The sequence below is a fragment of the Canis aureus genome, chromosome 18 (genome assembly GCF_053574225.1).
Source record: "Canis aureus isolate CA01 chromosome 18, VMU_Caureus_v.1.0, whole genome shotgun sequence".
Lineage (NCBI taxonomy): Eukaryota > Metazoa > Chordata > Mammalia > Carnivora > Canidae > Canis > Canis aureus.
The window spans coordinates 53,328,543-53,447,004 of NC_135628.1; the positions used below are offsets into that span (position 1 = coordinate 53,328,543).

Sequence of the window (118,462 nt, forward strand, 5' to 3'; positions counted from 1 at the left end):
TCTTCCTCCCCATCAACTGCCACCAGCCCTACCTCCCAGGGCACTCTGAGAACATTCGAGGTCCCAAGACCAAGCTCTGCTCCTCCCACTGGGAGGCTTGCACTGGGGAGCATGGGGGCTGCTGTGCAGATGTGCACACTACAATAATCAGAGTGACAGGCCCCTTGGTCTTCACTCTGCTGTGCCTCCCCTCCCCTGCAGCATCAACACCTGACTCAGCCCTGCGAACTGGCCCTGAGCGGCCCAGATGGAGAAGATGGGGTCTCGGTGGGGGGTGGATGGTAGGGGGTGGGCACCTCACCAGGGTGTTTCCAGTGAGAGGGGGGAGCAAGGCCTCACGTGAAGGACGACGCAGGCTCCCTGGTGCCTGGTGGCACCCCCTGCCTCTGCCATGGCCTCTGCTTCCCTAGCTCAGGTGCCTTTGGAGGCCTCCAAGTGGGTACTCAGTTCTTAAGGGTCTAGAAGGGCAGAAATCATGGGGAAAATGATCTACCTTATTCTCAGTGCCTGTAGGAGCCCGCCTCTTCCCATTCGATCCATCACTCTCCCAGGAAGAATTCATTCATTCATGCAGGAATTCCCAGCCTGGAAGAGGAGCTTGGATGTTTGTCCCCCAAGGGAGAAGCCCAAGGTAACAGTGTGCCCCAGGGTGTGCCCCCGCACCCCCATCAGATCCCTCCCTTCCCAGCGGCTCTGGTTTCTCTCTGCCTGCCACCCCTCCCTATCCATCCTCTGCTTTCTTCTGCCTTACTCCATGACCCAAGGAGGCTGACCTCCTCAGCCTGCGTGCCTGGGGCTCCCTTGGCCTTCAGATTCTGGGTGGATTTGGCTAATGGGAGGCAGTGACAAGAGATAGGGGCGGGGATATGGAACTGACTGTGCCCCACACCTTGCTGCAGCCACAGGTCCTGGAAGGTAATCCCTTGGAGGCTTCCCCACTGATGCTAGGCCCTGGGTGCCTGGACATTGCCCCTGGCTTTCATAACTCTGTTCACGCCTCTGTGAACTTGCCTGCATTTGACGGCACCTGCCCAGGACCCTGACGTGTACACCTGTCACCTGGAGCCACTCATACTGGGGGTTGGCCCTGTGTCTGGTTCCGTGGACAGTCAGGGAACTTAGTAGAAGTCGGTCAATGGTCAGCCTCTTGAGAGCTGAGAGGAGGTCAGGAGAGGGGTTGCAGGCCCCCAAGAAGCCAGGCTGGAGGGAGGGAGAAACAGAGAGCATGGGGGCAAGGCATCGCCCCTGCCAGTCTGTGAAGGATGTGTTCTTTTTCTTTGCTTTGCTTTTTAAAAATTATTTAGAGTGTTTATGCTAGATTTATGTATGTATGTATTTAGTGAGATTTTACTCATCCATTCATGAGAGACACAGAAAGAGAGGCAGAGACATAGGCAGAGGGAGAAGCAGGCTTCCTGTGGGGAGCCTGATGTGGGACTCGATCCCCGGACCCTGGGATCACGACTGAGCCAAAGGCAGATGCTCAACCACTAAGCCACCCAGGTGCCCCTATGTTAGATTTATTTAAAGGGTTTTCTAAGGGATCCCTGGGTGGCGCAGCGGTTTGGCGCCTGCCTTTGGCCCAGGGTGCGATCCTGGAGACTCGGGATCGAATCCCACGTTGGGCTCCCGGTGCATGGAGCTTGCTTCTCTCTCTGCCTGTGTCTCTGCCTCTCTCTCTCTCTCTGTGTGACTATCATAAATAAATAAAACTTTAAAAAAAAATAAAAAAGGGTTTTCTAAGACATATTTATCATATATCTGACTTCTGCTTGCATAAAGAAGTAACTACAAACTAAGTAAATTTGTTAAACTGTTCCCAAAACTTGACATTTAGAATTTGGCTCTTCTGGATCACTTAAAAAAAATTTTTTTTTAAAGATTTTATTTATTTATTCATGAGAGACAGAGAGAGAGAGAGAGAGAGAGAGGAGAGAGAGAGAGAGAGGCAGAGACACAGACAGAGGGAGAAGCAGGCTCCATGCAGGGAGTCCAATGCGGGACTCGATCCTGGGTCTCCAGGATTGTGCCCTGGGCCGAAGGCAGGCGCCAAACAGCTGAGCCACCCAGGGATCCCCGGCACCCCACTTTTAAAATCTTTGTCATTCCCATATGATAAAACTCACTCTTTTTAGTGTACCCACCATTGTTACTCTTCCCACCACTTCATGCTGCTCCTTTGTGGTCAGTCCTTCCCTGCACCTCACCCCCAGTCTGTTCTCTGATACTATAGTTTCTCTCTCTCTTTCTCTCTCTCTTTAAAGATTTATTTATTTATTTGAGAGAGAGAAAGAGAGCACGAGCAGGGGCTCTGAGGGAGAGGGAGAATCTCAAGCAGACCCAAAGAGGGGCTCGATCATGAGATCATGACCTGAGCGGAAAACAAGAGTTGGACGCTCAACTGACTGCATCACCCAAGTGCCTCTGGGGAGTGGGCAGCCTCTCTCAGGCACTCCAGTTATTCTCTGGACACACGGACCACCTTTTCTTTCTTTCTTTCTTTCTTTCTTTCTTTCTTTCTTTCTTTCTTTCTTTCTTTTCTTTTCTTTCTTTGAAGATTTTATTTATTCATGAGAGACACAGAGAGAGAGGCAGAGACACAGGCAGAGGGAGAGGTGGGCTCCCCCCAGGGAGCCTCGATGGGGGACTCGATCCCAGGACCCCGGGATCACACCCTGAGCTGAAGGCAGATGCTCAACCACTGAGTCACCCAGGCACCGCTGGGCCACTTTTTCTACACAGACGACCTCCAGGGACTTGAGCAGGAGGAAGGAGGCCCCCAGCTGCTGACTCCCCCTCCCCTCTCCCTGTCATGAAAAGCAAGTGTGACTCCAGTGTTTGGTGCAAAGTAGGTTACATGTTAAATATGGTTAGGGGTTGAATTGTGTTCCCTCAAATTCATATGTTGAAGTCCTAACCCCTGCCCCCACCCTGTCCCTCAGAATGGTGCTTTATTTGGACGTAGGATCATGGCAGATGTAATTATTTCAGTTAAGATGAAGTCATTAGTGTGGGCCTCAATCCAATATGACCGATGTCCTCATCCAAAGGGGAGATTTGGACATAGGCATACAGTGCAGGGGAAGCACCGTGTGAGGATGAAGGCAGAGATCAGGGTGGTGCTTCTACAAGCTGGGCATAATCCTGACTACAGAGAAGTAAGCAGGGTAATTTGTTCAAGTTCACCAGGTTAGCCTGTTTCTGAGCCTGCTTCTTTGTCAAGGGGGATACTCAGAATGCCCACTGCATGTTGGCCGGTCAAGACAATTAAATGCAATAATATATGACAAGTGCTTAGTAGTGTCTAGCATGTATTAAGGGCTCACTAGAATGATCTGGTTGCATTTGCTCCTCGGGTCAGCCAGGCACGTGGCCTGCCCCCTCCCCCCTGTATCCAGTTCCAACACGGCCGTGAACCAGCGTGTCCCCTAAGCCTTGAGAGGCTACAGCACCAGTGGTGACCGCTCCTGGCCCTGCTCCGTAGCTTGGGATAGGCTGTCCCTCTGCACGGCACCCACTGCCCTTGTCTCTCTCACCTGAACCTTGGGCCCCAAACCACAGTAAGAATGCAGGAGTGAGCACACTCGCTCCCTAAGTGGCCAAGTTCCAAGTGGGCCCCAGGATCCCTGGGCTCACTGTCCCCTTGCACAGTTCTTCTGGGAACTCTGTGACCTGCTGCTGCAAAGCAAAGCCCTTGCAGTGAGTGGGGGACGGGTGGTGGCGATGAGGAAGGACCCGTGAGCTCTTTCCTGTCGGAGTAGGTACCTCTTTCGTTTTCCTTTTCCCACGATGGGCCCTGGATCAGCTGTCAAGCCACGCCAGCCTCCCTGCAGCTTTGGGAGTGCTGCCCCAGCAAAGAGGAAGGAGGATAGGCTGAAAGAGGATATGCATGGCCCTGTAGACTGGCACAGATAGTGGAGACTCCTAATTCCACATACCCACCAGCACCTCTGTTGCTCTGTGCCAGTCTGCCTGGCTCAGGGACTCAGGGGGACATCAGAGTTCTACCTGGCTCCTGGCTTGGAGATCTGTGAAACAACGGGGTTCTAGAACACTGGCCTGGTAAGAACCACTCCCCAGATGCCCCTCCAGTGAGATCTGACAGTCAGCCTCCTCTTCTCTGGGAGGGCCTAAGAGAGCAGGGTAGGCCTGTCAGGATCCTTTAGCCCTTAGAGCATTCCGCTTTCTGACTTTCAATCCCTGGCATCAGAAGCTACCAGAGCAGCAGAGAAACCTGGGGGACACCCCACCCAGGGCCCCCCAGAAGCCTGACCCCCAGGGAATAGTAGGCCAGGAATACCTGGTTGGCAGGAACCAAGCACCTGTTCCCACTACTACCAGCCCCCAAGAGTTCCCACTCCTCCCTCCACCCCAAGTGGGACATGCTCAACTCACAACCCCCACCCAACCTGCCCCTTAGAAGGCCAAAGAGGGGCAGGGGACATCCCCCCTCTATGGTGAAGTAATGAAAGGCCATGTAGGATGAATATCATGCCCCTTTGCCCCCCTCCCATGACCTCATACTTCAGCTGCTCCAGGCCAGAGATCACTTCTTGCAGAGTCCCAGAGCCAACCCTAGACCTTCTGTAATCTCCCCACCACCCTGAGGTCCAGCTGTGAGAAGAGGAGCGCCCCCCTATGCCTTTGGGCCCAGCTGACATCCTGGATAGAATTGACTCCTCCCTCATTTCTCACCTCAAAGGAACAACAATCCTGCACCAGGCAGGATTCCAAGCACTGATTCTAAGCTACAGGGGCTTGAGGTGGATTTGGCTGGTAAGCGCATTGGAGCCTGTGACTACAGGGCCTCCTGCACCCCAACCAACAATGGGTGGGCCTCGTGCACCTGAATGGGACTCCAGTCCCTGGTGGGAACATCTACAGACTCTGGATTTCAACCAGGTCTGTTTGGGACAAGACAGGACACTGAGGTCCACACCTGGATCCTGTGAGGCCAAGTGGCCTCTGTCCCCCACAAAACAGCCATTCACAGTGCAGGACCCTAGAAGGCTTGGGTTTTCTCCTCTTTCTTTTCCTTCTTATCCAGGTGCCTCTTGCTCTACACAGGCAGGAAGGATGGAGTCCTGATCCCTTCTATGACAGAGCCCAGGAGAGGGGAGGGAAGTGGTTTGAGTGAAACACTGAGCTCAGCAGATTTGGGGAGCACTTGAATCATTGTGTGCAGCAGTGAGGGTGGGGTGGGGGTGTAAGGATGCCTGGGTGAGGCATCCTGGCGTCTAGAAGGAGGATGTGAGTGGGGGAGGGGTCAACAGAAGGACCAGTGATGACTGCAGCAGGAGGCAGGGCAGCCCTACTCGAGGGGGACAATGTTAGGGCACTGAGGTGTGTGAGGAGAGTCTCCACCACCTTTATTTAAAGAACTGATGAAAAAAAAATAAAATAAATAAAAAATAATTTTTTTAAAGAAAAAAAAATAAAGAACTGATGAGAGAGGCACCTGGGAGGCTCAGTCAGTTGAGCATCTGACTCTTGATTTTAGCTCAGGTCATGATCTCAGGGGTGTGAGATGGAGCCCCATTTCTGGCTGGGCAGGGAACCTGCTTAAGATTCTCTCTCTCCCCCAGGGGCTCAGTGGTTGAGCATCTGACTTTGGCTCAGGTCCTGATCCCGGGGTCCTGGGATCGAGTCCTGCACTGGGATCCCTGCAGGGAGCCTGCTTCTCCCTCTACCTATGTCTCTGCATTTCTCTCTGTGTCTCTCATGAATAAATAAAATCTTAAAAGAAAAATAAAAGATTCTCTCTCCCTTTCCCTCTGCCCCTCCCCTCCCCCTGTCCTCTCTTAAAATAAATAAATACATAGCAAACCCATGAGAAATCTAGGCAACAATGAAACCCCGGGATTGGAGAGTTTATATGAGAAAGAGATACAGAGACCAGAGTTTCTGGGAGTTCCTGGGACTTCCAGGGCCTGTTTGAACTGTGGGACCGAGGTTCAGAGCCAGAATCCATGGAAGAGGGGTAGGCCAGGTTGCCGGCGTGGGGAGGTGGGGGTGGTCAGGGCAAGGAAAGGTGCTGACTATGAAGGAAAAGGGAAGTAGCTTTTGCTCTTAAAAGGGCCAAGGGAGCAGAAAGAGCCAGGTCTGGGATGGATGGGGCGACAGCACAGGTCCTTAGGCCTCAGGCCATGTGAGGAGGTAAAGGGAGCTGCAAGTGGGGGAACATGGGGCAGGAGGTCTAGAGGTGTGCATGTGACAGTGCTGGCCAAGTAGGGGACTTCCAGGTCTTGCCCTGGAAAGCTCTGAGGAGGTGGCAGTCACTGGTAAGAAACGGGGAGGAAGTCCCAATGAGGCCTCCTGGGCATTGATCCTACTAGAGCTACCACTTGCATGCTTACAGGAGCCCAGAGAGGCCGAGTCAAAGCCTAAGTCAGATCACATGGGCTCAGCCTGCACGATGATCCACAAAGACCACTAATTCTGTTACTTAAGCATCTGCCTCCCCAGAATGGAAGCTCCAGGAGGGCGGGGGGTTTAGACCAAACAGACTCTTGCTCACTGTTTTATCCCAGCATATAGAAGGTGCTCACTGGGATGTGCTGAATTTAGGCCTCACCACCAACCTGTGCAGTGATGGAAATGGGGATCCCAGCGAGGCTGTGGTTTGCTCAAGGTCACACAATGCCTCAGTGGTAGAGCCAGGGAGTGACTCAGGCCTGTTAGACTCCAGAGCCTGGCATCTAGCCAGCAAGTTCCCAGAAAGAGGGGTATCTAGGAGACAGGTGAGCCTGGGGAATCCCAAGGGCTGAGCCTGAGGGGATGGGTCTCCTGGAGGGGCGGTCGAGGCAGCTCTCATTCAGGCCTGCACTGAGAGGGGCAGGTCCAGAGTTGGGCGGGGGCTCTTGTCCCACTGCCTCTTGCACCTTTGTCCTCTCTCCCTACCCACTCACACTCAGCTTCTTTCAGTTCCCTTTGGTGATACAGCTCCCCCCACCCACACACTCATGCACCCTGGCCTCTACCGGAATTGGGCTTCTCACCACACCCTCAATCTGCTACCCCAGGCAGGGGAAGTGGGGGCAGGGGCTAGTTCACCATTGGGAGTGAGGGGCCTGGGCACATGTCTGGGGCTGTGGAGGCCAAGTCTCCCTGCTTCCTTGTGGCCAGGCCCTGCTGGGGGCACAGGGGTGGGGTTGAGAGACCAGGAGTGATTGCACCGGCATTGGGTGTAGCCTCACTTTCCCTTTGCTTTTGCTTCACCATGGGGACCCTTCTGTTTTGGAAGAGCCTGGAAGAGCCCCTGCTCCTTCCTCCCTATGCCATGTCTCTGGCCCAGAGTGGTTCTTCCTTCAGATTTCCCCCAGTCTGCTCAAGGCAGGTCCCGGTGGAGCAGAGCTCCTGTGTAGCGCCTATCACTGGAGCCTCCTGCCAATGCTGTGAGCTCGGTAACATCTCCCCTTTACAGACGGGGAATCAGATTCATAGAACCTGCCTAAGGTAACTTGGCACCAGAGATGGATGCCAGCTCAAGTGTGGTGAGCTTCCTGTACACAGGCCCTGTAGGGGTCTCCCCCCCCCCCCCCCCCCCCCCCGCAGGGCTCTTAACAGAGTTCAGAGTCTCTAAGAGCTGGGACCTCACCTGAGCAAGAGGGGCAGTGGGTAGAGGGCAGGGTGCAGAATCCTAGAGTCTCATGGTCCCTCAGACTCTGTGTGGGACATCTGACAATAAAAGAAGTCTTTTGGTGGCTCTTGCTCCAGATATATTTTCTGGACCAATGTAGAATATTTTTCTATCAAGCATTGGTGGGAAAGGGTTCCCATTTTGTGGTGGCCACTTTCTACTTAATGGCAGTTTCATTTTTACAGAAGAAAAATATAAATCTACTATCCACACTTTAAATTTTTAAAAATATGAAATAGTGAAATACTCAGCAGATACAAATAATAAAATACTTGTACATAACTGTATTTCCATTTTACGTTAGGACTGAGGTTTGGGGGAGAGGAGAGGGAGATGCAGAAATGAAGAAAAAAAAGACAACACATAATGAGTAATGATACATATTAATAATGAAGAGCAACCCAGGTGTTCCTAGAGGGAAAAGCAGAGGAGGGAAAGGTCAAAGTTCTGATTCATCAACTAACACTGAATTTGCAAAAAATACAGTGCCCGCTTTAAAGGGCAAGTAATACAGCTCCCCCCACCCACACATTCACGCACCCTGGGCTCTACAGGAATCTGGCAGTATTTTGATAATATTAGAAAAAATGAATATATTCCAGTTGCTATCTAAAATTTAACTTGGAAATTGCTCTTCATTAACATTTTTTTAAATTAAAAATTACTAGAGAAAATGAAAAGACAAGAAGAGCCCCCCGAGTAAGCTGACTGCAGGGGGAATCAGACATTAAAAAAAAAAATTCATAAATGAAGCCAACAAGGACGAGCTTGGGAGCTCAGACACCCGACCAAGGAGAGGAAGTCAAGGTAGGCTTTCCAGAGGAGGTGGTGCTGAGACAAAATTCAGAGAGCGGCCGTATGAAGGCAAGAGGAGGTGCTCCGGGAGAAGGAACAGGGCATATGAAGGCTGGGGCCGGAACCGCAAAACGAGGACCGCTCAGCGCGGCAGATGGACGGTCCCAGCCGCCGTGAGCGTGACGCGCGGGGCGAGGGGCCACGCACTGGCGCTGGAAGGTCCCCAGGGCGGCCGGGAGGGAGAGCGGGCGGGCGGTGCGAGGGCTGAGACCCAGACGGGGGCCGAGCGGCGTGGGGCGCCCCCTGCAAGCCCGTCGGGGCGGGGGTGTCGGGCTCGCGACGCCGGCGACCCGGCCCGGAGCGCGGCGCCGAGGGGACCTTCCAGGGCCAGGGAGGACCCGGCCGAGCTCCGCGGCGCCTGCGGCCGGGCTGCGGGGCTGTCGGGCGACTCTTCCGCAGCTGCCGGCGCCCGAGCGAGCCCAGGAGTCGGCCTGGCGGGCCCGGCGGGGCCGGATGCGCCGGGCGCTCGGCCGCGGGGTCGCTGCGGGCTGGGGCGCCTCCGGGGTGGTCCCGAGGGGCAGGGCGGGGCGCTGCGGGCGCTCCCCGGCTCGGCGGCCGCGGCCCAGGGGCGGGGGCGGGCGACGCGGAAGTGCCGGGCGGGCGGGCGGGCGGGAGGCGCCGCTCGCGGAGAGCGCAGCTCGGCCCCGCCGCCGGCCGGTGCTCCCGGGCGCAGCCACGCGGGCGCAGCGCACACAGGTAGGTCGCGGCCGCCCGCGCTCCTCTCCGCGCCCTCGGGGCACCTGCCGGCGGCGGGCGGGGGGACGGGGCGGGGCGGGAGCGCGGGAGGGGTCGCGTCCGGCTCCGCAGGCGGCCGAGCCCGGGCGGCGGGGCGTTGGGGGCGCCGACTGCAGGGCGGCCTCCTCCGTGCCTCCTGCGGCGCGATGGGCGGAGGGCGCGCCGCCCGGCAGCCTCGTCCCGCAGGCGCCCGGAGGGCCCGGGGCCGCGCGGCGGGGGGCGGAGCCCGGGGGCCAGCTCGGCTCTTCGCTCGCTCCGGCTCGTCAAGGCACCGCAAGGACCGGGAGCGCCCCGGCGCCCGGCAGCGGCCTGGCTCGGGTCTTAGAGGGGGCCCCTAGGCATCCCGCTTTCGGCCAAGAGGATGAGGCTTAAAGGGCTCGTCTCCCCAGGACCTTAAGGCCAATGGCAGGACCGGGGCAGAGTGTGCGGGAAGACGGTGTCGGGCGGGGGCGCCTCCTGCCTCGCGACCAGCAGCGAGAGGCGCTGAGCCTCCCCGCAGAGAAGAACCGCGGGAGCAATTCTTGGACTAGGTCCTTCCTTCGAACTTAAAACAAGGAAGAGTCTAAAAGTAGAAGGAAAGGCGGATGGCCGTGGCCGCGAGGCGGGTAGAAGGTGTCCCCCTCGCCACCCCGCCCGCAGGAGTCTCTGGGCAGCCCCTGGGGTGGCGGGGCGCAGGCAGGGGGCGCCGTCAGCGGGAGGAGCCCGGGAGCAGGCGAACGCGCCGGCGCCCTGGAGGTGGCTCCGCGGGACCCGCCCGGTTGCCCCCCAGAGCGGGGCTAAGTGCCCAGGAGCAGCCAGGACGCAGGCGGCCCGCGGAGGAGGCCAGGAGGCCCACCGGGCCAGGGCAGAGTCCCCGCCCTCCCTCGAACTATCTGGTCTGGCAGCTGGCTCCTGTCAAGCCTAGGGAGGCATTGGGAAACCACTTTTTTTTTTTCTTTTAAGCCTAAAGGCCTTACTTTGGGGTTTCCCCCTGCACCTCTGCTTTCCCCTGAAGGAAGCCGAGAGAGGCATCTGCTTGTCTCAAGATGTGGTCAACTCACCTGGAGGGTGTGGGATTAGGGTGACGCAGGTGTAGGGAACCCTTCGCCTTCTCCCCGAGTTTAGTGTGGGGTTTGCAGGGAGACAGTGTAATCAAAGTCCAGAGGTGGCAAGGGGCATGATGCTCCTCACACTATGGGGCTGCAGAGCTTCCTTCCCTAGGGGTCCCTGGGCCCTATGGGGTTCCAGGCTCCTCAGGTGGTTGCCTCCTGGAACTTTAGGGTCCCGGTGTGAATTGTGGGGCTTCCCCACCCCAGCGTGAGCTCCTGAGGTGCCCCTCTAGATGCTTCACTTTTATATAATTCACCCATGAGGGCTTCCTCAGATCCTCAGCAGCCCACACCTCTTTTCCTCATTTCCGTGGAAACTGATGCAGGTTCTTTTGGCTTTCCCCACTCTCCAGAGCTCAAATCCTAGGTCTGGAGGCTGCAGAAATGTCACCCCCAAGTCTCCAGACTCCTGAGAAGGCAGGCCTGAAAAATCAAGTCCTCACAGCAAGGGGGGATAGAATGTAGGATGGAGTTTTTAGGTTGTGCTATAGCTTCTGAGGTCCCCTGGGAGTGTGGGTGACTGTTTCTATCTGGAGGGAAAGTAGGGATGGGGTGCAAACGCTTTGAGATTCAGAACTCTTAGCATTAGGATAGTCTGAATTAGATCTAAGCCCACCTCCAGGCAGGAGGAAGCCTCCTTGGGAAACACACTGAGCCTGGTCTTGGTGCACCTGAGGCTGAAGATGTTTGTTTGGCCTGCTGGACACCCTCCCTTGGCCCTGGCTGGACTTGTCCTGGGAGCCTCTTCTCCATACCCCGCTCCTTAGACTGCCCAAAGGGATTGTACATTACTGACATGAGTCATTTCAAAATCTTTGTGTTGAACAGCACTGCTGGGCCAGGCTAGGTGGCAGGACTCACCCTGACTTCCTCCTTGCCCTGGGCAGAGGAGTAGGCCTCTCTGGTCTCCCCGCTCCACCACCCCACGCACAGCTGCTGGCCTGACCATGTGGAGAGATGATCATCTGGTTCGCTTGCCTTCTCCTCTGGGTCTTCAGAGCTTTCTTCTGTCCACCTCCACTTAGCCAGAATTGACAGCTACCGGTGCCTATCACCAGTCTGTTCGAGGAGCAAGGCCTCTCTGCAGAGGGTGCAGCTGGGAACTATAAAAACTGATGTGGTGGGCGAGGCTCTACCCCCTGCTGTGAACCACGCTAATGTATAATGACCATCAGCAAGCTTAGGGATGGGGGGCAATGGGCTACAGGGTAGAGGATTAAGAATGTGGTCTTGGGGACCCAAATGTCACTTTTTCCATGTTCACAGTGAGTCAGATTTCTGAGTTGTCTGGTCTGGCCACTTTCATTTCCCCTGGGTCTGGGTGGAGTTTGGTTCAGAAAGGGGAACTGAGCCACCAGTCTTTTGAGGCCTGGGGACTGGGCTGGGGGGTCTCTTACTCTTCCTGTCGCAGCCCGGATCTGGGCACTGCTCTGAAGAGAGGCCTGGCCTATGGAGACTTTTTAGCAGCGTGGAAGTGGCGCTTAACAACTACAACCCAAAAAGGTACCGGGCAGGGAATTTCTGGGGAAACCGAGCTCCAAGCAAGCCTGGAATGATGGGGCCCACACCTGAGAGAGCCTCTCGCTCCAAGCTCACCCCAACGGCAGGCCAGGAAGCTCACCTGAGCTTGAGTACCTTCAGACACCAGTTGCTCCCAGGCCTAGCCTGTTTGTCACATGGCTTTAGCTTTCGGAAAGTTCTTTTTTTCAACCTGGTCTCTAGTCTGCCTCTGTGGAGGCTGTTCAGGTGTTGACTCAAACCCTAGTCCTTTTGTCACACGGTGGTACCACAAACGCTAAGGATAGCTCTTGTCCCGATCTGCCACCCGGATGCCCCATTTCCTCCAGCCATTCCTTCCCTGACAGGCCTGCCCCACCTTGGACCCTTGCCTGTGTCACAGCCCCAGCGGCCTTCCTCTGACCTCTGGTCTCACCCCACTCTGAGTCAGAGGAGGATCCTGGAGAGAGCAGGGCCGGTGGAGGAGAAACGGGTGCAGGACAGAATCTTCTAGCACCTGGGGTATATCACTTGGCTGGTATTTCTCAAGTCCTACTTAAGGCTGCTGTCCTGGAGATGCAGGAGGTGGGCTGAGATGGCTGGTAGGATTTCTCTCAAGACGTCCAGCTTTCCTCAGAGAAGCTTCATCCCTGAGGAAAACTGAGGAAGAAAGGGAGTTCTGAGGGATAGGCTGGGAACCCTCCCTCCATTCACACATGGTGACCTGCTCTTGCGCCAGGTTTCCTCGAAGGTGCTGTAGGGAGGGAGTCCTGGGGACAAGGAGAGGGAGGGCAGCAGGGTGGGCAGGAAGAAAGCTGAGCAAAGATGTGGGATGGGCTGGAGGCAGCCTTCAGCCCGGCCGCAGGCAGTTCTGGAGCACACGTTGCACCGGTTTGCTCCACGGAAGCAAGGAGACTGGCTTTTTCTCCTCACCTGTCAGTCACATGGGCCCTGGAGGGAGCCCCGGGAGTGAGACAGCAGTGAGCAGCTCAGTGCCTTTGTGCTGCTCCAGCCTCACAGCAGCTGGGGAGCTGGTGCCCCACTTGGGAAAGCATGTCTGGGTGCGGCACGCACAGCATCCGCTGTATCTGTAAACCCCGTCCCCCCCACCCCCCCAAACTCAGAGCACAGATGTAGTGACCCTGTGGCAAGAAAGCTGATGGTTGGAAAAGGGAATTGTCTGTGCAGGCTGGAGACACTCTGGCCCCCAGTGCTGGGAGGAAGAGAAAGCCACAGTACCCCTGGCTTGGCAACCCCCACCCTGGGTGCCCCCACCCCACGTCTTTGTGCCATAGGCAGCGTCTATCTGCAAAGCTTCTGATGCGCCGCCTCTGGGTTTCTCCCACAGACCCCTTGGCCATGAACCAGCCTGCCCCCAGGGCACCCCCTCCGCCCCGCCGCGTGCGACTGAAGCCCTGGCTGGTGGCCCAGGTGAACAGCTGCCAGTACCCAGGGCTTCAGTGGGTCAATGGGGAAAGGAAATTCTTCTGCATCCCCTGGCGCCATGCCACGCGACATGGCCCCAGCCAGGAGGGGGATAATACCATCTTCAAGGTAAGCTCTGGATGGGGGTTACCGCCTGGACTTCGGAGGCACCACCCCCAGAAGAGGATCCCCCATATACCAAACTGACCACTGTCCCAGCTGCCCTGCTGCAGGTGACCCCAGGCTTGGACTAAGGGGATGCAGGCATTCCCACAGCTGTGCCTTTTTTTTAACCTGTTGCCCAGAGCAAGGTGGGGACAGAAGCCCCTCCCCCCCAGGAGACCTTCCTCCTCCTCCCTTTTCCTTTCTCATTCTCATCACACGTCGGTACATGCGTGTGCAGGGCGCCTGTGTGGAGTGCACATACCCTAAAAGAAGACCCCAGAATGCCTCCGTAATGTTAACACTAGGAGGTAACGACTTTGGATATTTTTTTGCTTCTATTTTCAGTTTTCTGTATGTGTGTCTATAAAATTAAAAAATGAAATCAACCGTATATTGTTTTGTATCCTGTATTTTCCACCCAACATCAGGCCCAGCTCTCCTCTGCCATAAATGTCACATCACTTTCAGTGACCACTGGAGGGGTTAGCAGTTTAGTTATCCAGACCTGGCTTTTGGACACCTCACTTGGCTTTTAGTGTTCCGGTATTGAAGACCTGTTGCCATGTACACCTTCTAAACTCTTACTTACCCTTTGGATATCATAAATGATTTTCTTTGGGGTTAGTTGCTAGAGTTCAGCATTGCTGGGTCAAAGAGAATCCTTATTTTTAAAGATTTGGATGTTTTCCAATAGTCTTTGCAAGTAGATACTTCCTTAGTCTTTGCAGGTAGATATTTTACCCTTTGAAGGTTCTTTTCAAATCTGTTTCTTATTTTGGAATAGGTAATGCAATGCAAAATTTAAAAAAGTGTACAATGGTTTGCAGCAAAAAGGCCTCCCTCCCACCTCTGTCTCCAGCCACCCAATCCCTCCCTGGAGGCAATTAGTATTGTCAATTTCTCGTTTCTCCTTCCTGAGGGATTTTTGTGCATACACACAAATAGGTACCTATCTTTCCTCCCTGCTTTTCACAAAATGACAGCTGTATAGCTACCCTTCTGTACCTCATATTTCTTGAAGATTATGACTTTTCAGTATATCAAAAGCACCTCCTTTTTTTTTTCTTGCTGCCCAGTATTCCATTCTAAGGATTGGCCATAATTTAATCAGGTCCCGTTGATGGGCATTTATTTATTTGGGGTCTTCTGCTTTTACAAATAGTGCTGCAGTGAATAACCTTGTATGTGCAGAATTTTATGTGGATGCTTCTGTATCCCCAGGATAAACTCCTAGAAGTCAAATTGCTAGGTTAAAGGGGAGAAATAGGGGATCCCTGGGTGGCTCAGCGGTTTGATGCCTGCCTTTGATCCAGGGCACGATCCTGGAGTCCTGGGATCAAGTCCCACATCGGGCTCCCTGCATGGAGCCTGCTTCTCCCTCTACCTGTGTCTCTGCCTCTCTCTCTCTCTCTCTGTGTGTGTCTCTCATGAATAAATAAATAAAATCTTTTAAAAAAGTGTGTGGGGGGGAATATTTGGAATCCTGACATCAGCCAACTTACCCTCAAAAATAATACCAACAGCTGAAGTGTATGGAGCCCATCCGAAGTGCAGGCACAGTTCTGAAAGCTCTGTGGGCTCTGGAGTCTTCACTAGCACACTTGTGAGGGGACACTCCGATGGAGACATTACAGCAAAAAGAGGCAGAGTGACATGCTCTTGGCCCACAGCTGGTGGATGGCAGTTTCCAGATTCAAATGAATCCCACTCCAGATCCAGTGCTCTTACCTTCCATGTTGCACCGTCCTGCTCGGAGATTTTATCTATTTCCCCTCCCGGGAGTGGCTGATGAAATGCCTTTCAAAGCACGTAGGTTTCCTATAGTTTGTCGGAGCCCTGAGGAGACTGGGGAGGATTGCAGGCCCGTCTCCCAGTCTCCCACCTCGCAGAGAGATGCTCTGGGGCTCCGTGTGTCCCCGAACTTCTCACCGCTCAGCAGTGACTTCCATAGGCGAGGAGGGGCTGGGGCATTGCTGAGGGTGGTTCTCGGCGGTGGCCTATCTTTTCTTCCTGCCTCAGGCCTGGGCCAAGGAGACAGGAAAGTACACCGAGGGGGTGGACGAGGCGGACCCAGCCAAGTGGAAGGCCAACCTGCGCTGTGCCCTTAACAAGAGCCGTGACTTCCGCCTCATCTATGATGGACCCCGGGACATGCCGCCTCAGCCCTACAAGATCTACGAGGTCTGCTCTAATGGCTCCGCTCCCGCAGGTATCAGGCCTGGCCCTAGGTGGGCCACCTAGGAAGCTGTTCGGGAAGGCCCAGGGTCCCTCCAGCGTGCAGTGGTCAGGGACCTGCTTCCAGGTCCTAACACCCCAAGTTCCCGTGAGTGGCCTGCCATGGGGCCACTTATGAGGCCGGGAATGACTTGGCAGAGACCAGGCTCCATGTCTACCTTCCTCAGTTTGCCCTGTTCGTGGCTCTTGGCTACAGGGAGTGTAGGTCTAGTGACTTAAGAAGCTTAGTGCCATGGGGTCAGGGAGGTCCCCAGTGATTCCTGGCAGCTATGTGGGGTTTCACCTCACTGTGGGGGCCACTGTGGGTGAGGAAGAACCACAGCAGGAGCTGCCCCGTGGAGCCCTGGTGGCCTTCCTCCTCCTCCTCCACTGACTCCCTCTGTTTTCTCTCCCTACTCTACAGAGTCCCAGCCTAGTGAGGATTACACTTTTGGTGCGGGAGAGGAGGAGGAGGAAGAAGAGGAAGACGTGAGCTCGGGGCCATTCCTGGCAGCGTCGGCCTGCACTGACGTGGTGGGCCTTGTCGGGACCTCTCTGCTGCGTGCTCTGCTTTAGGATTCCGCGGTCCTTCCTCCAGGCTCCTGCAGCCTTTTTAGTAGCTCTGCTGTTGAGTTTCTTCTTGGGGTTCTGAGGCTAAGGGCACAGTCACTGCCCTGAACTTCCTTAGGGCTTTGTTGGCACAAAACACACCCACATGTTGTCTGACACACCCGCACAGGAGCTGGGGCTGAGTAGGGACCGCTACCTGCAGTGAGAGCTCATGGAGCCGCCTGGGAGGGAAGAGCTGGGATGGAAGGCAGACTCTGGCCTTGCAGAGCTGAGCACCGGGGAATTGCCTGTTGTTCTCATGTGTTTCTTTAGCTTCAGATCAATTCATTAACCTGTCCTCCCTTCTGTCTCTCTGGCCTATTCCCTCGTCTGCCTGGGTCTTCCCTTCAGCTCCAGAGGATGTTACCAAGCCTGAGCATCACAGGTGGGGCCGGGAGGTGGTGTGGTTGGGGGCCTAGTAGAAGTAGAGGCTGCAGGTACCATAGGTACCTGGGAGGGGGCTGAAGGGAGGCTGGGGGGATGCCCAGGACTGGGAGTAGGTGGGCCTAGGGGGAAGTTTCCAGAAGTGGCATTAAAGCTCTGCCTGCCCCCACCCTCTGTAGAAGCAGTGCAACCTGGCCCCCCCATGGCACCCTATTCTTTACCCAAAGAGGATGTCAAGTGGCCGCCCACCCTCCAGCCGCCTGTGGTGCTGGGCCCTCCTGCACCAGACCCCAGCCTGCTGGGCCCCACCCCTGGCAACCCTGCTGGCTTTGGGGAGCTTCTCCCTGAAGTCCTGCCGAGCCTGCAGCCTGGGCCCCTGGCTGCCAGCCTGCCCCCCACAGGCGAACAACTCCTGCCCGACCTGCTAATCAGCCCCCACATGCTGCCTCGTAAGGACCCACAGGAGGGCTGGGTGGGTAAAGCAGAGCTGGGGGGTTGGTTTGCCAGAAGGGTGGAGGATGAAGAGCAAAGATGCTCAAGCCAGTCCCTCCTTGGGTTGGGGGCAGGGTGGGGGGGCAACTGGGATTGCTGACAGGATGGTCTGGCCACTGGGCAGAGGACAGAGCAAGTCAGTGGGCTACAGAATGAGGAGGCGTGGGGCTCATGGCCTGGGCGGGACTGCCCTCTGCCCCACAGTGACGGACCTGGAGATCAAGTTCCAGTACCGGGGGCGGCCACCCCGTGCCCTCACCATCAGCAACCCCCAGGGGTGCCGGCTCTTCTACAGTCAGCTGGAGCCCACCCAGGACCAGGTAGAGCTCTTCGGCCCCGTGAGCCTGGAGCAAGTGCGCTTCCCCAGCCCTGAGGACATCCCCAGCGACAAGCAGCGCTTCTACACAAACCAGCTGCTGGATGTCCTGGACCGCGGCCTCATACTCCAGCTGCAGGGCCAAGATCTGTATGCCATCCGCCTGTGCCAGTGCAAAGTGTTCTGGAGCGGGCCCTGCGCCTCGGCCCACGGCTCACACCCCAACCCCATCCAGCGGGAGGTCAAAACCAAGCTTTTCAGCCTGGAGCATTTTCTCAATGGTGAGGGACCCGCATCGTGTTCCTCCTGGCTTTCTCTCATCCAGGGGCATGGTTCTAGCCTCTAAGGGTCTTGATCTTGCTGCAGAGCTCATCCTGTTCCAGAAGGGCCAGACTAACACCCCACCGCCATTTGAGATCTTCTTCTGCTTTGGGGAGGAGTGGCCTGACCGCAAACCCCGAGAGAAGAAGCTCATCACTGTACAGGTATACCGCCATCTCACCCCCTACTCTGCTTTGGTTTGAATATTGGGGAATCCTGGGGATCAGCCGTTGCCCCAGGTAGAGGCCCAGGGCTCTCTGAGCATTGGGAACTCCGTGGCCAGAGATAATCAAGGCCGGAGGCTGCCCACACATCAGCAGCCTTTGTATGAAGTAGAAATTGGTGCCCCTTCTTCTTCCTGGTGGATGCAGTCCACCACCTGCCCTCTGGTGAATGCCTCAGGCACAACTGGATTTGACTGTTTTTGTCTCTGCCCCACAGGTGGTGCCTGTAGCAGCTCGGCTGTTGCTGGAGATGTTCTCAGGGGAGCTTTCTTGGTCAGCTGATAGTATCCGGCTACAGATCTCAAACCCAGACCTCAAAGACCGCATGGTAGAGCAGTTCAAGGAGCTCCATCACCTCTGGCAGTCCCAGCAGCGGTTGCAGCCTGTGGCCCAGGCCCCCGCTGTGGCAGGCCTCAGTGCTGGCCAGGGGGCCTGGCCCATGCACTCAGTTGGCATGCAACAATGAGACTGCATGCAGACGGACATTGGCACAGCTTCCCACCTAGGGGTGTGGGCTCATGTGAAGGGTGATGGCCCCAGTGGGCATCTGACTGACTACGGGGCCCACTATCTGGGTGTCCTGGAGTGGATTTGCACGGAGAAGGGAGAGGGAAGAGAGGTCCAAGTTCCAGGCTCTTTCCCGTAGCATCTGAGGGAAGCTGGAAGCCAGTTTTGCTTTGAGGGCTGTCTCCCTGTATGTGCCTCTCCTCTGCTCACTCTGGAGGAACTCAGCCATAAGCCCCAGGAAGCAGAGAAGTAACTCCCCCACCACCCCTGGGGGGTTCGTTGAGAGGGAACGGTCTCAGAGTGGCCCAATCTTGTGGTTACCCCAATTCCTGTGGCCCGAAGAGCCAAGTGCTATGGGCCATGCTGCCTCAGCAGGGATGGGCCTGATCAGGTTGTGGGGTTCCCTAGTTTGGGCCTCACTTCTTCACATCTCTCTCCTTCCTGAGAAAGGCACTTAGGTATCATACCGGATCCTTAAGGCCAGCAGCTACCTCTTTGGGGTAGAAATGGAATTTTATGTATTTTTCAATTAATAAATATTAAAAACAGATTCAGCTTACTTTTTCCAGTACCATCTGCTTCCATGATCTTCTACCAGACCCTATTTCTGGCATCAGCTGGCCCTTTCCCCTAGCACCTGCCTTCCATCTCTAGGGCTGCGACAGGAGGAGGGCCAGCCTTCCAGGTTGATGAGTCAGTGGGGCTCCATAAGCACTCAGCTGGCTGGCTCTGCTTTCCAGGAGGAAGCTAGCTGAAGGGTGGGCGGATTTTTAGATGTGTGCGGTCTAAAATCCTGTCCAAGTCAAACTCTGAGTACAACTGAAGTTATGCAAGAAGGTTCAGTTTTACTGATTCCAAACACTATATAGAGCTTTGCAGTCAAACTTATTAGCTCAAAACCCAACTGCTTTAACATACTATGTGATCCTATTTATATAAAACTAAAGAAAATGCAAACTAATCTATAGTGACAGAAAGCTGATTAGTAGCTACTGGAGGATGTAAGCGGCATGAGGAAACTTTTGGGAGTAAAGGTATGTTCACTATCTTGATTGTGTTAATGGTTTCATGGGTGTATCCTATGTCAAAGCTTATCAACTGTGTAACTGAAATATGTGCAGCTTATCCTGTGTCAATTATAGTGCAATACAGGTTTCTTTTTTTCAAAGACCAAATACCATAGTGTGTTAGGAATCAGTGGGTTAGGAATCTACTTGGGTGACTTTGTAGAGAATATATGTGCCGCATTTTTGTTTAACATGTGTAGGGACCCATTCTCTTGGCTCCTGAGGCTATATGAAAGAATAAAGTGTAGCACGAGGAGTTTTAGGATGAACTAGAAGAATAAAAGATGCAGGAGCCATTTCTGAAATATGAAGTATCCGTGGCATCAAGGGCAGGGGCCTGCTGTTTAAACTTGATCCACAGCCATCTCCCAGGTAAGGGCTAAGACTGCTCACTCACGCAGTCTAGCTGTATCATTTCAGAGCTATGAGGCAGTGAAAAGAGGAAAAACAAACACTGATTAAATTTTAAAAATTTATTATTTTTTCTTTTCTTTTCTTTTTTTTTTTTTTGTTGCTGTTGATTTGTTCTTGCGATGGCTACAACACCAGACAGAACAGTGCCCTCATAGCTAACACCTGTGCAGGGCTGCAACTCCTTTAAAACATTAAGATCTGCTTTGGGCTTCCCTCTCCCGCCTCACCCCTCAATGAAGTCAAATAATTTCCACATTTTTTTTAGTAAAATACAGTTAGCCCTGTAAACACTTTCCCCCATATGCCCACCCTCTTTTTTGTCCTCTCTCATGTCTGGGGGTGACAAATTAACTAAAAAAACCTCACAAAAATCTTAAAAAAACTAAAACTTAGAATATACATTTGTATCCCACTCACCCTAATTTTGGCTCTTTTCTCCAAGTTTGATGACAATCCAATGGGGATTAGAAATGGATTTAAGAGATTGGATAGGGTCAGGGCTGGGAATATACATGAATTTTGGCCCTGGCAGGTCCTAGTATCACTGATGTGACCATGATATAAAACAAACAGGCTCCTCCTTGTCTGAATAACTCTAGAGGTGGGAAGAAATGCTGGGGAGAGTGGGAGGAAATTTCCACTCATTTTCATTAAAAGAGAGAGGAAAAAGGGAAAGAAGGGTGGGAGAAAGAGGTAAAAACAATAGAAAACCTTAAAAGATGATCCTGACCCTTTTCTTTCAATTGCAGCTATTTAGTCTGAATTCCCATTTTCCCTAAGTAAAGGTTTCTGTTTCACAAAAATTTGTACTTTTATTTTATTGTGTGCACATGCATGTTAGCATGTGTTTAGGTACATGTGTGTGTGCATGTCACTGCTACCAAGTGAACGTTTCAGTTCTGTTTTCAGTTTAGTTTTCCTTTTTTTCCTTTTTTATTTCTTTAAAATTATTTTTCCTTTTGAAACAAGTTCACCAGGAAACCAGCTCCCCTCCCACCACGCCGGACAGGCCCGCAGCCATCTTTTTTTTAAACCGCGCTGATTTTCCCTCACACCCCCAAACAGGAACTCCTCAGGATGGCCTCTGAAGGCTGGAGTCTCTTCCTGTCTGGCGGAACGCCGTGGTGGCGGTGAAGGCCCCTCTGCCACAATGGAGGTTTCTGATTGTGGGACACAGTCTGGTTTTTTTTTCTTCCTGTCTTCTAATTAAAAAAGACATTCCTGACAAAAGAGACAAAACAGTCAATAACTGTGGTTCAGGAGATAGGAAAATTTCTACCTTGACTTTATAAGAAGCTTATTATTTGCTCAGGTACCTCACTGGCTTTTGCCATAAGAACTCAGTGAAAAAAAGAAAGTTGGATTTTTTTTTTCTTGTGATTTCAAGAGGGCTACCGCTGTAATGATACTACCTGCAGTCCCCTTCTGAGTGTTGTAAAACTAGGGATGATATGTTGGGGGTAAAGAGTGAGCCAGCAGGTCTAGGCTACCCACCTTAAACCAACCAGAAAATCTCTACTTTAGTCTAAATTCTGGTGTGTTTCATGTAAGAGTTTATGCTGAAGGAAGACTTTGTCTACTAACAAAAGTTTAAAAATCACTGATTTAGTCTGTATCAAAATGGTACTACGTGAAAGTATGAAGTAGAGTGGTTAAAAGTGAGGACTCTACCACCAGAATATCAGTGTTTGAATTGTGGCTCTATCAATTACTCACTGTGAAATCAAGCAAATCGTTTAACATGTTGGAACCTCTATTCCCTTGTACCATGGGAACAATAATGGTAACTAAGCCAGAGAACCACCTGAGGATGATCTTAGCACTTAGAACAGTACCTGGCGTGCGCGCACACACACACACACACACACACACACACACACACACACACACAGCGCTCCATAAGTGTGAGCTAAGAGCATCCACAGCTGTCCACCAACAAGCCTATGTGTACCAACATTAGCTGTTACTGACACTGCACAACTTGAGGATCCCAAATGATATCACTACTTGCTAAAGAATAAAATTTAGAAATAATTTCTGGCGTGGCAAGGCACTGCTGAAAAGTGCCTTAATCTACTAATACATTTAATGGCCACAAGTGAGGTGCTGCATATCCACTGAGAACTGCCTCCAGGGAGGATAATGTCTAAGACGTCAAAGAGAGGGCATAGGACAAGAGCTGCCTTTCTTCTCTCAGTCAAGAAACTGGTACCCAAATCCCACTACCCACTTCTTTCTTTCCTTAGCTAAGATTCTTGCTTTGCTTTAGAACCAGGAGTCACAGAAGCACATGGAGAAAAACTGATGATGAGGAGCCAAAGATGCTACCTCCTGTCTTGGTCAGAACCTGGCATTTTGGAGTTCACAAACTTAAGAGTGTTAAGAATAAACATCTCTGCTCATTAAATCTGAAAAGTCAGTTTTAGGAGAATGGTGTCAATGTAATTATAGTCAACTTTAGGTCAGCACTGTTTTCACCAAAATAACCAGATTAAAAAAATATTTATTAACGTATATACTTACCATCCTCAAGTGTCTGTAAAGGATGAGAGGAGTAATGTTTTTTTGAGATCTCCTACAATAAGAACTTTCCTATGGGGGTGAAGAAGCAGGTGCTTTTCCAAAAGCACCTGACAAGATCATGGCTGCCTTGACCTAAGCAAATCAGGGTCCTGCTTTTCTTCTCTCTCTCTCTCTCTTTTTTTTAATTTTATTTATTTATTCATGAGACACAGAGACAGAGAGGCAGAGACATAGGCAGAAAGAGAAGCAGGCTCCATGCAGAAAGCCCAATGCGGGACTCAATCCTAGGCTCTGGGATCATGCCCTGAGCCAAAGGCAGATGCTCAACTGCTGAGCCATCCAGGAGTCCTGGGTCCTGCATTTCTTAACCGTTCAGCAGTGTTAAACTGTTAAGTCCTTTCCTAACTAGCTATAGTACAGGTTCCATGATAGGCACTAAAACCTATGCCATCCCCAGGCACTGCTGACAGCCGGGAAAAAGCCAGGAACTATAACCACTCACCTGGGTGACAGGCACAGTGCAGGAGTGTGAGCTATCGAAACAACCTGGTGAAGTCCCGCAAGGCCCAGCAAACTTGTTTACATTCCTCAGCACTAGAAAAGAAAAAGTAGGTTGGTCCCTGATGAGAAAGATAAAATATGCTCAAAACAACTACAACACCGAGGTCCACTGGGAACTATCCTAGTTGTTTGAAGCTCTCTCCATTGTCTCTGGACTCTGCTTCTGATCTTTCTGTAACTCAAGGGCAAACATTAACTACTGCATGTGAAATAATTATAAGCTGTATCGTCCCTAAAGACTGGCTTTAGACAAAAACTGCCTAGGTTTGAATCTTGGTTCCACCACTCTTGGACAAGTTACTAAGTTGCTTCATTTATCACGTTACCTACCTTATAATGTTTGGAGGACTAAGTCATTCAACACTTGGTTGAAGTCCCTGACATAAATACAAGAAAGCCAGAACCCCCGAATAAAAAAGCAAGCATATTCACCTAAGGCTAATAATTTTAACTCTATGAGCTGAGCTAACTTAGGTATCCTGGTTTCCTCATTCTCTTCCAAAGGCAGATTTTGTTTACAAAGCCCATTCCAGCAACTAAGTCTCTAGCAGTCAGCAATTTTCTAGTTGGACAGGCTGCTCAGGGTTTCCTCCTGTGGGAGGAGAAAGGAGAGGAGAGAGGAAAGGGTTAAGGCATGTAGAAAGTAGGGAGGGAAACAGGACTGGGTCCTCAGATAAGCACTGAGATGGGATTTGAAAAGCCCAATATTCACCTGACCCTATTTCTTCAAAAAGCCTTTGTCCAAAACTGTCCCTGAGAATCCAGTTGATGCCCACTTTGTTCTTTTGTGTCAATCTTCATAATAGGCTTCAGTAAATGGGCATGGAGCTAAGCTAAAAACAGGGGAAGAGGAAGAACTTCCAAATATGCTCATTCTTCTGTGGCCCTCTCTTTGGTTCTAAAAAAAAAACTCAGGACCACAGCCTACTGCCTAGGATTCAATGTTAGAAGAAAGTGCTTTCTCCTTCTCATAATGGTTAAACGGCAGGGGAAAGAACTGATAACAGTGGTTCCACAGAAAAGAAGGTGAAAGGAGAACTATCTCCCTTGTGCCTACATCTGGATTTCCCTACCTTTTACAAGGTTGGAAACATTAAGAACCTTGATTCAGACTCCAGGATTTGATTCAACCAAAGATTCTAGAAACTTTCTTCCAGTCTCTCCACCCAAAAAATTTAATGAAAATGATAGTCTTTTGGTTTTATAAAAATTCTGCCATTTGTAAATTTAACATGCTTCAATACAACCATTACCTTCCCTCACTCTATTTCCAAATCAATACTATTAAGGAGGCAGTTGGGTTGGCAAGCACATAATCGCTCATGCTCCCACGGTCACAAAGGAAGAAGATATGCAACCCACGAGAAGTCACTGTGTGGCATGTTATCATAAGGAACTATGACAGTACGAAACAGTTAAATGTGGGGCAACAGTAGAGACTTAAGATTCTTTTGCTGTTCTAATGCCTCACATGTTTTAATTCTACCCTCTTTCTACCCTTGGTTTAATCCAGAAGAGAAATGATAATTCCATCCTTCACCTCTCTTGTGACACAGGAGAAAAAGTGCCAAAGCCAGAATGCAAGTACAGAGAACTGTGTGAGCCAGGGTGAAGGAGGGGTCGGGCAGCATCTTGAGTCAGCTGAGCTCCGCTCCCAGTCCTGTCAGCAACTGCCCTGGTGGGGAGAACCTCAGCCAAATAGTTAATGTGTCCTTGGTGATTAGACCCAGAGAAATGGATTTAAAAATAACAACCAAACTTAAAAGCTACTACTATTTTGTTTTCTGCCTCAGTTCTTCTGGCATTTATTTTCCATTTCATCTCATTTCATTCATTCGTTTAAAATAGGCACTATTTTTCTAAGCTCTGTCTTCTGGCTTCTAGTCCCACAATTCTGATCCTTTCACCATACTTCTGAATACTTTTATGGTGCTCGTTCCTCAAGCCCCGTAATCCTAGCAGTGTGCTGAGAAACACAGCCCTTTTCACCTGATGTTCTGGTGGATGACAGAAAGTAACCAAACTCTAACTGATGATCTGAGCAAGAAGATACCCCATACTGGCTTCTAACTCTAGAATCAATGTTTCCTTAATTCAACATCTTCTGACCTTGTGATCCTCATGCCAAGTGTTAAGAGTCAGAGAATAAACATCAACACAGAGAAATGGGAAATGATGGCAGGATTTCTTCCAGTCATAATTAATGGTATCTGGAGAGCAAGAATATTTCAGAATGAAAAACCTCAGCTTTCTTCAAGTTGACCAACCAAAAATGTTAGAGAATTAGTTAATTACCAGTACCATTTGAAAAACAGGCTTGGACTTGCTGAAATGAAACTGAACCAGTTTGCCCTCCCTGTTAGGATGGCAAACAAAGCAACATGTTGAGGCAGGAGTTATAAGACCTTAAAACCAAAAGGGAGACTGAGTCATGCATGGAACAGAAGGTTCAAGAGCAACACACATACTAGAGAAAGAGAATTACTATAAGGTGAGCAATCACAAACCTTCTCTAGCACCTCAACATTACCTCTTCTACTCATTTCCCACGACTGTGTCACAGCCTACTCTAGGAGGAGCAGCAAAACTTGTTCCGCAATGAGAGATCAAGTAGGCCAGGTTGGTAGTGCACCTTATTTCCCCATATCACAAGGCAAAAATCAAAGATATTTTTTTTTGTAGCATTGCATTATTTGGGGTCCTTTCCTGTGTGCCTCAATTTTCCTTAAACAAGGTAATGTCCATGACTTTTCAGATTTATTCTATTGTTCTACCTATCATAGATTAGCCCAGATAAGGGAATACAAGTTTGGTGGAGACCTATTCTAGAATGTGTGGGTGGCTGCCTTAGAGCTGTCAGGAGACATGCTCAAGCTAGCTTTGCAAATGCTTAACAACATTCCTGCAGATTCTGTTCCAAGGAGAAAGTTAACATTCACTATCACCTACAACATGCCAAATCTTTAGATTTCCACATGGTATCTCATAATAACCCTTTATGAATAAGACAGGTATTATCCTATTTTACAGATGAATAGGCTGAGGTTCAGTAAGTGGCAAGATTCATGCCAACATCCTTGACTCTAAGCCTAGTGGTTTGATGGTTCTCTCCAGGTTCCCATTTGCTTTAAGGAAATTAGAACCAATATGATCTTCCCTTCTATACCACTAGATGGGATAGAGCAAAATAGAAGCAGAAAGAAGCTATACTCTTTCCCCTGAGACTGCTTATGGGTAGAATAGTACTTCCACTGGGAAGATTCATAGTAAAAATAAATAAAATAATTTTGTAAAGTCTTCCCAGTCAATATACACCTACCTAGAAGAGGGGAAATTCCCTTCTGGCAAAATATGTCATGAAGGTAGTCACAAGCCATTTTTTGGTCATGCATGTCATTTGGCCTATGGCCAAAAGTCAGTTACTCCTGGGACATGATGTTAAGCCACTTCTAGTAAGCTACAAAATAGAACGCACAGGCTTTGAATTTTAACAAATTAACAAAATTATTGGTGAAACCCTGGGAGATGAGAAACCCTGGGAGAACCCAAACACTTGCATTTTGGAAAGCAAGATCAAGAAATTAGTCTCAGAAAAGATTAGCTCTTGTACCACCACTTCATAAGTTGTGGTGGGGAGGAACAAACAGATTACTTGCTAAGCACAGAGCCCGATGTGGGGCTCAATTCCAGGACCCCAAGATCATGACCTGAGCCAAAGTCAGACACTTAGCTGACTGAGCCACTCAGGCACCCCTCTCCCCCCTTTAAAAACTAGGTCTGGTTTTAATTACAAAAGTATACCACATGCTCATGAAAAAATGAAAACAATATAGAAAGTTATGAAGTAAAAAGTCTTTTCTCCCTTCTTGGTCCTAGCTATCTTTCCAGAAATTTACTATGGATATATATAGCAGTTTTTAAAAGTGCAAGTTGGTTCCTTTACAACTGGATCAAAAAGAATGTAATACTTAAACTATAAGACACTGCTGAAAGAAATTAAAGACTCCAATAAATACAAAGACATCTCCTTGTTCATAGACTGGAAAACTTAATTTTGTTAGGATGTCAATACTACTCAAAGCAATCTATAGGTTCAATGCAATCCCTATCAAAAATCCTAATGAGGGTAGCCCAGTGGTTTGGTGCCGCCTTCAGCCCGAGGTATGATCCTGGAGACCCCGGATCGAGTCCCACGTTGGGCTCCCTGCATGGAGCCTGCTTCTCTCTCTGCCTGTGTCTCTGCCTTGCGCGCGCGCTCTCTCTCTCTCTTTCTCTGTCTGTCATGAATAAATACAATCTTAAAAAAAAATCCTAATGATATTTTTTGTGAAAATAGAAAAATCTATCCTAAAATTCATAGGGAATCCCCAAAGACCCCAAACAACCCTGGACAAAGAACAAAGTTAGGGGTGTCTTATATTTCCCAATTTCAAAATTATTACAAAGCTATAACAACCAAAGCAGTATGGTACTGACATAAGACAGACACAGAGATCAATGGAATAGAACAGAGGGCCCCCAAATAAATCCCTCAATATATGGTCAAATAATTTTCAATAAGGGTGCCAAGACCATTCCATGGGTAAAAGGACAGTGCTGGGAATTCTCTTCAATCCAAAGGAATTGAAAGCAGGGTCTTTTTTTTTTTTTAAGGGGGGAGGGGCAGAGAGGAAGAGAGAATCTTAAGGCAGGCTCCATGCCCATCACAGAACTCAATGTGGTGCTTGAGACCATGACCTGAGCTGAAATCAAGAGTTGGACACTTAACTGACTGAGGTTCCAGGTGTCCTGAAAGCAAGAGTCTTAAAGAGATATTTATACACCCATATTCATAGCAGCATTACTTAGAACAGCCAAGAGGTAGAAGCAATCCAAATGTCCATCAACAGATGAATAAATAAATGTGGTATATACAGAAAATGGAATGTCATTCAGCCGTAAAAAGGAAGGAAATTCTGTCACATACTACCAACATGGATGAACCTTGAGAACATTACACTGAGTCACAAAAGTACAAATACTGTATGATTTCACTTATATGAGGTACCTAGAGTAGCTGAATCATAAACAAAGTAGAGTTTATGGTTGCTGGGGACGGGAGGCTAGGAGGAGGGAGAGTTGATGTTTTAGGAGTATAGTTTCGGTTTTATAAGACGAAAAAAATTCCGGACAGTGATTGCACAATGTACTTAACACTCCTGAACAGTATATTTAAGAATGGTTAAAATGATAAATTCTATCTGTATTTCATCACAATTAGAAATTTAAGAAAACCGTCAGTAGAAGCTGGGTTGGTTATATGATACTGTTATTTTTCCCCTCTATAATATACCTTACATATACTTCTGTATCATGACATTCTTGCTCCTTTTTGTTAGTGCCTATTTATTTACATTCTGTTAATCAGTTAACCAATTTCTACTAATGAGCAATTAGAATATTTATAGTGTTTCTCGCTATTACCAACCCTTCTGCAACACTCAATTCTCAGACCTATAAATAATTCCACTACTGTATGACTGTAAGCTAATACCTAAAATCTAGGCAGAATTCTAGAAATACTAGACATATAAAAAGATGTATTGGGGCAAGGTAGCACACAGTTACAAAATACAATTGCTATCAAGAGCCATAAAATCTCATAATCTTGATCCAATGACTGCATTTTAAGGAAAATAGTCAAAAAGAAGGAAAAGGCTAGAGTTTTAATATTACCTGTAATACTGAAAAATAATCTAAATGTATACTAACAGAGGCACCGTCCAGAAATTAAACAACTCCTTTATAGCTATGAAGTAGTAATTAAGACTATGTAGCTACACTTATAATGTTTACTATGTTCACAGTAAAAAAAAATACTCATGTATACTTCTTAACATTTTAACTAAGCTTCAAGCAATTGACTCATGGGCTTAAAGCATCTCAGATATTTCATTTGGCCTGCATGCAATTAGAATTTCAGTATCTTAGGCATAATGAGTATTTTCCAATTCACTTCAGTTTACATCATCTATGTTTTACAACTAATGGTTTGCCTAATTCACATCTATAGTTCTGATCCCTGAATACAGACAAGAACAGAGGACTCCAGAAAGATAAAGATAGATCTTGTGAAGGGTAGTGGTCTGCTGAATGCATTTTTCTCTTGGAAGAAATAATGCTTCCACTTACCCATAAAGATCTTATACCTGTTAATAAGTTTGTACAGTAAAAATGATGCACACCTATACAGCATGGTGATATTTCCCCTCAAATTGGTTTCTAATGTCAATGTGGGCAATTCAACGCTAAACAGACACTGAATTGTGAATTTTAAGGCACACGAGAAACATACTCCTGGGTGTATCTGGTATAAGAAACAAAGATATATTTTTTCTGCACACCATTTCTGTTCACATTAAAACACAACAACAAAAAAAAAAACCCACATCACTCACCTAGTGACTTGTTTGTGGAAATCTGTAAGTTGTTTGTGTGTCACTGTGACCGCTCCCACAGTTGTCTCCTTTGGCAAACCTTTCAAGGAGTTCTCTAACCATCGACAAAAAGTCTGTGCAGAGAAGATGGTTAGAGTTTTAAGAAGAGGCAGGGCTTACTCAACTGGACTCTACAAGTAAAACACAACCCGCAGGTTTTCCTTAGCAGCAAATTAACAAAAGCACTACTATGTTTAGGTCTTCTAACCCTCTGGGGTTTGGAATGGTCTACAAAGGCAAATCTAGATTTCACTTCAAAGGTGCAGCAGGCCATCATTTCAAAAGCACTTCTCTACCTTAGAAATGAAGTCTCTTCTGGATGAGACTATTGTTCTGTTCCTATCATTAAACTTCTGTAATATTTCAAAAATTAAACAGCTGCCAGAAAACTCGAGTACAATGATCAAAGGCAACTTACAGCAAAAGTTCAGTACCACAAAGAGCAAGGACAAAAAGTATAGTAAGTAAACATGTCAAAGAATATACATATAATACGAATCCAGAGTCTAAAGGATTTTAAGGTCAACTATTCAGTCAACTCCTTTGTGGTACCTGCCTTTTCTCTGGGCCAGAAAATTTTATTGCTCACTCTGGTTGCTATCTATCTATCTATCTATCTATCTATCTATCTATCTATCTATTTTAAAGTTTTTAGAGGTTTATTTTTTAAAATTAATTAATTAATTAATTAATTAATTTATGATAGTCACAGAGAGAGAGAGAGAGAGAGAGAGGCAGAGACACAGGCAGATGGAGAAGCAGGCTCCATGCACCGGGAGCCCGATGTGGGATTCGATCCCGGGTCTCCAGGATCGTGCCCTGGGCCAAAGGCAGGCGCCAAACCGCTGCGCCACCCAGGGATCCCTCTGTTTGCTATTTAAAAGAATATTATTGGGGTGCCTGGTGGCTCAGTGGGTTGAGCATCCCAACTCTCTGTTTTGGTTCAGGTCATGATCTGATGGATTATGGGGTCGAGCCCCATGTCGGGTTCCAACGCTAAACAGGTCATCAGCTTGGGATTCTCTTTCTCCCTCTGTCCCTACCCCAACTCACAGACTCTCTCACTCTCAAAGAAATACAACTTTTAAAAAAATGTTGTAAAAGAATATTTTTTATATCTGAGCACAGTCTCTCTCTTTTTTTTTTTTTTTTACAGTCTCTCTCTTTATACCTTTCATATGCAGAAAAACTGTCTACCCCTACCCTTCTTACTTCCTTCCTCTTCAAACTAAAAAATCAAATTCTAGAGACTTCCTCTGGGTTATTTTCAGTTGAATTGTTCTTTTCTGAGTTAGCTCTAATTTTCTACACCTTTTTCTTTAAGATTTTATTTATTTTATTTATTTATTCATGACAGACACACAGAGAGAGAGGCAGAGATAGGCAGAGGGAGAAGCAGGCTCCATGCAGGGAGCCCAATGTAGGACCCGATCCCCAGACTCCAGGATCACGCCCTGGGCCAAAGGCAGGCGCTAAACTGCTAGACCACCCAGGAGTCCCTTCTACACCTTTTTTCTTTTTTAACACCTTTCTTAAGTAGGGTGTATATTTTGGTCATAGTTTTCAGCAGTAAAATAACCTTTTATAACTATATTTTTTTACATTATATATTCCATTATGTTAATTTATGGTAACAGACTGGAGCAAAAGTAAATATTCCATTACAATGTTTAAGAAGTACTGCATAATTCTCCAAGTGTTACTCCCAAAGAAGACAATACTACTAAGATAAAAACAAGCAGGGGCAAGAAATTCTGGAAGAACCATTAATTGATAAAGTTTTGGAATCCAAAAACAGCCTGTGAATTTACAAGATAGCCCCAAATGGAACAATCAGAAATGAAACTAAAAAGCAAAACTAATCAGCTAGCACACAATGGGTCTAATCATCTACCAGTAAAGGAATCTGAGAAATCTGGTTGAAAACACTGAGTAAATGGCTACAGATGGGTATCCAACAAAGAAAGAGAGGAAGAGAGGTAAGGGTTTAATAGTATATTCAAGTCACGTGATGAAGATGATACACCATCTTCTATTGAAGAATCTGTGTGCTGAATTTTGAAAATGGTACGATTAAGAAAGTGCTCAATGCAAATTTTCTTTGGACTTACATCCTTAGAGAATTTCAATCAGTTTACAGGGTATGGACAACCCAAATTTATGTAAGAGTTCCTTTACAAAAACTTAGCTGTAAGTTGATGTTTATAGAAAACAATCTTTTTAAATTGCTTGACCACCATTCTGTGGTTATCTATATAGTAAACTCTTATGAGCCCATGGCTATTTCATTTCTGTTCCTGCCTAAATGTGTGGTTCTAATTTTCTTCTTCTGTTAGCACTTAACCATAGATTTACAAATCCAGAATGTTTTCGTTTTTATTTTTTTAAAAATATTTTTAAAAATCCATTTATTTGGGGGCGGGGGGGGACGGGGGACGGAGAATACAAGCAGAGGGGAGGACCAGAGGGAGAGGGAGAAAAAGACTCCTGAGTACGGAGTCCCACATGGGACTCGAGCCTAGGACCCTGAGATCATTACCTGAGTTTAAGGGAGCTGCCTAAGTCACCCACGGGCCCCAAGAATGTTTTTATAAAGTTAGGTTTAGTGCCACTCTTTTGACCTATGCTGCCCTGTCTGCTGCCTCTGGGGAAGAAGGGAAGCAGGAGAGGAGCTCGCGTCGGCCGTCACCCAGGTCCTCCAGCCACGCCGTTCCAAAGAGTGTATGATGTTTGCCTGCGCCAAGCTCGCTTGCATCCCTGTTCTGATCCGAGCTGGATCCAGAGTTGCATACAGACCAATTTCTGCATCATTGTTATATCGACCAGAGGCTAGGACTGGAGAGCACTCTACAGTATTTAATCGGGCCCAGAATGGTGTGCCTCAGCTAATCCAAAGGGAGTTTCCAACCAGTGCAATCAGCAGAGACATTGATACTGCTGCCAAATTTATTGGTGCAGGTGCTGCAACAGTGGGAGTGGCTGGTTCTGGTGCTGGTATTGGAACAGTCTTTGGCAGCTTTATCACTGGTTATGCCAGAAACCCTTTGCTGAAGCAGCAGCAGTTTTCATATGCTATCCTGGGATTTGCCTTGTCTGAAGCTCTGGGTCTCTTTTGTTTGATGGTTGCTTTCTTGATTTTGTTTGCTATGTAACAGAAATTACTGCTTGAAATGTTGGCATTCATATTAATTACAGATGTAATTCTGTGTACCTTACTGTGACTCCATAAACTGTACTATTGGTGTCGTGGAAATGTACATTTCCAAGGTCATTTCATTAAAGATGAAAACTTTAAAAAAAATAAAGTCAAATTTACATAGTAAGTTTTCTGTTACCTGGGAACCAAGTATATTTGTAAAAAAAAAAAAAAAAAAAAAAAGTAACAGTATGGAAATTTCACTTCTCATGTCAAGGACTTTTGGAATTAAACTTGGTCCTGAGGGGTTCACAGAGTACTTTCTTTAGGAAAACACAAAAATATAGCCATATTAGATTGAAATAGAACATAATGAACTACTAGCAATAGGAACTATAGACACTATTCATTCCTGAAGCATTTGAGCTTACATGGAAGAAGTGCAGAGCTATCTGATGAAACTAGAGTCACATAGAAGTCTCAAGAGTTTGATATATCAAGAATTGGGGGTGCCTGGGTGGCGCAGCTGGTTAAGTGTCCAACTCTTGGTTCAGCTCAGGTCATGATCTCATGGTCATGAGATCGAGCTCTGTGTTGGGCTCCACGCTCCGCATGGAGTTTGCTCGAGATTCTCCCTTCTGCTGCTGCTGCTCCCATTTCTGCTCTCTCTCAAACAAATAATTAAGTCTTAAATCAAGTAAAGCATATACTCACTTGGACAACATACACTGATCACTAAATTTTGGAGATAAATACACAAATCCAAGGCAGAACCTTTGGCTCAGTAACATCTGTTTTGTGAAACTGCTGAAGTTGAAGCTAACAACTATTATCAGTGATACAAAGCAGGAAACAACATTAAGATGCATGTGGACTTAAAAGTTACAATAAACTTGGGATCCCTGGGTGGCACAGCGGTTTGGCACCTGCCTTTGGCCCAGGGCGCGATCCTGGAGACCCGGGATCGAATCCCACATCGGGCTCCCAGTGCATGGAGCCTGCTTCTCCCTCTGCCTGTGTCTCTGCCTCTCTCTCTCTCTCTCTCTGTGACTATCATAAATAAATAAAAAATTAAAAAAAAAAAAAAAAAAAGTTACAATAAACTTGTGCATCTGGATTTTTCTGTAGTTCTGGAAGACAGTTCACTTTAACTGAAGCAACTGTGTACTTTTCTGAACTGCTTTTATATTAATATTGAAAATTATAAATCCTATTTAAAAATCATGTACAGGCTATATATACTTTACCACTATGCTCAAAACTTTCATGCAGTACATATAACCTGATTTATGATCATGTGGCCCAGTAATGAAATTACTGGATAACCTAACAAAAACTTCCTTGCTCAGGTGATAAATGACCTGGATCAAGAATTGAAACATCAGGGGTGCCTGGGTGGCTTAGTGGGTTAAACATCTGCCTTCAGCTTGAGTCATGATCCCAGGGTCCTAGAATCGAGCCCTGCATTGGGTTCCCTGCTAAGTTTCTCCTTCCTCCTGCACTAGGCTCCCTGTTTCTTGCTTCTTCTTCTCCCTCTGCCTCTCCCCACTGCTTGTGCTCTCCCTCTCTCTCTCAAATAAATTAATTAAAAATAAAATAAAAAATAAAATAAAAAAAATAAAATAACTGAAACAAGATGCAAATTAACCCAAAGGAGAAAAAAAATCCAAGAGTATGTTGTGAGCTAATTTTCTGCTTCTATATCCCCAAATGCCCTGGCTAGATTTATTAGCATGGAAAACCATACAGTGCTATCTAAGGAGCTTGAAGTAAATTTACTTCTTGAATATATCCATCTGTATCATTATATAACTGATATATGGGCATCTCTTCACACAAGTGAACAAATTTCTCACTGGCCAGCCACAGAACTGAATTTAATGCTTAGTATTCACTTCAGGTAATATAAACCCTGTTGACAGTGAAACCAACATGTTTCAGAAACCTAATAATGAATCACTGGCCTTCTGTAGGCCCCATCATCTATTAATTAAACTTAGCAATATGCCTAGAATAGGTTCCATGGATATATAATAGAGCTGTTTCCTTTTTTTTTTTTTTTTTTTTAATTTTTATTTATTTATGATAGTCACACAGAGAGAGAGAGAGAGGCAGAGACATAGGCAGAGAGAGAAGCAGGCTCCATGCACCGGGAGCCTGATGTGGGATTCGATCCCGGGTCTCCAGGATCGCGCCCTGGGCCAAAGGCAGGTGCCAAACTGCTGCGCCACCCAGGGATCCCCATAATAGAGCTATTTTCAAAGTTATAATCGGCCTCCAGGAACTAAAGTTTAGGACTGTGAGAATGGGTTCTTCATGAAAATGATCTTACCGGTCTGTCAACCTGCATGATCTCCCAGAGTACTTCAGCCACATCTGGTAGGGTATAGGGGGGCAGACAAAAGCAGCATGTGTGGAGCAGCTGGCTTACAAGCTGCTGTCCAAGCTGGTTCATCACTTGTCCAATCAGTTCTTTCCGTAATTCAAAATCTTCTTCATGCTATAAGGAAACAGAGTAAAAATAAGCTCTAATTTCAAATCTCCACTCTAATAGTAATTCCTCTTTCCTAGAGAAGGAAATGTATATATAACAGCTAGATTCACAGATGCCACTAAAATGTTCTGTCATTAGGAAGAAAATATTAAGAGTTTAGTATCAAGGAAATGGGCATGAAATCAGCTGAGACTAACTTTAATCCTTAGATTTTTCATGAACAGAAAGCAGAAGAGAAACAATGATTAATGGTTATAGGTAGCAATTTTAATTCTTTTTCTGTGAAAAATAGTGTCTATTTCCTTTTTAAAAACCAACTGATGGGCAGCCCCGGTGGCTCAGAGGTTTAGCGCCGCCTTCAGCCCAGGGCCTGATCCTGGAGACCCGGGATCGAGTTCCACATCGGGCTCTCTGCGTGTAGCCTGCTTCTCCCTCTGCCTGTGCCTCTGCCTCTGTCTCTCTGTCTCTCTCATGAATAAATAAATAAAATCTTAAAACAATAAAATAAAACCAACTGAAAAATCAAAGACTTCTCTCAGATACCTAATCTTTTCTATCAAAAAAACCCTTATTTTCTTCCTTTCTATAGTCTTGAATATACATATACTTCTAATATCTTTAAAAAATTTTTTTTTATAAATTGCTTTTCACATAGTTTTCTTCTTTTTCTTTTACTACCAAACTTGTTAAATAATTAGCCCATTCATGTAATTGCTTTTCTTTTTCTTTTTATTTTTTTGTAATTGCTTATTTCTTTACTGTTCTGTTACCTTCAATTCTATTCCACATTTAGCCAAATCTACCTTTGAAAATTTTGTGAGCCATTATATACTCCAGCCAAACAGGTCTTTTGATTGTCTAACATACTTAGTACTATCCTGACTTTCTCTGGCTATATTAATGCCCCAATTAAGACTACCCTCCCCCTCTCTAATCCATCCAAATTCTATCTATATCTGATGGTTGCACTGAGGTCCTGCTTCTTCCAGAAACTAATCCCAACCCACTTCTGACCAAAGAGCTTTCCCTCCTCTGATCTCACGGCAATCATGACTTTTATCAGTCATCTGGCAATCAAATACTGCTTTTCTTTCGTTATTTAAATCTATATATTTATTTATCTCTTCAGCCAAACCTAAATAACATGGAGGTAGAAATATTTTTAGACTGTTTTATGTAGCTTACAGCACTTAGTAGAGTCTATCTTAAATCTAATAATGTTTTGGCTAGTGAATGGTATGTACCTACCAATACATATCAAATAAGGAGAATCTGGTTTTCCCCTAAGAAATGAAGAAGAGATATAAAAAAGGCGGTGAGCTGCAAAATAAAGTACAACGTTTATACTTACATCATTGGCTACCCCTGTATGGATAAGGTCTCGTAGGAACCTCATGACACTGCAATTGGCATCCCGGTGGTCCAGGGTAGTAGAAGCAATGGCCCACTGTAAGATAGGGATGACGACTTGGCTTCTCAGCAAGGTAACAGGGCTACGCTGAATAAACCTGGTGCAGAAAGATAGGGTAGGTATAAATGACAGGATTAGGCTCTACAAGCAACCAGAGTAAAAGGCAAAACTATGAATACAGACAGTAAATAGATCAGTGGTTGCTAGCCATCAAAGGGTAAGGGAGGACTCAACAGGTGGAACACAGTGATTTTCAGGATATTAAAACTATTCCATATGATAATGGTAGATACATGTCATTATACATTTGTCCAAACCCACAGAAGGTACACAACCAAGACTAAACCCTAATGTAAACTATGGACTTTGAGGGAGGCGTGGGGTGGTAGTGGTGCAGGGGGTATATGGGAACTCTCTAAACTTTCCACTCAATATGACATGAGATTTCTCAGACCCTTTAATGTACGTGGAGAATCTCTGCAAAAAAGATACAATATTTTCCAAATTTACTTTACCATGCTTATTTGTGCAAAGAGCATCTCTGGGGATCAGTTTTTCAAGGAACACACAGTGGGAAAGCAGAGACTAGAGAGCCTACCCAACAGTTCTCTCATATCAATGATGACAACAACAAAAACAAAGGTGTTTCTAACTTGTCCAAAAACTAACAAAAAAAGTGTTCAATAGTCAATCCTGAAACAGTCAATACTATTTTGCATTTGTAAGTGATACATATTAAATGTATAATTACATATAATAATCTATTTTTAATAATTTTTAAATGCTTTTATGCTCACTACTGATTTGGTTCAAATTCCTTACCTAGGGACTAAAGAAAGAATTCAAAGGTTTGGCAATAATATAGTCAGTGTTACTGGTAGAAGGTATTTAAGCAGTAATTGGGGTGGAAAGCTGAGGGTAGAACCAGAAAGTGCAGAACAAGTTAATTTCTAAGGCACCTTAAAATCTTAAGAACTTTTTACTCTGAAATATGATTTTATCTAAAAGATGCCAAGCCTCCTAAAGGAAAAAGCTGAAGTGAAGCATGTCATCATAGCAGCACAGAAAGTTAAAACTAGAGGGGATTCTAGAGATTTTCTAGTCAAATGTTTTTTGTCAAGCTGGTTTTATTGTCTTGTGCGTGTTCCCTCCTTTGTTATAGAAACCCAGCTGCTTTCCCCCACTCCCATCCAACTCCTCTTCCTCACTTACAGGGATATTCCAGTTCATATTTAACTTTGGGCTAGGAATCATTAACCTACCTATACTCCTCTAACCTCATTTATAGAGAAGCAATCAAGTGTTACATGACAAGACTAAGCAGTGATGGGGATAAGCAATAAAGTAAGGGTTGCTCTTCAGAAGGACTGACCTGGTGGCCAGCCTGAACAGATCATCCACAGTGTCAGGGTGATTCTGGAGCCCATTCTGCTGTTCCAGCAGCTGAAAGGTGGGGATGCACAGTGCCTAAAACAGAATAGAGATTTTAAATAAGTGCTAGTACATAAATCTAACAGCATTCAGACTTGCTAAATATCACAACATACACAAAAGGAACAAAGTGGGGGAAGTACAGATGGGAAAAGAAAAACACTCTGAGGAGAATTAGATCAAGAAAAGGAAGAGAGAAATCTTTCTCAGTTGATGTAGTTTTCACATATGAAGTGCATATTTCAGATAGGGTTGAGGGTATAAATTTTAGTTGATGAAACTAGATAGATGTCATCTCAAAGTTTTAGAAGTTTCTGGGGGCACTGGAGTGGCTTAGTCAGTTGAGCATTTGACTTTTGATTTTGGCTCAGGTTATAACCTCAGGGTCATAAGAGCAAACCCTGTGTTGAGCTCAATAGTGGGCATGGAGACTGCTTAAGATTCTGTCTTCCTCTGCCTACAGGCGCACCTTCCCCCAGCTAAAAAAATTTAGAACTTTCTGAAAGTAAGACTGCTTATGTACTAGATTATCAGGTGCCCCTGATCCTTACATTCATATGGCCAATCTCTCCCTCATTCTCCCAGGCATGACTGTCCAGAGAGTAACTAGAAAGTTTCTACCTCCCTGTTATTAGGTAATCAATATGTCTGGAGGATAAACACAGAGAAGCAAGAGAATTCAAAACATGGTGAAGAACAAACTGCTAAGCCTTTAGTCCCTCCAAGAAACTCCCCAAGAAAAACAGACCTGAAGCATGTCTAGGAGTCCCTGCCGACAGCCCTCTTCCATGCCATATTCATCCACGAGGATACTGCCAAGGTACAGGAAACAGGAATGCTGATGTACGTGGTATACATTCACCATCTGCCAAGGGAAAAACCAGTTAGTTCAATTCTTTACTCCCCAAAAAGTATTAACTTAGGAAACTGTTTAGATGAAGAAATTCAGAGACAGACTGGTTTCTTCTCTTTGAGACAACACTGTAAAGCTTGCTGGCTACATTTTTTGAAAGAGAGGGCTCAATTCTTCAATAATTTTCCAGTACTCTTTTTGGAGTCCTTTTATGCCTTTGACATTTATCTTCCCAAAACAATATTTTAAGAGAGCTGATAATACTTCAAGCTGGAAGCCATTAGGATGCTAGAATCCAGGATATTTGCAAAATCCTAGCATATATCCTAACAACTTAAAGGTCGTTCTTATTTGCATTAAAGATTAACTCTTAAAAAAAAAAAAGCATATATAGCTATAGCAGGGCTAAAAATGCCAACTATCCTCATCCTGAAAGAGACTGTGAAAGCACTGTTTAAATTTTGAGTGGCTCCTAAACCCTTTTACTTAAACTTTTAAGTAAAAAACAGTGTTTCTGATCAAGATACCTGGATCTCAAGAGAATAAAAATGTTAATATATATACCTGAGTTAAATGATTTGTTTAGGATTTTTCCCCTACTCTCCTCCAAAAATTAAAAGGTATCTATACATTCATCTATTTAAAATGCCATTACAGGGGCACCTAGGTGGCTCAGCAGTTGAGTATCATCCTCCCGGGGTCCTGGATCAAGTCCCAGCATTAGGCTCCCTGCAGGGAGCCTGCTTCTCCCTCTATGTCTCTGCCTCTGTCTCTCATGAATAAATAAATAATATCTAAAATAAAATAAAATAAAATGCCATTACAACACATGTATTGATTTTTTAAGTAGGCTTCATGCCCAGCGTGGAGCCAAACATAGGGCTTGAACTTCGAATCCTGAGATCAAGACCTGAGCTGAAATCAAGAGCTGGACGTATAACTCAGTGTATTGGTTTTATTATATAAATTTATCTCAATGAATGTGGAGGGGGCTGAAAGACAAGTGACTGACTCTTACCATTAACATATACCATAGAATGGGCTATGATGGGAGCTATGAATCTGTTTGGTGTTGTATACTCAAAACTATATGCCCTACTTGAATGATTGAAGTCATGAGCTGGTAAACTTTTTTCTTTCTTTCTTTTTTTTTTTTTAAAGATTTTATTTATTTATAAATAAATAAATAATAAATAATTTATATTTTTTTAAAGATTTTATTTATTTATTCATGAGAGACACAGAGAGAGAGAGAGAGAGAAGAGAGAGAAGAGAGAGAAGAGAGAGAGAGAGAGAGAGGCAGAGACATAGGCAGAGGGAGAAGCAGGCTCCATACAGGGAGCCTGATGTGGGATTTGATCCCGGGTCTCCAGTATGGGTCTTCAGTATCACGTCCTGGGTCAAAGGCGGCACTAAACCGTTGAGCCACCCAGGGATCCCATGGTAAACTTTTTCTTAAAGGGCCAGATAGTAAAAATTTTAGACTTTGTTGGCCATATCATCTGTCTACTCAACTTTTTTTTTTTTAAAGATTTTATTTATTTATTCATGAGAGACAGAGAGAGAGAGAGAGAGAAAGGCAGAGACACAGGCAGAGGGAGAAGCAGGCTCCATGCAGGGAGCCTGGTGTGGGACTTGATCCCGGGTCTCCAGGATCACGCCCTGGACTGAAGGCAGCACTTAAACCGCTGAGCCACCAGGGCTGCCCTGTCTACTCAACTTTGCCACCGTAGCACAAAAATGGCCAATACAGAATACGTAAATGAATAAGCATGGCAATCTCTAAGAAAACTATATTTACAAAACTAGGTGACAGGCCAATTATAGTTCTGGTTTACTGACTTCTGAAATTTGGATTTAAAAAAATACTTTTCATTTTTTCACGTGTACTGATTTTAGAACACACTTCCTATACAAGGTGCTACTCTATTGGGTTGGTCACATAATCAGCAGGAATAAAAACAAAACAAAACAAAACAAAACAACAATAAAAAATAAAGTCATGAGGGTATCCTCTAACAGCAAAGAGGCATTAAATCAAGTTACATTTGATCCAGAATGTATTACACTGAGGGGGATACATACCGAAGATGGAAATACATGCAGTACAAATATACAGTGTCCTCAGGGTATAGTAAATGTAAACTTTAAGCTAATCTACAATATAAAGAAGGCAGGGCTGTGCATATGCCAACTGATACTTCACTAGCATGATCCTACTTGAAGGTGAGTGCTTCCTTATGATTGAGGTACCCAAGGGTGCCTGGCTGGCTCAGTCAGTGGAGCATCCAACTCTTGATCTCAGGGTTGTGAGTCCGAGCCCCACACTGGGTGTAGAGCTTACTTAAGAAACACAATTTTAAAAAGAAAAAAAAAAAAGGAATGAGGCACCAGGGTGCAGAATTTAAGGAGGCACTCACTGTCAGGGTCAGCTCCCCAGAATATTTAACTCCTTAAAATCTGCATCATGGATACACTGTCTAGGTAGAGAAGGGTCACTTCAGGCTGAGGAGGTGGCCCAACCTGGAGCTGTGCATTTTCCCTCAATGCATGGAGGCAAAACTTAAGAAGGCACTTACTCCAAGTCCTGTAAACACCAAGGCTGACACTTTGCCTTGCCTTTCAATTCTGTGCCTTTCTTCAATCTGGTCCTGGCTCTGCTATAAGGTTAACATCAATTACTTAGTGATTTAAGTCACTAATTACAGGCATCTCATATGGAGTAGTTCTTGATGTGAATGTGATCTTACAGAACCTCATACAGTGAGTCACACCATCATAATTACGTATCAATCTTGGTGATTATAAAAGAGTCAAACATTTCTTGACAAATAACAGACTTATGTGACTTATGTGACCAAATCTGGTCAAGTTAGAAAAAAATTCCTTTGGGCCAAGAAATGGCAAAATTTGACATAACACATTTTAAAAAGAAAAATTAGTATAAAATGCTTAGTGCTAGTACATGAGAGCTGAGCATTAAAGTCATTCTCTTCCTAATTTCATGCCAGAATGTGTTACTATTTAGACTCTCACTATACAGAATAGATTATAGGCTGTTTCCCTCAGAGACAACATACCATAGGTACTACTTATCTCCTTCAAATATTTTGGAGTTTGTATTTAATAAACACAAGTATTCCATTTCATCAGCAAAATTTTTGTTCTATTTCAGGGGCACTTTGGGGCTCAGACAGTTAAGCATCTGCCTTCGGCTCAAGTCATGATCTCAGGGTCCTGGGATCAAGCCCTATGTCAGGCTCTCTCCTTCTCCCTCTCTCTCTGCCCCTCCTCCCTGCTCATGCTCCTCTCTCTCTCTCCTCATCCCCCAAATAAATAAATCTTTTTTTTTTTTTTAATTTTTATTTATTTATGATAGTCAGAGAGAGAGAGAGAGAGAGGCAGAGACACAGGCAGAGGGAGAAGCAGGCTCCATGCACCGGGAGCCCGACGTGGGATTCGATCCCGGGTCTCCAGGATCGCGCCCTGGGCCAAAGGCAGGCGCCAAACCGCTGCGCCACCCAGGGATCCCCAAATAAATAAATCTTTAAAAAAAAAAAAAAAAGTGAAGACTCCTACTTCAAATTCTATACACTGTACATTTTCCCTCTCAGGAAGAACTTACCTGTGTAACTAGTGGCTGCAGCAGGGCTGCAGATCCTTTGCCTACACAGCGAACAGCAAAGCGGAGGCACCTGCAACAACGCTCTACAATCCGATTATCAGCCCGGTGTTTATTTAGAGTCTCAGATAAAACTGGCCATATCTGAGTCAAAAGTCAAAGAGCACAAGAAAGAAAACAATGAACAATTAAGAGATGAAAAAAATGCTCCAAGTTGGTAACATCTAATTTGGTTTTCAAATAATTTGGAAAAAGCTTTCTTTATAGAAAAACATGTGGCCTCAATCTGGTGTGCATGAGTGCACACATGCATTTGAGTGTGTAGAGGGTCAATACATTATCCAACACTAAAACACAACCACTTCTTAAGAGAAGCATAGTGACTCTATAGAACAGGAAGAGAAGCATGTCTAACTTTCCTAAAAGATAAACTTTGGACTTCCTAATTCAGGATGAAAAGAATTAGTATGAGTTACAGAGGAAGAGATGTTTATAGACAGTTGTGAGTTGGAATACTTTGAACAAAAGGGCTGGAGCTAACGAAATGGGATTATCTGATACTGTCAAACACTAATGGATACTTGGGGATTTCCCACTGAAGCCTGAAAAGCACTTCTCATAACATGCCTTTTGATCCTCATTTTACCGTCAGTGAAAAAAGCAAAAGTACATTTACAATGGGGAAACAAAAGCCATGAGGGATAAATGGCTTTGTCAAAAAAATTTTGCTAGTATTACACAGGCCTCCTACTCCTAGCAACTCTAGGATTCACATAGATAATCTCTTTCTACTTCTCTGGGCTTTGAGTACATTTCCCCACAGTCTGTTTTCTTATCAAATCTATAGTAAAAAATATTTATTTGAATGGTTCTCTCTTCTATTCATTGAAACTTAAACTGTATCAACAAACTGAATCTTCCTGTGAGCCTAAAAGACAGTATCTTCTCATTTTAGTTACCCACAGCCTTATAAGGAAAAAGGAAGGAAGCCTTGTTTCACAGGCATGTTAAGCACTTACTTCCTGTATGACTTTTTGGCAAGGATGAGTTTGTCCATTTTCCACAATGGGATTGGTGTGTCTGGGGAAAGACAACAACCCAAAACATTAAAAGAGCAACTTAACTGAAGAGCCATAGCTCTGAATCCTGCTGGCTTACTTAGTAACACTGTCATCACATAAAGAATACCAAATAATAAAGTTATTTATGACTCAAAACCTTTTCCTTCTATTCCAGTCAAACAAACACAAGCACATAGTTTAAATCATCCCTTGCGCCGTTTTTTGGGTCACCTTTAAGCCACTTCCACTAGAACATGCCAACTCAATCTAACTCTGGCTTACATGGGTTGTGGAGCACTATAATTATCTTTTTCATTTTTTTCTCTTTAAAAACCAGACTTTTCCAAATTAATAAAAAATATTAATTAAAAACCAGGCTGTCTCAATCCACTATAAGAAACCAAGTACTGCTCCAGTCTCAGCATTAAAAGGCAAAAGCTTTAAAAATTCTAGCCTACCCAGTATGTTTTTCATGGCTGTAGTCAGAACCCAATGATATATAATATGGGCCCACTTACAATATGCCAAATCCAAAGACTTTTCTAGTTCTAGAATCCACTAATTTGAAAGAAAGCAGGAAAACAAAAAACAAACAAACAAAAAAAACCTGTATGATTACCAACCTCTTTAAAGGAAAGAAATTCTTGAATTTCAATAAACTCAACAGCATCTTAATTTTTTAAAAAATTTCATTTTCTTTAAATTGGGGGATTTCCATCTATTGCAGATATTCCATTTATTGTGAAATAAGGACTGTTGGCTGGACTTTCAGAATGTCAGGTAACAGGGCTATCATAATTATACAAGAAAAACACTGCACCGGGGATCCCTGGGTGGCTCAGCGGTTTAGCGCCTGCCTTCAGCCCAGGGCTTGATCCTGAAGTCCCGGGATCAAGTCCCACATCAGACTCTCTGCATGGAGCCTGCTTCTCCCTCTGCCTGTGTCTTTGCCTCTCTCTTTCTGTGTCTCTCATGAATAAATAAATAAAATCTTAAAAAAAAGAAAGAAAGAAAGAAAAACACTGCACCAAATTAAAAAAAACAAAACACCTGTTGAACAAATAAGCTAAAACACCTCAGTTTTAACTTATTCCACATAGGCTTTTACACAACTACTCTAATATTCCACTTATATCTATGGGTCTGACAAATAATAAATTATGTAACTCAGGAAGGATCACTCTGAACACTGTCACTCAAATTTTTTTTTTAAACATTTTTTTTTCCTTTTCTTTTTAATTATTTATTTACTTATGATAGTCACAGAGAGAGAGAGAGAGAGAGGCAGAGACACAGGCAGAGGGAGAAGCAGGCTCCATGCACCGGGAGCCCGATGTGGGACTCGATCCCGGGTCTCCGGGATCGCGCCCTGGGCCAAAGGCAGGCGCCAAACCGCTGCGCCACCCAGGGATCCCTCAAATTTTTTTTTAATCATTAGGCTTCCCTTGAACTTCAAAGAAGGATTAATTTCACCTGATCAATGAAAAGGCTTTATTATTTTTTGCACCCCTACAATACACAGCAATAGTTCTGAAGTGTGATCCTGGGAATAGCAAGCAGCAATGACAGCATTACATGGGAACTTATTAGAAATGTAAATTATTGGATCCTACCCCAAATCCAACTGAATCATACTCTGGGGATGGAACCCAGCAATCTATTTTGATAAGCCCTCCCATTTGATACCCATTTGATAACATGGCTGTTATGCATGTTAAAGTCTGATAATCACCAATCTAGAGATTTAAAAAATTAATTACATTTTAAAGTATCTTTTGACAAAGGTCTATCAAGAATAAAGTCTTAGAATTTGTCTTTGCACCAAAATTTCCAGTAATGGGCTTTTCAGTCTCCTAACAGAAGTACAGGAAGACAGAAAGACGAAGACAGGAAGTACCTGGAAGTTTACGGAAAAAACACATGCTTTTTAAAATACATAATGGTCTTATTTGAGCTGTTAACCCAAATCAGGCAACCAGTCTCCCTTCTTACCTAAATATTACTGCAAGGCGATCTAAGAACACAGTGGGATCTGAGGATATGCCATTGCTGGGCTCCTGAGACAACAGCTGAAGAGACAGAGAGATATTAAAACTCTGTTGTTACACATACATATCTATACATCAACCTCCCTCCCAATGTCTGCTTATTTCCTTATAAGAGATTCCCAATAGTTACTACTTTTAAATTCATATTGTCAAATTACCTTCCTTTATCTTACTGCATCATGGCCAAGACTGCATATTACTACATGATCATTGTGGTGTGGAAAAACAGTATTATTTTTCCCCCATTTACTTTTATTTTTTTTTCCCCATTTACTTTTATAATACCAAGACATTATATGCATTATATAATATAGATCATACACAACATTATTATATAATCCCTATTTTTATTTCACTTTCTGTTACAACACTTCAAAATGACTAAGGCTTCATAATATATATTTTTTTCATAATATATTTTAAGAGATAAAGTAAGTTGCCTCTTATTCTTTCCTAAAACTTCTTAAATAGTTCTAGCAGGATATCATTAGAGATAAACTTTAGAATCATTATGTCAAATTCTTCTATTATTGCACTACAAGTGTAACTTGAGAAGAGCTGACATCTTTTCAATATTCTTGAAGGAAACATGGTAGGTTATGGTTTTTTGTTCCTAACTTAAATGGTGTTTTTTCCATTATATCTTCAAAATGGTATTACTGATAGTGAAAATCTACTGATTTTAGAATAAACCATGGATGCAGCTTCTTTGATAGACTTATTAATTTTATTTTATTATTTATTTTCTTAAAAAGATTTTATTTGACAGAGTGCAAGCACACTCTCTGTGTGCTTGGAGTGGCAGGCAGAAGGAGGCGGAGAAGCAGGTTTCCCACTGAGCAGGGAGCCTGATGGAAGACTTGATCCCAGGAGGCTGGGATCATGACCTGAGTCAAAGGCAGACACTTAACCAACTGAGCCAGGCACCCCTGTCTACTTTTAGTAACTTTTTAGTTCATTCTCTTGGCTTGTCTATACATAAATAAAAGATCACCTGTAAATACATAATTTCGTCTTTTCCTTTCTAACATGTAAGCATCATATATATATTAAGCCTCTTATTTAATTGGGACTCACCTTTTTCAATGCCATAACCTGAACAGAACATAGTTCACTAAGGCATTCAGTAATCTTATCCAAAGGTAATCTGGCTAGGACAAGTGCTGTCCCTGCAAGACAAAGAAAAATACAAATAAAACAAAAGTTCAACTGAGGGAATTCATTGATCTCTATCAGTTGGCTATTAGAAGAGGCTGGCTGGTTTCATTCTTTTCAAAAGATCAGCACTGTTTTTTCAGTTATAGTATTTTGTTATTTAGGTTAGTTTCTCTTTATTTGGCTTAGACAAGGAAATCACTTTCACTTAACATTCACAACTGAAGTTAATATTAAATTCTGTCTCCTCAGCCTATGGGTTTAAAGATGTTTAAATACAACTCCCCTTCCAATTCTTCAAATACTTTTTAAAAATTCCTCACAAAGCCAATATCAAAGCTATTTTTATATAGCATAGTAGAATGGTTCTCAAACTTCCCAGGGGTTCTGATCTAGCAGGTCAAGGAAAGCCTTTATTTTTGATAAGTACTGTAGGCAATTCTTTTCATGAGATAAGTTTGAGAAACAGAGACAGTTTTTTTCCTAAGAGGTCTGATTCTAGTTATACCATAACAGAATCTATGAGGTAGGTAAGGTATGATCTTTGGGCCTGTAAAATGAGTGCTTTGAACAGAAGAATAAGTTAAGTTTGCCTTTCTTTCATTTTTTAAATAGTTGCAAAATCTCCCCCCCATCTCTTCCATCTCTTCTTAAGTTGGAATGCCAATAGGTTAAAAAAAAAAAAAAGTACCTAGCTTAAAATGGGAACAGAAGGCCCAAACCCTTCTCACTCAGCCTTCCTCTTGTCACAATCCTCATCAAATACTGAAGCATCTCCCCTTAGAGCCAAAGAATTACATATTAGCCTAGTTCCTTTCCAAGGTTAAAAAAAAAAAAAAAAAAAAAAAAAATTCCAGGACTATGATTTTTCTAATCTCCCAAAATTTCATTCAACAGAACAGTTATCAATCCATAAGTCTTCAAATGTGAATTAAAAAACTAAATGATTTCTCCTGGTAATCTATAAGTCATGGATGAGTTAGACCTATTTAAAATCAGAGGGAGGAATTTAACTTAAATAGGATTTTTCCTTTTAATTCAGTAGGTAAGTAGTAAGAATATTTGATTCTGTTTCAATGCCTTATTATCTATGCCTATGAAGGGAAACAACAACAACAAAAAGCCATGCTATAAAAAGAAAATCTGTCTTGGAAAATGCAAATATACTAGCTGGAAAGGAACTTGGTCATAAATATAAGAAAGAACAGTTAGTTCACAGACAAGGTCATCCAACTTAGCCAAGACTAACTTGTTTTTTACTCACAGAGGCTTAAATAATGCCACACAGGTTGTATTACCCAATCTTTTATTTGATATACCCTCAATTCCCTCTATTTATCAGCTATAGGATTTCACTACTTCACAGGGCACCCCAATCTGTTTTCAGAGTTTAGCTTCAAGTGTTTTCTTTCTAAGAGCCAGTACATGTCAACAACTAACTCCTATTCATAAAATAAACTGTTCCCTCTTTTACAGGACAATCTTTCAAATATTTAAAAATAGCCACCATGCTTAAAGTCTCTTCTGTCTTTTCTTCCCTAGCTTTAATATCTCTAGTTCCTCTTCCTCTGAACTTCATCATCACTCTGGCTCCTTGCCTCTAGACAGGCAATCACTGAATGTAAAGCTGATGCATAATGGTTAAAGACCAGTAAGAGACCAAGTTTCTACTGACAAGACTGATCACACACTATCTTTACATTTCCAACTACCGCTTTGGTATGGCAATGCTATTTGGTCTTTTTTATTCTTCCCCCAACTTAAAAAGGAACTACGTTTAGTTCAAATGTGTCATTGCCAACCCAAAATCTAGGTTCTAGGTCTGTGCTACACAAACTGTAAGCAGTCTGAATTAGTTATATAGCCTTAAAATATTCTAAAGAATGCATCTATATATAATCAACACCCTCCTGAGTGGAATGGCTGACTTTGTCCATCACTAAGCATGCTGCAACTGAAAACCTGGGATGTCACTAGTAGAAGATAATCCCCAGAAGTGACTTAGAGATGTTATTGGTTATCATCTGAAGTAAATACCTTTTAGCAAGCCCACAGCAGCTTCTGGAGACAACATGAAGGAATCAAGGGAACGGGCAATCTCCAGGAGTCCATTAAAGTGCTGAGCCATGTGGTCTCGGCAGACAGAGCAAATGTTATGAATGGCTTTGGCTGCAGCAGAAGCCAGAGGCTTTTCACACAGGCCCTTCATCAAATAGCCCAACACGGGATCTAACAAAGAAACCACACAATAGAGATTACATATCTGAAACTCAAGGAAAACTTCTAATTTCTTAGAACAGAGGTTTATATCCCTGTCCCCTTCCCCCCTTTTAAGCAAAAGAACCATCTTAGAAAACGAAATGTGTTCAAACTCCAATATATAAGACATACAAAAGGAGCTGATCTCACTGACATAGTGTAAGGGAGCTTTGGGTCCTAACTATTCCCCTTCTAATTCTTTCCTCATGGCTAGGCCTTCACACAGTACAATTTAAAAACCACTGGTGGATAAGACCATACAAGTATTAAGAATACGGCAATATAAAAAAGAATATGAAGTTCAGAAAGCTACCATTATTTACACTCAGAGATGAGTCACTATGTAAAAACAGCCTATGTTAATTAAGACAATGACGGTTCTCTAAAGTGGACACTTTTATACTTGCTTCCTTTTTTTTTTTTTTTTAAAGATTTTATTTGTCAGTGTGTGTGCACAAGCAGGGGGAACAGCATGCAAAGGCAGAAGCAGGCTCTCTGCTGAGCAAGGAGCCTGATGTGGGGCTCGAACCCAGAACCTTGGGATTATTACCTGAGCTGAAGGCAGACGCTTAACCATCTGAGCCACCCAGGCACCCCTATACTTCCTTTCTTATAGTCAGAAAAGGCTTTAAAAACACATAGATTGAGCTTTAGCACTTCTAGAAAAATTGTTTTACTTTGTGGCAAATTGTGCCAAAGAAACTAATTATAAAGGTGAATTTCTATAAAAAATTATATTATCTTTTACCTTACTTTGTAAAAATCACAATGTTTTTTAAGTTTTTATTTATCTGAGAGAGAAAGAGAGAAAGAGAGAGAGAGACAGAGAGACAGAGAGCACACGAGAAGAGGGGTAGGGGTAGAGGTTAGAGGGAGAAGCATACTCCCCACTGAGCAGGGAGCCAGATGCAGGGATTGATCCCAGGACTTTGGGATTGTGACCTGAGCTGAAGGCATACACTTAACCCACTGAGCCACCCAGATGCCCTCAGAATGATTTTCTATGGGAAAATCACATATGACTAAAAATCACTTTGTGAGTACTTTATACTCTAACTTCATACCAAACCATAAAAGGAATCAAAATAATAGTATCTTAAAGCACATTTAAACATTATCTTCATTTCCAGTCTAATGACTGATATGATGCACCAACCCCCCTGCCCCCTCCACAAAAGACGACTAAAAACTTTTAAGCCTAAAAATCAGAAAAACAAAGTATAGGCAACTATAATACTGCAGGCTTGTTGTGATTCTCAAATGGAATATTTATTGTTTTAACTATCCTTTTTTTAAATGTTTTAGATTTTATTTATTCCTGAGAGACACAGAGAGAGGCAGAGACATAGGCAGAGGGAGAAGATTCCCTGCAAGGAGCCTGGGATCACAACCTGAGCCAAAGGCATTCGTTCAACCACTGAGCCACCCAGGCATCCTGTGTTTTAACTATTCTAAAGTAAATATGAACATGAAGCAATCTGTCACAGTGTTGAAGTTTATTTGAATAAAATAATGCAAGGTGATAGTGAATGATAACAAACCCACTTTGTTTCTTGTGGAAAAATCATTCAGAAAAGCAAGCCAAATGTTGAGACAGGTAATAGATGTGGAGAAATCTAATCTATTAGAAAACCTATTAGAAAATAGGCTGGGATGCCTGGATGGCTCAGCAGTTAAGCTCTGCTTTCATCTCAGGGCATGATCCTGGAGTTCAGGGATTGAGTCCCACATCGGGCTCCCTGAGGGGAGCCTGCTTCTCCCCCTACCTATGTCTCTGTCTCTCTCTCTCTCTGTGTCCCTAATGAATAAATAAATAAAATCTTTAAAAAAAAGAATTAGAAAATAGGTATTTTTAAAAATTTAAATGATATGTTAATTTGAAAATGTTTCAGCTATAATGTGAGCATGTCTGTCATATGCTCTGTATACAGAAATAAGAAAAAAGAAACATCACTTCTTAAGCAAGAGTTTCAAACAATAAAGTATATATAAAATAAAATCAAGCTGAAAGGTGGTAATAAATGTATAATTCAGTAATTCCACTACTGCTTATTCACTCAAAGAATATGAAAACACTAATTCAAAGAGATATATGCACCCCTGTTTAATGCAGCATTATTTATAATAGCCAAATTATGGAAGCAACCCAAATGTCCATCGACAGATGAATGGATTAAAAAAAGGGGGTATACACACACACGCACAAATATTACTCAGCCATAAATGACTAAAGTCTTGCCACATGCAACAACATGTATGGATCTAGAGAGTATAATACTAAGTAAAGTAAATCAGTCAGAGAAGAGAAATACCATATAATTTCACTCATATATGGAATTTAAGTTCCATATATTTAAGAAACAAAACAAAGAAAAAACAAAACAACCAAAACCAGACTCTTAACTAAAGAGAGCAAACTGATGGTCACCAGAAGTGGGGTGGGTAGAGGGATGGGTGAAATAGGTGAAGGGGATTAAGAGTACATGTATCTTGATGAGCACCAAGTAATGCAGAGAACTGTTAATCACTACTTTGTACACCTGAAACTAATATAACACTGTATGTTAACTCTACCAGAGTTTTTTCTAAAAGGTGGTAATATAAGCATAGAAAATACATCAAACTTAATAATATAATTAATGATATTCACAAGTTTGGGGGTTCTTAAAATTCTCAGAATATATCACTACTGAATAGCAGGGGGGCTTAATATTATCCAAGATAAATTATTTAGTCTTTTTGAATTTGTTTATTTGCAAAATGAGAGGGATAAAAGAAATGATTTCTACTATAATATTTATATTTTCAGGCCAATAAGCGCATCTAGAGGTTATATAATTCAACATTCTTCATTTAATTTGAACTTATTTTGTTTCAAATGATAATTCTTGATTTTTAAAAGGATCATGTATTTAACACTGTAAAAAAAACCTTTGGGGAGCCCCAGTGGTTCAGCACTTCAGCGCCGCTTTCATCCCAGGGCGTGATACTAGAGACCCAGGATCGAGTCCCACGTCAGGCTCTCCCGCATGGAGCCTGCTTCTCCCTCTGCCTGTGCCTCTGCCTCTCTCTCTCTGTCTCTCATGATTAAATAAATAAAAAATCTTTAAAAAAATAAATAAATAAAAATAAAATTTAAAAAAACCTTTCCTTTGCTTTAGCCTATTAACACTAAGTTAGAACTACAAAAAAAAAAAAAAAAAAAAAAAGGTTAGAACTACAGGCAAATCTGATTAGCTCAACCATGTGCCAAAGACTAACAGACAGAAATGTTCATGCCAAAGCAGACTACTAGAAGCAAACTGTTTCCCTATCTAAAAATCTAATCTTTCAAAGATTCTTTCTCCAAAGTATGGATTATAAATGTTGTGTCAACTAAGCAATCTCATAATATTTACTCTTAGTGTCTAGAAACATTCTACCTACAAATAAAAATAGAAAGCAAGACAAGAGCAAAAGCAAGAGAGGAAGAACAAAATCAGAAAAATCAGACACAGTAGCTGCAGAGGAGTAAGTTCACACATACCAAGAAATTGAGGATTTCGATCAACCACTTCGCTCATCTCTCCAACCAATTCAATGCTGGTATATCGCACAGCTGTATGTACAGTCTCTGGAAGACGGACAACTCCTTCTAGGACCTCCACAAGTGTTGGATTGTTCTCCCTGGGTACAAAAAGCAAGTATTCATAGTTACTGATTTCAAAGGTTAGATTCTGGCCTAATAATAGGCTGCAATGAGATAAATCATTGCTAAAGGGCTTTTTTCTAAACATATAACCATTTGGATGAAAGTGCTTAATATTTGGTATGAAAGTTTTTTAAATATTCAAAAAGAGGCAAAAAGACAGAAATAGAAGATATTGTTTCAGGAGGAGCATACTGCTCCTTAATCTTCTAAATGCCAGTAAAGTATCTAAAGACACATCCTGCTATCAAATAAGGCTCTTCAAATTGGAGAGGCAAGTATTTACTGTGGATGAATGTCTTCTCTTAAAGAATCCATTTTAGTTATTCTTATAACTGCAGTACCTAGAACAGTGCCTGGCACATAGTGGGCACTCAATAAATATTCCTGAATGGCTAAATGAATGAATGAATAGACCACTTGCTATTAGTTCTTCTCCAAAGATTTCTTATAGCTGGATACTGGAAACTTTAAGAACAGGTAAGTATGGGAGGGCCAGCTCACTAACTAAAGGAACAAGAAAACAAGCTGCAGAAATAGATAAATGTGCGACTTGGAACCTAAGGGAAAATTAAAGCTAACCAAATACTCTCCATGGCTCCATGAATTTATTTTCCCCCTTTCCTTATCTTTTTCCACTCCACAAGAATACTGGTTGAAATTCTTTATTTCCTCCCACCCCACAGTGGTAGGATATAATCCAGAAACAAAAGATGTTTAAAATCCAAATAATGTCCTGGATTAGAGCAAAAGCACTCTGTGTTGATAAACTAAGTCTAAGTCCTTTGTATACACTAAAAAATTGTAATCACACAGTTTGCCTGAAATGTGGATAAACAAAAAACAACATAAAATTTCTCGCTTATGCCTTGTTTCCTGAGAGCACTAATTTTTGAGACTCTCTACCCACCCCTTTTCACACCAACACATATCAGTTAGGATATTAGTGATTTTAATAATCTTCAGACTATCACTGAAGGTTCCAAAAGATACCAAAACAAATTTAAGAGCAAACAGTATGATCTGCAATTCAGGACCAGTGCATTTTAATAGAGAAAAAAACCCTACTCTATCTCCTTGAGTATTTACTGGATTAGAAACATGTAAGACTTCATTGACTAAACCCTGAAAGGCAGCTAAGAAAGCACTATACTTTTCATAAATAGATACCTTAACTATCTCTCCAACCAAGGCATGGGATAGGGCTCGATTGCAGGTATCTGATCACAACAGGAAAACTTGATAGATATTAGCATCAATTTATAAATTCACATCACAAAGAAAATTCTGTCTTTAGGAATTCATGTTAAAATCATAAATAGAATTTCTATGCTATTCAAGTAGAAATCAAATTCTAATAACTTAAAATTTCCCATGGCAATAACAAAACTAATAATTGCCCCTTAGATTTTGCTATTCTTTTAGGGTGAAATGGTGCCTCTCTTGCCTCTCAAACTCACAAATGATTCTCTAAGGCAGATGAAAAGGAGAACAATATAATGAAATACTTGTAAGGATAACTTACCAAGGTCCAAAGGAGATGAGAGCTAATTAGTGCCTATTCAACTGCTTTTAAGCAAGTACCAACAATTTAACAGCCTAACAAATTTTTTATTGTATCAACTTTCACAGGGGAGCCTCAGTTCGAAAGATAAATCAGCATTACCTTCTTAGCATCAAGAACAAAATAATTTTAATTCATAGAAATATAGTTTAAAAAAATGGATATCAGCAATGCATGCTACTCTGGAACAGACTCTAGAAGTCAGAAGACTAGGCAGATTACATTACAGATGTAAGACGTTTTAAGAGTTTCCAAACATATACCATATGAGGAAAAATGATGTAATTTTCCTTCCTTTCATATTTAGAGTTCCCAGCAAAAGACTTATTAGACACTCACGGATCAACACTCTTTGCTATAGCAGCCATGATAAAGAGAACCGCTTCTGTCACCTCCCAGGGTGGGTTGCCTTCTTTCAGAGTAGAATATAACTAGAGAAGAAGAGGTGGATTATGGATCCATTAAAAGGACAACAGAATAGAATTCCAAAACAAACAAAACAAAAAAATCCTGTTAGTTAAAATAAATCCAGCCCTTTGTTTCTAAATCTATCTCTCAGAGCCAAGGAAGAATATTATTTTCATTTTTCACATCTTCACTAACTATAAGTAACTACTATTTTAATATCTGAAATAAACCCAGTTATATTCCCCAAGAGTATATCAAAGTATCATCTGCCCCCACAAAATGAGGATTATGGAAAAGCAAAACATATGATTACATGAGTGTCTTTTCCTGATCCCTACAATAATAAACACATAAATACACATAAGATTGAGATACAATGTAAACTTCTTAAATAGGTACTGATTTTACATTTCTATTGTTTTAAATACTTATCTGCAACAACACTAGCAGTAGATATTAAATTCTTAAAAAGTAGCTATTTAGAATACCATATCCAAGCAAGGGGAAGAAGAAAAGAGACCAAGCAGAATACTCAGAGATGTTCTAGTCCAGGTATATCCACCTCTGGGATGTGACTGGGTGTTAGTCTAAATAAGATTTCTGTAGTCAAATAACAAACATTGCTAAGTAAGATAAAATTAAATAATTCTCTTGCTGTAGGACTTCACTGAGCCTTTAATATATTGTCTAAGTCATTTCTTAATTTTAATTGAGGATCCCCCCCCCAAAAAAAATCTCATAGGACTAGTGTTCCACAGAATACACCTTGGACAACACTGATACTTTATGTAAATTTGTACACTGAGATTTGAAAAACAAGTAACTTGCTCAAAGCCACACAGTGAATGACAGAAGAGCTGAAGTGTAAACAAAGGTCATCTGCCTGTGATCTGGTGATCTCACTGAATCTGTTAAGAATCTCCAACTCTTTGTAATTAGATCAATAAACACACTTTGCTTGTTATAAAGAAAAAGTTATAATTTTATTAACGCTTTCTAAATCAGATTATGCCCCAAAAGACACAAAATGGCTGGGTTACCAAAAAAATAAAATATAATAAAGGTTAGTTCAGTATTCCTGACATCAAAACTAGTATTTCAGAACTTAGAGCACAATCTAGCAATATGAAAACTGCCTGAAAATATGCTAATGTTAAGTGATGTGGAATGGTGATGAATGCAACCTTATGAGGTAAAATGTTACTCACTGTCAGGAAATTCACAGGACTATGAATCTTCTACTCTAGTATAGTCACCTCTGGGATGAAACTGCACAGGAATCTAACCATAAGTATGGACAAAGGAAATGCCAAATAACTAAAAGAGTTGCCAGGAGTTGGTACATAATTAATAAAGCAGAAAAACTTGCCAATTTTTCCTGGCTAGGTCCAACTTCCCTATAAATATCTTGGGGCCTTAAGGTTTATCTATGATTTTCCATTCTGAACAAAGTAAAACAGTTTTCAATAGCAAGAATAAACCATAACTGAACCAGCCACAGACTGCAATTGGCTTCTAAGAAACTAAACAAACAAAGCTACTATATGCCAGGCAGTGTGCTAGGCACCTGCATATCTACTGTCCTATTTAGCCATTAAAATTGAAGAATAAGGTGGAACATTTACAGAAAATACAAAAGTGAACATAACTAAAGTGATCTGTAAAACCAGTAAAAATCTCCAAATGGACTTACCTGAGCAAAACACTCCATAGACCCAATCAAGAAAATCAAGTCTTTCACCAGATCTGATACCCTCATCCGAAACTCTCCAAAGTCATCAGTCTCCTCAGGAACCCCCTCCTGAAATTTCAAGTCGGATAACATTTCTTTTAAACTTATCAGTAAAGCTTTACTGACCTCTATAAAACCAAGAATAGGGACACCTGGATTGCTCAGCGGTTGAGTGTCTGCCTTTGGCTCAGGACATGATCCCGGGATCCAGGACGGAGACCTGCATCAGGCTCCCTGCGAGGAGCCTACTTCTCCCTCTGCCCACGTCTCTGCCTATTTCTCTCTCATGAATAAATAAATAAATCTTAAAAAAAAATTAAGAATAAAGAAAAAGCCACTAAGCAATTCAGTCCCAATGAACAAGAGATAAGTTGCCTAATCAAGGGTATTTTACTATACAGTATGTCAACAAGTCAGTACAACTTATCCTCTACCCTTACTATGAGAAACTCTTCTCCCTTTCCCCATTCCCAAGCCACATCTTGCTGTTGTTGAAAATATCTGGAGCAGTGGTGTGGGAAGTGACCTGGAAGAGGTGGTAATTTATATAAGTTTATCTTATTTTTAGTACTGAATAAGCCTCTGAAGCTTCATTGTTCAAGTTTTATCAGAATCAGTCATTATCACAACTGGATGCAGAATAGAATTTTAGACTTTAAAAAGAATTCTATATAAATAATATATATAGATATATAATAAAACATAAAACAAGTTTTAGCAGAGTTTAGGTAGTAGGTATATAGGTAGTCACTATAAAATTTTGACCTTTGCCAAATATTTGAAAATTTTCATTAAAAAATAGAGATCATTTATATTTCGTGCTTCCATCTGTGAGATGGTTAAGGGCATGTATAATAAGCTTTATCCATGACTATCTGGAAAAAAAAAACAGTATTATTGAGAATTGCTGATCTCATCCAACCTCCTTACTTTAAGATGAAGCAATTAAAGTCAGAGAATGAGGAAGAAATAATGGCTATCTTGAGGTAAAGAATTAATTATAAAGCACTATATATTCCACAAGTATAAGGAATTACTGCAAGGGAAATGGTGCCAAGGAACTAGCAAAAGGGAAGAAGGGGATCAAACAAGTAGGGCCAATTAAAACAAAACATAGGATCATAGGGGAAGAGAGGAAAAAATAAAAAAAGATGAAATCAGAGAGCAAAACAAACCGTAAGGAGACTCGTTATCACAGGTGGGAGTGGGGGGATGGGGTAACTGGATAACAGACATTTAGCACATGTGATATAATGAGCACTGGGTGTTAATATAAGACTGATGGCTCTCTGCCCTGACCTCTGAAACCAGTAATACATTATATGTTAATTAATTGGATTTAAATTTTTTAAAAAGAGGCCTTGTTTTTATTTACATATCAGGCTTTCACATAAGATGTAGTTGAAGATAGAATTCCCCAGTTAAACAAAACAAAAATGTTGAAAACCACTAGACTAGATCATCACTAAGATTCTTTGAAGATGCAAAATACCATGACTCAAACAAAAATGTTAACATTAAAATGAAGAGAACAAACACAGTTACAGTTTTCATGTCAGATTTAATTGTGAGCAATGAGAAAAAACTCTCTTCAAGTCCTAGGTTAAAGAACAGGAATTTAACCAACTAACCAACCATCCAAAAGGATGAAATAAATAAATGCTGTTAAGATTTAAGAGACTGAGCAAAGAATGGAGGTTAAAGAGTTTTCCAACTATTTTATAGTATTTCTAGTATATATTCTTCTAAGCAAGAAGATTATTTCTATATTTTCTCATAAGTTAAAAAATCAGTAAAAATATAAAGAAAAATGTGTATTATGTGATCATATGTATAATTCACCACATTCTCACACAAATACTTCACTTCTGTGTTAGTTTAAATCCAATTACGTTATACTATTAAAAATACAGCCTATAAACTTTTACATTCTGATATTTTTCATTTAGCAAACCAATTACTTTTTTTTTTTTTTAAGATTTTATTTATTCATGAGAGACACAGAGAAAAAGGGAGAGACATAGGCAGAGGGAGAAGCGGGCTCCTTGCAGGGAACCCGATGCTGGACCAGTCCCAGGACCCCAGGATCACAACCTGAGCCAAAGGCAGACGCTCAACCACTGAGCCACCCAGGTGGACCCAATGACCATTTCAATAGTCACTATTTTAACTCTTGCATAATGATCCATCAAGTTGCTACATCATAATTTATGTAACTTCCTATATTGTTGTACATGAATTTATCATTTTTTTACTTTACAGAAAATGCTTTATATATATAAAACAGCCACTGTTTTTCCTTCAGCAGAATTATTTAAGGTAAATTCCCAGGAGAATAATTACTGGCTCAGCAAAACTGACTTCTTTCTATATAAGCCTTATACTCACTCTTCGTTACACTGTTATGGATTCCATTAGTATAAGCTATAGAGTGACAGAAAATCTGCACATTCCATTAGCTTTATTTTCATATCTTTTTAGTTCATGTTTAAATTAGCACTGAAAAGAGTAGGAAATTAAGATCTGAAGAAGTGGAGAAGGGAACTTACATGGTCTGGTTCTAGCTGGCAGTGTCGAGCCAAGGCATGAAGCAGCCTCTGAATGTAAGCTTTGAAGATTCCATGAATAACTTCATCATTAGTTTTGTACAAATGCTCCCCTAGTCGGTACCAAAAGTTAAAGGAAATTTCTACTACCTGTCAAATTAAAAGAGAGAAAAAGAAAAGAAAGTTTATTTGAATCAGAAAAGGAATGGAATATGAAGACAGTTTTATTACCAAAACTACACAGGAAAGATATAATCTAAAATAATAGGAGTAAAACCAGTTCAGAAGCCACATGTTCTCCAGCAGATTTATTATTATCCTCCCAAAGTATCTTCCCATGATAGGCCTCAAAACTCCATTTAGGATGAGTGGGGGTACAGTCCCTCTTTAGCTGATAACTTCTTCAAAAGTATTATGGATTCTGAATTTAGAGAAATTGATACAGAAATGGAAGTCTCTTTTTTTTTTTTTAAATTTTTATTTATTTATGATAGTCACACAGAGAGAGAGAGAGGCAGAGACATAGGCAGAGGGAGAAGCAGGCTCTATGCACCGGGAGCCTGACGTGGGATTCGATCCCGGGTCTCCAGGATCGCGCCCTGGGCCAAAGGCAGGCGCCAAACCGCTGCGCCACCCAGGGATCCCCTGGAAGTCTCTTTAAAAGTATTTTTTTCAAATCTAAAAATCATTTCATATTTGAGATTAAAACACCTCTTACTAGGCAAAGCGTCTGCAAATCCCTGAACATGCTAATCTTATGTCATTGTTACTCATCAACTTTCCTAAGTGGGACTGAAAGGGAAGAAAAAGTCCAGGACTTTATCCACAGCTTATCTTACTTATAGCACTATTTAAAGGAGTGATAATTATTACATGGTGCTATACTTCCTCCCGGAAATGTTTTGTGTTTCATCTAAATCTGGGTATCCTCAAAAGATCAAATCAAACAAACATTTTTTATGAATAAAAGAAAAAGAAATGAGAATCACACAACTGTGCTCTTAAGGATGCCCTTACCATCCTTTTTCGATCAAGGGTCCAAAATAGACCTATCTAAAATAATACCCAAATTGGAAGTTCTTTCTCACTTATACTATTAAGAGGAGGTAAAACTTCTTGAATAAACAAGATTTTTAAAAATCTAGTCAACTCTTTTTAAGAAGCAGAGTACTATAGGGATTTTGGAATGGAGTAGACTTTTAAATCCTTTCAATCCCTTTCTCATTCCCACCCACAATTTTTTTTCTTAAGGATTTTATTTATTTATTTATTCATGAGAGAGACAGAGAGAGAGGCAGAGACATAGGCAGAGGGAGAAGCAGGCTCCCTAGGAAAGCCTGATGTGGGACTCAATCCCAGGGACCCGGGGTTCATAACCTGAGCCAAAGGCAGACGCTCAACTACTGAGCTGAGCCACCCAGGTGTCCCTCCCAACCACAATTTGGAAAAAAAATTTTGGATGTTAAGACTTGTGCAGTTAAGATTTTGTGGTTTTGTTTGTTTTGTTTTTTAGCAGTAAAGCTCTAAAAAGAACAACTGGACCTAAAGAGGGGGCTCAGTAAAAAGGCAGTAAGCTTTCTTCCTACAGCAGTCAGCCCAACTAACCACATAAGAAAACAGAAAAAGATTCAAAGCAGAAACTCAAATATAATTTAAAAAGAAAAAATTCCAACACAGAGGAAACTACCACGTCACATTAACCAAAAACAAGACTATAGTTTCCCACAAATAAAAAGCTGGGCGGGTGGCAATGAAATATAGGTAATATACAACATACAATTTGGCGAATAATGGGCTTAGATGATATAAACACTACCTCATACTGAGGATGTCCTGCACAAATAAGCAGCAGTTCCAGAGTTCGGAGGTCACCAAGACCTTGGCCTGGAGTACAAACAATCTTTTCAAGAAAAGTTTCACATAGTTCAGTGAAAATACGGCAGTAATTCAGAACTCTGTAGATGAAAGAGTAGTGACAGCACCAAGTCAGAAATCTGTATATTATATGTACATACTTACAGACAGTTAATTAAATCAGTAAAAGGATCCTCAGTCTAAGGGACACGTAGTGATTATTAGCTATCCTGTATCAAAATCTCTACAACAGCCACTTTTCCTTATTGTGTATTTTTATACACATAAGCATATGACTCATAAGTCAGTTTAAATTCTCAATTACTAAAACATTTGAATAAAATCCTTATCAAATCACACTCGATATTCCAAGGTTCATTCCTAAATCTTAGAGCCTTATGCTCTGTGAGTGGAAAAATTTACTACTACTTTCTATGATTCCAACCTTTCCTTCTGCATCTAATTTGCCAGTCTAGGTTCAGTAGAGAATAGCAGAGCATTTTTAGGATGAGGTGTCTATATTTACAAGGAGTCATAAAGAATCACAAAGGATGGAACCTAGGGCTACTGCCTGAAATAATCACTCACTTGTCTAAATCTTCACGTGCCACGGCCATATGATAAGCAGTCTCCAATGTTAGGACTCCTTGAAAAAGTTGCATGGCTAATGGCAAGTTAGTCTCCACATTCTCAATGGCATAGAGAGCTGAGCACACACAATCTGAAGCAGCTTCATGTAGGTTGGATGAAGTCTTATCCTGTTGCTGGGAGATAGTAGGAACAGAAAAGACATGATCATTAAGCTATAATCCAAGTACTAGCAAAACAATTATAGCTTGTTTCTGAAGTATACTTTAAATGCATAACAGCAGGATCCCTGGGTGGCTTAGTGGTTTAGCACCTGTCTTTGAGTTCGGGTCCCACATCGGGCTCCCTGCAGGGAGCCTGCTTCTCCCTCTGCCTGTGTCTCTGCCTCTCTCTCTCTCTCTCTCTCTGTCTCTCATGAATAAATAAATAACGTCTTAAAAATAAATAAATAAATAAATGCATAATAGCCTAACAGTCATGACCTTCAACCAGACAATATTCATCAATCTTCCCTGTCCTATTTCTCTATATGCCAAACATATACAGCCTTTCCATACCTCAATCACAGTCACATGACTTCTAAAGTTCCATGTTTCCCCCCAACCATACCAGCTGCCCCTAATGTAATGCCATGTATTCTCTACCCCGTTTTAGTCTGTGGAAATCTTTTCCATCCTTTTTCTTATATTCAAGTACTATTTTAAAAAGAAAGGATTCAGGGCACCTGGTGGCTCAGCAGGTTAGGCAGCTGACTCTTGGTTTCAGATCAGGTCATGACCTCATGGGTTGTGGGACTGAGCCGCACGTTGGATCCTGTACTCAGAGCCAAGTCTGCTTGGAATTCTTTCCTATTCTCTCCCCTTCTGCTCCTCCCCTCACTTGCAAACACTCCCCACTCCTCTAAAATAAATAAATAAAATCTTTAAAAATATAAGAAAATAAAATGAAAGGGTCCATATTTCAGAATACCAAGGTTCAACAAAGGTTTCTAAAACTTCTGGGGATGAGAGAAGGTAACTTTAATAGGAGCAAAAAAATCAGCTATTTAGTTTCTTCTAGCAATGATGCCTGCCAGTATATACAAAAGAAAGGCCTTAGAAATCCTGAGGGAAAAGAATATTAAACCTAGAATTATAGTTAAACCACCAATCAAGAATGAAAGTAAAATAAAAGTATTTCTCAGGAATGCGAAAGCTCAAAGTTTACTTCCCACATATCTTTCTAAGGAAGGTGTCTAAAAACGTTCAAAACACAATCCAATCCAAAAGCATAGTAAAGAGAAGTTCCAGAACAACAGCTGAGGAGAAGATCTAAAGAGTAATTGGTACAAATTAGAGCAGATCAGAAGGTTCCTCTAGGGCTTCTTTTTAGAAGAGTACAGTTGAGAGGATGGGTAAATTTAGTGAAAGCATATTAGTCTTTTGTGAATAATAAAAAACAAGGACATTTAGAATCTCCAGGGTGGGGAAGGAGCAATAGAGTGAGGGTTGGGAGAACACACAAGATAGATGCAAATTATTCATTAGGTTATTCTTAGGTTGAGAGGTAAATTCAAAAATATTTATTGTTATTATATGATTTAAAAGTTAAACACTCAAATTTATTCTTTTGTGTATATATATTTTGTGTGTGTGTGTATATATATATATACATATCTCCAGCATTATATTTGTAAAAGCTTAAAAAAAAGAACTGTGGGAGAAAAGTTTATTACAGTTTATTACACCATTATAATAAAGTTGTGGTCTGCACATAAACCAAACTAATGGCATGACTCTGAACCACTGAATGAATGTAAGAATGAGAATATATTTGACACTGACTCTAAAATTATCCTTCTTTTAAATAGCAAAGGGGTCTTGACACACTGGATCAGTGAAGAATATAATCCTGGCACACTACTTAGCTTGCTCCTTACCCCAGTCTTAATTCCCAGAAGTAACCAAGGTCTTGTGTTTGATGTGTATTCTAAACTGCCCTCCCTTCATATGTAATCAATTATACTCATAAATTTTTTTAAAAGATTTGAGAGAGTGTGCATGAGTAAGAGGGGCAGAGGGAGAGAGAGAGAGAATCTCAAGTAGATACCCCACTGAGCAGGGAGCCCAACGAAGGGCTCCAATCTCATGACCTTGAGATCATGACCTGAGCTAAATCCAAGAGTTGGCCACTCAACTGACCTCACCACCCAGGTGTCCCTCATATTCATAAACTTTTAAACAAAAGTAGGATTTTAATTTATTTATACTGACTACTCTTTATACAATTTAGTAAGATGAGAATCAAAATTACCATTACTGAGGTAGGGCATCAATAGAAATGGAGACAAAGACAGTGACTAGCAAAATAATTATTAGCAGCATCCTAACTTTCCTGCGTCTTAGCTCCTGCTCCTGAAAAAACACAGCATAAATACACTAACAATAGAATACCAAAAATGTCTTTTTGAAGAATGTGCTTTTCTTTCCTTTAATTCACAGTGGTATCAATCTATTATCATGCTATCATCTTCTTTTTTTAAGATTTTATTTATTTATTTGACTGACTGAGAGAGAGAAAGAGCAGGGAACAGCACAGGAAGAGGGAGAGGAAGTGGCAGATTCCCCACTTAGCAGGGAGCCCGACATAGGTCTCATTCTCAGGACTCCAGGATAATGATTCAAGCTGAAGGCAAATGCTTTACTGACTGAACCACCGAGGTGCCCCTACCACCTTCTAAATAATAGTGCACTAGCACACAACCAGTACACACAGAGCTTCCAAACTAATATGATTTTATGGAAGGACATCATCCAGGAAAAGGGGACAAAACAAGAAAAAAAGAGACCAATGGTTTTTTGTTACTTGGAGTTTAATATGTAAACCACTGATCTACATGTAAAACTGCTTTCCTATTAAACCTAACTACATTCTGTTCTGAGTATTAATACTAATACCTTCAATACTTTTTTTTTTTTAAGATTTTATTTATTTATTCATGAGAGACACACAGAGAGAGAGGCAGAGACACAGGCAGAAGGAGAAGCAGGCTCCATTCAGGGAGTGTGAAGTGGGACTTGATCCCGGGTCTCCAAGATCACACCCTGGGCTGAAGGCAGCGCTAAACCACTGAGCCACCTGGGCTGCCCCCTTCAATACCTTTGGTACTTGGTAACAAGCAAGAGAGAGACACTGCTTTCTTATTATACATCCTCTAATCACTGTACAGAAATCTGAAAACACTGCTATGTTCCAGAAGGTTAGTTACTACTGTGACTATGTGGTAAAAATACTTTCATAAACAAACCCATTACTTACCAAAACCTCAAAAAGGAGTGCTAGTAACTTATTGTTAGCCATGAAGTTACTGTCCAAAACTCCTAAGTTAAACCAACTTCCCAAACAGCGAAAGACCTTCATAAGCATTTTCTCATCTGTTCCTGCTTTTTCTACACAGGTCATCTGAAAAGAAGGAAAAAAAAGTTAAATAATGGCAAACTTTATCTTTAAACCATTATTAAAATCATCTTGCAGGTATAATATTGAGAAGGATAATAATATTAAGAGCCAACAGTTCAAAGCGCTTTGAAAGTGTCAGATGCTGCTCTCAATGCCCTTAATTTATTAATCTCAACTAACACTACAGCCAGGTACTATTTCTACTTTCTCAACTGGGAAGCTGAGATACACCGAGATTAAAACTTGTCCAAAGATAGTTCTGTTTCAGAAATAATAGTTTCTTAGATCCCTCTTCTGCATTAACATAATCTTATCAAAAAATTATCTTAAAATAATACTCATCTACACAGTTGATTTTATAAAAGTAAGCTAGTCCTACTATGAAAAGCTGATGTTTCAGCTACACTTGATTACTCCAGTAAATACACCATTCCACAGAAAAAGACACTACTGTAAATATGGTGGGTTGATAAAAGAGATAAAAGGGAAAGTCAGACTAAAACCACTGTTTCTAAGGATGCCTGGGTGGCTCAGCATCTGCCTTCATTCAGCTCATGGTGTGATCCCAGGATCAAATCCCACATTGGGCTCCCTGTGAGGAGCCTGCTTCTCCCTCTGCATGTCTCTGCCTCTCTCTGTGTCTCTCATGAATAAATAAAAAACCAGTTTCTCTTTGCAAACTGTTTTTGTGATGTATATTTTTTCCAAAGTAAAGTGTAGTGCAACTTTGGATTTTTTAAAAAATGTAACTTTTATAAGCAATGATCAGAAATAACATAACTGCCATGGGGTTTAGGTTGCATATGGTGGGATACAGAATCCCATAGTGATTTAAACGTTGACTCTTGTACTTTTCGGTAGCCAGGTTCCTCCTATTATTGCTGTATCAGACAATTATAATTACATTCTTCTCAATTAGTAATTGTACTGAACGGAATTGAAACGAAAAAAGAAAAGAATGCTTCAAGCAAGTTCATGGCAACCACACACACATCTGAATCTTTGAAGGTATAATCATTACACAATTGTTTGGCCTTTATACTTCTTGAATGACATTTCAATTTACTAAGACATGATATTTACAAATGGAAGGACTTGACTGTATATTCTAACTTCTGACTCAAACTTAAGAACAGAATTTTGGAAAAATGCTACATCTAAATCTAGTTGCTTTGAAGAGAAAAAAAAAATCACTCACTGAATCAAATACACACCATAAAGCTTCAGAACTTAGAAAGGGTTACCTTGGCTTCCTCTTTAAGAACTGTATTATTAAGAATTCTCTCTCTTAAAGCAAGGCCTCAAAGCTGAAACATAAATGCCAGAAAAGCTCACCAGTAAAAATGCAGCAGAGGTAAGTAAGAATTAACCTTGGATTAACAAAATGAAGAACAAATGAAGGGAAGAAAATTAAAATATATTAGAGGACAGGCTCAGTTCAACTCTAAGGGCAAGAAGAATAATATTTAAAGTGTTTAAAAGTTCAACACAATGTTTAGAAATGGCTTCATTCTAATGGACCACAAAAGTGTCGTACTGACAAAATGGGATGGAATAGAATGAATAAGAGGAATGGGGAAAACCATGAAAAAGATTTAAGAGGCCTCTGGTACCTGATATCACAGCCAACCTATTTTTCCTGGCAATTCTGGACATTTCATTTTCTGGGTTCTATAGCATGACAAGTTACATGACAGAATTATAGACCTTATTAAGTACTACAGGGACAAAATTTTCAGATTTCTTTATAACAAACCAAGCTATTGCCTGTTGTCAATTATGAAGAAGTATTAAGTCAAGCATATGCCTTGGGAGTCCAAGTGGCGGCTGCACTTGACCACTGTGCCAATAATGATGATTATAAGAACTGCAGTTATGACTGGATTCTTTTGACTTCATATGAATGCTTACAAAAATAAAACAAGCTCAGGTCCCTTAACTCAACTTAAATCATTGTCTGAGAATCAAAGCTTCCACAACCACTCAGTATGAGGCTCTTATTTTGTGTAGCTCCAGGGCTGATATACACACACATAATAGTGTGGTTTACTGAATTATAAACAGCTGAATGCACAATCTCACCAAATTTCTCATGTGAAAGTTAAACTGTAAAGCATGGAATTCTGAAACTTGGACTACAGACATCTGGTTGGACCCTAATGAAATGGATAATCTTGAACTCCCAAATTACTGAGTATCCCTTAACAGCAGGTGTAGTCTGCCTTCTAGTGTCTGAGAAGACTAGCCTTCTAGTTCAAACTAGTTTGAAAGCTCTGTAATAGCCTAATTTCAGGTGCCTTTCAAAGGGGATGCCCATTCTCCTCAAGATCTACCACAACCATTTCTTGTGTCACCCACAACTATGGTCAAATCTTAGCATGTTCTGGGAGACAGGTATATAAATACAAGAGGAAATAACAAAAAAACTGTACAACTTTGTTAACATATACCTGAAGAAACCTGAGGAACATATGTGGGAATGATTCTAAGGGTATTAGATGAAGGGAGGCTGGAATATACTACTAACTTGAACCAAACTCATTGATATGAGTGTACTTCTTAGAGATTCTGGATTTAATGAATATATGGCACCTGTGGGAAGTATAAATCATAGTGCAAATATCTAGGACTTGGGAGCAAATCTATATCTTCTTCTACAGGTAATTATTCTTTTGAGAAACAGTTTCTGGCTTACTACTGAACCTTGGTAGAAACCAAACATCTATCCACAGAACATCAGGTGATCACGTGGCCTGAGCTTATCATGAAATGAGTATTATCTGAACTAACTAAACATGGCGATACACACATAACAGCAACCTGTTATCAAAGAGAAATGGAATATAAGAGACTGACTTCAAAAAGATATAAGAAAGTTGCATGAGCAGATAGGTCAGATTCCTTTGACATCAACTATTCTTGCACTGGCTTATGTTCCTCAATTCATGCCCGTTGTCTCCTGCCTCTTGGCATGTTCCTTAAGACCTAAATGACTAAAGAAGAAAAATCAAGCCTGGATTACAGAATGATGGACGCTACACTAGGATTAACATGGACTTCCACTAAGTTAAAACTACTGATGAGTGTCATATCTGCCAACAGCAGCCTAAAATGGCACCATCTACCATGGGAACCAGGCTGATTGATTACACTGGACTTCTATCACAAAAGAAGCAGACATCTGTCTGGAAGGACAACACTCACAGGAAGAGAGAGACTCACATATGCTGGATATGGATTTGCTTTCCCTGCTTGCAGTGTTTCTGTCAGTGCTTCTATCATTCACAGACTCACAGAATGTCATATCCAACCACCATGGCATCCTATCTAATCAAGGAACTCATATCAGAGTAAGGGAAGTACAGTAATGAGCAACTTTACCTTTGTTGGTTTGGAGATTTTGGTCCCCAAGGAAGAAATGCTTCTACCCGGAAATACAAATATGATTCCAATAAACTGGAAGACAAACCTATTCACCTGGACAATTTGGGCCTCTCATTCCCAGGATGCCTGAGTGGCTCAGAGATTGAGCGTCTGCCTTCGGCTCAGGTAGTGATCCTGGGGTTCTGTGATCGAGTCTCACATCAAGGAGCCTGCTTCTCTCCCTCTGCCTATGTTTCTGCCTCTCTGTGTCTTTCATGAATAAATAAAATATTTGAATGAATGAATGAACATTCTCACACACTACTGTATAGTTTCTCTCTTCTGACTAGATTCAGACTGATACTAATAGGAACCAAGTATTCCAGATCTAGAGCAAAGAGGTAACAAGGGGAGTATCAGTCATCTTTTTTTTGTTAGAAAGGAAAGAAATGCTCCAGTGGCCAAAGTTATGACATTTTAAGCACCAAAAGAATGATTTTTAGATGAGACCCTACATCAGTGAAAATCCTGAGTCATGATATTCCATAAGAAAATGTCAGAAAAAAATAACACTTGAGGCAGATTTAAAACAAAACCTTATTTAGCAAACAGGAAATTTAAAAAGAATTTAAGATTTATCGTGCCTTTCTAGTAGAAGAATACCAGAGTACTCACAAGAATGCCAATTTATACACAGAAGGAATGAAAGAATTATTAAAATATTATTTTGCAAACTACAATGAAATTAAGACATTGATTACACCAAGTAGAATTTGAAATCTTTAGGCAAAGGTTGATACAGAATTGAACATTTGTTATTTTACAAACTACCACCATATAAATTGCATTACAAGAAAGAAAACAAACTTTATAAATGGAAGAATCAGATTGTCATCATCCTAATCCAGTCAACTCTAATGTCACTAATGGAAGGTCATCAAAAAGTATTTCTCTTCTGATAAGATGCCCCATGAAGTATCTATGATGTATTCCAGACAAAAATGTTTAATTAACCTTTTGATGAGCTTCAGTGCCTGATTCTTGATTTCGGCTCAGGTCATGATCTCAGGGTTGTGAGATCAAGTCTCGTGTCAGGTTCTGCACTGGGCATGGGGCCTGCTTAAGATTCTCTCTCCCTCTGCCCCTCCCCACCCATAAAAATAAATAAATAAAAATTTAAAAATGTTTAACCTTTTATTTCTTTTATTTTTTTTTAAGATTTTATTTATTTATTCATGAGAGACACAGAGAGAGAGAGGCAGAGACACAGGCAGAGGGAGAAGCAGGCTCCATGCAGGGAGCCCAATGTGGGACTCAATCCCAGGACTCTGTTATCATCACACTCAACCACTGAGCCACCCGGGAGTCCCAAAATGTTTAACCTTTTAAAATCAATCATTAAGCCTTTCTGTCTTTCTCAACCATGGTTTTGAAAAGAATTAAGCCTTACAGAAAATGATTTGGGTGACTGTTTTTTCCATTACCCTATGGATAGCATGCTCCTACCATTATTAATGCATAGGAGAGAATCTGTTCCATACAATGGATGCCTTAGGGCATTAAGGCTTAATTCTCTAGAGGAATGCCTACTGAGAAGGGCTGTTTTAGATACAACTTCCAATTAAGGGAATACAGAGAACAGAAAAACAAACTGAATGAAACAAAGACAAGGCAACCAGAAAATCCAAAAGGCAAGGTAGTCTATAATATAAATAACCGGTCCAATCTCCTTGAAATCAGTTGTGTTTTGAAAAGGAAGGGGAAGAGGGGCACCTGGGTGGCTCAGTGACTGAACATCTTTCTTTGGCTCAGGTTGTGATCCCGAGTCCTGGAATCAAGTACCATATCAGGCTCCCTGCAAGGAAGCCTGCTTCTCCCTCTGCCTATGTTTCTGCCTCTCTCTCTCTGTGTCTCTCATGAATAAATGAATTAAAAAAAAATCTTAAAAAAGAAAAGAAAAAGAAGGGGAAGCAGAACTGTGATTAGGAATCATAATAAACTGACACAGGCATGGTTCTAGACTGGATATTGACTTAGAAAAATGCTGTAAAGAATATTTTAGGATTGAACGTGGTAAATGTGAATATGGTCTGGGTATTTATTAGATGATATAAAAATTTACTGAAATGGAAAGATGAAGTTGGATAACTGAGAAAGCAGGCTGTAGGAGGATAGGCAAAATATAATTTCACTTGTAGTTAAAAAATTTGTCATATGTTCATAGTGGATATGTACTAAAGGGTTAATAATGTGATCTCCAGATAGTTTGAATATAATTTGTCTGTATTTTCTAATTCTCAATAATACTATTTCTTTAAAATAAACGTTAAGTTGAAAAATGCATGTAAAAGAATAATTTTCCAGTGAATCTCTAACACCAATCTGAACACAATTAAGTAAAAAATTTACTTCTCAAATAAAAAGTTCTATGATGTTGTAAAAGTACTGAAACAAATTCCTGAAAAATAATCTATAACTACATTATTGAAAAAATTCACCTGACGAGAAAGACCTAAAAATGAGATAATGAGATACGGGCTAGACAATTTAATACCATCAAAGTTCAAGAACCAGCAAATATTTTCCTTAAAGTGTCAAATAGTAAATATTTTAGATTTTATAACCATATGTAGTCCTGAACTATTCAATTCTGCCATTTCAGCTCAAAATTACAGATATGCACAATACATAACTGAATGACTGTCTTCCAAAAAAGTCTATATACAAAAGACAGGTGACTAACTCATAGATTACCCATAAATAAAAAAAACAGGTGACTAACTCATAGATTACCCATAAATTTACCCATCTCTGGTCTACAGCATTAAAATGTCTACCTAATCAAAAAGGACCTAATCACATTTAACTTTTTTTAAAAAGATGGTGTAGTATTATCTAATCTATAATTATGATATTCAAAGGTCAAAGTCCTGAATCACCTCCCTATCAAAATTTCAACTGATCTTTAAGAGAGGATCCTCTCCCTAAGTAAATTTATACACTTTCCCTTAGCATGGTCCTTCATCAAGAGCCACTAGTTTGTAGCATGAAAGAGTAGAAAAGCAAGAGACGTAATCAGAAAAGCCTGAGTTCAAATTCTGAATTAGCAATTGTGTTAAGTCTAAAGCTCATAGCTCATTCATAAAATGGAAACAACATCACCCTTACAGCACTACTACAACTCAAAAGTAGTTTCTGAAAGTATTTAACTGTAAAGTGTTCTATAAATGCTATAATATCATTGCCAATTTTTGCAAAGAAAGCTGTATTTCACAATAATGCAACTGAGTTAGAAAATAACCACCAAGGCTTTTTGCCTCTACAGAACAACTTAGTAATTCACACTTACCAATAGAGATACCACTGTACTAGAGTAGAAGGCCAAATCTTCTATAATTTCTGTACGCCGGTTAGCCCCAATTCGTAAGGAACGACTATGCACTTCTTCGGGTAACACTGTAAGGATTTCCAGCAGAAAAGGCAGAGAAGTTACATCATTGCTATATCTGGAAAAGAAAAGGAGAGAGACTGAAGTTATTTACAGTCAGAAAATACACAATCACATAAGATAACAACACGCTTCAGAATAATCTATAACAACAAAAGCAGCATTCTCATTACTGTTAAAGTGGAGGAAAAAACAGCTAAAATTTTTTTGGAAAGGTATCTGGAAATCAAAATTTCAACTTGCATAATAATCTTTGACCCAGTAACTCCAGTTGCAGAAATTTCTCTCAGAAAAATCTCACATACATATCCAAAGTATACAAAAATATGCCCTGCAGTACTTTTTTATAATAGCAAAAATATTGGGAAATTATAAAGGTCCTCTAAAATTAGGATAAAAAAAGGTTACAGACAGTCATACAATGGATCATATGTAGCCATTACAGTAACTGAAATATCTATGTCCTAACATGAAAAGATGTCCATAGTGTATTAAGTTAAAAAAAAGTGTATGAAGTATATTATATATGAGGGAACAAATACATGGGTATATTAAAATGTATATGCACTTATTTATTTCAAGATGCTTAAAGGAAAGTCTGGAGGGCTATACAGTCAACTATTAATAGTGGTTACTTATAAAATACAGGAATAGGGACAGAGAGAGGCTTTTACTTTGAAAGCTTCCATACTATTATAATTTTTTTAAGGAACATATGTTGATTTTCTTAATGAAAATTTTCTTAAAGTCATGACACATTGTAGTTGGAGGTAAAAAGGACATCCATTCTGTTCAAAAATAATTTCCTAATCAAATGCTGAAACGCAAGCAAATATGAAGATTATCTGGCTAAGACCATGAGGAAATGCTTTTATTCAAAGTAGCAGGCTCTGGGACACCTGGGTGGCTCAGTGGTTGAGCGTCTACCTTTAGCTCAGGGCATGATCCCTAGTATCCGGATCGTGTCCCACATCAGGCTCCTTGCAGGGAACCTGCTTCTCCCTCTGCCTTAGGTCTCTGCCTTTTTCTCTCTGTCTCTCATGAATAAATAAATAAAATCTTAAAAAAAAAACAAAAACAACAACAAAGTAGCAGGCTCTATGTATCTAAAAATGATACTGTCCCTTTGACAGATATGAAACAAACCCCAATTAGTAAGAATTTTTACTCATAATGATTTTCAATTTAATATAATCTTAAACATTCTGACAATGTTTTTTTGAATTGCTGACATGTCAGGTAGTAGGAGTGATCCACAAGACAATAAAAGACTTTGTTGCAATTAATTCAAAGAACATGTATGTTATAAGTTATGAGAGAGCCTTTTATGTCCCACATGACAATTCTGTAATATTTAAATTTTAAATGATTTTCTTTTATTCTAACAGAAGTTAATAATAAATAATTCTTGGTTAAGAGTTTGGGGAAATATTCCAAATGTCTAGTTAATGCTAACAAATTTCTCTTTGTAGGTTAATAGTAATTCCAAATGCTAGTATATAGTCAACATAAGTGACTTACTTTTCCACCAATGTTTGTACACATCCCTTCCAGGAAGGCATTTGTAGGGCAAGGTCTGCTATTGCTAAAGCGAGCTGAGTAAGAAGAGAGATTAAATAAATGAAATGAATAATGAATAGAATAGATGAACAGAAATAGGGTTACCAACAATATTAATTGGAAAGCAAAGAAACTAAACTTTTTCCAAATAATATGACAAAGACTGACACCTCCCCCACCTCTCCTCATTTTCACAACTACATATATCATGTAAACTCTTCTGGACTAGCTACAAATTGCTTGGATTTAAAAGTTTACACCTAAAAATGAAAAAAAAAACAAAAAACAAAAAACAAAAAGAAATCAGAAAGAACAGACTACAGATTTTCCTCAGAATACATCAATACTTACTTTTATTTGGCAATACCATAGAACTTCATGGACAGATAAATTATACTTTGCCAAAAGGCCAGAGCTACTGACAAAGTCAGCCCTTTGGCTCACTCCTCAAGTAATGGAATGGCATTTCCCTTCTCTTTCCATTTCTCATCTTGAAGCTTTATGCAAAAGCCTCCTTCCTCTTCAAGGGCACTTCTACGCCAGGCAGAGAACATGCGTGAGTATGTATTCACTGAAGCTTCTTCCAGTTTCCCTTTCTAATGTATTTCCCAGTCTAAGGGGGAAGGGCCAGATGGTTCACTATTTCATACATGAGGCTTTTACTAGTCAATTAGTCCAGAAAGGATTTTTTTTTAAAGGCAAGTAGGCAGACCTCTGACCCAGAACAGTACAGTATACAAAATTTTTATCATCTGCAATTTTAATGGGGGGAGGGGAGTGGCACCACACATGCCTGCCTGTGAAAACCTATACTCATCTCCCCCATTCCTGGTACTTAAATTGGTTTGAAATCAAATGAACTCTAACAGTAAGACAGATTTACATTTTCACTTTCTATCCACTTAAGAAAATAGCAGTAACTCTAATAAAGTTGTTAACATTACTTCACGTGGCCTAGCAACATCAATCAAAATTAATTTGATAAATCCAAATGGCCTTACAAATTTCTCTAATGAGAAGCACAGGATTTACCTGCGTTACAATGACAGGTGACAAGTCTTTCAAGTTCTGGATATGGGTTAGTAATGAGTCCCGTAAAGAGGCATGAGAATCTGTGGGGAGCTCATAAAATGAGGTCTGAATCTTCATTTTCATGGTCTGTGCAGCAAAGTAGCATGATTCCACATCCTGTCGGATCTGTAACAATTGGTCTGAAATCTCCCATGCATGAACCTGAAAGCAGACAAGACAAAAACGACTATTGTCCTAAGTAATTTTAATGTTACACCTCAATACACGTAATATGTAGACCAAAGTATAATAAAAATCTGACCAGCTAAATTACCCACTAATTTAGCCAATACCTCAAACTATAAGCCCTGTTCAACAAAAGTATTACCTAAATCCTCCTGACTCATTCTAGGAAGGCATGAGAGTCAATCAGATCAGTTGATCTAATCTAGCTGATAAGAATCATTAATTGTATAGGGGGGAAAGCATGAAGAAAAAAGTCCCAAAAGCTCCCACTAAAACTCAAAATGTCACTGTATAACTTCCAAGCCTACCTAGAGGTTGGATGCTTCTTTTCCACTTAAAAAAAAAAAAAAAAAGCTTTTTGTTCACTTTGAGAAGTGAATCTGAGAACCATTTTAATATATCTATAAATAGGTCTCAGCAGGCCTATATTTCAATCTTTAGCTCCCTTTAGCAGAAAGATCATCTCACCCCAAGTGAATATTTCACATACTTCTATTGCTTTCTAATGTATTGTTTGGCAAAGTGCTATACGTAATACTAAAATCATTTCCACAGGAGAAAATAAATGTATCTATGGAAATAATAATGGAATGAAAACACTGGATTTGGTCTTTAACAGTTACAGAAAAGAGTTCTATTTTGAAAGATAACTTTGAGAACAAAGTTGTGCAGTACACAGTAGGCAACTAATTAACAACTGATTAATTTTAATCCAAGTCTACCAAACTGCCTCTTCTTGGGAGAAAGCTAAAATAGGTAGGCAAGGGGCAGCCCTGGTGGTGCAGCAGTTTGGCGCCGCCTGCAGCCTGGGGTGTGATCCTGGAGACCTGGGATCAAGTCCCACATCGGGCTCCCTGCATGGAGCCTGCTTCTCCCTCTGCCTGTGTCTCTGCCTCTCTCTCTGTGTGTGTGTCTATGAATAAATAAATAAAATCTTAAAAAAAAAATAGGTTGGCAATAATGAAATGAAAAAAATTTTTCAATCTCAATTCAGAAGTAGAAGCAATTGTGGAAAGAGATCACATAGATTTACCCAGTCAATTTCTTATAAAGCTAGAGCACTTCACAGGTAACATATAATGATTCTTCAAATGGCCTGTACAAGTTCCCAAAGTAAACTGAAAATAGAGACTTAGCTTTCAATCCAATAAGACGGTGGAAAATAAGCATAAAACATGTCACAAAAAATCTTCCAGCCACATAAGTTTTTAGCTATTCAGTATCTAACCAATAATTTAAGCATATCTGTAGTTTAATATGCCATCAAAACATATTTTGCTCAAACTGATATTTTATAATCTAGTCTTTCTTTTGTAAGTAAGCTCTATACTCAACATGGGGCTCAAACTCACGACCCTGAGATCACAAGTTGCATGCTCTACTGACTAAGCTAGCCAGGTACCTCTCAAACTGTTATTTTAAAAAAATAATAATAGCAAAAAGATTCTATGAAACCTTGAATCTCCATAAATGACCCCATAAAAACAGCAGTTAAAAAGCAAAACTAAAGAACTATGGAATTTACAACAAAACCAGGTATTATCTAGTTACGTCTAAGAACCTGAAAACTTAAGTGGTTGAGGACAAACCAGTGAGTGACATAAGACCTGCGTGGTTTCAGCTTCAGTAAAAAGCATAAGCAGAGGAAAATAACAAGGTCTCCAATGGATGTAAGAGCAAAGGAACACCAAAAAAGCCAAAAGGTATTCAATGGAAAGAAGAGAGAGATAATTTGAGGACTGAAAATAGAAGACGTTTTGTGCATTCTAAAAGCAGGTGAGAAGAGGTGAGTGGAAGAAGCCTACATAAAATCTAAGGAGATGGTACAGTCTAGTTTCTATAAACTCTTGAAATGGAAAGATAGGACTCTAAGCAGGACAGAATGCTGTGAACAGAAGCAAAATTATACAGTATAAGTAACACAGAGACAAAGGAAGAAGAGAAGGTAACAAAGCTAGGAAATCTTAGAAATCAAACCACATTTGTAAATACTATCAGAAAAGGAAGTTCTTTGAAGATGAAAATATTACCTTTAACATGCCTCCTGAAGCTCAGAAAGATTAATTTCTCTCTCTCTCATATACACACACACACACACACAAAAATGAGGTTAAATGCTATTTATAGCTATAGGGGGGGAAAGAAAATAATGAATAGACTAATCTCTCTACAAGGAAAGCAGACCAGAGGAACATTTTAAAAACTAGTCTACCAGAAAAATGCAAAGATATTGGACATCTACCTAATAAATTGCACGTGATAACATTAAAAATTGCTGAATCTAACAAAAAAAACAATAATAATAAAAAGAAAACACTAGTCTAAAGTCCAAAGGATACAGAAGCCAACCTGAAACACCTCAATGGCCAAAGATAAAAAACCTAGTGTAAGAAAATGAATGATGACAGTATTGGATTATAACTCAAAGAATAGGGCGCATGGGTGGCTCAGAAGTTGAGCATCTGCCTCTGGCTCAGGGCATGATCCCGGGGTCCTGGGATCTCCCTCTGCCTATGTCTCTGCCTCTCTCACTGTGTCTCTCATAAATAAATAAATACAATCTTTAAAAAAAAAAAAAAAAACAACACTCAAAAATAAAGCAAATACCCATAAGTCCATACTGATGTGAACAATAACCAAGTAAATAAATAACTGCGGACAGGTTATTTGCAAGACATAAGATATTATTTTTACAGAAAACTGCTTAGTTAATAAAGGTAATAAGGAATGAGAAAAACAGATAATCACTATTTCAATACCACAGTAATAATTGCTACAGGCAATATTCATGGATAGGGGATAAAATCAGCAGGTGAACTTTAAAAAGAAACAGGATCTATCATCTATCAAAGAATCTCTCCAAAATATTTGTCTTAATACTTATACAATTTCTTGGACAATTACTATGTAAGAATTCAGATTTCTATACTGGAGAGACAATGTAAAGAGACCTAAGACTACATGTAAAGCAAGAGAAGCACAGCTAAGTCTAGTCTTCCAGCCATTTCTGTGTCAGGTATGTAAATGAAGCCATCTTTGAACCTCTAGACCAGCCCATCCACCAAATTTCATGAAATAGAATTATCATCCACAGAGCCCTGCTAGAATTTGTGACCCACAAAATTATGAGATACAATGAAAGATTTTTATTTTTGTTTTTTAAGTTTTTTAAAGTAGGCTCCACACCCAATGTGAGACTTGAACTCACAACCTTGAGATCAAGTGTCGAATGTTCCACTGACTGAGCTAGCCAGGTGCCCCAAAACAATTTTTAAGTTACCAAGGTTTTTGTTTTGTTTGGTTTTTTTTGGGAAGATTTTATTTATTTATTCATGAGAGACACACATAGCAAGGCAGAGACATAGGCAGAGGGAGAAGCAGGCTCTTCTGCTTCTGGAGAGCCTGATGTGGGACTCGATCCCAGGACCCCGGGATCACGACCTGAGCCAAAGGCAGATGCTCAACCACTGAGCAGCCAGGCACCTCTTAAGTCACTAAGTTTTAAGGTAATTTGTTTCACAGTAGATCATGAGAACAACCAACCAAATATTATGTGCATCCTGACAAAAGAACAGGATATCACAATTACCAGAGGATCAAACTTGTGTCTCATCAAACCTCTAGATGCAGCTGGCAATTTGCAGGAAATAGAGGAGACTAGAACTACATCATAACTATGCAATAGGCAAAATCCATGGTGTAGGGAAACTCAGTAAGTCAAATGAAATGGCCCAGATTCCTCAACAGTTAAATATTCTATAGAGACAGAGAATCTATTGATTAAAAGACATTCGAAAGACATATTTTTAACAAACTAAAGACTAAAAACTATAGTTTTTTTTTACAAGAATAAAAACTATTTAAAAAACCACAAAGAAAGGATTACTACGAAAGGACAGTGGTTACTTTTAGGGAGAGGGAAGCAGTTATGTCAAATAGAGCCAAGGAAGACTTCTGGAATGGCCATAAAGGTTCTACTTCTTGTTTTGGGTGGTAACTGTAAGGGCACTCACATACAGTAATTTACCAAGTTATATATTTGTTCCACCCTATTTTCTGAATATGTGTTTAAAAAACAAAATAGAACTCCCCCCCCCAAAAAAAAACCCACCAAACCCCAAAAACCTCCAATGTTTCCTGTTATAACTGAACTAGTATGATGTCTTCCTCCCAAGTGAAATCTGTCAACCTACCAGGTCAGGACTCAGGAAAAAGTTCATTGACTGTACCATGCCACATTGTGCTTTAATCTGAATGGCAGAAACCAGTAAAAATTCCAAATGTATCATTCTGAGTTAATTATATTTCTAACTTAAATTTTCTCTGCCTTTAAAAGTAGAGATCTCAAAAATAAGGGCAGAACCAAAAATCAAAACAAAAAACCCATTTCCTCCTAGATTGTTAAACTTGAGGGTGGGAATGCAAAGATTTTTAAAAAGTAATCTCTATACCCAATGTGGGGCTCAAACTCACAAGCCCAAGCCAGCCAGGTACCCCAAAAGTAAAATATTCTTAAAACAAACAACGGGAGAAGAAGGGAAACTGAAAATATCTTAAGATAAATGAAAATGGGGAATCCCTGGGTGGCTCAGCGGTTTAGTGGTGCCTTTGGCCCAGGGCACGATCCTGGAGTCCCGGGATCGAGTCCTGCATCGGACTCCCGGCATGGAGCCTGCTTCTCCCTCCTCCTGTGTCTCTGCCTCTCTCTCTCTCTCTCTATGTCTATCATAAATAAATAAATAAATACATACATACATACTAAATCTTATCTTTTTAAAAAAGATAAATGAAAATGGAAATACACATACCAAAATTTATGAGATGCAGCAAAAAGAGCATAAAGAAGGAAATTCACAGCCACACACATTTATGTTTTAAAAAAGAAATATTTCAGCAATGAAAGATCAACAACCTAACTTTACCCCTTAAATCATATAATGATTCTTCAAAAGGAACTAGAAAAAGAACGAACAAAATCCAAAGCTAGCACAAGGAAAAAAATGATAAAAATTGGAGCAAAGATAAATAATACAGAACAGAAAAAGACTAGATTCTTTGAAAAAAATTTTTAAAAATTGCCAAAGCCTTAGCTATATTAACTAAGAAAAAAAGAAATGAGTTACTACCAATTTTACAGAAATTTAAAAAAAATTATAAGAAATACTATGGAACAGCAGTATACCAACAAATTGGATACTCTAGATGAAATGGACAAACTGGGATCCCTGGGTGGATCAGCGGTTTAGTGCCTCCCTTTGGACCAGGGCGTGCTCCTGGAGACCCGGGACTGAGTCCCACTTCGGGCTCCCTGCGTGGAGCCTGTTTCTCCCTCTGCCTGTGTCTCCGTCTCTCTCTCTCATGAATAAATAAAATCTTAAAAAAAAAAAAAAAGAAAGAAATGGACAAACTGCCAAAAATATACAATGTACCAATACTAAATCAAGAAGATCTAGAAAATCTGAAGGAACTACACTGCTATAACTAGTAAAAAGATTGAATCAGCCATCAAAAATTCCCAGTAAAGAAAAGCCCAGGACCGGGATCCCTGGGTGGCGCAGCGGTTTGGCGCCTGCCTTTGGCCCTGGGCATGATCCTGGAGACCCGGGATCGAATCCCACGTCAGGCTCCCAGTGCATGGAGCCTGCTTCTCCCTCTGCCTATGTTTCTGCCTCTCTCTCTCTCTGTGACTATCATAAATAATAAATAAAAATTAAAAAAAATAAATAAATAAAAAATAGAAAAGCCCAGGACCAAATGGCTTTACCAGTATATTCTATCAAACATTTAAAGATTAATTTTTCTCAAACTCTTTCAAAAAACTGGAGGAAGAGAGAATGCTTTTTAATTTATTCTATGAAACCAGTACTACTCTGATACCAAAGCCAAAGATACTACAAGAAAACTACAGACCAATATCCCTTTAAAATATTGATTTAAAAAACCCTCAAGAACATGCTAGCAAACCAAATTCAACAGTATATTAAGGATTATATACTATGACCAAGTGAGATTTATTCATGGAATGCAATGGTGGTTCAACATAAAAAAAAGTAATATACCACACATTAACAGAATGAAGGGGGGAAAAATGACAAATTTCTCAATTGATGCAGAAAAAGCATCTGACAAAATTTTACACACTTTCATGATAAAGACACTCAACAGGGGATCCCTGGGTGGCTCAGTGGTTTAGCGCCTGCCTTCAGCCCAGGGTGTGATCCTAGGGTGGGATCAAGTCCCACGTCGGGCTCCCTGCATGGAGCCTGCTTCTCCCTCTGTCTGTGTCTCTGCCTCTCTTTCTCTCTCTGTCTCTCATGAATAAATAAATTTAAAAAAGGGGCAGGGGGGCCTGGCTGGCTCAGTGGTTGAGCATCTGTCTTTGGCTCAGGGCATGATCCCGGGGTCCCAGGATCGAGTCCCACATCAGGCTCCCTGCATGGAGCCTGCTTCTACCTTTGCCTATGTCTCTGCCTCTCTCTGTGTCTCTCATTTAGAAATAAATAAAATCTTAAAAAAAAAAAAAAAAAAGACACTCAACAAACTAGGAAAAGAAGAAAATGATTTCAATATAAAAAAAGACCATATGGGATCCCTGGGTGGCGCAGCGGTTTGGCGCCTGCCTTTGGCCCAGGGCGCGATCCTGGAGACCCGGGATTGAATCCCACATTGGGCTCCGGGTGCATGGAGCCTGCTTCTCCCTCTGCCTATGTCTCTGCCTCTCTCTCTTTCTCTCTCTGTGACTATCATAAATAAATAAAAAAATTAAAAAAAAAAAAGACCATACATGAAAAACCCACAATGAACATCTTACTCAATGGTCACTGACAGTTTTTCAAAACTCTAAGACCAGGAACAAGACAAGGATGCTCACTTTTGTCATTTAAATTCAACAAAGCATTGGAAGTTCTTACTGAAGTTCCAGCAAAAGCAAATGCGAAAAAAGAAACAAAAGGCATTCAAACTGGACAGAAAGATGTAAAATGATGACTATTCACATAAGACATAATCTTACATGTAGAAAACCCTAAAGATTCCCCAAAAACCTGTTATCATAAATGAATTAAGCAAAGTTGCAAAACACAAAATCAACACTTCCAAATCAGTTTTTATACATTAACAATGAACAATTTGAAGAAGTTAAGAAAACAATTACATTTACATTAGCATAAAAAAAAAAACAGGGATCCCTGGGTGGCGCAGCGGTTTGGTGCCTGCCTTTGGCCCAGGGCGCGATCCTGGAGACCCAGGATCGAGTCCCACATCGGGCTCCCGGTGCATGGAGCCTGCTTCTCCCTCTGCCTGTGTCTCTGCCTCTCTCTCTGTGACTATCATAAATAAATAAAAATTAAAAAAAAAAAAAAAAAACAGAATACTCAGGAATAAAGTAAGGAAGCAAAATTGTACACTGAAAACTACAAAACACAGGGCACTTGGGTGGCTCAGTCGCTTAGGCGGCTGCCTTCAGCTCAGGTCATGATCCCAAGGTCTTAGGATGGAACCCTGCATCAGGCTCCCTCCTCAGTGGGGAGCCTGCTTCTCTCTCCTCCCTGCTTGTGCTCTCTCTTGGTATCTTGTCACTATTTCTGTCTCTCTCAAATAAATAAATAAAATCTTTTAAAAAACTATAAAACACTGCTGAAAGAAATTAAAGATGACATCAATAAATGGGAAGACATCCTGTATTAAAGGATTGGAAAACTTACTATTGTCAGTACTATCCAAAGTGATCTACAAATTCAATGCAATCTCTATCAAAATCCCCATTACGTTTCTTGCAGAAATAAAAAATCCATCTAAAATCCATATGGAGGGGAGTGTCTGGGTGGCTGTCAGTGGGTGTCCAACTCCTGATTTCAGCTCAGGCTGTGGTCTTGGGGTCCTGAAATTGAGCTCTGTGTCAGGCTCCCCACTTCACAGGGAGTCTGCTTAAGATTCTCTCTCTCCAATGCCTGGGTGGCTCAGTGGTTGAGGATCTGCCTTTGGCTCAGGTTGTGGTCCCAGATACCTGGGATCCAGTCCTGCACTGGGCTCCCTACAGGGAGCCTGCATCTCCCTCTGCCTGTGTCCCTGCCTTTCTCTGTGTCTCTCTCACAAATAAAATCTTAAAAAAAAAAAAAAAAAAAAAAAAAGATTCTCTCTCTCTCTCCAAAAAATTAATAAATCTTAAAAAATAAAAAAAGAAATCCATATGAAGGGGCACCTGGATGGCTTGGTCAGTTAAGGATCTTCTTGATCTCAGGTCAGGTCTTGATCTCAGGGTCATGAGTTCAAGCCCTGTGTTTCACTACTTAATATAAAATGAACATAAATGAATGTATTTTATAATAAGCATATTTTAAAATAAAAGAAAAAGAAAAAAATCCATGAAATCTCAAAGGACCCCCAAATAGCCAGAATAGTCTTCAAAAAGAACAAAGCTGGAGGTCTCACATTTCCCAATTTCAAAATTTATTACAAGACTGAAATAACCAAAACAGTATGGTATTGGCATAGAGACAGGTACATAGACCAACAGAACAAAAAGAGAGCCTAGAAATAAACCCTCACAAATACAGTCAAATGATATTCAACAAAGGTGCCAAAACTACACAATGGGGAAAGGAGATATTCATACACACACACAAAAAAGAATTATGGGAAAACTACACAATGGGGAAAGGAGATATTCATACACACACACAAAAATTATTCATACACACAAAAAAACTACATAATGGGACAATTAGATATTCATAGACAAAAAAAGAAGGTGGACCCATGTACAAGATTAACTCAAAATATATTAAGAACTAAATTTAAGACCTGAAAACTGTAACTCCCAAAGATAACATGGTGGGGAGGACATCATGACACTTGATGGTGATTTCATGCATGTGACACAAACAGTATAGGAAACAAAAGCAAAAATATACAAACGGGACTACACCAAACTTTGAAACTTTTATACAGCAGAAGAAATAATCAACAAAATAGAAAAGCAACCTGTGAAACGGGAGAGACTATTTGGAAAGCATATTTCTGAAAATGGGTTAATATCTGGAATATATAAAGAATTATTACAAGTCAAAACAAAAAACCAAATAACCCAATTTTTAAATGGGCAAAGGATTTGAAAAATATTTCTTTAAAGATGATATAAAAATGGCTAACAGGCATATGTAAAGATGCTCAACATCACTAGTCATCAGGGAAATGTAAAATCAAAACCATAATCACATATCACTTCACACCTGTCAAACGGCCACTATCAAAAGAAAAAAAAAAAAAACAGAAAATAAGTGTTGGGAGAGAATGTGGAGATACTGGAATTCTTGTGCACTGTTATAAAAGCAAATGTAAAACAGTACAGCTGCTATGGTAAACAGTATAGAAGTTCCTCAAAAAAATTAAAAACAGAATTACTTTATGATCCAGCCCTCCACTTCTGGGTATATATCCAGAAGAACTGAAAACAGATTCTTAAAAAGGTATTTACATACCCATGTACACTGCAGTATCCACAACAGCCAAAAGCTGAAAACAACTCAAATGTTAACTGACAGATGAATGGATAAACAAAATGTGGTAATACATGGCAATGGAATATTACTGTCCTAAAAAAATAATGAAGTACTATTACATGCTATAACATGGATGAACCTTGAGGACATTATGCTTTGTTTTGCCTTTTTTTTTTTTTTTTTTTTGAGAACATGTTATATGAAGTCAGTCACAAAAAGGCAAATACTACATTATTCCACTTATATGAGATAGCTAAAATAGTCAAACTCAGAACTGGGATGAGGGTAAGATGTTTTTCAGTAGGTATAGAATTTCAGTCATGGAGAATGAGAGGGGTCAAGGGATCTATTACACAACAACATACGCATGGTTGACAATATTAATGTTGTACTGTACCCTTGGAAACAGCTGAGAGGATGAATTCATGTTATGTGTTTTTTGCCACAATAGAAAAAAAAAGGTATGGTACTGGCATAAAGACAGACACAAGACTAACAGAACAGAAAAGAATTCAGAAATAAATCCTTCCATATATGGTCAAATAATTTTCAACAAGGACAAACAGGACTCTTATTTTGCATCATATACAAAAATTAATCCCAAAAGGATCACAAACTAAATTAAGATTTATAACTATAAAACTCTTTGAAGAAAACACAGGGGGAAAGATTCATAAATGAGATTTGGCAATGATTCTCAGATCAAAAGCACATGCAAAAAAGGTAAAAATACATAAACTGGACTACGTCAAAATTTAAAACTTCTATTTATCATGAAAAGACTTGGTAAGTATGAAAAGACCACCCACAGAACAGGAAAAGTATCTGCAAATGATAAATCTGATATGGAATTCATATCCATAATATATAAAGAACTCCTATAATTCAACAAAAAAGACTTCAAACAACCCAACTAAAAAATGGGCAAAGGCCTGAAGAGACATTTCTCCAAAAAGATATACAAATGGCCAATAAGCACATGAAAAGATGCTCAACATCACTAATCATTAGCAAAATGTAAATCAAAACCGCAATGAGATAGCATTTCTCTCATTATGATACCTAGTATCAAGAAAACAGAAAACAGTATTGGTGAAGATGTAGAAAAACTGGAAAACTGTGCATTACTGGTGAGAACTGAAAATAGTACAGTCACCATGGAAAACAGCATGGCAGGTCCTCAAAAAATTAAAAATAAAATTACCGCGTGACCCAGCAATTCTGCTTCTGAGTATGTTCCCAAGCCAATGCAAAGGAGGGACTCAGATATTTATACACCAATGTTCATAGTAGCATATTTCAAAATAGGCCAAAGTTGAAAATAACTTAAATGCTAACTGACAGAGGAATGGATAAACTATTTAGCCTTAAGAAGGGAGTACCATTACATGCTATGACATGGATGAAACTTGAGGACATTATGCTAAGTGAAATAATTCTGATTGCCGGGTGTTGAAAGGAAAAGATAATGGGGAGAGTTATTGTTTGATGGGGAGTTGAAGAGGATGAACAGTTTTGGAGATGGACTGTGGTAATGGTGGTAAATTAATGTGAATGTATTTAATGCCACTAAATGTACACTTTAAAATAATTCAAATGGAGGCCTCTGAGTGGAGCAGTCAATTGAGCAACTGATTCTTGGTTTCAGCTCACATCACAATCTCAGGTTTCTGGTATCAAGCCCCACGTCGGGCTCCGAGCTCAAAGTGGAGTCTGCTAAAGTTTCTCTCTCCCTCTGCCCCTCCCCGCACACATGTGTACATGCATGCACTCTCTCTCAAATAAATAAATAAATCTTTAAAAATAAATAGTTTTAAAATGGTAGATTTTATATGTTATGTATATTTTACCACCAAAAGAAAAAAAGAAACACAGTTTAGAATCTGCTCAAGTTCTTCGTAAAGGGATTTAGTCCTATTTTAAAGACCTGCCAGAAGCGAAAGAAATCATGTCAGGAGGAAAACATCATTTATTAACCCTTCAAATTTTCATAAACAATATATCCAGTATCAAACAAAAGCAAGATTAAATAACATCAACAAAGGGAAAAGAAACTGACAATAGAAAATAGTGTACCTATGAGATGCCTGGATGGCTCAGCAGTTTAGCGTCTGCTTTCAGCTCAGGGTGTTGATCCCAGGATCCAGGATCAGTCCCACATCAGGTTCCCTGCAAAAAGCCTGCTTCTCCCTCTGTCTATGTCTATGCCTCTCTCTCTCTCTGGGTCTCTCATGAATAAATAAATGTTTAAAAAAAAAAAAAGAAAATAGCGTACCTAGATAATGAAATGAGGACCTAACAACTATGATGTCTTAACTGAAGTGATAAAACAACATCACCAATAACAGAACAGATTTTATGCTACTCATGTGAATCACTGAAGACAACAAATTATCATCCAGGTAGTATTCCCCCAAAAATATTTTACCTGAATAAAATCATGAGAAAATGATGAGATAAAACCAAATAGTGGGGGTATATCAAAAACATACAAAATGGGACTGTATTTGTTTTTCTTTTTTTTTTTTTTTGACATGTATTTGTTTTTCAATGTCACTACCCATAAAGGAAAAACAAAAATACCTTGAAGAACTAAAAAGACCAACTACAAGCAATGCATTTTCCTTAAATGAATCCTGGATTAAGAAAAATTTTAAAAATAAAAACTACTGGGAAATGTGAATATAGGCTGTGTATTACATAATACCATTACATGAAAGTTAAACTTCTAGAGAGTAACAATGGTTTTAGTTTAGAAAAATGTCCTTGTTCTTACAAGATATGTCCGTTTTTAGGCATACAGCATTATAAGGTCTTCAATTTACTTCCAAAAGGTTAAAAAATATATACTCAAAGAAAAACAGAAAGACAGAAGCAAATGGAACACTGCCAAATTGTGGAGAAGGGTATATCAATGTTCACTGTAAGGTTCTTTCAAGTTATGAACTTTTCAAAATATTAATATATTAATATTAATTAATATTCAGGGAATTAATATATTCAGGGAATCAGAAGACAAATTGGAGAATGGTCATTAAGAAATATAATCTATAAAAGAGTCAAGTGGAAATTCTAAAACTGCAAAACATAGTAACAGAAATTAAGAACCAAATGGAAGGGTTAAAATAGTAAATTAGACAACTGAAGAAAATACTACTGTACTAGAAACAGATCAAGAGAGGGGTGCTTGGAGGGGGCTCAGTTAGTTAAACGTCTGCCTTCAGTTCAAGTCATGATCCCAGGGTCCTGGCTTCGAGCCCCAAGTCTGGTTTCCTGCTCAGTGGGGAGCCTGCTAATCCCCCTCCCTGGCCCTGCCTTGTGCTCTCACTTGCTATCTGTCTCTCCCAAATAAATAAATAAAATCTTTTTTTTTTTTAAATAAAATCTTAAAAAGAAAAAAAATCAAGAGAAAAATAACAAGACCAAAACACAAAGTCAAAAAAGACAGACTCTGAGTGACACATGGGACACAAGTGAAAAACTTTTACATATAACTGAAATCCTAGAAGGAAAAGAAAAAAATGGGGCAGAATCACTAAAGATTTATGGCTGAGAAACTTCCAAAGTGGTACAGATACCAACCTACAGACTTAAGAAGCTCTATAAACCCTAAGGACAGAAAAAAAAAAACAAAAAACAAAAAAAAAAAAACAGACTTAAGCACATCATAATAACACTGTTTTAAAGCCAGAGAGGACAGGTGCCTGGATGGCAGTGTCGGTTGGTTAAAAGTCCAACTCTTGGTTTTGGCTCAGGTCGTGATCTCTGGGGAACGAGATCAAGCCCTACATTGGGCTCCACACTCAGTGCAGAATCTGCTTAAGACACTCTGCCCCCTGCCCTGTGACTGTGCACACAAATGCAAAATCTCTCTCAAAAAAAAAAAAAAGAAAAAAAATCTTAAAAAAAAAAAGGCCAAAGGGAAAAATCTAAAGGACAGTAAAAAGAGGAAAAAAGATATATTACCTTTAAAAGAACAACAAGACTGATAGCTAGCTTGTCAACATAAACAATGAGAACCAGTATCTTCAAAGTACTGAAAGAAAATAACTGCTAATGAGTTATTTTATACCCAGCAAAAAAACCCTTCGAAATGCAACAAAATTAAAACACTTTAAGGCCACAAACAAAGGGATGCCTGGTTGACTCAGTTGGTAGATGATGTGATTCTTGATCCTGGAGTCACAAGTTGAAGCCACACGCTGGGCCTAGTGCTTACTTCCTTGTTTGCCTGCTTACTTACTAAATAGCTAACTAAAATAAATAAATGAAAAATTTAAAGACTAATAATAAAAGACAATTTATAACCAACAGACCCAAAAAGAAGAAAATACTAAAGGGTGTTCTTCCTGGAATAAGAAAATAATTCTGGATGGAAACATGGAAATAGGAAGAAATGAAGAGTAATGGAAAGGTTAAAGTATGTGATTAATCTTTATGGACACTGACTATATAAAGCAATATCATCTTGTAGAGTTTAAAACATCTGAATAAAAATATCTGAGAGGAGTTCTACATCTAAGATGTAGCAAGTCAGAAAGAACACTGCTTTTGAGTTAACAATAAACAAAAGCAAATAAACTACAAAATAACTTTTCTTAAAATGCATCAAAAGCTGAAGTCCCAGGGTAACCAAGTAGATTGAAATCTAAAGACAGACCTCTCCAAGGAGACAGGAGGCAAGCAATGAATGGCTCCCCTGTGGTGTAACAAATGAGGAAAAGGCATAGGGTACCAGATACCCAAGTAATAAAAATTCTAAAATTATGAACAAAATGATAAAGGCTGAGTATGGACTAACATGAACATATAAAACCCTTGGGACTCACAGACAAAGGAAGTTCACAACATCTACAGGCTCTTCTTCACAGACCTCCCCCAGATACTTAGGACAAAGACCGGAGACAAGGCAAAAGACCAGAGAAAACGACCTTTGGTACAATGATCCTGGACAGGAACAGCCTCAACAGCACAGAAGGCACAAAAAGCTGACTAGATCCTCTCCCTTACTGAACAAAAGCCTCAAGCTGTGTGGGGGTAGCAAATCCTGTCACCCTCACAACACAGGTTAAGACCTATTGCCCACTGGCAATACGAGGTCTCCTAACACTGAGGGAAGGGCAAAAAAAAAAGTATCCTGCACAAGACCTGCCAGATGGAATGCAAAGCAAGAATGCCATAGGTGAGGCCAGGATCACTGAAAAAAACCCCACCACTGAGATAGCAGCACTGGAATTAAGACTATAGTAGACTGGGGCAACAGAGAACATTCCCATCCCCCACTCCCACACAAAAACCCATCATACTCAAACTCCTGAAACAGTGATTACAAGAAAATATTAAAGGCTTTCACACTGGCTCTGTAACAGCTCAACTATAGAACTTTGTACTATAATTACTTGGGCCTTTGTTCATCTTTTCTAATAGACTGCGAGCTCTTCCAAGATAAAGAACAGGGATCCCTAGGTGGCACAGTGGTTTAGCGCCTGCCTTTGGCCCAGGGCGCGATCCTGGAGACCCGGGATCGAATCCCACGTCAGGCTCCCGGTGCATGGAGCCTGCTTCTCCCTTTGCCTATGTCTCTGCCTCTCTCTCTCTCTCTGTGTGACTATCATAAAAAAAATTTAAAAAATTAAAAAATAAAAAAATAAAAAAAAATTAAAGAAAGAACAACTGTAACTATCTCTACATCTCACAAAATCCTTCGCCATAAGAGGTACTTAAAGTATATATTAAATAAGAAGCAAAAATGACAAGATACTATATCATCTCCTAAATCTCTAACACCTCTTTGCTTTCCCAAACATGAAAAGCCCATCCTTCTACTACATAGCTAGATACTTACTAGGTTGGGAATCAGCTCTAAGAACAGAATCCAAAATGTTTAGAGAGAGAAAGGGCAACAGAGAATAAGCAAATCAGTTCTTTACAGATAAAGAAAACAGAGGCCCTGAAAGGATGAGACATTTTTCATTCAGAATCTTCATTTGTAGAACTTCATATGCCTTGCACAGATGGAGCCTTCGTCTCGTTTTGTTTTAAATACATATTCTGTTTTAGCAATGAGAGGAAGCTCAATAATTTCCTAGCTAAAATCTGAAGATTCAGACTTTAAGAAAAATTTCAGTGAAGAGAATCTTAAAATCTCCCTAAAATGGTAGTCTTCTGGAATGAGCTTACTTTAAAATATTACCAGTACTTCCGAAATAGGAAAAAAGAGAACAGCACTTAACTTCAAGCAACTAAATCACATATAAAACTTGTATCTTTTAATGCTAATTATGTAGTTATCTGGATTTTTTTTTTAAGATTTTATTTATTTATTCATGAGAGTGAGAGAGGCAGAGACACAGGCAGAGGAAGCAGGCTCCATGCAGCGAGCCTGATGCGGGACTCGATCCCAGGACTTCAGGATCACGCCCTGAGCTGAAGGCAGGCACTTTAACTGCTCGTGTCCCAGTTTTTGTTTTTTAACTAAACTAAAATACAGATGGCAGCTGTATGAAATTCCAAGGACACTTCTATGAGAAACTGGTCTTTGGAAAATTCCCAAATTGCTTGTAGTGCAAATGTATCAGGTAGAAGCCAAAGTCAAAGAGAAGTCCTTTCATTTCAACAATCCTTATTTACCTTGATGCTGCCTCATCCACTGGTCAAATGTGCCTCTCTTTTTAAATATTTGTCTTTTAGAGTAAGAATAAAATAGAAGATTGATCTCTAGAGAAATTTGGCAAATCTGAGTATCATAACTACTAATAATCTGTCAATAAAAAATTACTTGGGATGATACTGCCAATACCATATATTAAGGGGTCATAATTTATCACTTCATTTTGAATTCTAGGAAGGTTTAAGAATTGTTGATATCTAAAACCAAGCAATCTTGTTTTGGTCACTGAGCCATAAAGAAAATGCAACCAAATCCTGATATCCTAGACACTACAGTATATTGCTCATTGTACTTCCCCTCTGCTAAGCTGCAGAAGGAAGAAAAGGAAGGAAGGAAAAGGGATTCTTGACAAGGAGAGAATAAAGCACTTACACTTCATAGGACTTTCTAGCCACAGATGCCAGGTGCTACCCACTGAAATCCAGGCTTGGACTAAGCTCCACATTTCTGAAAGGACCATCTCAACCGAAGCCTGGGGCTCAGAGTCAGCAGGAGGAAGCTGCAGCTCCCACCAGCAGCACATTTCAAAGAGGCTGCAACAAGAGAACATTTTCCATTTAAGCATCTAATTCCAATCTTCCATTTCACAAAGCAGTAGCAGAACAGGCCTTTATATCAGTCTTTTCAAAAGATATTTCCATGACTATGTGATGAATATGAAGCAGGCTATGGCCCAGCAATCCTTTCACTAACATACTCTGTCTTTCATTATACTTCACAGCAGATCCTAAAAATACTTGCCCTTTCCTTTTCTTTATGGTGCTCTGTTGCTCCAAGACTCACTTCTACACCAACAGTTCTAAAACTGTCGAATCAACCTAAATCACTGAGCAGGCGGACTGTCAACAATGCAAGCACACACCCAGATAGGAGCCTAAGGATTCATTGGCTGCCAAGAATTGGAAGCGGATTAGGGCTGCTAGTTAATCCTACAAAAACTCCTCAAATTAAGCAGAATTACTTAAAATACTTCACTGAGGACAGAAGAGCTCTGGCAAATAGAAAATGAGGTTCTGAAAATACAAATATTTCAGTGAAATTTGAAAAGTAACATAAAAGGGTCAGGTTGCTGTACTTTTTTAAGCGTTTCAATTAGAGAATAATGTATTTATTAAATAAAGACTTTTAAAGATTTACAGCATATTGGGAGAAAAAGAGACTAAGACAAAGCAGAGTGAAAAGAACTAAACAAAACAAAAAAATCATCAGTCCACAAACGCAGTTTTATACATATACCCTATAACAAATGTGGTAAAGAGCTAGAAAACCAGAATTTCCCCAATCAAGAAAAAAATCATTCCCATCAGACAGGTAAAAAAAAAAAAAAAAAAAAGTAAGTTGAATTTACCTGAAACAGAGAAAGTAACTTTTTAAGCTAGTCAACTATCTTAAGCCTTTGTATCTAATATTTTGTGAGAATTTTACAAATATAGGACAATCTGCTAAGTCTGTCATGAGTTACTTTCTGAAGGTTTTCTTAGCAGGGAGAGAAAATGGTTTGAAGGAATATTAAGAAAAACAAACTATGGGGTTTGGCACATTACTACCTAAAAATGATGTTTTTCAATATAACTTGTGTTATAAAATGGCCTGAAATGCAGAAACCATGATGGTATGAACTTAGCTAATAACTTCACCACAGCAGTGATAAGTAAACAACTCCCACCTCCAATATAAATGAAAGAGTCATACAAAGCCCCTAACAGGCTCCCATACCCAGAAAATACCCTTGCGTGCATAAGTAACTTTTCTAGAAGCAAAAAGGCTCGTTCATAGACACAAATTCAGCCAACTTAAACATTTTCACAGCCATCTCCATAATAACTGAATAATTAAAAGGGAGATGCTATTTCCTTTATGGGAAGGAAGAGATTTCTAGCTAAAAATAATTCTTTAAAAGATCATAAACTATTCAAATTCCATGACAAATATCAAAATACTCAAGTCAACTTTCAGTAGACTGTAGCGTCTATATGTGTTGTTCCATCTTGAGGTGATGATGAAACAAATCAGTAAGACCAAACGACAGCACTCAACCCTATATGGCCTCCTCAGTTTCTGATGAGATTCCCCATGTTTCTGGGACAAGTATCTTCAAACAATCCTAAGTCATAACTCTGTCATATGAAATTTGGCTCAAATTTGTCACATAATATGGTCATGAATAATATGGTATTGAGAAATCTTGCCAAAATATTTTCATGACAAGTAAAAACTCTTTATCCAAATTTAAAATCCTCTATAACCTATGTACGTGAACACTAGCCTCAAGAATGGCCAAAAAAAAAAAAAAAAGAATGGCCCTAAAAAAATGTAAGTAAATCTGGATCCATAAAATCAAGTTGGAAAAAAAAAAAAAAATCAACTTGGGTTGGGAATGACTGAAGCATGCATCCCTTGGTAATCACAGTGCTTGCTGTGGGCCTTACTAATTATACTAGGCAGTCCTATTTTAAAAGCAGAAAATGCCAAACTTAAAATCATATGAAGCAAAGCTGATATAAGTACTTCCTGAAAGCCAAAAACATAGAAAATGTATTTCCTTTAATCACTAGTCTCTATTCCTGCCCATCTGTGCCAAGTTTTACAACAACTCATATAAATCAGATTACCAAGGGATGCATGCTTCTTCAGTCATGTTAACACTGTGCTGAAGAGTCAAATTTTTCAATATTATAGGAATATGAAATGTCTATGTAAAAGTACAAAATATTGTGTTAAAAAAAAGGCACTGAAGTGTTAGAAAACTCTGAATCCTTATGTTAAAAAACAAGTAATTTTCAGGTTTAATTCCAAGTATATTCTTGTGTTTGGGAGCTACTTAAAGAGTACTATACTATGGCTGAAAATGAAAATACAAAGAAACAATTAATACAGAGGAAAAACTGAAAAGAACTGTGCTATGGGCTTGAGAAAAATAAGTAATATAACCTCCATTAACAGAAAATTTCTGACCAAAAGAAAAAGAAAACTCATATGTTTCATAATATTGTCATTTTGGAAATTCTACCAGAAAGGAAAATTAAGTCAGCATTTTTAAGGAGTTCTGAATGACAAACACTACAAAATTTTCCCCTTTAGCAGCACTATGAACTTCCAATAAACAGAAATTAAGCTTCTATGTGAGACTTCACCTGTACGGCAGTAAAACACTCTGGCAGTATTTCAGTATCAGGGTACAAGCTAGAAAAATACAGGAGAGGTAACCTGAGCAATATCGACTTCCTATGAATTAAATTTGTTTTTAAGTTCAACAGACTTAACATTCTATAAAATGTGGAAAACAGTATGGTGGTTCCTCAAAGAAACCCAGCAAAACTATCATAAGACTAGCAATTCCCTTTATGGATATATACTCAAAAGAATTGAAAGCAAGGCCTCCAAAAGGTATTTTGTATACCCATGCTCATAACAGCATTACTTGCAATAGCCAAAAGGTAGAAGCAACCCAAGTGTTCATTGTTTGACAGATGTGTGGATAAACAAAATATGGTACAGAGATTATTATTCAGCCTTAAAAGAGGATGAAATTCTGACACATAATATACTATGGATGAACCTAAGGACATTATGCTAAATGAATAAGCCAATCACAAAAGTTCAAATACTGTATGATTCCATTTATTTTTTTAAAGATTTTATTTATTTATTCATGAAAGACAGAGAGAGAGAGAGAGAGAGAGAGAGAGGCAGAAACACAGGCAGAGGGAGAAGCAGGCTCTATGCAGGGAGCCTGACGTGGGACTCAATCCCAGGTCTCCAGGATCACGCGCTGAGCTGAAGGCTAAACCGCTGAGCCACCCGCGCTGCCCTGTATGATTCCATTTACAGGAGTACCTAGAGTAGTGAAATTCATAGAAATAGAAAGCAGGTTGCCAGGATCTGGAGGGTAAGGTGGGGAAAATGGGGAGCTAACTGTGTTTAATAGGTAAGATTTTCAGTTTTACAAAATGAAAAGGTTTGGAAATAAGATGGTGGTGATGGATGCACAACAACATGAACATACTTAATGCCACTGAATTGTATACCTAAAAATGGTTATTTTTGTTATGAATATTTTACCACAATAAAAAAAAAATCCATGCAATCTGTTTTCCATTTCCCTTACAGACACCAATGCAATCAACATGAACAAAATGATGAAATATCTGGAAAGCTCTGGAAGAAAACTGTTATAATTAGAAAATGCAGCACTGCCCTGATAATTTTATACCCTGAATCGCACCACCAACTCTGGTCCAAGGCCTGGGAAGACAAGAAATAAACTAATCCAAACATGGATGAATGCCACCAGCTAACAGACTACCATGCCAACATAAATACCATCACAAATTCTCATTCAGAGTCTTCAATACACCAAAGACATGAAATGTCTATATTTGCACTGTCAAGACTTGGAATATGGCAAATACAGAACTGATTTTAACTTTAATTTTAATTAATTTAAGTAGCCACAACAGCCATCTGGCTAACGCCTACCATATTAAATAACATGGCCAGATTGTTAAACTCTGCAATAAAGGTCTCTGGTTTTTATCATTCATGTGTTTCCAATTCCAGCAATGCAAGGCATACAGTATTCCTGTTTGTTGAATTAACTGATCCACAGAATTTGTAGATGAATATTTCTCTTTTCTGAAGGCTTTTCTTTCAAAAGCGTGTCATGTTTTACGAGTTACTTAACTGGAAAATGAAAGCATAAGCATAAAGAAAGCCCAGGTTTTCAGATAAGTCAGTAACTGAAATTGCTAAAAGAAAAACCAAAGACCATAGGTTTTTTGAACTAGGCTAAAGAATCAAAAAATTCCAAAGAGGAAAATTACTAAGAAAGAAATTTAAAGCTGAAATTTTATGACCCATGACTTTCCTGACAGGACATTTGGAAGAAAATTCCCAAGGACATATAATAAACCAAACATGACAATGTCAAATTAGTCCATCAGGGCATGATCTGATTTGACTGATGCTTTTTATGATTTCATCATTTCTTTTCAGTTTCCAGACTCAACTATAAAACTTTTTTATTCTGTATGTTAGTAAATTGAACACCAATAAAAAATAAATAAATAAATAAATAAAACTTTTGAGCTAACCTCTGAGCCACAGATTGTCTCTATAAAAGTAGTCTCCTTATAGCCTAAATTATAAACCTAGAACAAATGCGTAGCATAATTCATTAGCTGTATAAAGAGACAGTCTTTCCTTCTATTGCTTTCTACACAGTCTACTCTTGGGTTACCAAAAGTGGACATAGTTCACTGTCAGGCCTCCTTTGAGATCTGTCTAAAAATAACTTGCTTTATTTTAAAACACTTTGGATATCAGTGATACCTGCCTATCACATAAATCAAAACCATGGCTATATATTGTTTCCATGAATTTTGACGGGGAAAAAAAAAGTTATAAGTAATGAATATAGGGATCCCTGGGTGGCGCAGCGGTTTGGCGCCTGCCTTTGGCCCAGGGCGTGATCCTGGAGACCCGGGATCGAATCCCACGTCGGGCTCCCGGTGCATGGAGCCTGCTTCTCCCTCTGCTTGTGTCTCTGCCTCTCTCTCTCTCTCTCTCTGTGTGACTATCATAAATAATAAATAAAAATTAAAAAAAAAATAAGTAATGAATATAGATTCTCTGGCAAATGGCTGTTCTAAGTAAATATCAGAGAAAAAGAAAACATGCTCATAGCATAGACTAAACCATTACTAAATTACACCCTTAAACCAAATCTATTGTCACCAGGTCATTAGAACTCTACTAAATGACTTTTGGTTAGTAAAATGAGAGTTGGAAAAAAAAAAAATGAGAGTTGGAGAAGTGATGAGTTTTTTCAAAATGTATATTCTTCAAAATGGTTTTCAAACAAGCCAGGCAAATTCATTAACAACCAACTTGAAATTAAAACACTATGCAGGGGCAGCCCCGGTGGCGCAGCGGTTTAGCGCCACCTGCAGCCCAGGGCGTGATCCTGGAGACCCTGGCTCGAGTCCCACGTCAGGCTCTCTGTATGATGCCTGCTTCTCCCTGTGCCTGTGTCTCGGCCTCTCTCTCTGTCTCTATGAATAAATAAATAAAATCTTTAAAAATAAATAGATAGATAGATAGATAGATAGATAGATAGATAGATAGATAGATAGAAAAGAAAGAAAGAAAGAAAGAAAGAAAGAAAGAAAGAAAGAAAGAAAGAAAGAAAGAAGGAAAGAACACTATGCTGTAACTACGCTAGACCAGACCTTTGGTCTGTACTTAGTAATTGATTACTCTGAAAAAGCCTTATTGAGTCAAAAAGTTCCTCTCCCTTCCTGTACTTAAATCTTTCAGAGAATAAAATGAGGGCAATATAAATTCATCTCACAAAGTTTTTCTTTCCCCCCAAAGATTTTATTTGAGAAAGAGTGAGAAAGAGCACAAGCGGGTGGGAAAGGACAGAAGGGAGAAGTAAACTCTGCTGAGCAAGGAGCCAGACACAACAGGCTCGACAGGACAGGCTCTGCACAGGGCAGGATCCCAGGACCCTGAGACTATGACCTAAGCAGAAGGCAGACACTTAGCTGACTGAGCCACCCAGAAGCCCCTCATAAAGGATAGAAAGACTGAAAACAGGGACGCCTAGGTGGCTCAGCGGTTTAGCGCCTGTGTTCGGCCCAGGGCATGATCCTGGAGTCCTGGGATGGAGTCCCACATCAGGCTCTCTGCATGGAGCCTGCTTCTCCCTCTCTGCCTGTGTCTCTGCCTCTCTGTCTCTCATGAATAAATAAGATCTTTTAAAAGAAAAAAAAAAAAAGACTGAAAACAGAACATCATAGGAGGCTGAATAATATTGTTTATTTTCAATTAACCACAGGTATAGTAGAGAGAGGCAGCAAAAATAAATGAAATTCATAGATGAAGACAAATTTGAGATACCCAACTATCCCTTTGGAGGTGCCTACTAGTAGCTACTCATTCAACATATGTATATATTTTTAAGATTTATTTTATTTTATTATTTTTAAAGATTTTATTTATTTATTCATGAGAAGCACAGAGAGGAGAGAGAGAGGCAGAGACACAGGCAGAGGCGGCGCTAAACCGCTGAGCCACCAGGGCTGCCCAGATTTATTTATTTTAGAGAGAGAGAGAGAGAGAGAGAGAGTGCAAGCAAGGGAAGGAGCAGAGGGAGAGGAACAAGCAGACTCCACGCTGAGCACAGAGCCTGATGATGTTGGGCCAAGATCATGAGCCAAAGCAGAAACCAAGAATCGAACGCTTAAACTACTGACCACTCAGGTGCCTTTCAACACACATTTTAAAGAAATGTGTCAGGCATCTTGATCACTGCTTTCTTAATAACCATTAAATTATTCCCTCAAGTGTAAGTATCACATAAACAAATAAAATGATTCTGCAGTCCAGTAGAAGGAACAAACCAGATTTTCAAAAAAGTAAAAAAAAAAAAAAATTTATAAATACAATTGTATAAAGTGCTCTAGATATTCAGTGGACACAGAAATTATTTTCATTTGAAGAGATTCAGTTAAGATTTCAAGGAGAAAGGATTTTGGCTGGGCTTTGAAAAGATGGGTTAGTTTCTTCATTTGAAGACAAGATTATGAAAGAGTAAAAGTACCCAGGGACGCCTGTGTGGCTCAAGGTATAATCCTGGGTCTGGGGATCGAGCCCCATGTCGGGCTTCCTGTGAGAAGCCTGCTTCTCCCTCTATGTCTCTGCCTCTCTCTGTCTCTCAGGAATTTAAAAAAAAAAATTTTTTTTTTAAAGAATAAAAGTACAGAAGTATGAAATAATCAAAGAAATAAGAAAATTGGACAAAGGAAGCATTCTCTGCCACGCTTCCCTCCCCATCATAACCATTTGCTTACTATGGGAAATACTACAGCTGTATGAATGTTGATGGGAAGAACCCAGTAATGAGAGTTTGAAAACATAAGTGAGAGATAGGATAACCAAAAGATCAAGGTTCCTAAGAATTCAGAAAATGAGATGCAGAGCAACCTAGACCTGATAGAAGTGAGAAGCAATTGGCTATACCTATGAAGTTTTACTAAATCAGAGGTGAAGGGTTGATGGTTACAGTATATTTAAGAAAATGACTACAATTATAGACCTTATAATCCAAATTAGAAGATAAGACCTAATGAAGAAAAAATTGGAGCCAGTTTTGAATAAGGTTTTGATGAAATTTAAGAAGTAATGCAGGGATTTGTTTAACATAATTGAACTGAACACATCTGTTTGCTCACAGGTCCCTTCCAAAAATCCACTAAAATCAGAGTAAAGAGATTTTTTGAAATGGGGTGGGGGGGTACCACAAGGACAAAAAGAATAAAACCATGACTATTATTAAGAAAACTGTAGGGACACCTGGGTGGCTCAGGAGTTGAGCATCTGCCTTCAGCTCAGGGCGTGATCCTGGAGTCCCAGGATCAAGTCCCACATCGGGCTCCTTGCATGGAGGCTGCTTCTCCCTCTGCCTATGTCTTTGCCTCTGTGTCTCTCATGAGTAAATAAATAAAATCTTAAAAAAAAAAAAAAAAAAGCATTAAGAAAACTGTAGAAACTAGAATGCTAATGAAGAAGTTAACTGTCTTAGCAAGACTGAAAAAGTTGAAACTTTCAGAGGAAGGACAAGATGAGAAAGGGAAAGCCAAGGGGCAAAATGATTCATGTTGCAAAATCTCAGTTAGGCTCAGGAATTAAAAGTACCAGGTACATCTGAAGGCAGATGCACAGGTAGAACAAAAAAACAAAAGAGTGGGCTCAAAATCTGTATAAGCAGTCAGACTGATATTTTCTCCCTGACTGAGTGGCCAGGCTACTATCCTCCCACCATCATAGAAGACTCACTTTGGGAGGACTGACACAGAGGGATTCTAGACTCTTGGCCAACAGACTCACCTAAGGACAGGAATATCATATTTAAAACAGATTAAAGCCTACATACTTAGTGGTAAAATCCATCCCCTGGTTCCTTCTCCTACCTGCCAGCGGCAGCCCCATTTATATCCAGAGGATTGCTCTCAGGATAAAAGTGGTCCAAGAAAAGAAGACCAAACAGAAATACAAGAGAAAAGGGGTAAAGGTTTCCTTCTCAATTAGTCATCAAACGAGGGAGTAATCCAAGAAAAGATCATAGGATCCAGGATTATAACATAAGAAAGAACATAATTCTCCAGGGTGTTAGAGATCCCAGAACAATAATTATGCAACAGACCTGGAGAATAACAAGGTCAGATTGGAGGAGGAAGATAGAATGCTCTTGGGAGAGGTTTCCTTCTACCAAAAAAAGGAAACAGATTACCAAACTGAACATACTAAGGGTATTTACATATGCAGAAAGTTTTGGACAGGGTAGCCCCCACGGCTCAGCGGTTTAGCGCCGCCTTCAGCCTAGGGCGTAATCCTGGAGACCCAGGATCCAGTCCCACTTCGGGATCCCTGCATGGAGCCTGCTTCTCCCTCTGCCTGTGTCTCTGCCTCTCTCTCTCTCTCTCTCATGAATAAATAAATAAAATCTTTAAAAAAAAATAAACTAAAAAAAAAAAGAAAGTTTTGGACAAATTATTGCAGATATACAGAAAATGAAGCAAATGTGAAAGAAAGAAAAAGATAATGACTACCACGAGGAAAAAAAGCTGCACAACAAAGGAGAAAAGCTGCACAATAAAGGGAATATTACCACGTTGCTATGTGGTTCACAATGTGTACTGTGTGTATTTAACCAAAACTGATAGAACTATATTAGAGAAATGCAATGGAAGACTTTCATAGAAGAAAGTCTAAACATAATTGCTCTTTTACAGTCTAGGCCTTTCTTGTAAAGTTTCCATTTTATAACTTTTTAAAGTTTTAAAAGTTTAACTTTAAAAGATTTTAACTTTTAAATATATAACTACATAGTTTTTTTTAGAGAGGGAGAAAGTGAGCAAGGGATGAGGGGGCTAGGAGAGAGAGAATCATAAGCAGACCCCACACCCTATGCAGGGCCCCCACAGAGGGGCTGATTCCGACCTGAACCAAAAGCAAGAGTTGGACACTTAACTGACTGGGCCACCCAGGCATTCCATAAGTTTTTAATTTTGATAAAAATTAAAAATATAGATTTCAAAAAATGAAACTATTATATGAGGTTACTTGAATCCTTAAGCCAGCAAACTGGAAGAGTGGGCTGTGATCAGAGCAGATGTTAGTGATGTGGGGGGCTGGTGACTTTTTTTTAAAAGTAGGCTCCACAACCAGCCTGGAGCCCAATGTGGAGCCCAATGTGTGTTTTAACCTCATGATCCTGAGATAAAGACCTAAGCTTAACCAACTGAGCCACCCAAGCACACACTCCTCCTTTTTAAAGCAAGCTCTATACCCAACATAGGTCTTGAACTCACAATTCCAAGATCAAGAGCCACATGCTCTACCAAATGGGCCAGCCAGGCACCCAGGCTGGTGACTTTTTAAAAATGACAAGATTCAGGGTGTGACTGTGTGACCATAAGACTGAGTTAGTGCCATGAGGGATTGCTGACTTTTTAGTAATGACAAGACCCAAGATGTGACAATATGACCATGTGGCTGAGAAAGGGAGGTAAAGGAATTAAGGGGCTGAAATGTCAGCTGAGTTGTGGATTCTTACGCAGACGTTGCCTATAAATGATGATGTGGGACTGTGCTAGATGTTTTTTCCAGGTCAACTTTTCCACTCTTCCCTGGTTTTTGCCCCAATATGCTGATCTATATGGACTATTATCAACAAGTTCCTGTTTCTCCTAGCTTTTGGTTGGGTTTGCTCAAAGAAGAATCCCAGGAGGTTCGGGGAATAAGGTCAATATAGTTATTCCTCCAGCCCTCTCCCTGAAAAATCACCTCATGATGACTATGTCCCTTCAAATGAAAACTGCTACTCCTCTCAAGGCAACCAACTCCATACCTCCCTTCAGAGTTCAAGTAATCACTCCCTCTCCTATTCTTTCCAGCCTACAAATGTTAACAATTTGGCTACAGGTTACTACACTATCTCTTATAGTACCACATTAGACCAAAACCTTTATAAACAATACTTTTATAAAATAAACCCTCCTTGAATTATTCTATTACAAATGTGCTATCTGTTCCTGTTGGGACCCTTACTGTAAATAGTAATAACGATGACGATGTAAGATTATAATAGAGAGCAGTGGAAAGTAAGAAAAGTACCATTTAAATAACAACTACTAACATTTTAAACTATGACTTCCCTAAGCTCTTTGCAGATAGTAACTCATTTCATCATCACAAACATACTATGTGGCAAGTGGAAATTTTTGTCTGGTTCATTTCCATATACCAATGCCTACCACAGTTGCTGGTACAGAGTAAGCACTCAAAATATTAATGTAAAATACAAACGGGATGCCTGGGTGGCTCAGCATCTGTGTTTGGCTCAGGTCATGATCCTGGGGTCCTGAGATCAAGCCCCGCATAGGGCTCCCTGCTTGGTGGGGAGTCTGCTTCTCCCTCTCCCTTTGCCATTTCCCCCAATTGTGCTCTGGCTCTGTCAAATAAATAAATAAATAAATAAATAAATAAATAAATAAATAAAATCTTTAAAAAATAAATAAAATACAACAATAAGCAAGTTTAGTAGGGAAAAGGTGACTTTTGGTATGATGTATCAGATTTGTGACTCCCCAAAAACAAACTAAGCATTAAATAAGAGTATATGTGGGGCACCTGGGCGGCTCAGTGGTTAAGCATCTGCCTTTGGCTCAGGTTGATCCCAGGGCCCGGGGGATCAAGTCCCACCATCAGGCTCCCTGTGGGGAGCCTACTTCTCCCTCTGCCTATGTCTTCACCTCTCTGTCTCTCATGAATAAATAAATAAAATCTTAAAAATAAAAAAAAAGAATATATGTGAATGGTTTTTTCTTGTGTAGCCTACAGTGAGTCTTACTCCTTTATCTTCCCATGAGGTTATCCAGAACTTGGGGTTCCCCAATTTTTAAATGTAATATTTAAAACCAAAGCTGCAAAATTTTAAATATGTACTATGTACCTGCACAGCCGAGAGCCTCACTTAAAAGGGCAAAGCACCCTAAAGTATCAGTTACTAGTTTTTAAAAAGAAAGAGAAGGGAGTAAACTTTAAAAATATGCTTGGGAAAAAAAAATAAAATAAATAAAAATAAAAATATGCTTGGGAATATAAAATGCAAAAATAAAGGTAAAGTCAGTAAGATCATCGAGTATACACACACACAAATAAGACACAGGAAAAGTGAATATAAAACATAGAGGATGGTAAGACCTGTGCATCAAAGAGTGCAGAGATACAATAGGTATAACAGGTTGTAATTAAACCCCTAACCGGATATCCACACATTCATATGGAATAATCAAGGCAGCTATGATACCAGTATCTTATAAAGAAACTAAAGTCAGAGGAGAAAAACCAGGTCAGAGAACAAATATGCATCAAAAGGTGAACTAACTGCAAGAATTTCCTGAATCAGAACCTGATTCTTTGCATCATGGTGTACTCCAAAACACGGCGGAAATTCACGTGTAACAGAAATCTAGAAACCTGAGAAGTTTCGAGAATGAGAGACTCAAACTATCGCTGTTAATGAAAAATCAGTGAGGCACACACAGTGAGGTGTAAGGCTACTGCTGGAATGGAACTGCCAGGCTCAACACTGGGACACCGAGAGGAGACGGAGAAAGCATCCGTAAGTGGAAGATGGAGAAAGATTGGGACTGGATTTGGCTGAAGGACGACTAAACGCAAAAGCAGAGCCTAAGAAGTAGCAAGCGTAAAACTTAAACACGACCAGATCCGTGCCCCAAGCGAGAACGGGACCTACAAATCAAGATTCTACGGGGTGGGGAAAGGGCCAGTTCGCGACCGACCACAAGGAAGTAGTTTCCGAAAAGCGGCGTAAATGTAGCTTCGCAGCCCCACCCCGCGGCAGCAGCTCCTCCCTAAGGAGCATCTCACGAGGCCAACCGCCCTGCTCAGGCTCCAGCTCGAGCCCGGGTCCCACCCCGCCCTTGCCCCGCGGCGCAGAACGGCCTCCCTGGGCCCCTCACCGAACGCTGCAGCTCCCCAAGCCAAAATGAGGCGCGCTCCTTTCCGCTGGGATCTGGGTCGTGGTAAAGCGCCTGCACTGCCTGGTATACGAGCTGCAAAGTCGGCTTTGCCCCTTCCATGGTGGTGGCAGTGGTAGCGGCAGCGACGGCTCTGGCTGTTCTCCCGAGGCTTCTCCGGTTGCTCCGCCTTCAAGCTTCCTCACTGTGTCGGCCACGGCCGCTCCCTGACTGGCGCCATCTCCTCTTTGGCCGTTACCAGGGCAGAGGGGTTCCCGTGGAAGCTGCCCCCTCGGAAACAGAGGTTAGATTGTATTCGGGTTCCCGGCCTTTTTTCCTATCCTCCCACTAGACTCCAGACTTCTGAGTTCAGACGCCGATACTCGCCTCTTCACCCACTGACTCGCCCTCCGAAGTCTGTCCTCAACGCCACACAAACCACGCAGCGTACCTAAGCCGCGTTAACCCGGACCGGAAGCCGCGGCACCGGTACCTTTGGCACACTTCCGCCTGGTGCTTCGCAAACGGCCTCCTTCCCGGCACGCCTCCTCCCGTCTCCCCGCCCCCTCCCGGAAGTGGTCCTGCCAGGCCGGGAGCCGGGAAGAGGCAGTTGGATGTGATTCTCTCCGTTACTTGCTTACGACTGGAGCAATAGGAGCGGCGTGTATTCTGTACCTGAGCGGCTCTTCTCTCCTTGAAAGTGGTCCGAGGTCCTTCCAACGCCCTTCGGACTTCTCCATCCCTATCCAGGGAATCCTTCCTGACGCCCGTGGAGAAGGCGCCTCAATCCAGCCATCCGTGCGGTATGCACCGTACTGGAAATGCAAAGATGACTGAAGACAGGGTTCCTATCCTGGCTGTAGTAGATGAGACAGACGCTTAAGCAAATAATGTACAAAACTGAAATATGTGCCACATCCAGATGAATCAAAAATGCTTACAATCCCTGTATAGCCCCCTTCCTACTAAGTTCTTACACCCCAAAAGGTGTTTCATTCTATTGCTCAGGACACTGAACTCCACAGTATTTACATACATTTCTAGGGTCATTGAATTGAATTTTTGTGTGTATCTTTCCGAATCAGAAAAAAAAAAAAATCAATGGTCTAACAATTCTTAATTCATAAAAGAAAATAGGAATTTTGGAATCTGCACTCTGAAGAAATTTTGGACAAAAGGGGAGCAGCATGTTAAAGGATTGCTCAACATTGATGCTAGTCCTTTGCAATAATAAATGCCACTATTTGATGAATGCTTACAACGTGTAAAGCACTGTAGTTAAAAAGATCTGATTTAATCCTCTTGATAGCTACACCATCTGAATCCCCATTTTATAGAATAAGAAGTAGGTAATGTACTTTGCCCAGGGTTACATAGTTCTTAAAGTCAGGATTTGAATCCAAATCAGTTTCACTATCGTGAAGCCTGTTAAATAATACTATTCCTATCAGCCTGTGTATTTGTTTCTGAATTGTTACTCTCAACAGATTTGAATAGCCAACATCATAATGAGAAACACTGTTACTGCACGGAACTGATATGATTTCAGACAAAAGAAAAGAAACAATATTCCGGCAACCTAATTCATCCATTCATTCAGAAAAAAAATTAGTAAAGTCATTATGGTCTCTGCCCTCAAGGAGTTTACAGTCTAATTGAAAGACAAGCAATTCAATATAGTTTAAAAGCTCTGTGAATATTCACAAGCTAAAGAATGATGTTGGACCTACCTTGCACATATACAAAAAAATAAATTCTAGATCTAAGTGTAAGAGCTAAAACTATAAAATCCTTGGAAGAAAATGGGACTATATTTTCATGTTCCTGGATTAGGCAATAGTTTCTTAGTACTAAAAGTACAGTGAAAAGAAAAATAGATAAATCAGACTTCATCAAAACTAAAAACTTCTGTGTCAAAGGTAATGATTAAAAGTGAAATGACAATCCACAAGATGAAAGAAAATTTTTGTAAGTCATATATCTAAAGGTTTAGCATGCAAAATGTATAAGGAACCCTTATGATTCAACCATGAAAACACAATTCAATTTTTTAAATAGGCAAAAGATTTGAACAGATATTTTTCCAAAAAAGACATACAAATCCATATGCAGAGATGCTCAACACCACTAATAATCAGGGAAATGCAATTCAAAACCATAATGAAATACCACTTCACACTCCCTAAAATGACTTGAAAAAAGACATTAAGTGTTGGTGAGGATGTGGAAAGATTGAAAACCTCACACTCTGCTGGTAGAGTTGTAAATTGGTGCAGCTGCTTTAGAAAACAGTCTGGCAATTCCCAAAAGGTTAAAGTTACCATCTAACCTAGTAGTTCCACTCCTAGGTGTGTATCCATGAGAATGAAAACCTAAGTCCATACGGACCCTTGTGCATGAATGTTCATAGCATTATTTGTAATAGCCAAAAAGTGAAAGCAACCCTAAGCCCACCAGCGGATAAATGGATAAACAAACTGTGATGCATCTACATGATAGAATATTAAATATTAAAGGGAAGAAGTACCCATCTGCAAGCCAAGGAGCAAGGCCTCTGGAGAAATTGGTCCACCAACACATTGATCTGGGACTGCCAGCCTTTAGAACTATGAGAAAATAAATTTGTTACTTTAATTAATTAATTTAAAAAATAGGGCAGCCCTGGTGGCGCAGCGGTTTGGCGCCGCCTGCAGCCTGGGGTGTGATCCTGGGGATCCGGGATCGAGTCCCACATCCGGCTCCCTGCATGGAGCCTGCTTCTCCCTCTGCCTGTGTCTCTGCCTCTCTATGAATAAATAAATAAAATCTTTTAAAAAAATAAAATAAAAAATAAAGGAATGTGGGATCCCTGGGTGGCGCAGCGGTTTGGCGCCTGCCTTTGGCCCAGGGCGCGATCCTGGAGACCCGGGATCGAATCCCACGTCGGGCTCCCGGTGCATGGAGCCTGCTTCTCCCTCTGCCTATGTCTCTGCCCCCCTCCCCTCTCTGTGTGACTATCATAAATAAATAAAAATTTGAAAAAAAATAAAAAAAATAAAAAATAAAGGAATGAAGTACTGATGCATGCTACAATGTGGTTGAATCTTGAAAAGATGCTAAGTGAAAGCCAGACAAAAAAAAAAAAAAAAAAAAAAGCCACATATATGATTTCATTAATTTGGAATATGAGAATAGGCAAATCTCCAGAGACAGAAAGTAGATTAGTAGTTGCCAGGGGAAGTGAGGAGAGATGAAATATTCTGGAATCAGATAGTGGTGATAGTTGCACAACTTTGTGAATATAAAAACCATTTAATACATCTTTAAGGATGACTGTTACGGTATGTGAATTATATTTCAATAAAATTATTATTTTAAAAAGGTTTGTTATTAGAATTTTTAAAACACCATGTAGATATTTGGCCAATATTTGCAAAAACCAACCAACCAGGCAGCCGGGGTGGCTCAGCGGTTTAGCGCCGCCTTCCGCCCGGGGCGTGATCCTGGGGTCCCGAGATCGAGTCCCACGTCAGGCCCTGCATGGAGCCTGCTTCTCCCTCTGCCTGTGTCTCTGCTTCTCTCCCTATCTCTGTGTCTCTCATGAATAAATAAAATCTTAAAAAAAAAAAAACTACCAACCAACCAATCCCCCCATAGTGTCCTATTCTTCATGTCCTTAAACCATTGTCTAATATATAGTGGGTATAGTAAATGTTTTAAATAATGTGTCTTCTAGCTCTTTAGTTAGAAAAATCAATCTAGTTGCAACACTAAATGGCTGGGGAAGGGGGCAAAAACAGAAATAAGAAACTTGGTGCGCTTGGGTTGCTCAGTTGGATATCATCTGCCTTCGATTTAGGTCATGATCCAGAGGTCCTACGATGGAGCTGCCTGCTCAGCAGGGACCCTGCTTCTCCCTCTCCCTCTGCTGCTCCCCGTGCTGTGTTCACTCATGCTCTCTCTTTCTCTCTCTCTCTGTCAAATAAAATCTTACAAAAAAAAAAAAGAAGAAGAAGAAAGAAAGAAAGAAACTTGTGACAATCCTGGCGAGGTATGGTGGCCTAAAATGACACAGCAGTGCTGTGGAGATATGGATATTGAAGATGAATTTAGGGAAAAGAATTTTGATATGGTAATTGAGCTGTAGGGTGTGATAAAGGAAAGAGAAACCAGGCTTCTGAATATGGAATCCAGAAAAAGAAACAGCTTTTGTGATAGTAGGGAGGAAGTGCAAGGGGGAAGATGGTGAGTTTAGTTTTGGCTATGTTGAGCATTGAAGCATTTGTGAACAAGCCAAGGCCAGCAGACTGAAGCCAGGGACTGGGGTGAAGATAGAGATTTGAGAGTCATCTTCATACGTAGGTGGTGGGTGAAGACAAGGAAATTGTTCAGATGAACCAGGGAGGAGAAGGACTAAGGCAGGGCACTGCAGATAAACAATAAAGGATGGGCAAGGAAGTAGAAGCTAGAAAGGAGTAGCCAGAGAGGAAAGTGGAGAACCAGGAGAATGTACTACAAAGGGATCATCCTTTAAGTAGCATCAAATGCTCCAAAGGTGTCAAGTACTATTAGAATAATAAATCTGAAATAAATTTTTAGAAATAATCTGAAATACCTGGACATCTGGCTGGCTCCATTGGTAGAGCATATGACTTGATCTCAGGGTTGTAAGTTTGAGCCTTTTACTCACCAGCGGTGAGCATATCCAAAGGTTGAGTATCATACCTCAATAAATAAGTTTCTCTCCAATTCCAGACAGGTGCTGCCATGGGAACTTCCATGAAAGCTTAAATCTGCCATGGGATGATGCTTGTGACTTGAGATGAACTTCAGGTTACACTAAGCATAGATTGGGGTCCCATACAGTTCTCCTTAATTCTCTTCTCTCATCCTCTGATGCCTACTCCAAACCCTAGGATGAGGAAAGCCACTGAACTTTGGGAATAAGTTGTAAAAACAGTGGTAGAGGCCAGCGGTTTCCCCCAAGTACCTATTCTTTCCTTGTTTGGGTTGTTCAACCCTTCCTAGAGTTCCCCGAATGAATACTTTTTTCCTAGCTAATTCAAACTCAGTTTCTGTCACCTGTCTCATCAAAAGAGTTTTGACTAAACACTCTGCTGTCTTACTTCAGGCTGCCATAACAAAACACCATAGACTGGGTGGCTTAAATGACAAAAATTTATTTTCTCATAGTTCTGAGGCTTTTTGGAAGTTCAAAGTCAAGGTGCCACCATGGTCAGGTTCAGGTAAGAGCTCTCTTTCTGGCTGATAGATAACCAAATTCTTGCTGTGTACTCTATGCAGTGAGAAACAGTGTGATCACTCTTCCTTTTCTTACAAGGCCAAAGTCCTATTGGAATAGGGCACCACCCTTATGATCTCATTTGATCTTAATTACCTCCTACAGATCCTATCTGCAGATACAATCACATCAGGGTTTGGGCTTTAACATACCAATTTGGCAATTTGGCGGGGAAGCAATTCAGTCCATAACATTTGCCTCCACTTGACATTAGAGAGCTAAGGGAAGGCCCTCCTATTCATCCAAAAGAAACAGATAACATCAGATTTTTTTTATAAATTTATTTTTTATTGGTGTTCAATTTGCCAACATATAGAATAACACCCAGTGCTCATCCCATCAAGTGCCCACCTCAGTGCCCGTCACCCATTCACCCCCACACCCCGCCACCTCCCCTTCCACCACCCCTAGTTTGTTTCCCAGAGTTAGGAGTCTTTGCTTGGGTTTTTACTACCATCTGTGTGCCAAAGAAATCTGATGTTTCATATCAGAAAGGGAGACAGAACATGAAACATCAGATTTCTTTGGCACACAGATGGTAGTAAAAACCCAAGCACAGCTGTGCTGACTGCTCCGGGACAGAGAAACACTATGCTTAGCTAGAAGACAAAACCCTTGGATTGAATTTCACAACTTCCTGCCAGGGGCAAGCAGCCACAATTTTCTGGGGTAGTAAAAGGACACTTGTAGGGTAAAAAGGTGCATGCATAGGAATGTTCATTCCAGTGTGGTTTGCCCTAGTGAAAAATGAAAATATCCTAAATTTCCATACATAAGGAACTGAACATTAGAGTGTATGCATACCTTAGATCCCAAGCAGCTGTTGAAAATCAAGTCAGAACCATTGTTAATTTTGTTACATATCAATGAGGAATAGAAGCAGAAAAGTGTTCACCTTTAGCCCAAAAGGCTGTCCAACAGCCTGCAAAGTTCTGATAAGGATCAAATATGTGCTGGTTGCTAAATTCTTAAAAGGTCTCATGACTGCCTGTACATCTCACCAATAGTTAATATGAAGCTGAATGAATGATAAGCACCAGAGAAATCTTGCAAAAGTAGTTTGATGAATAGAAATTGAAAAAGACATTTATGATCTAATACTCCCTGCACATTGCCTCCCTCTTGAGCACTAAGTATATAACTACCAGCTTCACACAGTAAAAGTGCAGGTCTTTCTGCCCATGAGTCCCATCCCCATGCTATAATAAAAGCACCTTTTTTGCACCAAAAACATCTCAAGAATTCTTCACAGTTCACTCCTGGCCCCGTATCATTTATGAGAGTAGTATTTCGGTATTTTAAGAAGACAGTGATATTTTAAGAAAAATGTTCTTATATATTTAGAAATACATACTGAAGTATTTACAAGTGATATGGCACCAAAAAAGAGTGTATCTGGTCTTTGTCCCCAGCTCCTGACATGGTAGTAACAAATTCTTGGAATTTCCTAAGTAATAAGAATGTCTTTGTTATTGTAATGAAGTGACTTATGGTGGGCCCCTAGGTAGCTTTGGGATGTGAGTTGGTCATCAGAAAGACTAATTCAAGGCTTGTAGCTTTGGGCCCAAACATGGGAGGGGAAAAAAAGGAGCTGGAGATTGAGTTCAATCATATGACCACTGATTTAATCAATCGTACCTAGTAACAAAACCCTGATCAAAACTCTGGACATTGGGTATCCCTGGGTGGCTCAGCAGTTTGGCGCCTGCCTTTGGCCCAGGACATGATCCCGGAGTCCCGAAATCGAGTCCCCTGTCGGGCTTCCTGCATGGAGCCTGCTTCTCCCTCTGCCTGTGTCTCTGCCTCTCTCTCTCTCTCTCCCTCTCTCTCTGTCTATCATGAATAAATAAATAAATAAATCTTTAGGGCAGCCCGGTGGCTCAGCAGTTTAGCGCCACCTTCAGCCAAGGGTGTGATCCTGGAGACCTGGGATCAAGTCCCACGTCAGGCTCCCTGCATGGAGCCTGCTTCTCCCTAGGCTTGTGTCTCTGCCCCTCTCTCTCTGTGTCTCATGAAAAAATAAATAAAATCTTTAAATAAATAAATAAATAAATAAATAAATAAATAAATCTTAAAAAAAAAAACAACTCTGGACATTGAGGGGTGCCTGAGTGAATGCCCCATGCATCCAACTCTTGATTTTTTTTTTTAAGATTTTGTTTATTTATTTGACAGAGAAAGAGAGAGACTGCAAAGCAGGGGGAGGGGCAAAGGGAGAAGGAGAAGCAGGCTCCCCACTGAGCAGAGAGCCTGATGGGATGCAGGGCTGGATCCCACGGCCTTGAAATCATGACGTGAGCCAAAGGCAGACGCTTAACCTACTGAGCCACCCAGACACCCCCAACTCTTGATTTTGGCTCAACTCACGATCTCAGAGTCCTGAGATCAAGCCCCGCCTTGGGCTTCATGCTAGGTGTGGAGCCCACTTAAGAGTCTCTCTCCCTCAAACTCTGCCCCTCCCCCCACCTCCCTCTCCAAAGAAAAAAAACATACAAAACAAACAAACAAAACCCAACTCTGGACATTGAATCTCAGTGGAGCTTCTAACACATTGATGTCCCTGAAGGGTAACACACCCTGACTCCATCGGGAGGGGGCAAGGGAGCTCTGCCTTCCTCTTAGACCTCAAGTATAGCCTTTATAATAGAAATCTAGTTAGTCATAGGTGTAGTACTTTCCTGAGTTCTGTGAGTTCTAGCAAATAACTGAACCTGTGGGGATTTGGGGAACCCCTAAATTTGTAGCCAGTTTGTCAGGAGTACAGGTGGCCTGGGTACCCCTGAAGTAAGGTTGACATCTGAAGTGAAGGCTGCCTTGTGGAAGACTGAGCTTAAGCCTGTGGAGTCTGATATTAACTCCAGGTAGTTAATGTTAGAATTGAATTCTGCACACACACACCCTAAAAAAAGAATTGAATTGCAGTTCACCCAGTTGGGGTAGGAACAAAAAAGGTACAAAGTTCATGAAGTCTGTAATTTAGTTTAACAGACATGAGCACACACACACCCCCATAGGTGAAGCAAATATGGCAAAATGTTAACAATTGTTAAATGGGGATTAGTAAAAATGTCACCATATCATTCTCTCAACTTTTGTATATGTTTGAAATTTTCCAAATTAAAAAAAAAGTCAAAACCAGGGGGGAAATCATGTTAATTTTTACTTATTGACATGAAAAGATGTCAAAAAATCTTATTAAAGAGCAGGTTGTGCTCAGCATGTGAAAATACTCATTAATATAAAATTATATTTCTATTTGTATACAAGCCAGAAGAGGGGTCTGCGAGGATATTCACCACAATGTTAACAATGTTTTTTTCTGGTGATGGGATTTTGAGGGGTTTATACTTTTTTTTTTTTTAAGATTGATTGATTGATAGATTGATTCATGAGAGACACACAGAGAGAGAGGCAGAGAGACAGAGACACAGGCAGAGGGAAAAGCAGGTTCTATACAGGGAGCCCGATGTGGGACTCATCCCAGGACTCCAGGATCAGGCCCTGAGCTGAAGGCAGACACCAAACTGCTGAGCCATCCAGGCGTTTCCCTGGTTTATACTTTCTTATCACCACTTGATATGTCCATATTTCTTTTCTTTTTTTTTTTTTGGCTATTCCTTCCATTAACATGTAGGCTCTACACAAATAGGGACTCTGTTTTGAACAGTGCCTGGCAAATGGCAGGCACAAAATAATTTGTTGAATGCATTAGTAATGTTTAAATAAATTGAATTTTCTTTATAATGATTATTAACATTTCTAACAAACATATTCATCAGAAACAACTCAGCTGGGATGCCTGGCTGGCTCAGTTGAGAGCATGCAACTCTTCATTTCAGGGTCATGGGTTCAAGCCCCAAGTCAGGCACGCAGCCTACTTAAAAATAATTACATTAAAAAATTAAAAAGCTGGGATCCCTGGGTGACGCAGCGGTTTAGCGCCTGCCTTTGGCCCAGGGCGCGATCCTGGAGACCCGGGATCAGGTCCCATGTCGGGCTCCCGGTGCATGGAGCCTGCTTCTCCCTCTGCCTCTCTGTGTGTGTGTGTGTGTGTGTGTGTGTGACTATCATAAATAAATAAAAATTTTTTAAAAATTTAAAAAGCAGGGGTGCCAGAGTGGCTCAGTCAGTTAAGTGTCTGACTATTGACTTCAGCTCAGGTCATGATCTCAGGGTCCTGAGATTGAGCCCCTCATGAGGTTTTACCCTCCGAAGGGAGTCTGCTTGAGATTCTCTCACCAGCTCTCCCTCTTCCCCCTCTCTCTAAGATAAATAAATACATTTTTTTAAAAAAATAATTTAAAAATTTTAAAAATTAAAGGACAGCACATTTTCCCCCCAAATGATGACATTATAAACTCAAAGAAGTCATAACCATTAGGGACCAGTGTGGATTAAATCTGGATGGCTATTTGCCAAGAAAAGGCTGCATAACATGAGCCTTTCCTGGCCCTTCTCCCGTAGGGCAGATGTTCTAGACCAAGTGCCTTCAGCTTCACAACCTGAGACAGGCGTAAACCCAGCATTCAACAAATCTCTTTTCCCTCAAACCCACAATCAGGGCTCACGTGCTGAGGACAGCATCTGCCTTTGTCTGGCTGTCCACTCAGAAGTGCCTTCAGTCCAGGCCAGCTTTTCACTCCATTTCACTTGCAAAGCATATTCATGCTTCTGGAAGAGCCTGGGAGAAGGGGGGTAGGTAAATAGAAATAATGAATTTCTTTCTTTTCTTTTTTTTTTTTGAGATCATGAATTTCTATGGAAAAATGAGAGCACAAATTAACTATTCACAGTCAAAAGGAGCCTTGTTTAAAGATGTTCTCAGGGACAGTTCTGATACACTGGGGTGGGAAAGCACTGAGTAGGTTCAAATTTTTCTCAACATTAACAAAGTTAGATTTGTTCTATTTTATTTATTTATTTATTTATTTATTTATTTATTTATTTATTTACTTATTTATTTATTTATTTAGTTAGTTGTTGTCGTTGTTGTTATTCTGTGCCCAGTAGCCTCTGGTGCCCAGAGACCAAAAATGGGAGATTTGTTCCCGCAAAGGAAATACACTACTGCTCAGAGAACCCAGGGGCAATGGAGAAAAAACACACAGTTCAGTAATGGTCCACCAAGCTCTCCCTGCATCCTACTCTTCTATCTCCTACAAAGTCTTCCTTCCTCTGTTGAGCTCTTCACTTTGGAAGCCATATATTGGGGTAAGGGGAGTAGCTTCCTCCTGACAAGATTAATTTATATAAGATGTATTATATCCACATTTATTGACACTGAACTCAATTTTATTTCATGTTTTTAAGCAATGCATTGGGACTGATGTGATCCAAACTGTTGCCCAACCAGGCTGAAAGGAGAATGTGCTTCCTCACAAATGCAGAAGTCCCCTCTTGGCTATAGGAAGAGCAAAAGAACTCTCTCTTGTATGGCGTGGTGGAAAGAGGTCTGTCCTAAAATCAGAACCCCTGGTGCCAATCCCAACACCGCTTTTTTCTAGCCATGTGACCCTAACCACATTAACTATTTTCCTAAGTTGGACTCTCTTGTTCAAAGAGGTCATAATAGTTACCCACCATGCACAAGAAGGACCAAGTAAAATCATGTGAAAGTGCCTTGGAAAGGCTTAGTGAAAGCAATTGTTAAGGTAATTAAACACCGTTTTACAAATATGTGAAGTCAAACAGTCATTTTTGGTCTTACTGAGAGACATAGAAATCACAACTGTTTACCCCAAACTGACAGGCTTTGCAAATACTGGAGAAACAGTGTATTTAATGAGCTGACCAGGCAATAGACTATCCAATGCTCGGTTACCTCACCGGCCCAGCACCTGTAACCACTGTCACACCTGTCACACTGCCTGCATCTCTCTGCTTACCAACCAGCTCTTGCTTCCTGAAGAATTTAGGTATTTAGATCCACTTCTGACTCTCACTTTCCTTGCCACTCTGCTTATTGAGCAGTGAGCACATACCTGCTCTGGTTCCAAGCTGCTAGATCTAGATTGCGGGGCAATGAACAGACCCTAAGCCTTCATCATTGTCCTCCAGCCTTCTATATCTCTCTACAGCCTCAGACTTTCCAACTTCCCCTAAGGCCCAAATAATTCACTTTCCAGGACTCCAACTTCAGGGGCCAATCCCTCTCTCATCCTCACTTTGATTCTCCTTGGTCCTATCAACCCAGTTAAGCACTCAAATCACCTGGGAGAACTTTAATTTTGGCCTTGGGTGCCTCCTTAGGCCAGTTAAATCAGAAAACCTGGGGCTAAGTCTGGAGGTCCAATCTAGGCCCTTTAAAGCTCTCAGGTGATTTTATTTTTTAAAAGATTTTTATTTATTTATTCATGAGAGACACAGAAAGAAAGGCAGAGACATAGGCAGAGGGAAAAGCAGGCTGCCCACGGGAAACACAATGCGGGACTTGATCCTGCAACTCCGGGATCAAGCCCTGAGCCAAAGGCAGATGCTCAACCACTGAGCCACTCAGGCATCCCTCTCAGGTGATTTTAATATGCAACTAGGTTAGTAGTTATACCTTCATTTTATTATAGAAGTTTCTCAGCAAGGGAGCTACTGGCATTTGGGGCATAACAATTTTTCTTTGTGCAGTTCCGACTCAAGTATTGTAGAATGTCACTAGAGCATACTAGTTACGGTGACAACCAAAAATGCACCAAACATCTCCAAATACTCCCATTTGGGAGTCTTCCTTCTCTTTCTTTTTTGCAACCCTTCACTGCAAAAGTGAAAACTCTTCCTGCCCCAAGCCTCAGTTCCGGGGTGACCAATTGTCGTAGTTTGCTCAGGATGAAAGTGTTTCCCAGGACATGAGACTTTCAGTGCTGAAACTAGAAAAATCCCAGCTGAACTGTGTGCTTAATAACCCTAGATTTTCTTCTGTCACTGCCCGTAAAGGATACCCATTTCTTTTTCTTCCCTTCTCAACCGCAACCTCCCTCCATTCAAAGGTTATACCGGGAGCAACCTTGAAGAGGTTGCTGACACAAACCACACCACCTGAGTTTCCCCCCAGAATCTGCAGTTGGAACTGGATCCTGGTCTCAATTTGGCTGGTGCTCTAAAAAATAAAAATAAAAAATAATAATAATTAAATTTGGGGATTATTGGTAGCCATTTTCTTTTTTATATGTTTTTTAAAGATTTTATTTATTTGAGAGAGCGACAGCACAAGCAGGAGGAGTGGCAGAGGGAGAAGCAGGCTCCCTGCTGAGCCTGGAGACCAACCACGTGGGGCTCAATCCCAGGACCCTGAGATCATGACCTGAGCCAAAGGCAGATACTTAACTGACTGAGCCACCCAGGTGCCCCAATTGGTAGCCATTTTCTACCAAGATAACTACTGTGGGCTGGGGGGAGAATGGGCAGTGCTGAGAATCTGTAGCAATAGAGGAAACACACCCAGAAAGAGCAGAGGGGAGGTAAGTTTCTACCTCCCCTCTGACTTCCCCACAGCGCTCAAGTAATATTCAAACTTGATACTACACCAGCATCCATCACCAGAGAGTTCCTAAGAACACAGACTGATGTGTTTGTATTACTATATTGAAACCCTAATGCCCAATCTGATGGTAGTAGGATGTGGGACCCTTGGGAGGTGCTTAGGTCATGAGGGTGGAACTCTCATGAGTAGGGTTATGCTCTTATAAAAGAGACCGCAGAGCTCTCTAGTCTTTTCTCCCATGGGAAGACACAATGAGAAGTCTGTGACCCAGAAGAGAATCCTCATCTGACCATCCTGGCACCCTGCTTTCAGACTTCCAGGCTCCAGAACTATGGGAAATAAAATTCTCTTGTCTGTAATGCTGTCCAGTCTGAAGTATTTTGTTATAGCAGCTCAAACAGACTGAGATGGTGTCTTCTGAAGCATATTTTTAGTTTTGATGAAATCCAATTTATCTATTTGTGGTTGTAACTCATGCTTTTGGTGTCATATCTAGGAATCTTTTGACAAATCCAAGATCATGATTTACCCTCACATTTTCTTTTAAGGCTTTTATAGTTTTATATTTTATTTTATTTTATTTTATTTTATTTATTTATTTTTTTTTAGTTTTATATTTTATATCCATTTTGAGTTAGTTCTTTTTTTTTTTGAGTTAGGTTTTTTTTTTTTTTTAATTTTTATTTATTTATGATAGTCACAGAGAGAGAGAGAGAGGCAGAGACACAGGCAGAGGGAGAAGCAGGCTCCATGCACCGGGAGCCCGATGTGGGATTCGATCCCGGGTCTCCAGGATTGCGCCCTGGGCCAAAGGCAGGCGCCAAACCGCTGCGCCACCCAGGGATCCCTTGAGTTAGTTTTTATATATGGTGTGAGAACTCCATTCTTTTGCTTGTGAATAACTAGTTTTTGCAACATTTCTTGAAAAGATTATTCTTTTTCCATTTAAATGGTCTCGCACCCTTGTTGAAAATCAGTTGACCATAGATGGATGGTTTATTCTTATGCCAATATCACACTATGTTGATTGCCATCATCTTATTGTAAATTTATTTTAAAGATTTATTTATTTATTTATTTATTTATTTATTTATTTATTTGAGAGAAAGAGAGAAAGCACGAGTGGGGGAGGGACAGAGAGAGAAGCAGACTTCCCTCTGAGCAGAGAACCCAAGACTCAGGTCTCCATCTCAAGACACTGGGATCAGGATCCAAGCCGAAGGCAGATGCTTAACTGACTGAGCCACCCAGGCGCCCCACTTTATTGTAAATTTTGAAACCGATATATGCGATCCTTCTGTTACTTCTTTTTTTCAAGACTGTTTTGGCTATTCTGTGTCCCTCACTATTCGATATAAATTTTAGAATCATCTTGTTAATTTCTATAAAGAAGTTAGCTGAGGCTCTGATAGAGATTATACTGAATCAGTAGATCAGTTTGGAAATATTGCCATCTTAAAAATTTATGTATATATATATTCTGCACCACAATAGAATCATGTTCATTTTACTATTAAGATAATGATTTTCTTCAAGAGAAACCTTTACTATATGATCCAGCAATTTTATTTCTGGGTATATATCCAAAAGAACTGAAGGCAGGAACCTGAAAATTTATTTGTACACCTATGTTAACAGCAGCATTATTCATAATAGCCAAGAGGTAAAAGCAATCCAAATGGTCATTAACAGATGAATGGATAAACAAAATGTGGGATATATATATATATACAATGGAATATCATTCTGCCTTAAAAAAGAATGAAATTCTGACATATGCTATAATATGGATGAACCTCATAGACATTAAGCTGAATGAATTAATTCAGTCACAAAAGATGAATACTTATGATCCACTTATATGCCTAGGATATTCAAATTCATAAAAACAGAAAATAGAATTGTGGTTGCCTGTAGCTGAGTAGAATGGAAAGTTGTTGTTTAATGGACATAAGAGTTTCAGCTCTGCAAGATGAAGAGATTCTAGAGATTGATTGCACAATAATATGAGTACATTTAACAGTACTATTCAGTACACTTAAAAAATGGTTAAGATGGTAAAT

The 118,462-nt window shown here is 40.9% G+C and overlaps 2 protein-coding genes and 1 pseudogene across 8 annotated transcripts; 2 read left to right on the plus strand and 1 right to left on the minus strand.

Annotated features, from left to right (window-relative positions):
* The first annotated feature begins 8,206 nt into the window (after window positions 1-8,206).
* IRF5 (interferon regulatory factor 5) lies at window positions 8,207-19,021 on the plus strand. 6 transcript variants are annotated; one of them, XM_077857294.1, is made up of 10 exons: window positions 9,174-9,190; window positions 11,729-11,820; window positions 13,163-13,368; window positions 15,424-15,613; window positions 16,043-16,152; window positions 16,579-16,612; window positions 16,791-17,060; window positions 17,308-17,700; window positions 17,786-17,904; window positions 18,182-19,021. In XM_077857294.1, the coding sequence occupies exons 3-10, from the start codon at window positions 13,174-13,176 to the stop codon at window positions 18,428-18,430; spliced, it is 1,560 nt and encodes a 519-aa protein (XP_077713420.1). In that variant the 5' UTR covers window positions 9,174-9,190; window positions 11,729-11,820; window positions 13,163-13,173; the 3' UTR covers window positions 18,431-19,021. The 6 variants fall into 6 exon arrangements, with proteins under 6 accessions (XP_077713422.1, XP_077713421.1, XP_077713419.1 ...); XM_077857296.1 differs by lacking the exons at window positions 9,174-9,190; window positions 11,729-11,820 and adding an exon at window positions 8,207-8,446; XM_077857295.1 differs by lacking the exons at window positions 9,174-9,190; window positions 11,729-11,820 and adding an exon at window positions 8,506-8,653.
* Window positions 19,022-19,996: 975 nt separating this feature from the next.
* Window positions 19,997-104,143, minus strand: TNPO3 (transportin 3). 2 transcript variants are annotated; one of them, XM_077857290.1, is made up of 24 exons: window positions 103,651-104,143; window positions 90,971-91,131; window positions 74,204-74,404; window positions 73,133-73,206; window positions 71,513-71,669; window positions 64,660-64,803; window positions 61,363-61,538; window positions 60,737-60,875; window positions 58,924-59,070; window positions 56,336-56,443; window positions 54,574-54,665; window positions 52,509-52,648; window positions 48,761-48,952; window positions 46,646-46,737; window positions 45,513-45,589; window positions 43,479-43,539; window positions 42,463-42,603; window positions 38,733-38,849; window positions 37,926-38,020; window positions 36,494-36,650; window positions 34,981-35,148; window positions 29,474-29,586; window positions 22,978-23,069; window positions 19,997-21,173 (listed from the first exon to the last, which is right to left on the minus strand). In XM_077857290.1, the coding sequence occupies exons 3-23, from the start codon at window positions 74,324-74,326 to the stop codon at window positions 23,009-23,011; spliced, it is 2,574 nt and encodes an 857-aa protein (XP_077713416.1). In that variant the 5' UTR covers window positions 74,327-74,404; window positions 90,971-91,131; window positions 103,651-104,143; the 3' UTR covers window positions 19,997-21,173; window positions 22,978-23,008. The 2 variants fall into 2 exon arrangements, with proteins under 2 accessions (XP_077713416.1, XP_077713415.1); XM_077857289.1 differs by lacking the exon at window positions 90,971-91,131.
* On the plus strand, window positions 32,214-32,811 carry LOC144289056 (ATP synthase F(0) complex subunit C3, mitochondrial pseudogene; annotated as a pseudogene).
* Window positions 104,144-118,462: the final 14,319 nt, after the last annotated feature.

Coding starts and splice junctions, on each gene's coding strand:
- TNPO3 (XM_077857289.1), bottom strand. CDS start 103,770: ATGGAAGGGGCAAAGCCGACTTTGCAGCTCGTATACCAGGCAGTGCAG. Junction 59,071..60,736: donor CAGGACATCCTCAGTATGAG/GTAGTGTTTATA, acceptor TTAATTTGACAG/GTAGTAGAAATTTCCTTTAA. Junction 38,021..38,732: donor GACTCCTAGACATGCTTCAG/GTCTGTTTTTCT, acceptor ATTCTGTTTTAG/GCACTGTGCATCCCCACCTT.
- IRF5 (XM_077857291.1), top strand. CDS start 11,574: ATGTTCACAGTGAGTCAGATTTCTGAGTTGTCTGGTCTGGCCACTTTC. Junction 13,369..15,423: donor GGGATAATACCATCTTCAAG/GTAAGCTCTGGA, acceptor TTCCTGCCTCAG/GCCTGGGCCAAGGAGACAGG. Junction 17,905..18,181: donor AGAAGCTCATCACTGTACAG/GTATACCGCCAT, acceptor TCTGCCCCACAG/GTGGTGCCTGTAGCAGCTCG.